Here is a 144179-nt window from a genome sequence, read left to right as displayed (position 1 = left end):
AATCCAGTGCTTAAAATGAGCTGATAATTGTCTCTTTGCTTGGAGCAAAATGCAGTTCCGTGGTGAGAGTGCACCTTGCTCCAGCACCAGCAGCATTTTGTGAAAAGGAACTCCCTTATGTAGCTGATGCTTCCTTCCCCCCCCCCCCAGGGGTGAGAGAAAGAAGCACTTTGCCATCCCTATGCTATATGCTTCCGAAAAGTGGCTCTCAGGTCAAGTGCTTGGAAACTCTACACAAGGGATTTTGACAGATGAGCCAGACAACCCACCTGTCAATGAGGTGATGCCATATTGATGTCATGTGATTGAGAGGTGGGCTGCGATTTTGAATTGAGGCCTAAGATACTTGATTCTCGTGGCAATCAGTAACTGGGCATCCTACATCTTGACAACCATGTGAAAGAGTGAATAAAGCAGCTGAAATAATTGAGATTGCTGTTGGTACATATGATGTTAAATTTGATATATTGAGTGAAGGAGATAACTGGTTGTCTCTGGTAATGCCCACCAACTTCTTTAATATATGAGTACTGTTTAAAATCTCTCATCCGTAATATGTCCACCATGACAGAAACTTAATTTGCCGAGATATTATGCATACACAGCTGCAGAAAAGTAAAATGCATCAGTAAACAGTGGTACCTCGGTTTATGAACTTAATCCGTTCCAGAAGTCCATTCTTAAACCAAAGCTGTTACTAAACTGAGGCACGTTTTCCCTAATGAGGCTTCCTGCCGCCAGTGCCCTTCCACTGTTCGGCTTCCATTCGTAGACCGAGGTAAAGTTCGCTAACTGGAACACCTACTTCCGGTTCTGCGGAGTTCGTAAACTGAATAGTTCATTAACAGGGCTGTATTTGAAACACCATTGAAAAAGCCTGCATAGACGCAATTCCACCCCTTTTTGTGACATTTTCAGCTCAGTTCTGGGTTTGGCATGATGCACGCAGTCACACACATACAAGACACACCTAAAACAGTCACTGCCTGTAGTCTCAACTACTCACTGAACGTTAAGGATTCATTCCCCACTTTACATTCTGTTGGTATATGCCAGGCTTCCTCAACCTCGGCCCTCCAGATGTTTTGAGACTACAGTTCCCATCATCCCTGACCACTGGTCCTGCTAGCTAGGGATTGTGGGAGTTGTAGGCCAGAAACATCTGGAGGGCCAAGGTTCAGGAAGCCTGGTATATGCTGTTATCTGCCAGACATACCTTTCTGCATTCTGCATAAAACAAACAGGTTAGTCCTTAGGGAAGTGAATCTACTCACACAAATCAGACATCAGGAATGATACTTACCGTAGCTGCAAGCCCACCCCTTACAATCTGTAAAATAGAAGGTAATAATGGAGACGTTTATAGGTTTGTTTTAAGGATTACAGCTGGATCTGAGGTAGCCAGTGTGGTACCCTCCAGAAGTTGTTGCACTACAACTCTCATGATCCCTGGCTATTGACCATGATGGTAGCTGGTGTCAATGGGAGTTTGAGTCCAACATCTGGAGGTCATCATGTCTATTCTGAATGTGAAGCACTTTGAACGTTCGAAAACCCATATACTGTAAAAGTAAGTATTAAGTTTCATACCTTTAGATTTCTAAACTTAAATGTGTTATTATTTAGGAAAACACTCGAAAACCCCTTTCTTGAAGGAGGGATGACATGTAATGGACCAGATAACTGTGAAGCTCATGCCACTCCAGAGGATGATCCTGACCAAGATCTTGCTAAAGAATGCTCCAGACTACAAACATTTACCAATTTTCCAAGTCACTGTCCTGTCTCCTCCTCAACTCTAGCCCAAGCTGGTTTCTTCTACACTGGAGATGGAGACAAAGTAAAGTGTTTTAGTTGTCATGCAACCATTGAAGGATGGCAAAATGGGGACTCGGCAGTTGGAAGACATAGAACTGTTTCTCCAAACTGCAAGTTTATTAATGCCATTAAGATTCTGAAGAATGATACACATTCTGTTTTCCCAAACTGTTCACACAGAACTGAAATCAGCCTTGCAGCTGACTCTGCCCAGCCCCCTCCTGATCCATCCTCTGCTCTCTATGCAGATTATCTTTTGAGAAGTGGGCAAGTGGTAGATCTCTCTGGTTCTCTGTACCCCAGAAATCCTGCCATGTGTAGTGAAGAAGCCAGGCTGAGATCTTTTCACAACTGGCCCTCGCATACTCTTATCACTCCGAAAGAACTGGCCCATGCTGGGCTCTATTACACTGGCAATGGTGATGAAGTTGAATGTTTCTGCTGTGGAGGAAAACTGAAAAACTGGGAACCTTCTGATCGTGCTTGGTCAGAGCACAGACGCCACTTCCCTAGGTGTTTTTTTGTCCTCGGCCACGATGTGGGAAATGTTGGAAGTGTTCCAAATCAGTCTGGTGATACCAGCCTGGAAAGAAGTGACATACATAATGCTGACCTTCCCCAAAGTCCATCTATGGCAGATTATGAGAACCGAATCAAGACATTTGCAACATGGAGGTATTTGGTTAGCAAGGAGCAACTTGCCCAAGCAGGCTTTTATAGTCTAGGTAAGCTGAATACAGAGCTTCAAAGTTTGTATTGCTATCCCTCAAAGGGGAAAACTACATTATATGATTAGTAGTGCCTAACATGGTTTCAATGAGCTCTTAATAAAATTAGCAAAATGATGGAATTAAAAGCAGTGGCCTTTTTCAGTTCTCTTACTGTTTTTTAGAGCACCACATTTGACTAACTCTTGTTAACATGGTATCACTAGTGTGTAATTCTAAATTTGGTGCTTTTTAAATAATTCATACAACTGAGTCACTGTTGTTGTTTTTTGTGGTAAATCTTCAAATGGAATATTTGTTCAAGTGTATAATTATTATTATGTCCTTTGTATTGGAGAGGATATACTTTTCCTGTACTGTACTTGATTTAGTACAGATTCTTTTTCATCCAACTTACATAAAACTTACACCCCATCCCAAGAACTTGGGGTAGTTAAAAATATGTTAATGACAGAAATTTACAGTTGACCTGTTCTTAGAAACCAAAAGTCAATTTGAATGTAAAAGTCTTACGCTGCATAGGAGAGTTTAATAGGCTACCTTAAATGATGTGGTGGGACATAAATATGGACAAGCTGGTTTTCAGTGATGCACAGTTCATTTGTGCTGAACTTTGGTTCCACCCCAGAAAAATGTGAATACTGTATCTGTATGTTAATTTGTATAAATTCAGCCTTGTGTAGAGGAGAAAAGTGTTGCCTAAATAAAAATATAAATAAAATAGGGGGTTCTAAGAGAAAAGATAAGGAATGATAGATAAGTTTCCTTTTAAAATACAGTTTGTCTACCTCAACTTACCTGCTGCAATGGGTGCCTATGTGTCTTGGGCCACACATTAGTTCATCTGAGGCAGTTGGGAGGCATGATCAGCAGCACCCCATGTAAACTGAATGTGGACCCCAGACACTCCAGAGTCTGCAGCGCAAGCATGCTAGACAGATTAATGTGGAAAAGTTTCCCTGAAGGGGGAAAGGCCTGAAAACAGTTTATTTAATTAGGGCAAAACTTGCCCCCATTTTGGATCATTTTCTCCAGGACTGCTCACCTGGCACCTGGCATAATAAGCTTTCATTCCATTCAAAGAAATATTTGCAGAGGCTGATTTTATTAAGAGTTTATACATGGATATATTCTTACTTCTCCACAGGTAATGGTGATAACGTTGCATGCTTTCACTGCGGTGGTGGATTACAGGAGTGGAAGACAGATGAAGATCCTTGGGAGCAGCATGCAAAATGGTTTCCTGGGTGAGGCACTTCATTTCTCCCTATGTGTATTATCTGTTATCTGTACCAGTGTCTGTACATACATACTGTACATTGTATACTTATGTTAATAAGTACTCTTCACGTGGTTCCATTCCATTTTCAGAAGTTTCTACAAATGTAGATTACCTATTTGTAAAGTGGTCTGTGATGTTGGAATTTAAACCAGATGCTCTGTGACCTCCTTTGCAAGCTTCTTACTAATCTATTCTTTAATATTTCCCTCAACATTTTATTTTTGGGAGGGGTGTGGAGACATTCCAGACAGCAGCCTTGTAGGAAAGGGAGGCCATCTCAGAAAGAGTTGGTCTGTCTGTCAGCTCGGAGGCAAAGTTATGTGGGAGATGCAGTTGGGAGAAATTGGATCTCTGGGGCTTCTGAATCCTGGGCAAGTTTGGGTGATCGCTCTCTGCACCGTCCCTCTCCCTATGATGGAATGGAAACAGACCAACAGAGACCTCACTGCTTATGTTGGTAAATAGGATCTGTGAAGGATGCTCCCAAAGCCTCTTCTGTCTGAGGAAAGGTTGAGAAGAGAGCTTTACTGTTAGCAAACAAATTAAAAGATGGAAGGGCTGGGGCTTGTTTGTTTGTTGTTTCCAAATCAGTAACTCACTGCACCTGTCAATAATTTAAAGCAGTAATTTGGTTTTTAACTTCCAGGTAATCTGATCAGTGTACATTTTAAGGAATTATGTTCACTTCCACTTCCATAACATATTAAGAACCTTTTTTCATAGGCTACTATGTTCTTCCAGATACACTATATCTGTACTGTGTGACAGTTTTAGGTAATAACAATTTTATTTAGTTCAAATATTTTCCATCTAGGTGCAAATATCTGGTAGAAGAAAAGGGGCAAGACTTTGTGAATAACATTCATTTAACACCACAACAGGATTCTACAGTAAGTGTGTGTCTTCTCCACTCTCCTGCCCCCAGGAACCATGCTTTCTGGATACCTCCACTGAAAATCTATTTTAAGATAAATGTAATTTTGAACTATAAATTCACTGAACCAGTCAAATGAATAAAAGGGCTTTGGTTACTATCTTGCCTTCTTTCTCCAGCTGTCTATGTGTGAACAGATGGTGCTTCCATATATTGTTGTAAAGGTTAATTACTATAGTAGAGAATGCTGTGTTCAAGTTACTTTATATTACTATTATTATTATTTACTAGTTGATTTCTTTTGCCAAAAACAACTGAAAGTGATTTGCCACAAAAAAACAAATAAACAAAAATCCACATAGATAAATGAAAAGAAAAGAAAAACCCATCCCTATAAAAATGTAAAAATTAAAAATACTGTTTCATTGTGAGATTCTAGGGGTTCCAGGCACTTGCCCAGGGTTTGTGCTTCATTTGGGAATGAGGCAAAGTGGAGACTCTGGAGTCTTTAAGAACTGACAACACCTCCAACTTCCACCTCCATGTTCTCAGCTGCTGGTTCTGTTGCTGCTGCTTTTGGTGGTGGTTCCTGTCAGGCAGTGGCAGTGGAAGCATGATGATGATGATGATGGGGAAAACATGGAAAGTAAATGAGCATAAAACCCTATTTACAACTATTGGTCCAGAATACATGGTGTTCTCAGCAGAGTAATTAATTTGCTCAAATAAAAAAAAATGTGTTTGTATAAATCGCAGTACTACTTTAAAATTATTGTTTTTAGGGCTTCAATGTATTATGTGTGGGTGGGGGGGTTATTGTGTTTGTTATTGTGGTTTGTGGTTTGTGTTCTTGTGTTTTTGTATTGTATTTGTATTGTAAACCAACCTGTGATCTTTGGATGAAGGGTGGTACAGAAATTTAATAAATAATAATAATAGTAATAAACTGCTCTAGCACAAGATTTTACAGAACAACACCAGCAGTTGTTTTCTGTTTTGCTAACAGTTCATTACATCCATTCTAATGTCAGTGTTTCTGTTTAGATAGAAGAAGCAGAGAAGTTTTCACATTTTACAGGTATGAATGCAATTGTTTGTAACTGTCCTGCTCAGTTTGTAACTCAGTAAGCCTAACAACGGTCACCAGGTCTTCAGTAAACTAAACTTCCTGTATTTGTTTGTGTTCTTCCTCTCCTTGGATTTGTAAGGGAGATGGCAAAACCACAATCAACATTACCATAAAAATCTGATTTAAGCATAGAAAGATTATCCTCCTCGAAGAGAGACTTTACGTTTCTGCAATGGAGTCTTTTCTAGTCCCAAAGGAAATCTCAAATACTGTACAGTTTGCAGGCAAGGAACACTTGGGGAAGGGGGAGGGCAGGTAGAGGCAATGAATGAGTCTTGCGAAAGTTTAAGCAGAAGATAATAGAGAGGAGCCAGCTCCTGTGTGAGTTCCTGGGAATAACACATCTGGGGGGGGGAGCATAGAGCAGCCTCAGAATTTGAGTCTGAAAAGATGAATGAAATTGGGATGTGATGTTCACCCAGCAGAAGGAAAATTTAGCAGATAGCCTCACCCTGAACTTGAAAAGTCTTTCCAACAAAGGATTTGAACCTGAGTGTCCTCACATAACCAACAGCATAGTTCTTGGGCCAGCCTGACTCAACTAAGTGTCATGCCACAGGACTAGAGCTCAGCCAGTAGGGCACTCTGGGAGCTCTACATGCACTCCAGGAAACTCTATCATTCCGGTTTTAATCTTACATGTATCTGAACATTGGTAAATTTTACTGCAAACTATGTTTTCCATTAAGTATTTTAAAGTAATTCAGTATATCAGGACACCTTCTGTATTTTTATTTCAGTTAATTTCCTTGCTTTGATTATATTTTCATCTCCTGGTTTTGCAGATGAGGAACTTTTACAGAACCAGCTGGTACAGAATGCAATGCACATGGGTTTCAGCCTGGATGAAATTAGGAGCACTGTGGAAAGGAAATGCCATCTGTCCACAGAGGGCTACAGATCTATTGAGACATTGGTCACTGACTTAATCAGTGCCCAAAGAGAGAATAACCCTGGTGCATCCTGGGAAAGCACCTTGCAAAAAGGTGAGCACAGTATATCTCCAAAGCATATATGGGAGCTGAGAACAAGGAAAGTTGCTCTGGGTGGGATCTATTTTTGCTTGAGAGCAGAGCGTTTGCTCATGGATATATGCAGTGGGGTTTTGGTGACCAGAATTTTGGGCAGCAGCACCCTTCCAACATTTTATTACACATTACTCCATTGACTGACTGCTTTGACAGCCGTTTCCTATCTCTTTCTTGGGATGCTCTTGGCGTTCACTGATTTATCATTTTTAAAATACTTGTCCTGCTATACCATTTAACATTCCTTCTGATGTTGGTCTAGGAAGTTTAGAAGTTTGTTGGGGGTTTAATTTTAGATGCATTAATTTTGCTGCTATTACGCTTTTGCATTTTTTATTGTTAGACCTTCTGTATTACTTGAGGATTGCTTGATTTTATTGTATTTTTATTGAAATGATTTCATCAGTTCATTGTTTTTGATATATGTATAATATGTAACTGTTAGAGAATTATACATTTCTATTTTTTATTTTTTGCTGTTGTAAGCCACCTTAGTAGCCACCTTAGTATGGTTTAACTATGGAAAAATGACATACAAATTGGTGATCAGTTGAATAATTTCCCTAACTTTTTGGTAATCTTTGGATGATTTTCCTTTGTTTCTACAAACATGATGGTAAGCAAATATTTTTAACCCCTTTTGCTTTATAGTTTAAAACAAAATTTATTTATTTATTTAAAAAACATAAATTGGCAGGCGTACAAAACATTTTGTATGGCAAATTACTTTGCATAAATAGTCTCCAAAGAGTTAGGCTGGTAGTTTTATCCTCACAATGTGGGGGTAAATTAGTTGTTGCTTTGTTTATTCAATGTACCTTTCACCCAGTCTTCCAGAGAATTTTCGAGGTGGCTTCTAAACATAGAATCAAACAATAGCAAAGGCTGCAATCCTAATCCCATTTACCTGGGAGTAAGCCCCAGGTGGCGCTGTGGTTAAACCACTGAGCCTAGGGCTTGCTGATCAGAAGGTTGGCGGTTCGAATCCCTGTGACGGGGTGAGCTCCCGTTGCTTGGTCCCAGCTCCTGCCAACCTAGCAGTTCGAAAGCACGTCAAAATGCAAGTAGATAAATAGGAACCGCTACAGCGGGAAGGTAAACGGTGTTTCCATGTGCTGCTCTGGTTTGCCAGAAGCGGCTTTGTCATGCTGGCCACATGACCTGGAAGCTATACGCCGGCTCCCTCGGCCAATAATGAGAGATGAGCGCGCAACCCCAGAGTCGGTCACGACTGGACCTAATGGTCAGGGGTCCCTTTACCTTTACCTTACACAGATATTTAACTATTCAATGGAGCTGTGTTGGGTTCCTTCATGCTTTAAACATTCTGTTATCATTCCGGTACCTAATAAATCTGTTATTAGTGGGATGATGATTACAGACCGGTTCTTACCTTCCAAGTCCTGGCCTGCAGAATCCGGGACCGGCAGCCGTGTGACACCGGAAGTTGCGTCGACGTAACTTCCGGTGTTGCTTTGCCCTTCTATGGGCACCAAAAATGGTCGGCGTCGGCTTCGAAAGTCGCTTGTACGCATGTCAGGAAGTGCGTCAAAGCAACTTCCAGTGTCGCTCCGCCCAGTTGTCAGCTGTCTTTTTTTTAATCAATGATTGTCATATTTGTTTAAGGAGGGAAGACATTTCAAGAAATTTTTGTATCTTTCTGTTTCCTTCTTAGAACTCAGTGCTGAAGAGAAATTAAGAAGTTTGCAGGAAGAAAAGCTTTGCAAAATCTGTATGGATAAAACTATCTCAGTGGTCCTCATTCCTTGTGGACATCTTGTTGCTTGTAAGGACTGTGCTGAAGCAGTTGATAAATGCCCTTTGTGTTGCACAGTTATTACAAAAAGGCAGAAGGTATATATGTATTAATAAAAGCATCATACTATGCAACTGGAAAACTCTTACCATTACAAAAATAGATTGACTGTATATGCAATGTTAATCATGGGCGTACCCAGGATCAAAACTAGGGGGGGGGCAAGGGGAGGGGCCAAGGCACGGAAGGGGAGGGGCCACAAAGTGGGCGGGAACGGCGAACTCGCGCTCCGCCGGGCTGTGCCCCTCCCTAGCAGCAGGGCTGGTGGGCGGAGGCGGAGCCCAGCCCAGCGGAGCGCGCGTTCGGCATTCCCGCCCACCGCGCCGCGCTCCCTGGTTCCCCGCCGCGCTTAGCCTTGCCTGAGGGCGCGCCGGGGAGCTGGAGGGAGGGTGCGGCGCGGTGCGGCGGGAATGGCGAACTCGCGCTCCGCCGGGCTGTGCTCCGCCTCTGCCCACCAGCCCTGCTTCTAGAGTAGGGCAGCTGCCCTAACTTGCCGCATGGTGGGTACGCCCTTGATGTTAATATGTAAATGGTTTTAAAGAAAATTAAGTTTGAATTGAATGCACTTATTTACTCTCTGAATTATGTAGCTGCTAAATTGTGTGTACTTTTACTCACTTTAGTCCTGATGGCCTGACCCCGAGAGCCACAATGTATGTAGAGGCATCAGAAATCTGCCCTGAGATGGTATATAGGACAATATTTAGCTATGTCACCCACCACCATCTGCAGTCTGAAGGGATACAGCTCAAGCAGAAGCTTACTTCCCCAGTAAGAACTCGGTTAGAGTTGCCTTGAGGTTTAGCCAAAGTTTTGTCCTCATGAATGGCAAAGTGTTTGAAGAATGTTTCACACCAGGGCAGAGAGAATCGGTAGATCAACATTATTTTGTATCGCTTAGGATGCAGTGGCAAGTTGATTGCACTTCATGTGTCTTTGTCATAGAAATGGAAAGCACATTATATCTCTACAACATTCAGTTTTCATAATGCATGTACATAAATAATTTATGTTGTTGCTTTATGTCTAGACCTTCTAGGATGTTTGGGGAGTTTCAGAACAATAGCTTTTTGTTGGTGTTTTTAACTCTAATGATTCTTTAGTCTCCAGTTGAGAGTTGAATTGCTGGTGGGGAACCTCTCCTATATGTCAGAAGGTTTATTCCAGTGATTTGAAGGAAATGGTTGAAAATCAATCCTATTTTGTACAATTTGTATTTCAAAATATTTACATAGACTAGTGTTAAATGTCAGGTGGTTATGTTTCCCCTTCCAAAAGCTCACTTGTTATATTTGTTACTGGTGTCTCTTTCTTGTTGACTTTGCGAATGGATTTGTTGAATTTTGCCATTCTGTAGATCTATATATATCATGCTGCTTACTATCATGGTTAGATCTGCATGAACACTAACTAAAAATATGTGACACCTTCCATGCATAAATCTATACAATTTGGGCTTTTTCCATTAAACTGCAACATTACAGCTGCAGTTCTGCCTAAGTTCTATACAGTATTTGCAACTGCTGTTGACTTTATTGGGAGTTACAAAAGAGCATAGGATTGCAGTATTTGGGCTTGATTCAAAACACTGCTAGCTAGGACCATTCCCATGAGTTGCTAGAAAGAGCAGCATGGTGTCACAGATAAGTCTCTGAGCTCCAGGGCTGGCAGCAAGTTTTTGTAGTAGCTGTTGGGACACTGTGCCCTGCTGTTCTGTGGAACTGCATTGTGGAACAGGCTTTAAATGTATTTGCTAGTTGATCTGAAAACAATCCAAAGCATAAATACCTCCAAGATGTGCAGTAATCAAACAGGCTTTTGTATAGCGTTTGGTTTTCTACTCACTTTGGAATTATCTACAAGTCACATGTTTTGAATATGATTCACATTGGTTAAGCTCAGTCGACCTAATGCTGTTGTTCATTGTAGTTTGTGTAATAGCACACAGCCTATCAAGATTAATTAACACTGTGCAGCAGCACTGCTAGTTAAATTATACCCTTCATTGGTAATTTATCCATCCTGGTGGTTATATCTTTGTAGCTTTCATTCTTATCCATTTGTGTTTGCATCATAATGAGAATATGATCTGTCTCCAAAAGGGATATCCACAGCATTTATTCACCCTCTCCATTTATTTCACTTTGCTTTAAAATATATATTTTTTAATTTTATTGCAATTGATAGCAGCTTTAAACTATGTATATTTTGTGGAAAATATTGAAACACACTTATGCAAACAAATAGGTTTGGAATCTTAACTGTAAGTTTTGATTGTAAATATTGTTGATCTGTAACTATAAAATAATGGTTCACCACCATCTGGATTGAGTGGAGCAAATGTCAATGTCTTGACAGGTGATATATTTTTTTAAAAGTAGTATAATCATGTAATATAATCTTAGTACTATTTTGCAGTTCAACTCTGACGATTTTTAATAAAGTGATTTTATATTATAAATCGAAATTTATTTCTCACATTCATAAGGGACACCACAAATAAGTCTGACTCCTGTCTTTTCTCTTCCCCTTCTTATTCTTTGGATACAGTAGTTGAGAATATTTATAGTGCTTCAGCTAGAGTTAACCATCTCACTTCCCATCAAAGAATTCATACAGGGGAGAAACCACATCAGTGCTTGGAATGTGGAAGGAGCTTTAGCTTTAAGCAAAGTCTCACTAGGTGTGAAATAATTCATTATAGAAGGGAACTATAAAAGCAGTGATTGCTGGCAGTCACTGGATCAGAGACGGCTGTGCTACAAGGTGTGAATCTGCACCCATACGTGTCTTCAGCACTCTTGTATATCCCTAGACACACTCCTAACAGGTTTAGAGTCTTGCTGGAGTTAAAACATGCATCCACTATCAATATGTGTTTCTGTTCTTATCCTTATGCCCCATAAAGATGTTGCACACACCAGAGCAGGTATCTTCAGCCTTTTCAGACCCAGGACCCACTGTTAACCCAAACATGCATTTGTGGACCCATTTCTTAATCTTCTACCATATATTTGTATACTGGTAATGCTCCTCTTGCACTGCACCTTGATTATACCCTTGAATCAGATTGCGACCCACTGGTCACAACTAGTCCCAACCCACCTGTTGAAGACCACTGCCACAGAGGAATAAAGATTGGTTTATCATAATAAATGGAAGTGATAGAGTATACAGCTGCTGTTTTCAGGCAGCAAGCTTACAGTAAAAGTCGGTAGCAAATCGGGCAGCATGCCTGACCATGAGGGTAAAAAGAATCCCTGTTCTGTCCTAAAGAAAGGTGTGGAATGGGTATATCTGTCCTAAATAAAGCAGAACCTGTTAGGGATCAGAGGTCTGTACCTTTGGTCTGAGTTCTGCTTTTCCTCTCAATAGCCTCAACCTGCAAGACTACAGCATCCCTCTCAGCCCTTTGATCCCTGTCCAGCAAGACATGAAGCAGGGAATTCCACTGGAGCTTTGAACTACCCAACCATTGAGTATCAGGGATTTAAGTATTTTTTGGAGCCAACGTATCCTTATGGGAAAGGGATGAGTGAGGGTTGTAACAGCTTTATTTCTTAGTACCATTGTTTGTTTCCTACAAGTTCCTGTATGTTTACTATTTTGTCCATTTTACTAAGTTTGAAGTTGAAAGGAGATGACCCTGGTGAGAAATGACTGGTTGGTTATATTATATTTCTCCTGTTTCATGAGTTTACCTTTGGAGGAAGATTCTGTAGTCTGTGGAGAATGCCGTTCTTTCCCACAGGTGATAAATAAATTTTGCTGGTAACACAGGATTAGTGTACTGAGGTTTACATTAAGCTTTAGGAGGTCAGGATATTTACCCATATATTCCAGAACACATCACAAGTCATAATTTCTAGCATTGGTTCATGCCACAATAGCCATACCATTACTCAGAAATACGCCCCACTGAATTCAGTAGAGATTGCTTACATATTAGTATGTTGCACAGGACTTTTAACAAGTTACCCCATCTGTTTCTAGAGCGATGGGAATCCCCCCCCCAAGGACCCAGTTTATTCATTCCTACGACATATTTACAGCCATGGCAGGCACTGTAACTTTCCCAGCGATTTGACTTTACCCCCAAAGGTGCACTCCTCCATTGTCTCCTGAGATAGACTGATGCCAACCAGTGATAGTAAAAACGGCACAGCCCCAGCCCTTTCATTAAAAGCATTCAGGTTCCCAAAAGGCTGTTGGAACAAGAAAGTCTGCTGGCAGAAGGACAACAAGGAGGAGGTAAGTCCAGCTTTTCCAGGGAGGGAGTTCCAGAGTCTGGGAGCAACCACCGAGAAGGTCCTCTCCCACATCCCTATCAAGGGTGGCTGTGAAGGTGGCAGGACCAAGATACGGTCCTTCCCCCGATATCCCCAAACCCAAGCAGGTTCATATGAGGGAATATGGGCATTCAGATAGCTTGGACCCAAGCCAAATAGGGCTTCATAGCTCATAACCAGCACTTTGAATTATGCCTGGAAACAGACTGGTAGCCAGTAGAGTGATTATAGTAAGAAAGTTGAATGCTCCCTATAACCAGCCCCTTCTGGCTGCAGCTCTTTGAGCAAGTTGGAGTTTCTGTGGACTTTTCAAAGGTGGCTGTCACATAGAGCATGTTACAGGAATCAAGAGAGGATGTAGCCAAAGTGTGTGTCCCTGTCCATCTGCATAAGTCTTTAAAGGGTCGCTTGGCTATTGTTTGTTTCTGCTGTAAATCTTTATGTGTTCACTACCCTTTGATCTTTAGGCGCTAAACAAAAACATCCTTCTCTCAGGCCTGTTATTTTACCGTATATTGTAAACTACGCGGGTGGCACTGTGGGTTAAACCACTGAGCCTAGGGCTTGCCGATCAGAAGGTCAGCGGTTCGAATCCCCACGACAGGGTGAGCTCCGGTTGCTCGGTCCCTGCTCCTGCCAACCTAACAGTTCGATAGCACGACAAAGTGCAAGTAAATAGGTACTGCTCCAGCGAGAAGGTAAACGGCGTTTCTGTGCACTGCTCTTGTTCACCAGAAGCAGCTTTGTCATGCTGGCCACATGACCCGGAAGCTGTATGCCGGCTCCCTCGGCCAGTAAAGCGAGATGAGCGCCGCAACACCAGAGTGGTCCGCGACTGGACCTAATGGTCAGGGGTCCCTTTACCTTTAAATAAGCATAGATATCAGCCTTGTATTTGATGCTCTGCTGGGAGCAGAGGAGAGATACAGCACTCCATCTCCGCCAGCCTGCTCTCTATTATCTGCATGCAATTCTTCATCACCTGTAGCTATCATATTGGTGCTTAAATACAAGGTTTGTTTATTTGTTCATGGGTTACTATATCCTTTGACTGCACCTTCAGTCTGCCAGCCTTGATAATCAGCCAAGAAAAGTTCATATAAACTTTTGACTCCCCACCCCGCCTGTTCCTATGCGTGAATAGTAAAATGCCCTTGTTATAAATTTTAAAGAACATTCCATATGAACTTGACTTCCTTCCCCTCCCCCCCAGTGGACTGAAATGTGGAGTCAATATTAATATTTAGATTTTATGTACAGTCGGCTCTGCTTTGTAGCTCTGCTGTCATCAGCTCTTGCAATAGATTCTTATAATCTTCAAAGGCTTGGATTTCAGCTTTCATAGAAGCAGGCCTATTATTTTGCAGGCGCAGTTATATGGATTCAAAATCTCAGTGTTGCAGAAATGCTTTTGATGGGTTTGAAGCTTGTATGTTATGTAAAGTTAGCTGTCTTATTCACAGCTTGAAATTGCAGGGGACAGAAAAAGGACAAATTTCTCCTAATGAAGCTCTAATGCAGCATTCCAGTACCTTAAAAAAATCCTCTCTCTTTTTACCCAATTTATATTTATGAAATGAAATATATCCTTCCTACAAAAATGCATTGCTGTTGTTTTTCTAAGTACTTTCCAAACATCTGTACCAGCACTACAACATTTACAGCACAATCAAATGCATGTCTACTCAGAAGTAAATCCCACAATGTTCAGTGCAGTTTACAGCTGAAACAAAATAAAAATATTCCTTCCAGTAGCACCTTAGAGACCAACTAAGTTTGTCATAGATATGAGCTTTCATGTGCATGCACACTTCTTCAGATGAAACAGAAGTCACCAGACCCTTATATATAGTGAGAGGGTGGGGAAAGGTATTACTCAGAAGGGTGGTGGGAATGGGTGATTGGCTGATAGGTGTGGTAAACCTGTTGACGACTGTTAACGACTGCAATTGGTCTTACAGGAAAAAGCAATGGGTGAGATGGCTAAAAATAGCTTTATCGTGTATAATGAGATAAGAATCCAATTCTCTATTCCAGGGGTCAGCAAACTTTTTCAGCAGGGGGCCGGTCCACTGTTCCTCAGACCAGGGTCGTCTCAAGCAGGTTGGGCGCCATGGCACTGAGGCGCGGAGATCGCTCCCGCCCTCGCAGCGCACAGCACGGCTTCTGCGCAGCTTCGGCACGCAGCGCCCCATGCCGCCCTGGCACCCCGCGCCACCGGGACTATACCTAGAGCCGGGCCTGCCTCAGACCTTGTGGGGGGCCAGACTATATTTTGGGGGGAAAATATGAACAAATTCCTATGCCCCACAAAGAACCCAGAGATGCATTTTAAATAAAAGCACACATTCTACTCATGTAAAAACACCAGGCAGGCCCCACAAATAACCCAGAGATGCATTTTTAAGAAAAGGACACATTCTATGCATGTAAAAACATGCTGATTTCCGGACCATCCACGGGCCGGATTTAGAAGGTGATTGGGCCACATCCGGCCCCCGGGCCTTAGTTTTGGGACCCCTGCTCTATTCAGACCAGGTCTCTCCATGGTTTTAAGTCTGGTAATAAGTTGCAATTCAGCAACTTCTCTTCCCAGTCTATTTCTGTAATTCCTTTGTCAAAAGACAACTACTTTGAGATCTTGTATAGAATGTCCTGGGAGACTGAATTGTTCTCCTGCTGGTTTCTCTGTCTTGTGATTCCTGATGTCAGATTTATGTCCATTTATCCTTTGGCTTAGGGTTTGGCCTGTTTGTCCAATATAGAGAACTGAAGGGCATTTGATGGCATATTCAATGTTAGAAAATAAACAATTAAATAGTCCTGAGATGGTATGTTTGAAGTTGTTAGGGCCAGTAATGGTGTTGTCCGGGTGTATGTGGCAGCAAAGTTGGTGTCTGAGTTTATTGCAGGCTCTGGTACCAGCGTCCATGTTAAGTCTGGTGGTTGTTTTATTGTGGGTGAGGAGTTGGGTGGCTCTCTGTAGGCAATGAAAGGTCTTCCTCACAGAGCTTGAGAAAGAGAACTGTCATTGTCCAGGAGAGGCTGTAGATCTCTGATGATGCGTTGTACTGTTTTAACTTGGGAGCTGTATGTGATGACTAGTGGTGTTCTGTTATTTTCTTTTTTGGGTCTGTCTTGCAGCAGGTTCTCTCTAGGTATCTGTCTGGCTCTGTTGATCTGTTGTTTAACTTCATTGGGCGGATATTTTAGTTCTAAAAAGTTTTGCTGTAGATCTCTTAGGTGAGAGTCTCTGTCTGTAGAGTTGGAACAGATGCAGCTGTAACGTAGGGTCTGGCTATATACAATGGATTGTTTGGCATGTTTGGTATGGCAGCTAGAAGCATGTAGATATGTTTGTCGGTCAGTTGGTTTACGGTATAAGGTGGTGTCTATACGCCCATCCTGTATTTTTATAGTAATGTCCAAAAATGTATTTCTTGCATAGACTGGTTCATTGTTAGGTTGATGGTGGGCTGAAAGTCATTGAATGTCTAGTGGAAGGTGTCCAGGGCATGGCTGCCAGCTTACGGATTGGAAAATAAGGGATCAGCAGCCTCACCCAGAGGCACGGCACCGGAAATCGCTTCTGCGCATATCTGGACATGAGCAGAAGCAATTTCCGGTGTGCAGACATGGGCAGAGTGGCACCAGAAATCGGTTCTGCACATGCCCGGGCATGCGCAGAGGTGATTTCCGGCAGCACTCGGCAAGTGAGCGAGCAGCCAGCCGCTGAGCGAGGCGTTTTACCGGGCAGGGGCTGGCTGCTCGCTTGCGGGGGGGGGGGTGCTGAGTGAGGCCTCCCTGGCCAGCAGGGAGGGAGAGGAGCTGCTTTGAAACCCGGGAAATTTACGGGATATCTACAATCCGGGATAGCAGCGGGAAAGGATTGAAATAAGGGGTTTCCTGCGAAAAACGGGAGCGTTGACAGCTATGGTCCAGGGTCCATTGACCATGTGTCCAGATAATAAAAATATCGTCAATGTATCGCAGGTACAAGAGAGGTTTGAGTGGGTAGGGGTTTAGGAAACGTTATTCTAAATCTGCCATGAAGATGTTGGCATACTGTGGGGCCATGTGGGTGCCCATTGCTGTGGCGCTGATCTGGAGGAACAGGTCATCACCAAATTTGAAGTGGTTGTGGGTAAGGACAAAATGGCAGAGTTTGGTAGCAAAGTTCGCTGTGATTTTAGCTGAAATGGTATTCCTTATGGCTTGTGTGGGATGTTGGTATACAGAAATTCCACATCCATAGTGTCTAGTATAGTATTGTTAAGAAGATTGTTCAAAGATGGCATTTTCCTCAGAAAACCTGTGGTGTCACGTACGTAGCTGGGAGCACTGATGGCATATGGTTTCAGAACAGAGTCCATATAGTCGGAAACACCCACTGTAATAGCGCCAATACCTGAGATGATGGGACATCCTCGATTTCCTGGTTTGTGTATTTTAGGTAGAAGATAGAAAGTTCCTGGTTGAGGTTCCGCTGGTGTTGTTGTGAGGATCTGTTCTTGGATGTGTGGGGGTAGCTCCTTAACAATCTTGTTGAGTTCTTTTTTGTATTCTTGTGTGGGGGTCTGAGTCCAATTTTATGTAAAATGCGGTATTGGAAAGTTGTCTGTGAGCCTCCTGGATGTAATCAGTTTTGTTCATGATGACGACAGCTCCACCCTTGTCCACCTCTTTAATTATAATGTCTGGGTTGTTCCTGAGATTATCTATAGCTCTCCTTTCAGCATGGTTTAGATTTTGTTGTAAGCGATGGTGTTTTCTGGTCATATCCATTTGGATTCTGTGGCAGAAGCAATCAATGTACAGTTCTAGTGTGGTATTGTGTCCACCGGGAGGGGTCCATGTGGAGTCCCTTTTTGTGTAACATTTTTTCGGTGGTAGTTGGTGGTCAATGTTCTGTTCATTAATATGTTGGGAGGGTGGTAGTTGTTCCCCAGTAGGTTGAGAGGTGTTGTGTTCTACTTTGTCTTGTTCTTGTGTGTGTTGAAAGTACTCCTTCAGGCGTAAACGGCAGAAAAATGCTTCCAAGTCCCCGCAGAACTGAATCATGTGCAGGGATTTGGCAGGGTAGAATGATAGTCCACGTGAAAGGACTGATTCCTCAGCTGGGCTGAGCGTTTGCTATGAGAGATTGACAATATTGTTGATCTTCTTGTTTTGATTAGTAGCCTGTAGGTTGGAAAGGTTAGAGAGTTTTTTTTTGTTTTTCTGTTTTTTCAGTAACTCCAGTTGAGAGTGGTAAATGGTTTGTTTGTCCTTGTGGAACTCTTGCCAAGCTGGGTGATTCCTGATAGAGCTGTCCAGTACAGAGAGTTCCTCCTTTATTACCGGTAGCTTTTGTTTTTTAGAGTACAGAACGTCGATCAGATGTTTGAGCAGCTTCTTGGAGAAAGTGTGGCATAGTTTACTTGCATATTCAGTAGGATAAGTGGATTGTAGAGGGTTATTAATTCTAAGACCCTTAGGTATAATGTCCAGGTTCTTGCATTTACAGTAGTTAGAAAGAAGAGGTCTGTCTGTACCTGTGCAAGTTTCTTGGTGAGGTTGATGGACTTTAATTTCATGCAGCTCAATGTGGTGCCTTCCATAGTTCTAGTTACAGGTAGGTAGCCATGTTGGTCTGCCTTAGTCGAAACAAAATAAAAAAAATTCCTTCCAGTAGCACCTTAGAGACCAACTAACTTTGTCATTGGTATGAGCTTTTGTGTGCATGCACACTTCTTCAGATACACTGCAGGCAGGCAGAGATAAAAGCTGTTTGAAGGAATTTTGCAGTTTTTCTAAGTTTCTACAGTATGTGTAATAAGAGAGAAGTTTCCTGGCAGCTTATTCTCCTATTCCCAGTTTTCCCCTATAGTAAGAATGGTAAGTGTGTTTTAAATTGTACCCTCAGTTTGTCAGGGGCAATAGGTGATCCTAATGTGTAGAGACTCCAGGACATATGTATTCCTTAATAGGCAAATCAATGTGATGAAAGATTATCCAGTGATAGCAAGGGTTTTTTTTGGGGGGGGGCTGGGGGATCTAATGTAACAGAGTAGGTCTGTAAGTCAGAGGACCTCAGATCAGGTTAGATGCATTCATATTCAACCTTCCTCCAAGGAGTTCAGATAGTACCTAGTTCAATCCCTGCCTCTTCCCTTTTATCTTCACAATAGCCCTGTGAGGGACTGAATGATAGTGACTGGTTCAAGGTCTCATTGTGAACTTCTTGTCTGGCGCAGGGGTGGGGGTGGTTGAATCTGGATTTTCCTAGTCAATTGGAACCTGTTCCAACTCTAGCTTGCATCAGGCTGGCCAATGGTCATGGTTGATAGGAGTTGCAGTTCCAACACCACCTAGAGGACCACAGGCTCCTGACTGCCTCTGCAGCAATCTGCATAGTGCTGAAGAGGCAGCCTTGTGTATGGAGTCAGTATCTTGAATGACCACTGCAAAAGGCATTGGGTCCCTTTCCTCATTCAGTGGCACTCAGTGGTGAAGGTTCTCAGCTGGGTGCTGAAGTGCCTCTAGACGTAGGGCTGCTTCCAATCAGAAGGATGGTGGTAACTAGAACTCTTCAGTTTGCTGACACCAGCTTGCCACATAAATTGCACCTTGCCAGGCCATTCCTTTCTAGTGTTACTAGCAAGGATTAGAGCCCAAATGAGGACGAATATTGAATTGCTAAAGGGGCAAGGAGAACCATTGTGGATTCAGAACACAGGAAACACACAAACTGGGTGAAAGCTAGATATTTCATTAAATACCCCACAGAAAGCTACAAAGCACCAGCATCAATGGGTGTGATGCCCACAGCTGGAGCTTGCTGGTAAACAATGCTTTCTGGATAGCCCAGCCCGTGCAGAGCTTGTCTGAGACCCGGGGTGGCAGTCTTGTTAGAATAAAGTTATAAACTCAAACTAAAAAACAGCCGGCAAGCATAAGATGGCAAGGGAGTTCAGAGAAACCAGTTCATTGCAACATTTCCAACACAGTATATCTTACCTGTTTTAGAAACTCAAAAGTTAGTAATCACTAATCAATCGTACCCAACTACTGTGTAGCATTTGGTCACACCATTCATCGTCTCATCGACTAGTCATCCAAATAAAAGATTGAGTAGTTCAGGACTAGAAATAGAAGCACAAAGGGAACATTAGGAAGGTTGATGCACATACATTAGGCATTCAGTGGCTATTTCCCTGGGGTCACCCTGGCATAACATATACCGTAAGCATAAATATAAACTCAAGAAACCTACTTTCTAGATTTTTGTTCAGCAAAACACTCTATACGTAATGCCATTTTGGTCAGTAAGATCTGGGATGGAATGTTCGATGCTGAGAACAAGATCATTAAGGTGTTCATCACCCATGGTTGACTGAAGTGAGTTCACTTCCAATGCAAGTTAACTCCAGCGCCAGATATGTGGCTTTAATAGACTCTCAAGTCCATGAGATGCGCCACCACCTAATTTGATCTGATGCTACATGTTCAGGCCCTCCAAGTGTCCCTATTTTCCAGGGACAACCCCGGATTTACAGAAGCTGCCCCAGTTTCTGATTTGATCCTGGAATGTCCCACTTTTCCTTAGGACATCCCTTTTTTCATTGGAAAAATGTTGGAGGGTATGGAGTTATGCGACCCCCAAGCTAAGGAGATAAATAACTATACAACCTTTAGAAGACATCTGGGAAAGCTTTTAAATGTTTAATGTTTTATTATGTTTTTCTATATGTTGGAAGCTGCCTAGAGTGGCTTAGGAAACCAGGTTAGATGGGTGGTATATTATTATTATTACTTATTGAATAAAATCCTTACTTTCATTAGAGAAATGTTGGAGGATATGCATGCTACTATGCAGTAACAGAGGTCCAGGTTTTACTATTGAAGCCTTGTAGCGCATAAGGACAGGCATGAACGTTTTGCTCATTAAGTCCCTGGTTGGCTGGGAGGCATGGGGAGTTCTTGGCATGACAGCGTAAGCCTCCAAGGCCCAAGGCAAGTGTACTTGGCTGCCCCTCTTCTGCACAGGCTTGCTGAGTTCAGGGATTGTTTAGTCCATGGAAAATGAAAGTGTTTTAATTTTGCCAATTTTGCTCTGATAAGGACAATATTTTCTGACAAGGACGATATCAGATGTGGTTTCTTCCTATTTTAACACCCTGATGCTTGGAAGCCCCAACCTTGAGAGGCTTGAGGAGTTGCCAGGAATAGAAGGTTGTTTAGGCTAACTGATAAAGGGGGGAAACCTCATAGAATAATTTCCTCCCTTTATCTGGCGGCAGCAAGTTAATCAGGGAGGATGGGCTGAGTATAGCGGAATCCTGTGTTAGCTGGGGATTCCCTTCCCTCCACACCCAGAGTGGCTGGAAGTTGGTCATGACAATCTGCTTCCCATTTTGGCCTGGTTCAAGCTGCAATTCTCCCTCCTGGCAAACTGGAACAATGGTAACGTTGCTATAGTTGTAATACTGCTTTATAAATGGATATTGGCTTAAAGGTGATATAAAATGATTTAAAAACAACCAAAGTGGCTTTGTGTCTTGAAATTAAAAGACTATAGTAGAGGGTATCCTGGGCCCAAATTGTTAATTCATGAAAGAACCTTAAACCTGGTCTGGTAGTGTATGGGCAGTCAGCACAGTCTTAAGATAACTTGAACTTATTTCAGCTCAGATCCACCTTCTATATTAAACCAAAATAAATATTTAAAACAACCTATGCTCATTATTTTCACAATGAAAAAAGAGAAAAAAACCAAGAAATGACATAATCAAAGTGACACAAATATTGTGGAATTAAAAATGCAACTAGCTTTGCTCTCTGCATTTTATCTTATTGTTATAATTATGATCTTATAAGTAGCGACTGACCCAAAGTGAGCTTCAGGGCTGGGTGGGAAATTTGAACCCAGGTCTCCCTGGTCCTAGTGCAACACTTACGTACCCTAGTCACAATCATTATGAAAGTTCATCAACACACACAGCTGCCAGTTAATGTCAACAGCACTGAGCAAGATATGGTAGTGTCCTATGTTGCTATGTTGTATGTAGCAAGCATCAGTTATGCTACGGTATTTTATTATGGGTGCAAGGTGATTTATCTATCCAGAATATTAGCGCTTCCTCGCTATTTAAATATCAAGTAAGTGCAACAAGTGATCAAATTATCTGGTATTACCAGCTTAAAGCACTCAAAACACACAGTAGCTTTAATCACCCATGAATCATGTTAGGTCACAGTGTAATGACAGAGTAAGAGAGTTTCAAGGTGGAGTTGCTATATTCACATGCAACTTCCTTTGAACGGTGTGGAGTTTGCAAGCAATCGCCTTTGTTTTCAGCTGTTAGAGAAAGGTTCCCAAAGATAGCACAATTCAGCAATAACAGAATCAGACTCTACACGATAAAGAGAAAGCATCCTTATGCACTCATTTTCTTATGGGGGGAATAAACCCTTCAACTTGTGGGTCAGAACCCACTAGTGGGTTATGGCCTAATCCAATGTGGGTCACAACAGGAGCACTCCCCAAAATTTGGTCCCCAAATGCATGTTTGGATTTAAAGTTGGACTTGGGTCTGAAAAGGTTGAAGGTACCTGCTTTAAATGAAAGACAGAGTGACATAATGTTTAGTGTCAGACTAGGATTGGGAAGGAGACCCAAGTTCAAATCCCCTACTTTGCCATGAAATGAACTGAGTTACCCTTAGGCCAACAAGCAGCCTAACAGGCATCTAGGATTGTTGTGAGGATAGGAAGAAGCATGTGTATGTAAGCTAGAGCTCAAAGTAGGAAATCTGCAGATGGGAGGGAAAGAAGGAAGTCGTATAGCATAGCACAGCAGCGGCTGTGCAACCTGATCTTATTGGACTTCCCTCAATGTAAAGGTGTACAGAATTTGTGCAGCCTGATCTACTCAAGAAGCAAACTATACTGTTTAATGGGACTTATTAATAAGTATTTAGAAGCATTTATAAACTGCTTAATATTTGATAAATCTCTTAAGCAGTGTTCAGTACAAAAACAAATCATTATAAAATACATAAAAGCATATAAAAACAAGTAGAGCAGGAATTCAGGACACTCATTTGCCCCAGCGAAATGCATATTGAATCACTGCAAATGTACAACCTAATTTTCCCCAAGCATATATTATGCTGAAACAAGCCCTTCTATGTTCAATGGGATTTTCTTCCACAAAGCAAGTATCTAAGCGTTAGCCATGCATCTGCTCAGGACCAGTGTACAGTATTCTGCCTATTCAGAACACACCTGCAATCCTGTGTTCAGTTTTGGGTGCAGTAATTTAAGAGGGATATTATTGACGAGCTGAAACATGTGCAGAGGAGGGCAACTAAGATGATCAAGGGTCTGAAAACCAAGCCTTATGAGCAATGGTTGAGGGAGTTGGGATTTTTAGCCTGGTCAAGAGAAGACTGAGAGGAGATATTAAAGCGATCTTCAAATATCTCAAGGCCTGTCCCATGGAGGATGGGGCAAGCTTGTGTTCTGCTGCTCAGGAGGCTGGGACCTGAGCCAATGGGTCGGGTCGTTCCGACTAAACAACAGTAAGAACTTTCTGATGGAATCCGCTGCTGGACAGCGAACCGGCCTCCCGCAGGTGGTGGACTCTGCCTCATTGGAGGTTTCTAGCATTGCAGAGGTCCCTTCCAACTCCACAATTTTATGATTCTGTAAGTCCGGAGGAGCCCAACGGAGCTTTTCCCCAGCCTAATTTCGGGGTCACGTGCACTCAGAAGCAAACCCCAGGTTATTTGCACCATGGGATTGTCGCGGAGCTGGGGGTGGGGCAACCTTCCTTCTCCTTCCTCTTCCCTCCGGATTGTTTTGCCCAGGGTGGGGTGGAGAGGGGCGGGGTATTGCACGGGATCCCTGGGCGCGCCTTGCTCATTATCATCACCATCCCTCCGCCTCTTCTGGGCGATACGTGCGGACTCGAGCCTCCCCCGCGCTCGCAGGGGAACAGCCAGGGGCGTGGTCGATGGCAGTGATGACGTAGCGAAGCGGAGGCGGAGAGAACTGGAAAGCGAGAGGAGGGGGGTGCGTGGGGAGGGGGTCGGAGAAAGAGGGCTGCACGAGCCGCGCACGCGCAGCACCTTGTTTACCCAGAATGTGTCTTATATGCCATCCTTTACCCCCCACCCCCTCCCTTGCATTCCCGAGTCCTCCCGGCAGATGCCGCTCTAGGCCCAGCAGCGGAGAGCGTGCTCGGTGGCCGCCAGGTGGCGCCTGCGCTCTCCATTCGCTCTCCTGCCGCCGAGCTGCGAACACCCCAAACAATCCCCAGCGCCGCCGCCACCGCCAAATTAAATAATCCGCCCGTTTCGCTCCCTTCAACCCCCCCTCCCACAACGCCCCGCTCGAGGGCCCCCCCTTCTCGGCCTTCCTACTAGGCCCCACTTTCCACCCCCCTCCCCCGCTGAGGGGGCCTTGAAGGTAAGGGGTCGACCTGACCCGAGTTGTTTGGCCTTGGAAGTGAGAGCAAGAGAGGGAAAGAAGAGAGGAGAGAAGCGAACAGCAATAATTACTTGGAAGAGGAGAGAGAGAGAGAGGACGGGGAGGAAAGGCGCACAGGGCCCGAGGAACCCCGTCACCGCCAATCCAGCGAGGCCTGCCGGGTGAGGTAAGTTCGACCGTGGCGTAGAAGCTTCTGGAAGTTTATTTTTCTGAGGAGGAAAAATTCCGAGGGGGGAAGTTGTTTGTTTGAAATCAAATCGCCGCGAGGGGAGGGCGCGCGCGCCTGTTTGCGGGTTTTAAAAATCTTTTATGTTTTTTTAAAAAAAAACATTATTTTTTTGAGCGGCGGCGGAGGGGGCGTACGGAGAAGGAGGCAGCGGGCGGTGGGGGGGGGGAGAGAAAGGGAAGCAGCCAACGGCAACAACAACAACGGCGGCGTTGTGTAATACATATAGATAGATATCTGGAAATATCGGTGTCCCTATCCATCTTTCTTTGAATATGGAATGTAGGGCAGGCCTCGGAACAGCTCGAGTCTGAGGGGAAACTCACAAGCGCAGGCAAGATGGAGGACGCGGGGCCGAGCGAGCGAGGAGGGAGAGGGAGGAGGAGATGGTGGGGGAAGAAGGCGAAGGAGCCCCACAGACGCTGCCTGCCCTCCCGCCTCCCCTCATTCGCTCGCCCCCTTTCCCGGCGCTCCCTTGGCGGACGCGGCGGCGGGAGGGAGCGAACCTGAAGACGGAAATAACCCCCTCAAGGAAAAAAAATCGCTCCAGCTTTAAATTGCTATTTTTTCCCCTCTTTCTCTGCATCCATTCCCCTCTCTCCAATCAACCTTTCAACCGGAGAGGAAAAAGGCCTAGCCCGCCTCCTTCGGGCACAAAAAATGGAGACTCGCCCCTATCCGTTCCTCTCTGCCCCCCCCCCAAACAACGATCCAGGGGTAATTGTTTGGGGTGGGGAGGCTGCCAGGGTAGGTAAGGAGGATAAGATGCAAGCCTGTGTTGTCTACTATTAAGAGCTACGGCTGGCAAGATGGAGGATTTCCAGCAGATTATTTGGGGGGGGGGATGGAAATGGGTGTGCAGTGTGTGTGTGTGTTAGAAAAGGGCACTTCGTTGGATATGTTGGTGTTTTTTTTAAAAAAAACACACACACACACTACCACCACCACCAGCAACAACGGCAGCACGAATGCCTAACCTCTTAACGTTGTGAACCGCCCTGAGATCTGTACATGAAGGGCGGTATACACATCGTAAAAATAATAATGATTCTCTCAACTCCCCAAGCTGGGAGAAGGCGAATCGGACTTCTCGGTTCTCCGTGGGAGGAAGCTACGGGGGCGCTTGTAAGACACGCTTGGTGGCAGAGAAATCAGGAAGGCTTAGTGGTTTTTCTGCCTTCCGATCCTTCTCTCACCCCCGTTCCCCCCCTCCACTTCAAAGCGATGAGAAGGAAAATGACATTTCCCTTTTTTGCATATTGGGGAATTAAAAACTTTCGAGCGGGCCTATGCCTCGAGCTGGACGGAAAACCCTCAACTTTTCTTGTCCTCCTGTGACTTTGGCAAAGGGACAGTATATCATGGGAAATGGATGCACTGGGAGGAGTGAACACTCCTGTCTTTCTCTCTGTTCGGGGAGGAACTTTTGCGCGAGTTGTTTTTCCACATCGATAATGATTTTTAAGTGAGTTGTTGGGAAAACGTGGGATTTGCTTCTTGCCCACTTCATCTCCACGCATTTTGAAAGTGTGAGGAATGTACTGCCCGATGTCCTGAACATGTTTACATAGAAGGAAATTGTACTGTGTTCAGAGAGCCTTTACTCACAAGTAAAAACCTCAAGGATTGTAACCTTAGACATGTTTCCCATCCCTCCTCCGGCCTTTTATGTTTTATGGTGGCCGCTTTGAACTGTTAGTGGTGATGGTGGGGGAACCAAACCCCTGTTCAAAGTGACTTTTTGGTGTGCTTGTGCTGCTGGAAACCCCGCTGGGCCGCTGCCGGGTGGGAGGAGAGGAAGAGGCGGAAGGAGGCTGTTTAATAGCTTTGGGTTTTTTTGTTTTGTTTTTGGCGCCACTTTTGTTTTAGATACATACTCTCTTGTCGCTCTTTTCCTCTCGTCTCCACACTCTTAGAAACTGAGCTGATTACTCTCCAGGTATGAACTGGTCCCATTTTCTTAGACGTAAACGTCCCCTTCCTGGCATTTTTGTATGTGTGTGTGTGTCCCAGAAAATAGGGCGGCGGCGAAATGACCCAAAGTGGATGAAACCTTGTGAGATTCTTCCCACTCCCGATTTTTGGTGGTGTGCGGTGTCTAGCGTGAACTTGCTGCCCTTGGATTTTGAAATGTGTTAGTTTTACCGCCTGCTTTTTCCATTTTCTGTAGATTTGCTAAGCTCTGTTTTGAACCTCTTTGTGTCCAGTTTCAGCACAAGTATGTATATATGGGGCAGGGTATTGATCAACTTGCCAGTCGACCTAAGCAACTGTGGGTCTCCCCGGGCGCTGCTGCCCTCGAGGCGTTCCACACCGTGGCTTGTAGCCCTTATTCGGTACGTAGTTCCCTTCCTGCGGTGAGGGAGGAGGCGCTTTTGGCTGCCACACCCCATGTTTGTTTCATTCTAGCCGAGGCTCGGCTCGGCTCGGCTCGTCCTGTCCCCTTTCCCCATGGAGATGCCGGCTTAGCTCCGTTCTCTCAACGCCTACGGGTTAAGAGAAGGAAACATGCCGAACAAAATTATCTGTTGTTGTCGTCGTCCTCCTCTTAGGGGAAGGAGGGTAGTTTTCTTTTTTTTTTATCAGCATCATGGGGGAGGGCGGGGAGTCGGGTTACCGAAGTGCGTCACACAGTCCTGGTTGATGGGGCCTACTCCGCAGCCGACTTGTGCTCTGATGCTCGCAGAAATCACCCCCGCCCACCCTGCATTCTCGCTTTCGTCAGCCTCCCTAGAAGACACCGAATCTTCTATTCTTGGCAAGTGGGTTTAAGTGCACTTGAGGAAAGGGCTGGATTTCTAAACATCTGAACACGCGTGTGTTTCTGAATGCAAATCATTTGAGTTTGTGGACAAAGTAGTGCATGATTTATGGCCTACTCCCTGAAAGTGCGCTGTAGAGAGAGATATTTCAATCCACACCTTGGGGCTGCCATCAGAAACATCACCTGGAGTCTTGCAGATACAGCATCTGTCCTGAATTTCAGCCAAAGCTTATGCCTCTCTTAAGGACACAACAGAAGCTTGCTTTGTAAGTTAAGATTGCTCTCAGTAGTGTGCCGTGCTTATAGATTTGGGGTGTTTTGCTGTGGAGATATAATAGTTTCCACGTGGTGTCTCTTCGACATAGGGTATGATATTTTGGAATAAAAGGACACGACGCTCCGTAGTGCATTGTTTATAAACAGCCAAAAGTTTCTCAGCAAGCTGGGAAGTGATGGTCAGTATTTTTACTTCCATAGATTAATAATGTTTCATGGTTTCATAACCTAGAGCCTGTCTTAGCCCAACCTCAAAAGGTGACCCACTTTTAAGATTATACTGTATTCCTTTCATTTTCTCTTCTTTGGCTCTCTCTTCCAACACCATTCCTTTCTTATTTCCTTGTCTTAATCCTGCCCTTCACCCTAGGGTTCCAAAGTGGGCTACAACAATTGAAACACAATATTAAAATAGTTCAGAACAACTTATAATCATAACTTGCTGCTCCTCTTGCAATTCACATTCAGTTGGATATGATCTACATGTGTCACTAGCCTATTTTATGACTGCTCCCTTACCACCTCAAACTAGGGCCATTTTTGACATTAGGTAACACTTTGTCCGAACTGTGGTGTCAAATATGTTTGTACAAAATGCTGAAAAGTTATTAACAGCTCTGTAATCTGGAGTGCTTAGTATTTAGTTGCTATTTTGTGAGTAAAAACAACTAAGAGTCTGGTTGGTACCTTATTGTGGCATTAGCTTTTCTGAACCAGAGCTTGCCTTTACTGTATAAGAGATCTGGCAAAGTGAGATGGCAAAGTGGCAAAGTCCACAAAAGCTTATGCCACAATAAATGGGTTAGTCTGTAGAGTGCCACTATATTCTTAGTTGCTCCTAGTGGAACAGACTAATGTGGCTACTCTTTTGAATTTTGTGAGACAAAACTAGGGTGCCTATAGGTTGATCAAACCAGTGGCATTTTTCAGGGTTTGGGGGTTGTGGAAGAACAATTTCTTGCTAGTTTTTTCTAGTTTCCATGGCTCTTGCTTTAGAACTTCGATAGGCAAATATATACATTCCTGAGAAAGATATTTGCTCTGGTGAACCCCAGGAGCAGAATTCACAGTGCAATTCCTTTCAAATAAATTTTTATTATTTTTTCTCATATTCTTTAACATCAAACAAATTATAATCAGAATTCACAGTGCAATTCAGAACAGTGCTATGCTGAGTGGGAAAGGTTAGGGTGTATCGTATAGTCCAATGCACTGAACTGGCCTTGAATTGGTATACAGGGGAAACTTGAAAAATTAGAATATCGTCGAAAAGTGCATTTATTTCAGTAATGCAACTTACTATTTTTTTCTTTTAATTTTTACAAATGCTTTCTTTTAGAAATTCCACAGTAATAAAACAAATAGTTACAATAATACAAAAATAAACATCACTATTACATTTCATTAATTACATTCCATTTATAATTGACCCACCTAACAACAAATAATTACATTACAACAAATAAGGCTTGACATATGTTGCTTTGCATGTCATGCATCTATCTCATATATTTGTTTCACTTTTTGAGTTGCATTACTGAAATAAATGCACTTTTTGACGATATTCTAATTTTCCGAGTTTCACCTGTAAGTAACGTATAGCAGCCAAAGCTCTCTTGGCATAAATTAAGGCGATAGAAGTTACACTGGTGTAGAGGGCAAAAGGGTGTGTGTCAAGAATGGGAAATGGGTATGCTGGAGTGGAGAGAGGATTTTAAAGCAAAGTAATGCTGATCCTAGCTGATTTCACTAGCAGGTGTAAGATGCACCACCAAGCTTACATTGCCATATAATCATCTTGGCTGTGAGTCCTGGAAGACCTGCTCCCTGTCTTTATAACCCTTTCCTACTTTGCCTGGGTGGGCAGTGCCCTGATGGACTCTAGCTGCAAAAGCTGAGGTGGCTGAGCAGACTATTGTGTTGGGGTATTGCTTGTGGGATTTTGTTGCTGTTGATATAATTTTTTGGTATAAAAACGAGATGGTTGGACAGTGTTCTCGAAGCTATGAACATGAGTTTGACCAAACTGCGGGAGGCAGTGGAAGACAGGAGTGCCTGGCGTGCTATGGTCCATGGGGTCATAGTCGTTTAGTCCAGTGTTTTTCAACCACTGTTCCGCGGCACACTAGTGTGCCGCGAGATGTTGCCTGGTGTGCCGTGGGAAGGCGGCATATAAATTCAATAAAAAATAAATTTAATTAAAATACATTTGTCACTAGGCGCACGATAACTGGCGGGGCTGCGCAGCTTCACAACCGCCAAGATCTTAAAGCTCTACCGCCCTTAAAGCTCTACCGCACTTGCAGTGATGGACAAGTTTTTGACAAGGAAAGAACTGGATATATATACTATATATATACTTTATATATAGTCAATATAGGCACAGAGTTAATTTTTTTAACATTTTCTAATGGTGGTGTGCCTCGTGATTTTTTTCATGAAACAAGTGTGCCTTTGCCCAAAAAAGGTTGAAAAACACTGGTTTAGTCGGAAACGACTAAACAACATAATTATTTTAAAATCTCATTATTTATGTGGAATTTGTTCAATTTGGTTATGTACTTTTTGATATGCTTTATTTCTGACTATTGTTGTTATGTCTCGTAATTTTGAAATTCTTTTTCTATTGTTAGGCACTTCAGCATACTGTAGTTTTATCTATGGAAAGGGAACATTCAAATAAAATGATGGTCTTCTTGCTTAGGATTGCTTTGCTCAAGACCACCACTTCCCTGATACCACATTCTTCTGCCAGTTCCCCCCTCCCTTTTTCCCTGGAGGCAGATGATGTCAAATTTATGCTCAAATTTGTCAAACGTTTCTGACTATGAACTTCATAACAGTTGGTGCTCACTCAGTAAATTACTGTCCTTTTGTTTCTCATAATATATATAGTTGCCCTGATGGAAGATAATGTCTGATAGCCTCAATTCCTATGCAATTCTGCTGAATTTTCAGGAAAATACACCCTATACATTTGTTGCCAGATCACATATTTACCATGTGTTGAATGTGTGTGAAGGGAAATGTATTTTTCATGTGTTTGATGGTTGACTTGACAATGTGAGTTTTCGAGACATTAGTGAATAGCCCAAAGTAATGTGGATAGGTGTTTGAACCAGGTCTCCCTGGTCTAAGACCAGCACTCTTAATTACTACCCAGTACTGTACTGGCTTTTCATATTAGTTGTGTTTGCAAGCGGGAATGGGGAGGAGTTGCTGATTCAGCCAGTGGTCATTCCTGATAGAGTAGAATGGTTGAAGGTTGGTAATATTGTAGAGTGCCATTCCAGGTTATGGAAAGTTGAAGTGATTACTCGCATGGTTGTGAGTCTGTTTGTTTTGTTTTGAACACATGGGCAGTTGCATTCATCTATAAAAAATAAAGTCAGTTTCTTGTTCAAGCAGTTTTTGATGGTGAGCACCATCTTAGGGCACACACAGATTGTATAGAAATGCCTTCCTCAGATAATATGCTTAGCTGAAGCTGTGTTTCTGGAACTGTGATATTATGTGTCTCAAAACAATGCTGTTATATATGACAATACTGTATAAATTGTTTATTTTTAAACAAACAGCTATGGCAAACTAGCCACATGTTTCTGTCTTGTCTTGATCCTCCCAAGGTAGTGGGCTATTACTGATCCCAGCAGATCTTATGAGTCCAGGGAAGGATTTCAAAAAATACATATTTCAGAGTCAGTTTATTAGCCACCATGCAGTCAACCACTACATTCAGGCACTAATCCAGGGGTTGCACAGCCACTCCTGATTTCAGGTGCTATGAAGAAATAATCTATATATCGTTGGTGTATTTATGACACCTCATCAGCCAAGGCAGACTTATCACAACCACTTTTACACCACTTATGGACCAATATTACCATGAGAAATGATTGCTTTAAAATTATTTCAAGCTAAGTGGTAGTGTTCTAATTCCTTTCTCATTTGCTTATTGAGTGCTTGTTGCTCTATAGCCCCTATAAGCGTTGCAACTATCAAAGAGGAGGCTTATTTCTGCCCATCTTGCCCCAAGAACCAATAATTCTGCACTGACTATTTGCACTATCCAAATAGTCAGTGAATGCAACCAAGCACAATATATACTGAGGAGACATAAAAATGGGGAAAGAAGCAGCATAACAGCAACATGCTGTTAGAGAAATAATGTGTTATCTCTCAGGGCACAGCAATGATAGGAAGAGAAATAATGGGAAGAAAAAAAAGGGAATAAATGAGCAGTTCTGTATTTGAGTTAGTTTGGGTGGATGGTGAGATTGTATATGTGAAGTGTGTTCTCTTCCACCCCATTTTTAGGGGTGTTTTCAATACTTTTAGCTGTTTTGGTTATATAATTGTGTTCCTCTTTCTACAAAAATGTTACCCATCCCAGTTTAGGGTAAACTATTGCATAGTAAAGCAAAGCACAGCAAATGCATTAAGCCATTTTCAGGTAGTTTTCTTAAACTGTGTTTAAGGGCAAGAGTAGACAAGCTTTTGCCCTCCAGATGTTCATGCACTTTAGCCTGGTTCACACATGACATTAAGCCATAGCTTATACATATCGCTTACTGTGAACGAACAAAGGGGGAAGGGGCAAACTATGGAAGTTACCCTGATCTCCTTAGAGCAGGGGTGTCAAACTCAAATTCATCGGGGGCCGCATCACCAGTTTGGTCACCCTCAAAGGGCCGGTTGTATCTGTAGGACTATGTGTCCACTCTTTATTATCATAAATTATTGTCATTGCATTCAATTATTACAGTTTTTTGTAATAATGTAAGTAATAACTAGCTCTGAAAGCAGAAACATAGTCAGAATAATGGCAAGTAGATATTCAAATGTACAATTATTGTACAATTTATTGAAAAATGATTTTTGGTAACTGCACTGGGTGGTGGAGGCTCGCTAGGGTTTCATGCAGGACCTTTGCAGAGCTACTAGTACCTGGAGATGCTGGGGTCCTTCTGCATGCAGGACAGATGTTCTGCCAGTGAGCCACCACCCTTCACCAAAGGGACTGGCTGAGGTTGACTCACTGGAGCTGCTCTCCTGGTTCCAGGGTTTAACGGCCAGAAGTATAAAGCAGCATCCTATGTTTCTGAGGAGAGGGAGGGGAGGGGAGGGAGGGAGGAAGGAAGAAAAGAGGGAGTGGGAGGAAGAGAGGAAGGAAGGAAAGAGGGGAGAGAAAGAAAGTAGGAAATAAGGAAGGGAATAAAGAAGGAAAGAAAAAGAAAGAGGGAGAGAAGATGGAAAGGGAGAAAGAAGGAAGGAAGTAGAGGGAAAGAAAGAATAAGAATGAGGGAGAGGAAGATGGGAAGGACGGAAGGAAGAAAGGAAGGAAGGAAGAAAGAAAGAAAGAAAGAAAAAGAAAAGATTGAGCAGGAGGGAGAGAGGAAGGAAAGAGGTGAGAGAAAGAAGAGTAGGAAAGAAGGAATAAAGAAGGAAAGAAAAAGAAAGACGGAGAGAAGACAGAGATAAAGAAGGAAGGAAGGAGAGGGAAAGAAAGAATAAGAACGAGAGAGAGGAAGAAAGAAAGGGAAGGGGGGGTCGCCGCCTTGATTCAGCGCCAGAAAAGAGTGCGAAGGGACCCAGGGGCAAAAAGCATTTCCCGTGCAGCGTGAGGCAGCGGGGGTCCGTTTTAGAAGTGCGTAAAGCCTCAGAGTTGCATGTCCGTGAGGCTGAACCGCTGCTGAGCTCATGTTTATGAGGCTGAGCCGCGGCAGGAGGAGGAGGAGGTGAGGCAAGAGGAGGCAGAGGCGGCGGCTTGCCGGGTCGGTGCCCGACAGCGCCGTGCGGAGAGTCCCGAGCCTCTGGGACGCAGCAGTGCTCTGTAGCACTTTGAATCCTCCTCCTCCACACGGCACTGCTGGGTGCTTTGTCTGTGTTTCAGCAGCAGCAGCCGTTTCCAGGCGCCGAGCCGTGGCAGGAGGAGGAGGATTCAAAGTGCTACAGAGCACTGCTGCATCGCAGAGGCTCGGGACTCTCCGTGCGGCGCTGCCGGGCACTGACCCGGCAAGCTGTCTCCTCCTCCTCCTGCTGTGGCTCGGGGCGCTCCACGCAGCGCTGCTCTGGCCGCCTTTCTACCCCCTCTGGCCCCAGCTGTTTGTCGGCGCGGTGCTTCAGCAGCAAGGTCCCGCTGCTGGGTCCCGCTGGCTGGGGCGCTCGGCGGGCCACATGACGAGGTCTGGTGGGCCAGATTTGGCCCCCGGGCCTTGTGTTTGACACCCGTGCCTTAGAGGAAAGGCATGATGCACATTGGAGGCAACTAAATTAAATTCACTAAAATATTGACATACATCTAGCTAAACATTTCTATAAGCAGCATACTCTGGTGCTCTGTCTTCTTTCCAAAACTAACAACACCATCACCTCAGCTACCTCAGCCTAGCTAGGGGCACTATGGTAAAAGTAGGCTTCCATAACCATTTACAGTGGTACCTCGCAAGACGAATGCCTCGCGTAACGGAAAACTCACTAGACGAAAGCGTCTTGTGATGTTTTTGGTGACTTGCAAGACAAAGTTTTCAATGGCTGCGCTTCTCAAGACAAAGTTTTTTAGCGGTTTTTTTTTTTTGCTGCGGCAACCCGTGCTTTGCAAGACGAAATTATCGCTAGACAAAGCGACTAGCGGCACGAATTAATTTCGTCTTGCGAGGCACCACTGTACTTAGCTGAATGTGGAATCATAGACAGAAACAACAACCATACACACCTTCCTTTAGATGATCCAACAATCAGAACTGAGCACAAGGAGCCCATCTAGGAAGGTTAAAATTCTGCAGATCACCTGTAAGGAAAATGAGTGGGGTGCAGGATACAGTGCTTGCTCACTCCCCCCCCCAAATAGCAGTTTAGCAGGATTTTAAAAGGTAAATGACCCCTGACAGTTAAGTCCAATTGCGATCAACTGGGGGTGTTGCGCTCATCTCGCTTTACTGGCCGAGGGAGCCAAGGTTTGTCCGCAGACAGTTTTTCTGGGTCATGTGGCCAGCATGACTAAGCTGCTTTTGGCAAAACCAGAGCAGCACACGGAAACTGCTGGAGCGGTACCTATTTATCTAATTGCACTTTGACGTGCTTTCAAACTGCTAGGTTGGCAGGAGCTGGGATGGGACCAAGCAACGGGAGATCACCCCGTCGCGGGCATTTGAACCGATTGGCAAGCCCTAGGCTCAGTGGTTTAGACCACAGTGCCACCCGTGGCCCACCACACAGGATTTTGGCTGCTTTCAAATAGTTCTGCATGTTCAGCCTTAGCTGCTCCACTCTGTTGGATCAGTATTTCTATCTTTTGCCTCTCAGTGTCTTAAGTTCTAGTGCAGCAGGAAGCCATGTGTTCTGCACACTATTTTTTTATCAGCTGAGATCATAAATTTGCTTGCTGTCCATTAGTTGTAAGGACGAGATTGCAAGGGGAAGCTGTGCAAATTGGCTGCAACAAATTGGCTATAGAAACCATGATAATAAGTATCAGCTTAATTTCCCCCAAGCTAAATAAGATCTTCTATCAGCATATGCATATTTCTTGAGAGCCACAAGCATAGATTTTCAAGTCAAGTCTCTGCTATGCATACAATTAAATTGGACGTATATTCCATAGTAGCAATTTGCTTTTGAAAGTCAATATTGGTTTCGACAAACCTTATAGAAAATAAGTTACAAAATTGTAGGGCAGCTATCAGGAAAACCTGTTCGTTGAACTTAAATATTGCAGAGACAGCATTGATGTAAGAAACTGTTGCTTAAATTCATGGTCACAGGTACAGTTTTTCCTGATTAAGGATGATATAGCTTTACCAAGGACAGTTTCCCATATATCTCCAATCAGGTCACAGTGTGAAATGAAGTGGAATACATGAGAAATATAAGACATACCCCGAAAATAAGCCATACTTCCGCGCCGCGGAAACCAACCCCCTCAGGCACCTCCACTCACAGAGTCACTCCAGGCGACTGGCACTGCAGGATCGCGATCAGCTGTGAAGCGGCGCTCCAAGAGCTCTGCTTAACAGCTGATCGCGCGCCCGCCTTGCTGGCTGCATCCCTGCGTTCCGCCTTCTCGTCCACCGCCGTCCCTGCCGCTTCCGTGCTTGCCGCCACCGCTGGGCTCACTGCTTCTTCCTTGCCTGGTCCGGCCAAGGAGCTTGCAGCGCCCTGCAGCGGTGGGCGGAGCACCTGAACCAGCGGCCTCCGCCTGGCCCAGCTAAGGACGCCTGCCGCCCTGCCACCCAGAACCGGTGGCTACTGCAGCGCCGAGCACTCAAGAGAGTCCCGCAGTGCCCTGAGCTGTAAAAACCGTACCGGTAATAAAAAAAGAGAGACATCCCACCGAAAGTAAGCCACCCTGTGTTTTTTTTGAGGAAAAAAGTTATAAGACAATGTCTTTAAAAAGGGGAAACACGGTAACCCCCCCCAAAAAAATCTTAGATGATATAAATATTCCTTCTGTTTAGGTTTTCACTGTTGAACAGCTAAATTTGATATGTTCCAAGTTTACCATCAAGATGATAAACAGTTCTAAATAAGTCAAAAGCTTAAGGTTTTGATTAACTAGAAAATATACAGCTCTAATTGGATTTTTCATTATGGCCAACAGTGCCATCTTTACTTATTTGTGAGTGGCAGACATTTAAGTCCCATTTACTGTGATGCCAACAAATAAAGGTTGAAATCTTTTCCCAATGCTATGTTTTTAAATAAGGTGAGAGGAAGTTTAGCATAAAATCAAAGATTCTGTAGCACTCTTCACTAAAGAACTGAATAAAAATCTATATCAATATAAAAGTTAACATTTGTTTGAGACAGAGTTTGTGCAGAGTTATTCCCATTTCTTCATCATTTGTCTAGAACTTTATACAGTAACTGAGAAAGAAAGATCAGTCACAGGATGTTATCAGTGCAGGTGTGCCAATGTACTGCTGCACCAAATAACTAAAGTGACACAAGTAATTCACAAAGCTGTACATGATGCTACCTCTTGGGTGTAATTAATGCATCTCTGTGTTAACTGGAGCATAGTGATAGAGGTTTCCTGTCTTCCAAGTTCTGTGAAGATGTGCTGTCTTTTGTGCAGTACAGTCTTTCCCAAAACCTTGGCTGTACTGTGTACTGCTAGAATTGCAGGAAAATACTACAGAACCACTTTGTACTTCTTTCCTGAAGCAATTTTAAGTAAAAGCTACCCATTCGGTTAAAAGAGATATACACAATGCTGACTGAGGTTGATGGGATTTGCGAGTCCAGCACCTTCAGGATACTGTCTTGACTGCCACTGACTTAGAGCAACCCTTCCTTACATAAAGTTGAATTTAAGATTTGCATTTTAATGCCTTTCCAGCCTTGCTCAGTAGGTCCACAAAAGTTTTTAGTTAATAGTGACGACAGCGGCGGCAGCAGCAACAATAACAAATACTAGCTGGAGACTGGCAGAGGAGGAAAGAAGAGGTCATTCTCCTCTCCAGCAGCCTGCTGAAACCAAGGGGGCAGCCCACTTGGTTTCTGTGGTGGGTGCAGGGGACAGATGGAGCAGTCCATCCCTCTTCCAGCAGATCGCTCAAAGTTACCAGCATGCTGTTCTTTGTCACCTATGATTACCAGGTTATGCATGATCAAGGCTTAAAATTCAAAACGTAATGAATGCTACTGTTTTGTGCTTCAACACAATACTGTGCTCACAGTACTGCTCACATATAATATATAATGAGGTGTGTGCAAAAACATATCTTCCAGAGTTTATCATCTGAAGAGAAAAAATTGTAATTCTTAGCTTCATAATACCAGCATACATCTAGGAACTCTTTAAGTTGTATGTCATAAGAATACTTTCAGTAAAGAGTAATAATATCAGTTATTTAACTATCAGTTATTTGGATGTAGTATATCATCCAATAAGGTGAACCTTTGCATTCTGTGCCAAGTTCAGAAAATCAGAGTATTAGCTGCACACCTTAGACACGCTTTTGTTTTATGAATTTACTAAATATGCAAGCACAATTGGTAAAGGCTATATATATATATATATATATTTGTTGGAATTATTCCAACTATATTAAGAAACCAAGAGGAAAATAACTTTATCGAAGACTGAGACTATTTGCATTTGTGGACACATATAAGTTCCTTAGCAGGATTAGTTCAAAGTCAAGCAATTATAATTAATGTGAAAGGAAAACTAGGGATTAATTAATAATTAGAATAAAAGGATAACAAAGCAGTGTTATGAACTATATAAATATATGAAACAGCAAAAGGGGTGAGGGGAAGTCAAAATATACATTTTTTGAGGAAATATTGGATTTGTATTTCTAAAACGTTTCAAAAAACTGAAAAATAAAATTTATATAATTTTACAGAAAGAACAGCAAAAATAGAAAGAAGATCATTTCAAATTAAAAGTATTACTGTAATAGTTAAAATTTGACGAAAGACTAACAGTAAAATAGCAAAAATCAAAGGAGTTCATTTGTACTGAAGGTTATGTTTGGCAAAGGAAGAACCAATAACCACCACTGTGAATTCCTTCTTCACTCCCAAGCACTCCCCAAAATTCAGACTTGCACAGGCACCCACAATGCACTAATCAGCCCAACAAAAGCAATTACTCCTGGCAATCTGTCACACAGCACACAAATTTCCTCTCCAGAGCTCCCTTTTGTTCTGCAAATTGGAGGTCTTGAGAAACAACAGAAACTCTTCCAAACAGTAGGATAAATTTCTGCTGGTTCTTACCTTCTCCATACATCAGTGCATTGGAAATACTTTGCTTCTCTTGCTGCCCCCCTGCATCATATAACTATGGGAAGGAAGACGCCCATAAATAATGGCTGACTAGTAAGCCAAGCAAAAATATGTAGTCCACAGGGACTGAACACATTGTTTTCCTCCTATAAGATTTCCTTTAGATCCCATATTCATGCAAACTCTGGGTGAATTCTGACTTTGTATAGCAAAAGAAAAACTTAAATGCCTACTGAGCATCATTTGCTCCTCCTTTAATATATGTATCTTCCAAGTACTATAGTTAACAAGGTTCTCCAGATCTGGTTGCCAGCAACGTATTGCTCAGTATCTCCACAAAATCATCAATATTATGAAACAAAACAAAACAAATTCCTCCCAGTAGCACTTTAGAGACCAAATAAGTTTGTCATTGGTATGAGCTTTCGTGTGCATACACACTTCTTCAGTTAATCAATATTATGATTTATCTAGCACAGCTTCGTTTTCCAATACCAGCCAAGAGAAGTTGACAAGATAATAATAAAGTTAACATGATAATAAAGTTAACTTACCACCACTACCCTGTACAGTGGTACCTTGGGTTACAGATGCTTCAGGTTACAGACTCCACTAACGCAGAAATAGTACCTCGGGTTAAGAACTTTGCTTCAGGATGAGAACAGAAATCGCACGGCGATGGCGCAGCAGCAGCGGGAGGCCCCGTTAGCTAAAGTGGTACTTCAGGTTAAGAACAGTTTCAGGTTAAGAACGGACCTCCAGAACAAATTTAAGTTCTTAACCCAAGGTACCACTGTATAATCATTTATTGTGATGGATGATGAGCTTACATTGGTCATTATATTATTATGCCATCTCCCATCAGCCCTAGCCAGCATGACCAGTTGACACACATGACAGACCAACAACATATGGAGGGCACCACATTAGCTATTCATACACTAGTGCAGGGGTCCCCAGACTATGGCCCCCGGGCCGGATGCGGCCCAATTGGCCTTCCAATCCGGCCTGCGACGACCCCCACCGCCCGCTGCCGCCGCCCGGTCTTATGGCGCGCGGCGCGGCGGCGATCTTACAAATCGGGAAAAATCGCCGAAAATCCTTTGTGTGCACCGGTCATTTCCGGTGCACTTCCGGGTCGGGGGAGGCCCATACGCATGCGCACAAGCGATTTTCGGCAATTTTTTCCCGGGCGTGTGCGCATGCGCACGGGTGCGCACTCTCCAGCCCTCCGGCCCGCCGCGCAGTCGGCGCGGCAGGCACCGGCCCGAAGCCCGGTAAGTCTGTGGACCCCGGCACTAGTGGAAGACAACTGCAAGCAGACAACCCAGATGTGAAAGGGGCAGAGGAATTACGAGATGTAGAAGCTGGACCAGGAGTCACATTGTTTAGCTGCCGTACTTGCTACTGTATCAAGCAAGCAATAAAAGTTGTTGGTAAGATGTCTGGATTCAGCTGTCTGAATATGTCTGTAAGATAACATGGAACCTTATGATGCGGAGCTACCACCTGCAAGCTCCAAATTGCAGGTCTCACTTCCACCCCCACCTGGCATTTGAAAATTCAAGAAAAGTGAATGCATTTTTATTTTGGCATTTGGATCCCAAAGGATTTTTCTCTCTCTGTATGGTTCTAGAATATGTTATAAACACTGCTGAATATTGAATGTTATTGTTACAGGTAGGTAGCCGTGTTGGTCTGAGTCGAAGCAAAATAAAAAAATTCCTTCAGTAGCACCTTAAAGACCAACTAAGACCAAAATAAAAACTTAGTTGGTCTTTAAGGTGCTACTGAAGGATATATATATATATATATATATAGAAAGAATATTATTGTATTTGTTGGTTTTAAAATGACATTTTATTTATCTAGGTCGCTCTGTGCACTATATTGGAGAAAGGGTCTAACAGAAACCTTTAAAAGTTAAATAAAAAATATATCATACTGGATGAGTCAGATAAGGTACACTAATGCTAGCCCCTTGTACTTGAGTATACTGTTTCCAGCTGGCAACCTGTTAGAGAGGCTTAAGCACTGGCGGTACTTCAGAAGGAATAATGACATGACACTGTACCAGTTCTTGGTGAACAGGTGCAAGACCAAGAAGTCATTTTCAGCTTGACAGTCAGCCCGGAGAAGCCCAAGATCTTTGTGGGCTGGAATATAAAAATCCATCTGTGACAACTGAGGGAAACTTACAGTCAGGGAAGAAGCAATAAACAGCATCCAAGCACAGTCATAAAAAAGTGCTGAGTAAATAGGAAGTCTCTGAGTGGATTTAGCACAACCATTAGACAGATTGCCACTCCAGCTTCATGTAACAATCCTGCTGAAAATTTGAAACAAGAAACTACACTACTTAACCTGAAGCAAACTTTCCCATTGAAAGTAATGGAAAGCGGATTAATCCGTTCCAGACAGTCCATGGAGTACTTAAACTGAAGCATACTTAATCTGAAGCGAATTTTCCCATTGAAAGTAATGGGAAGTGGATTAATACGTTCCAGATGGGTCCGCGGAGTACTCAACCTGAAGCGTACATAACCCGAAGTATGAGTGTAATTGGTTCTGGAAGTCCATACTTAACCTGAAGCGTACTTAACCTGAAGCGAACTTTCCCATTGAAAGTAATGGGAAGTGGATTAATCTGTTCCAGACAGGTCCGCGGAGTACTTAAACTGAAAGTACTCAAACTGAGGCGTACTTAAACCGAGGTATGACTGTAGTAAAATAATGTGTTAAATGAAGTACCTGTGACACAGTGGGTCAGTGGGTCTGGTTGTTAACCAGAGGGTTGGTGGTTTGAGCCCACCCAGTGATGACTGGGTAAGATTCCTGCATTGCAGAGGGTTGGACTAGATGACTCTTGGGGTCCCTGCCGACTCTACAATTTTGTGATTCTTAGAAACGAAAGAAAATGCAGGAGACTTGAAACAAGCAGGAATTCCAACAGGTTTATAATCCACTCCTGTAAGCAAATTGGTGAATTTTTAAGGGAATTACAGAAGCATGTAAACTTCTGGTTGTCAAATAGTGAATGGGTCACTCAAATTGAGAGGGTATATTAATAATAATATGTAGTGGCTATTTCTACTAAAGAATAATCCACTGGTGGATATGGTTGTGGAGGGCGCTACTGCAACTGATCCTGAATAGTATGGATTATCTGGATCCACTTCAGTCAGAGTCCAGGCCTGGTTTCAGGACTGAATCAGCCTTGGGTGACCTTATTGAGAAGAACAGGAGGGGTGCAACCTGGTTACTCCTACTAGATTTCTCAGTGACCTTAGATATCAATTACCTTGTATTGTCCTTGATTGACTGGAGGGTGGGTATAAGAGACATGGTAAAGTGGTTCAATTCCTATTTGTGTAGTTGAGTCTTTTTCATCCATGGGCCGGTCCACCGTCCCTCAGACCATGTGGTGGGCCGGACTATATGTTGGAGGAAAAAAATGAATGAATTCCTATGCCCCACAAATAACCCAGAGATGCATTTTAAATAAAAGCACACATTCTACTCATGTAAAAAAATACTGATTCCCAGACTGTCTGTGGGCTGGATTGCGAAGGCAATTGGGCCACTTCTGGACCACGGGCCTTAGGTTGCCTACCCGTGGTCTAGAAAGTAGCATGGGGGAATGCTCTTCAATCTGTTGGCACTTGTGCTATGGAGCTCTGCAGAGAACTATTTTGCTTCCAGTGCTATTTGTAAAAGACTAACGCAGGTGGCGCTGTGGTTAAACCACAGAGCCTAGGGCTTGCTGATCAGAAGGTCGGCGGTTCGAATCCCTGCGACGGGGTGAGCTCCCGTTGCTCGGTCCCAGCTCCTGCCCACCTAGCAGTTCGAAAGCACAACAAAGTGCAAGTAGATAAATAGGGACTGCTACAGCGGGAAGGTAAACGGCGTTTCCGTGTGCTGCTCTGGTTCGCCAGAAGCAGCTTTGTCATGCTGGCCACATGACCTGGAAGCTGTACGCCGGCTCCCTCGGCCAATAATGCGAGATGAGCGCGCAACCGCAGAGTCGGTCACGACTGGACCTAATGGTCAGGGGTCCCTTTACCTTTACTTTAAGCATTTATATAAAATTTCTAGGTGATGTTTGGAGAACCTGTGGATGTACAATTTCCATCCTTTCTATTTCCTATGCATGCAGCACCTAGTGGGAGTTTTAGTCCAGCAATATCTTGAGGGCCACAAGTTCTTCAGTCCTGTTTTTGGTTTATGCTTTTTGTGCCTTGCCCATCATTTAATCTAATAGTGGGCTGAGATGGTTGAGTGCCAACAGATCTAGAGCCAAACAAAGTCCATTGGAAAAACAATTGAGAGGTATTGGTGTGGTTGGGTGAACCCAAGGTATGCAAAAATACAAAAAGAAAATGACAGAAGAATTGCACAATATTACCTGAGCATACTCAGTTGCCTTCAGGAGCCACAAAAATATTGAGATCCAATTGGAGAAGAGAGATGAAAATGTGCCCCTTGCAGCTTATAGAATCCTAGAGGGCACGGCTGACTGGTTGGAAGAGGTGCATACCTGTTATAATAAGGATACATTACAAAATTTAGTTACAGGTCCCACTTGCCCGGGGTTCCCGAAACTAAGGAGATGTGGCCCAATCGCCTTCTAAACCCGGCCCGCAGATGGTCCGGGAATCAGCATGTTTTTACATGAGAATGTGTTCTTTTATTTAAAATGCATCTCTGGGTTATTTGTGGGGCCTGCCTGGTGTTTCTACATTAGTAGAATGTGTCCTTTTATTTAAAATGCATCTGGGTTATTTGTGGGGCATAGGAATTCGTTCATATTTTTTTTCAAAATACAGTCCGGCCCCCCACAAGGTCTGAGGGACAGTGGACCGGCCCCCTGCTGAAAAAGTTTGCTGACCCCTGCGACTTGCCAGTGCCTTAAGTCTACTTCTGTATTTTGAAGGGCCCATTCATCTCAGCCAGTTGATGCAAATCACAAACTTTAACTACTGACTGTAACAGTCAGTAACTCTAGTGTAGCAGTAAAAATGCAGTCAAGTTTGGTTGCTCTCAATTTTTGTAGAGTGCTTATTTGGGGACTTTTGTCTCACAGTAGAGAACGCTTAAGTTAATAAATTGGTTCTTTTAACTGCCCACCAGCTTGCTATATCTTCACTTACTACCGTATAATGCCAGTTTTTGCCTAGTGTTGATTAGCATATTTCCCATGTCTGATCTGTTTTAAGGTGACACAGTCAGAATGACCTGCATTTTTTAAAATAAACATTTTAATTAGATTTTCCAATTTAAATATCTAATCCATTTTCAAATTATACAAATATCAATTAAACAATTAACCCAAATCTTCTGCCAAATTATACAAATTTAAATTTGACTTCCCATGCTTCAGAAATCACCGAAAATCGCTTGTGTGCATGCGTATGGGCCTCCCCCGACCCGGAAGTGCACCGGAAATGACCTCTTCTGGGTTGGGAGAGGCCCATACGCATGCGCAAAAAGGATTTTCGGCGATTTTTTCCTATTTTGAAGATCGGCGCCTTTTCAGGGGATATTTGCCAGATCAGAACTATAAACACACATCTAATGTCTTATTTATGGCTCTCCCCCTTTGACTAATATTGTAGCCGGCTTTATCTTCAATATGGCGGAATCTAAATTATAGCTGCGTCATAACTTTCTTGACAAGTTTCCAGCCGCTAATGAGATTGCTTCACTTTGATGTCCATATTTTAAGGAATCTTACCCACATTCCAAGCGAATCCAAGAATACATACTTTGATTATTTATATTTTCAATTCACACAGTTTTCATATTTAAGAAACCATATTAATTCAATAAATTTCACCACTTTCCGATCTCGCTTGCTTTATAAATGTTTACGGTTCTCCAGGAGGGAGTTTTGTTAAGTGAATTGTAAAGCATAATAAAGCAGAATTATAAAGTTCTCGCTCCCTCCTTCAGCTCCGTCACATATCATTTCTTTGCTGATTACATTTCTCAGTTATCTTTGTTTGTTCTGCTGAGCTTAGCAGAATAAATCTTCTTTCCTTGTCTGAAGCATGTCCATGACTTATATGTTTTCGTACAGTGTATTTAATGGGGGCTTTCCATCCAGTGCCCCCAACCTCTCCTTCCTTCCTTCCTTCCTAAGTCGAAGCTGGTAGTGGGCATCTGCCGATGAGACTGCATCTTCCCGTACCCCGGGAAGACTTTGGGAGGCTGCATACTCCCCTTTACAGGTTCGTAAATTACCCCGTGGGAACCAGAGAGATGGTATTTTCAGCCATCTTTTACGGCAATCCAAGCGGAAGTGAAGACCTGCATTTTAAATGAGAAGGCAGTGCAGTGCTAAGACCTGGGAAACCAGGGTTTAAATTCCTACTCAGCTGTGAAGCTCACCAAGTGACCTTGGGCCACTTACAGCCTCACAGCATAACCTACCTTACAGGGGCGTAGTAGAAATTAAATGAGATGGGGATTGGAACCATGTATGCAACCTTGAGCTCCTTGGAGAAAAGGTGTGATATAAATGCAAAAACAAACAAACAAATAAACCACATCTAACCAAGATAAAACTCTTCTGGTCAAATAATTTAATTTGCTTACACCTAACCTCTCCCCTCCCCCTCCCCTTCATTCAAAGGGTGAATTTCATACACGGCAACTTGAGAGAGAAGTTACCTTACAGCAAAATGAAATAATTTCTTTGTTGTATCAATTAATCAGTAAAGCTCTACTGCGGGGGAATTGTTCTTTAAAGCTTTGTATTCGGTAAAGAAAGTTGCAGAGAAATTGTGCAAATCATTGGGGTTAAGTCCGGGGGGGGGGGTACAGAAAGGGTTGGCAGTGTAGTAAAAGCAAGGCACAATCTACAGTGCATGTGTATAACATCTGGAGGTTCTTGTGTTTGGATACAGTACGCATGCTTGCATTGCTGAATACACATTTAATTGAGTAAACAAGTGCCCTTGCTTGCACATGAATGGATGTCTGGATTTATCCATTGTACTCTGCATTGCACTTAAGCTAGTGTAAGTTGAAAAGGTAAAGGGACCCCTGACAATTAAGTCCAGTTGCAAATGACTGGGGTTGCGGCGTCCATCTCGCTTTACAGACCGAGGGAGCCGGCGTTTGTCCGCTTCCGCAGACAGTTTTTCTGGGTCATGTGGCCAGCATGATTAAGCTGCTTTTGGTGAAACCAGAGCAGTGCACGGAAACGCTGGAAACGCTGTTTACCATCCTGCCTACCCCTATTCAAAAAATTTTAGGACATTAAAGCTTGATAGCTTACCCTTGTATTTAAGAAGTAGTCACAGGTGATCAAGAATTCCACAAAGGTGAGTAAGCTAGCTAGCAGAAGACAAATGAAGTGATCAATCTTTCCTCTGTAACAAGCATAGAAATGCAATTATAAATCCCTCCTTGTCAGCACTAAGCCGGGCTAGTAACTTCTCACAGCTTATTTACAAGGCTGTGTTAGATCTACAATTCATCTCAAAACTAAATCAATGCCTGCTGATAAAGACATATAAAAGAGGCTTTTCTATGCAAATGAAAAACCAATCTGAACATTTCTCAAATAGGAATATTTACATGTCACCTACAAAACATAGGCATTTCATATTCACCTGATGAATGTAAATTACTGCAATGTGTTCAGTAACAACCATCCCTGTTTTGAACTATTGGTCATGGGCAGTTCATTTTGGTTTGCTGCTACTTTTGTGAGAGTGGGACTGTATTAAATGAAGCAGAAGGAAATGCTTGAAAGAAGAATGGAAGACAGAATTTTGTAGTGCACATGTTCCTGTATTCCCATACTTAGGCTTCAGACATGTATATAGGTGCTGGTTTTAAGTCCTATGGGATTTATTAGATGGGCTCTAGTGTGATAGTGACTGGGTGAGTTCTGTGCCCTTCACTAACATTGTTCTCAATTATGTCAGCTACTTTGTGGAATCATTTGTGGTGGCAGATTTTTTGGGTGGGCTGTTGTTGTTTGCATAATGTGTTTGGGAGGAGTTTAGGAAAAGAGGGATGTAGTTGATGCCACCACAATTTCACTGATCACGGGTAGAAGGAGATACACCCATGGGGAGGTGACAGGTTACCATGCAGGTTGAAGATGGGGCTATTTACTCTTTCTTTCTCACCCCTATCCCTTCCAGTGGTGGGTTGCTGGTTACTCATCATCTGTGTCTTCTGTTTAATGCTAGATCAGTACAGAATAAAACCACATTTATCCATGATTTGATTATGGATGAGGATGCTGACACCTGGGTGGTTGAGCTGGGAAGAGTTGATCTTATCCAGCTGTGCCCACCTGGATACTTGGTGCAGCATCAGCACAGGCCGCAGTATGGGAATGAGGAGCTGCTGTGTTCCATATAATGTCCATCTCCAGGAAAACCCTCAGTCTCAAGAGCTGGTAGTGTCTGACCAAGGAGACAGTAGACTAGAACTGTTGTTGGTGTACCCTGCTGCCCAGTATCTTTTCTGACTGAGCTGACAAAAATGGTCTTGCGTGTGATGTTAGAATAACCCAGAATTACAGTGCTGAGTCAGCCCCATGCCAACTTTGGGTTTGTCTCAGGTTGGTCCAGCACATAGGGCAGAGCACACCCTAGTTTGGGTTTTTGCTCCAGATGAAGGAAAGGATTGTCTGGAGGTGGGGATGGTGGATGCCACCCTGCTATCATAGTTAGATCACTTCATGGTAAACTTTGGACTTGTAGCTCCAATTTTCCCACTCAGAGTGGTGGACAGATTGAGATGATCTGTCTTGGGAGACTAATGGAGTCCACTGGATTCCTGAATGCTCTGGGGGAATTTCTCGTAGATAGAGCAGGTGATCCTGTTGCAGCCCTTGTCATGCTGTGGAACACCAAGACTTGTAGGGCTCTTGGCAATGCTCTCAGGCATTGTTGAACCCACTTTGCACCTTACACAAGTGAACTAATGGCCATGAAACAGGCTGAATGATGGCTAGAGCACAAGTGGAGAAAGATGTGTTGTGAAGCCAACCTAGCACAAGTGAAACAATGGGACCATGCCTATTGTGTGACTGTGAGGGTGACAAAGGTTTCCTATGAATAATTAGATACTGTGCTAATATAAGTGCTGCTGTTGCCATTTGTGTACAGGTGTACACATTTTCCACTTCAAGGGGGTGGGAGAAAAATTATATGTACAACTGGTTCAATCCCCCATAGTGTAAAGAATGCTGTCCAGCTTCTGCTTTGTGTAGGTTGCAGGCTTACACACATCAACCTCTGGTACCTTTCCTTCTCCAATTGTCATTGTTTCCTTGTCAGTATTAACCATAACACAGCAATAACCCTGAATTGGGTTTTTAACCATAATTCTTTGTTTCCTATGCTATTTAACATTTATATGAAGCCACTGGAAGCTGTTGCCAGGAGATTTGGAGCAAGGTGTCATCAGTACAAGGAGCAAGGTGTCCTGGATGGGGTTGACCTCCCCTGGAAGGAGCAGGCTCATAGTTTGGGGTTTCTGCTGGCTCGCAACAGGGCATTCTCTGTGGCAGCCCCTAACATATGGAACTCCCTGTCTACAGAAGTGTGTCCGGAAACTTTAGTTTCAGTGACCTCTTTATTCTGGCTTATGACAGCAGAGATGCATATTTTTATGATGCACCCGATTTTTGTGATTATAAGTAGTTTCAAGTGTTTTAATGTTGTGTTTATTATTGTTGTAACCCACCCTGGGACCTTAGGGTGAAGGGCAGGTTGTTGTTGTTGTTGTTGTTGTTGTTGTTGTTGTTGTAAATTGCATTTGGTTAAAAGATTAGCAATGCTTGGCAATGCTATAGCAGACCGTATTTTTTTTTAAAAAAAATCTTGGACCTTCAGGAGTATACTTTTCTTGAACAGTAATGTTTGCTTCATATGTAGGCTTCATTATCAAGCCCTCGTGGGAAATATGCAATAATAATAGTTTTAAATCCAGAAGGGCCTGGTTCACATAGGCTGCAGTCATATCATGTGATGAATTGCATGTGTAACTGACCCCATCTTGGATTATTCACCTCAGTGTTTTCATCTTGCTCAGTGTCAGTTCACAGTCAGTCTACTTTTCAATGGGAACATTCCAAACGACTGAGAGCCACATTTTGTGTGAGGTGATACAGATATTTTGTCCCTGAGGTTTGATCAGTTTTGGCTCATTCTATTTGCAATTCTCATTTTCAGTGGACATTTATCTGCATAATTCTTAATGGAGCAGTGTTCTAAAATCAGATTGTTCATTTGTGGCAGAATCCTCAGCTTACAACAACTGAAAGCACGCTGTTACCTGGAAAATTAGCTAATATAACTAATATTCAAATATATGAATGTGATGAGTTTAATCACTATGCAGAACTCTGTAAAATCACTACCTTCCTCATTGTTGTAGCAGGTTTGGGGTTTGTTTGCATTGTTTAAAAACAACAACATGCTTTTGATAAGCTTGGCATGATTAAAGTGAGGGAGTACTTTATGTACGTAATTTTATTTAGCAAGCTGCAAAATATAAATTCTTACTCATTATAATATTGTTCTGCCTTAGCTGTTACAGTTTAAACTTCCTGTCTAGAAATAGCTAGGTCAACCTCTGGGTGACCTGTCTTATTTAGCTTTGGGCTAGAGCTCCACCAAGTGATCTTCCAGCATGATACAATTTTTTTAAAAGTACCGGTAAGCTGATTGTGTTTTAGCATCACTTAGTGGCAGTATTAATTTTAACATTTTATTCCTGCCAGGAAATTACATTTCAAGAACTTTGGTGTAAAATTAAAAGAATATAGTGTTAAGTTGCATTTGATAATATTTAAATTTGATTAATTGGATTTAACACTTAGACTGCTGAAATGTTTGTATATGGTCTTCAGTTTTGTCATTTGTTTTCAGCTTGAAACCTCGCAAGAGGCACTTGAACCAGGCACCCCCAAACTGTGGCCCTCCAGATTTTTGGCCTACAACTCCCATGATCCCTAGCTAACAGGACCAGTGGTCAGGGATGATGGGAATTGTAGTCCTAAACATCTGGAGGGGCAAAGTTTGGGGATGCCTGACTTGAACCATCTGGTGATTAGCTATTGCTTACAGTATTTTAAACGTGTTGAAAACTTCAGTCAGGAATTGGACAAGGGTGTCACCACTGATAGCAGGTTGGCTACCATAGTTGCAGCTGTGAACCCCTCAATGGAAAGTGTGATGGAGCCTGCACTTCCCCAATTGAGCAGCCCCGATCCAGCTCCTGTCTTGCAGCAAAGACTCCTACTTGCCTGCAAGCAGGAGCAGGAGCAGGCTGGGGTGGGGTGGGGTGGCAGTGACATCCCTTGCCTGCTCGCTTGCTGCCCCAGCCCAGCCTCCCCTCACTCAGCGCCTCTGGAGCTGGAGGAGGGGGTGGTTGCTGTTGTGGCTGCGATGGCGGAGGGACCCAGTGCTGGAGGGCAGCAGGTGCCTGCTCGTTTGCAGCCCAGCCCACCTTCCCTCATTCTGAAAACGGAAGTGTGGCACTCAGAACGGAAGTTATACTCAGAACAGAGCACGTTCTGCTTCCGAAAAAAGTTCAAAAACCAGAACACTCATTTCTGGGTTTGAAGTGTTTGGGTTCCAAGTAGTTCGAGAACTAAGCTGTTCAAAAACTGAGGTACCACTGTATTACTCCACTGACTCTCCACATGGATGCGCCAACCTCCCCTTCTAAACTAAAACCTCAGTATTCAGACTAAATTGCCATGTTGGCACTTTGTGATAAATAAGTGGGTTTGGGGTTGCAGTTTGGGCACTCGGTCTCTAAAAGGTTCTCCATCATTGGTATAGCCACATTTGGGATTCTCTGTATAGTTCTGATCATCTGCCTATAATAAGGTATTACAGAGCTGGAAAAGACTGGGGAAAGGTAAACCAAAATGTTCTAGGGATTGAAGTACCTTCATAGGAGTGAACTGATTGATACATATAAGTATGAATGGTGTTGAGAAACTGGGTGAGTGAGATAATTTTCTCTCTCATAATACAGAATTCAGGGCTACTTGTTGAAATGCATAAACATTAATAAACTTGGGGGAAACATAAGAAAGTTCTTCCCTAAGGGCACAGTTAATCTGAAATTTGCTACTACAAGATGTAATAACTTACATGGACTTTTTACATGATCTTAAAGGGAGGCTAGACAAATTTGTAGGTCTCTCACTGGCTGTTAACTACCGGTATGAGAGAACTAAATAGAACTTCCATGTTGGAAGATGATTTTCTGCTTAAAAGCTATTGTTTGTGGGAAACAGTAGGGAAGATTGCAGTTTGCCTTCTCTGTTTCTTGAAGTATCTCATTGATTTTTTATGAAATCAGGATGCTAGATCCAGTGGACCTTTGATCTGTTCTGCTCTTGAAGGCATTTATATTCCCAGGAGCACTGTGGAATATATATGCATATATACTAATCACAACTATATTTTGCTTCTTGAAAATAAGTTATAACTTTTATTTATTTTATCTTTGGGGGCTATTTTTTAAAGCAGGGGTCCCCAAACTAAGGCCCAGGGGCCAGATGTGGCCCAATCACCTTCAAAATCCGGCCCGCGGACGGTCCGGGAATCAGCATGTTTTTACATGAGTAGAATGTGTCCTTTTCTTAAAAATGCATCTCTGGGTTATTTGTGGGGCCTGCCTGGTGTTTTTACATGAGTAGAATGTGTCATTTCATTTAAAATACATCTCTGGGTTATTTGTGGGACATAGGAATTTGTTCATATTTTTTTTCAAAATATAGTCCGCCCCCCACAAGGTCTGAGGGACAGTGGACGTGGCCCCCTACTGAAAAAGTTTGCTGACCCCTGTTTTAAAGAAGCAACAATACATATTTGATGAGAACAACTAAAACCACAAGCTGCTGTGTAAATTGAGTTAACCTTTTGTTTGTTTTTTAACAGGTATAGGCTACTGCAACAAGAGTGATAAACAATTACTCTTGCAAACTACAGCTGCCTTTGAATGCATTTTTAATACAGTAGTGCTCCAGAAGATGATAAAGAAATGATAGCAGCTCAAGAAGCAACAACTAACTTTGCTCTGCTTCAGTAAGTACCTTAAAATAGCAATGTTAAATGATAGCACCACAAAATATCTCCCCCCCCCCCAACAGCAATGATATATACTATTATGTATATGCCTTAAAATTATGGCTTATATTAACTCAGTAGTTCTAGCATCATTTCATCATCAAATAATTATGTGATGATATTGTTTAAAAAGATTGATTGAACAATTTAGCAGCTATCAAAGTGTAGCTGCCATAAATATTTGTCTTGTGACTTCTTCAGATATAATGGCTTTTTAAGCCATATGTGTTCAATGATCAATGAGATGTTGGAGGTGTTTCTTGCAGATTTGGGGTAGTGTATGTCAGGTGTCTTCAGCCTTTTTAGACCCAGGACACACTTTTTTAATCTTTTAGCATATATTCACATGAAGGTAGTGCTAGTGTTGCAACTCGCCTTGGATCAAGTTGCAACCCACTAGTGATTCCAGACCCACTAGTTGAAGACCAGTGGTGTAGGCAATGAAGTACTTCACAACAGGCTCAAACAGGGTTACTGAGTATGCTCTTTTTAAGATGCTACAAAAGTATTACTTGATAAGGATGAGCAAAGAAATGAGTGTTCCTCTGACTGCATTGTTTTTTCTTTAAATCGTGTGCTGTCTAAATTTGATTTGTTCACCTGATGTTAATTGCGCACAGTCTGTTGGTTTGCCGCTTCCTGCAAATCATGCTGAGAGTTTATTCAAAGTTATGCCCATTGAGCTTAGTAGGGTTTATTCTCTAGTAAGTTTATTTTGAGTTGAAGCTTAAGTGAAGTATCTGCATGCATCAGGAAGATAAATTGATATGGATGCATGCAAATTTCATTGTTACGTATGCAGTGTTCTTGTCACACATTTAAATTTTGCAGATGGTGGGTAGGAAATATTCTTTATCCACATATTAACTCAAGGTTTCTAGTTTTTTCTCTCCTTCCACCTCTGAATTGGCATGGTGTGTATCATATGCTGAGACCATGTACTGCCATGGACTGGCTTGCTTCTGACAAGTACCTGCCTGTTCATATTGAAACCTGTTCATATTGAAACCCTGTTCAGAGTACACTATTTTGCATCCAGGTAATAGACATGGTAAATAAAATACTTTCGAAATAAAGGCACACTTACCAAAGAATATAAAAATATGTCTTTTTAGGGAGTCTGAAACACATTTTTCTTCAGATACTGATTTTGAAGATATTGAAGGAAAAAATCAGAAACCAGGAAAAGGAAAGGTATGTGTATCTGGCATTCTCAGTCATATAGACTAATGATGGTGGCAATGTAATAAAGTTGGTTTATATTTTATATAATTTTTGAATGAAAATTTTTCCATGCAGTAATGGTGACTTAAGTGCTTGTTTGAATCTGAATAATGTTGGTGTAATAGTGTGTGGGGAGGTTGCAGATCCCTTCAAGTTGAAGCTGTTCTTCTCATGGAATGTGTTCCAGAGTGTCCACACACCTTTGGGGGCAGCTTTACCAGAGATGGGTTGCTACTAGAATGGGCAGGCCAGAAAGCCACTGTGTACATGCAACCCGGTCTTTGTGTTGAAAACATTTGTTTCAGCAAATATAAATTGGCAGAACACAACAGGTGCTAATAGTGGTTTATAGTAAATAAAGATTCCAAAATGTTAAACCTCTGATAACACATAATAATGCTAAAATTAGTTCAATTATATTTTTACTAACAAATACATTTGCTTTTGATATTTATACAGACCTGTAAAAAGGGGAAAAAAGGTGCAGGAGAGAAGGGGAAAGTTGGAAACGGAGCAGGGAAGCCTGGTGGTCCAAATCGAATGAATGGGCATCACCAGCAGAATGGTGTGGAAAACATGATGCTGTTTGAAGTTGTTAAAATGGGCAAGAGTGCTATGCAGGTAAATCTTTTTAGGGGTCTTAAAGTGAATATTCAAGCAGTGTAAATAAAGCACTCTATAAAATTGAAACTGTCTAAGGAGTTGGGCTCATGTACATCCTTGATGTTATATTTTAAAACATAATTTTTTTAACAGCGAGACAACTATGGGGAGGGGGAGAGATACTTTCATTTTTCTCTTTGTTTTTGTTTGTTTGTTTGTCTAACCTTTGGAATGAACCCCTGGAAAGTTGTCCAAACTCAAATCTATCCCTCAGTCCCCCACTCTGGCTATAAACTGAGAATGGCCTCATGAAGAAATTAATAAAATAACATATAATCATATTGGCTATGATTGAACATAAACTAAATAATGTTTTAGCATTTAAAGTTCCAGTAAAGACCTGGGCTCATAAAATCCTCTCTCCTTCTCCTCTGGGGCAGCTGTGAGGAGGAAAGCAGAAGTTTCTACTGAACAAGATTAACAGCAGTTTAACACGTGTGCAGTTTTTGACTGTGAAAGCAACTTGATAAAACTTGCTTGTTTCAGCAAACATAGTTAAGGCTGACCACAGTTTGCCCAAATATTGATAACAAGACATGCTGTTATTAAGTGAAACTTCCAAAGTTCTCCTTCAGAGGGGGAGAACACAAGCCCAAGACTGTGCGGCAGTAGTGATTTAGTCATACTGGCCACATGTCCCTGAAAGCTGTCTGTGGACAAACGCTGGCTCCCTTGGCCTGAAAGCGAGATGAGCGCCACACCCCATAGTCACCTTTGACTGGACTTAATCGTCCTGGGGTCCTTTAACTTTACATATTCAGAAATTAATTTATGAAGCTAATTCTACTAGTATTGGCAGATCTTAAGACAGGCGTTGGCAACATTTTCCGGCCATGGGTCAGAGCATTCCGACAGGCTATCATTCGTGGGCCAGACATGGACCAAACATGCACAGAAGCTAATTCTGGCACCACGCTGCCCATGTCTGGGGTGCCGGAAATCACTTCTGCGCATGTCCGCAGCGCCGGAAATCACTACTGCGTCTGTGCAGACGCGATTTTCGGCATTTGCGCAGGCGCCATTTTCGGCGCTGCTTGGCAAGTCCCTGCGCTGCGTCTGCGCGGGGGGGCTTGCTGAGCAGGCAGCTCGGTGACCGGGCGGCTCGTGGGCTGGATAAACGGCTTCCATGGGCTGGAGGTTGCCGGTGCCTGTCTTAAGAGTTAGTGTGTATTATTAGTGCAGGTTTATTTAATGCTTCTAAATTATTTTGGTTAATGGAATCGTTTGTTTTTATTTAGATACAAACATAAAAATAGTTTGATCCAAAGGTACCCTTCTGCTCAAAGGGGCAGCATCCATGAGTTGAAAGGCACCTTTGGATTAAAATCAGTGTACCTAAATCTTTTGTCTCATTGTCATCAATCTGCAAGCTATAGTTTTAACAGTGAGAACTGCCTTACTTGATTAAAACATTTTACCTCTTTCACCAGTTGAAGCTGCTTACAAGCAAAATACTTTGTTCACAACAATTTAGGCTTCTCTGTTTCGCATAACTGGAGCAGGACTGGCAGAGGGGAAGGAGAAGGGAAAGTTGTTTTGTGTGAGCAGAAGAACATTCTGCTAGTGAATGCATATAGCCTAATACTTTGAGAAATGAAAGAAAGTAAAGACATAAGCAACTTAGCTTGCTGTTTAGAAGAACTGGTTCAGGAAACTATGAGCTTATTATAATTTTTTTATTGGTGGCTTTTTGGGGTGGGTGGGAGCTGCATCTTGAAAAGGTAGTTACAGTGTATTTAATGGTGGCTTTATTTATTTTTCCCTAGTCTGTGGTAGATGACTGGATAGAATCCTACAAACATGACAGGGATATAGCACTTCTTGATCTCATCAACTTCTTTATTCAATGTTCAGGCTGTAAAGGTAAGAAGTGTATTTGGAAGTAGTGCTTACTTCCTTACAGACTTAAAAAAATTCAAATCCCACCCTTTTTTCAATTAACTATTCAACTTAAATGTGGGGGCTTGGCTTGCAAATGCCTGCCACCACTCTGTCTCTTAAGCACAGCTGGCTAGACATGTTTCCATTAGACTTGCCTGTCACAGAGTAGCTCAGTTCAGACATGATGCCAAAGCATGGCTAAGGAAGCACAACTATGGTTTGTCATGGCATCTGAATTTATAAACCGAGTTTTGTTACCAGCCAGCAATTCAGAACTGGAAATCACTGTTTGAAGTGGGCTTGCAAACGATGGCTTGAGACTTGAGTTAATATGATGTCTAAATTTCACAACTCAGTGGTCACACAGAGAGGAAACAATGTATTCACTTGAATGGGTTAGCTGCCTCTTCTTTAAAGATTTGAGAAATTTTCTTCAATAAACACTTAAAAAAACAAACAGTAAGTGAGGAGGTAGAAGAGATAGCATAGTTTGCAGTACTTTCAGTTCTTGTTGTTGGAGAACAAGACTCGGTTCAGATGACTCTCAGTCTAATAAACCAAGCTTTATTAGATTGAGAACAAGCCCTGTACCATAAGGAAATAAAGGACTACATAACTTTTAAAAGGCATCTGTAGGCAGCCCTGTATCGGGAAGTTTTTAATGTTTGATATTTTACTAAGTTTTATATGTGCTGCAAGCCACCCAGGGTGGCTGGGGAATAAATAAAATTATTATTGTTATTATTATTATTATCTCTCTCCTCCTCCTCGGTTCTCTTGCTTGTAAAAATTGAAGACATTGTGGATTGATCTTAGGCTGCCAACCAGGATTTCATGTGTTTGTGTATCATAATATCTCAGGATTAATTTATTGACAATATTTCTGTAGTGGTTTACCAGAGGTTGAGGTGACACACAATATAGCATATAACATATTTTAGAAAATTCTAACAGCCAACTATATAAAAACTTGCATGTTAGCAGTTTATAAAGCAGGCCTTGTCTGAATTTGTAATTGTTTGTATACACAAACAGTGCTTATAGTCCAAACATTAAATGGCATTTCAGTTTAGTATGTTCCTGCATAACCTTTTTCTCCCCCACAGAAGTTAAGGTCTGTGATACTGTATGATGTGATTTTAAATCACTGTTTGTTACTTGTAGGGGTTGTAACAGCAGAGATGTTTCGACATATGCAAAACTCAGAAATTATTCGGAAAATGACTGAAGAATTTGATGAGGTAAATCTTACACATATTTCTAGAAAATTTGTCGTGCATTTATGAAATGAACTATCATGTTGCAGGATATAAATGTTTGATGTAATACATTGCATATTTTGAATTGCATAACAAAGGATATTGGTAGGGTGAAAAGTTAATAAGTAAAAGCAGTGGAAATGAACTTATAGTTAAAACATGCAGATATAATGATGGCATCTCTTTTGAAGGGATGTTTTAAGCAGTGCTAGAAACTCAGATATGTAAGCTATCCCCCAAATGGCACCTTAAACCTAAGTTACGGTCATCACAGTGGAATGTTGGAGTCTCCTTTGGAATCAAAATCACCTCAAAAATTAAACAGCCTCGCTGATTTTTAAAGGATTGGAATTCAGCATCACACTAAGGCAATCATTCTGCCAGGCCAAGCTTTTTGACTTGCCGAATGAAACAGTCCCCTCTCTCACCCCTGTGCACTGTGGTGGTGGCTACTCCAACCCCCCCTCCAGCCAGTTTTTTTTTGGGTGGCTTGTGGAGGAAGGGAATAAAGCCCATTACAGAAGCAGAAATCCTTTATTTCGTTTATTGTATTTATATCTCACATTTATCTTCCAAGGAGCTCAAAGGAGTGTACATGGTTCTCCTCATCTCCATTTCATCCTCACAACAACCCTGTGAGGTAGGGTACGCTAAGAGATGGTGACTGGTCCACAGTCACCCAATGAGCTTCATGGATGAGTGAGGATTCAAACCCTGGTCTCCCAGTTCGTAATCCAACACACTGACTCTGCAGGGCTTCCATTGGCAGGGCTCTTTAATGGAATCCCATCCAAAGTTGGCACTGGGTGATAAATAAGCTAAGGTCTTAACCCCACTTCTCTGGGGTGTAAGGCTGAAAACACTATATGTACACCTATTTGGAAGTAAATCCAATTGAATTCACTGGATATTACTTCTGAATAGACTTTCATATGATTTCATTACAAAGCTCTAGAATGCTAAGCAAAAGTGGCGGGGACAAGATCTACTGAGTATTCTTGGAACTGGGATGATAATGAATGTGAGCACTTAGAGGAGACCTTGAGAATTGGTATATGCTTTTTGTGAAAAAGAAATGTAGGTCCTGTGTCAGGAAGGCACAAAATGTCACAATATGGTTTAAGTCCACAAATCCTATATAATAATGTCCATGTTGTCCCTGCGTCCAGATGTCCCGTGTGTCCCTGGGTCACTGCGCATGTGCCCCAGGGATACAGGGATTGGACAGCAGAGACTGCGCGCGCGCACTCTCCCCCCACTCTGCCTCCTCCAACCGCCGCTCCCGCCGGGGTGGAGGCCGGCGAAGGCCTCCTCACAACCCTCCCTGGCCGTGAGGAGCGGCGGTTGGAGGAGGCGGGGGGGGGGGAGAGTGCGCGCGTCCTTCCTGTCGGCGGCTGGGGGAGAGGAAGGAAGGAGGAGAAAGCGCCGCTTTCTCCTCCTCCGTTCCTGTCCCCCTGCCGCCGACAGTAAGGACGGGTCCCAGGGTTCGGAGAAGCGCTGCGCAAGCGCTTCTCCGAACCCCGGGATGTCTGCTTCCTGTCGGCGGCTGGGAGAGAGGAACGGAGGAGGAGAAAGCAGCGCTTTCTCCTCCTCCGTTCCTGTCCCCCTGCCGCCGACAGTAAGGACGGGTCCCAGGGTTCGGAGAAGCGCTGCGCAAGCGCTTCTCCGAACCCCGGGATGTCTGCTTCCTGTCGGCGGCTGGGAGAGAGGAACGGAGGAGGAGAAAGCAGCGCTTTCTCCTCCTCCGTTCCTGTCCCCCTGCCGCCGACAGTAAGGACAGGTCCCAGGGTTCGGAGAAGCGCTGCGCAAGCGCTTCTCCAAACCCCAGGATGTCTCCTTGCTGTCGGCGGCTGGGAGAGAGGAACGGAGGAGGAGAAAGCAGCGCTTTCTCCTCCTCCGTTCCTGTCCCCCTGCCGCCGACAGCAAGGACAGGTCCCAGGGTTCGGAGAAGCGCTGCACAAGCGCTTCTCCAAACCCCAGGATGTCTCCTTGCTGTCGGCGGCTGGGAGAGAGGAACGGAGGAGGAGAAAGCAGCGCTTTCTCCTCCTCCGTTCCTGTCCCCCTGCCGCCGACAGTAAGGACAGGTCCCAGGGTTCGGAGAAGCGCTGCGCAAGCGCTTCTCCAAACCCCAGGATGTCTCCTTGCTGTCGGCGGCTGGGAGAGAGGAACGGAGGAGGAGAAAGCAGCGCTTTCTCCTCCTCCGTTCCTGTCCCCCTGCCGCCGACAGCAAGGACAGGTCCCAGGGTTCGGAGAAGCGCTGCGCAAGCGCTTCTCCGAACCCCGGGATGTCTGCTTCCTGTCGGCGGCTGGGAGAGAGGAACGGAGGAGGAGAAAGCAGCGCTTTCTCCTCCTCCGTTCCTGTCCCCCTGCCGCCGACAGTAAGGACAGGTCCCAGGGTTCGGAGAAGCGCTGCGCAAGCGCTTCTCCAAACCCCAGGATGTCTCCTTGCTGTCGGCGGCTGGGAGAGAGGAACGGAGGAGGAGAAAGCAGCGCTTTCTCCTCCTCCGTTCCTGTCCCCCTGCCGCCGACAGCAAGGACAGGTCCCAGGGTTCGGAGAAGCGCTGCACAAGCGCTTCTCCAAACCCCAGGATGTCTCCTTGCTGTCGGCGGCTGGGAGAGAGGAACGGAGGAGGAGAAAGCAGCGCTTTCTCCTCCTCCGTTCCTGTCCCCCTGCCGCCGACAGTAAGGACAGGTCCCAGGGTTCGGAGAAGCGCTGCGCAAGCGCTTCTCCAAACCCCAGGATGTCTCCTTGCTGTCGGCGGCTGGGAGAGAGGAACGGAGGAGGAGAAAGCAGCGCTTTCTCCTCCTCCGTTCCTGTCCCCCTGCCGCCGACAGCAAGGACAGGTCCCAGGGTTCGGAGAAGCGCTGCACAAGCGCTTCTCCAAACCCCAGGATGTCTCCTTGCTGTCGGCGGCTGGGAGAGAGGAACGGAGGAGGAGAAAGCAGCGCTTTCTCCTCCTCCGTTCCTGTCCCCCTGCCGCCGACAGTAAGGACAGGTCCCAGGGTTCGGAGAAGCGCTGCGCAAGCGCTTCTCCAAACCCCAGGATGTTCTAGCGCCCGTTATTGAACGGGCTGAAATACACTAGTAACTATATATTAACTAGCGTTTTTATAACCATTTTACTTTTCAAAGTTTTCCTGTGCTTCTAAATAGCTGATTACTACAACCATTTTAAATGTGACTCAGACCATCTTTCAAAGACTTTTCAGAAAGTAGCAAGCCACACCATGTGTGTTAAGAGGCGTTCATAAGGCTGATGGCCTTGTCGGAATTCCACCCACCCCACTTCAGTGCATAGTACTGTTGTGTCAAGTGGTCCTAAAATACTTTTTAAAAAGAAAGAAGGATAGTTTAGCAGTGATAGCAATAGAAGAGGGTCAAAGGAGATTGAGAGAGAGATAGGTAAAGGTCATAGCTGCCAAGTTATCCCTTTTTTAAAGGGAAATTCCCTTATGCTGAATAGGCCTCCTCGTGAGAAAAGGGAAAACTTGGCAGCTATGCCAGTAAAGGGACCCCTGACCATTAGGTCCAGTCGTGACCGACTCTAGGGTTGCGCGCTCATCTTGCGTTATTGGCCAAGGGAGCCGGCATACAGCTTCCAGGTCATGTGGCCAGCATGACAAAGCTGCTTCTGGCGAACCAGAGTAGCTATTTATCTACTTGCACTTTGACTTGCTTTCGAACAGCTAGGTTGGCAGGAGCTGGGACCGAGCAATGGGAGCTCACCCCGTCGCAGGAATTTGAAACCGCTGATCTTCTGATCGGCAAGCCCTAGGCTCTGTGGTTTAACCCACAGCGCCACCTGTGTCCCTTGAGAGAGAGAGATACAATGAAGTAAAAGAGAGTCCAGAGGACCACTAGGGACCAAAGAGTAGTCTTAAGAGAAAAATACCCAGCCAGACAATGGGTTGTAGCCAAGTACTGCCTAAGAGTAGACCCATTGATTGTAATGACCCTGTTAGCCATGCCTTGTAACTTAAATTGATTTACTCTGAGCTTTGACTAGAACCCACAAGTCTGAAATCCTATCCACTAAACGTTAGAAATCCTTCTGAGCTTAATTCTGGAGTATGAAAGTTCACCTGTTTTGCAAACATCCCTTTGCAGCCCTGAGGTTCTGTAACTTGTGGATTCATTAATAAATAAAAAAACAACCTTGGAAACTTAGTTTTTTGAGAGCTTAGGTTGCATGTTTATGGAATAAAAATGTGAACACCATGCAGCTTTGGCCTCCGAGTGTCCTTGGCAGTGATATTAAATGATAAAAATAGTCAGCGGTGTTTAATCCATGAAAGTGTTGAGGAAGGCAAGGTATTAAGATGTGCAAATAATTCTGTTGGGGCCTCTCTCGTGTATCCTTCAAATAGGATGAATAGAGTTCAAGGAAAGTGTTTCTTGTGTGTTCCGGACAGCTCTGCCGTTCAGCCACCACCACCCCAATAAAGCTGCTTCTGTTTTCCTTGTGGCTCCGTTGTCTTAACTTCTCCCCCTCTCCACTCAGAGTTGACAGCAACAAAAATCTCCACAGGTTGGCTGGTTGGAGCACAGTGGCGTCTTTTGCTGCCATGCTACTACACGAGTTAGCTGACTTTTGTGGTTGTGTGACAGTAAAAGACGCTGCCGACGTGTGGAGATGTAAAGAGTTGCTGGCGATTCTGACATCTCTCCAGCTTGGCTGGCTGGTATGCAGCAAGAAATGCTACTGTGTGCCAGCCAGCCAGTTGGTGATGTTAGTCACCAAGTAGATGGTTGTGAGTCGCAAAATGTGACTGGCGACCAGGGAATTTTGAACACTGGTTTTCAGGATAGGGTGGGGGACCTCTGGCCCAGAGGCTGAATGTGACCCTCCAGGCCTCTATTGGGCCCTCAAGATTTTCCCTGTGCCACACCTATCTCTGCTCTATGTCCTCCTTGAGTGCATAATGCCTGTTGTGTGTGGAATTGTTTGTGTTTGCAATCCTCTGTCTGGCTTTTGCATGTCTGGAATGTAGCCTGCTGTACAAAAGTAAATCTCGTGTGTGGCTTCGTCCACATGCCCTTGGCCCCACTCACCATGGGCATGTAATCCACAGAGGGTTGCCCATGTGAGCCTACAGCTTTTCAGCTAAAGAAGCTTCTCCTCCCCTGTTTTAAGGGGAGTGATGAAATACCAAGCATGAATAGAAATAGGTGTCCCAAAGAAGTTATTGGAAACCAGACACTTAAAAAGAATATACATTTCCAATTTTAAATAATGGCTTTTAACAGTAATGAAGAAAACAATGGACAGTGGAGTTTTGAGAATTTTTGCATGGGATAAATTAAAAGATATTAATCCAAGCCATATTCATATAACTGGCATTGTTAGATTTACTATTGCATTTAAGTTTAGAAACAATATGATACAGTGGTACTTCGGGTTGTGGACCCGATCCGTTTCAGGGTGCCATTCACACCCCGAAAAGTCCGCAACCCAAGAGGTGCTTTTGAGCATGTGTGAAAGCGTGACAGAGTGCTTCTGCGCATGTGTGAAGTGTGCAGAACGCTTCTGTGCATGCGCACGTGGCAAAACCTGGAAGTAAACACTTCCAGGTCCGCCGCGTTCGTAACCGGGAAAAACTCAACCCGCAGCGGACACAACATGAGGTATAACTGTATGTCATAAAGACACTGAATATTTGATAAGTATTGCATATGTAAGTACATGCCCCTACACAAATATTCTACTGTTTAAACCTTGAAATACTGTTTAAATATGGTTTTTAAAAGACGATTCCCAACTATTCATCTAAAAGAGTTTAGCTGTATTTCTTAGCACAATGGTAATAAACTGCACAGGAGCCATATATATTCTGCTCTGAAGAGGTTATCAGTTTTTGCCTTGATAAGGGAGCTCCTCTCCAAAAGTGTATCTTTTCCAGAGCTAAAGAAGACAGTTGACTTGAATGTCTTACAGATTGCTTATCATTGGTTTCTTTTGAAATCCCTGCTTTGTTTTGAAAACCGCTTGTTGGCATCTCAGGTTTATGTAGTTTTCTTAAAATAACTTCTTTCCCCAAGGCTATTCCAGAGTGATTATTATTATTCTTGCATGTTCAAATGCACCTGCTGCCTTGAGAGTTTTGGTTCTGCAAAAAATGGTTGTTTTGTGGTGAGCAGAAATCTTGGTTCCACTTTGGAAAGCAAAACAAAACTTAGAATATCTCATGTACTAAAGAAAACAATGATAATCTTTTTTGGAGAAGCATTTCTTGGGTCTTGAAGAATGCTGACATTTACAGCATTTACTTTTGATGTTTTAGTTCCTCAAGTCATCTTATATTTTAACAAACAGTAATATGAAATATCGTTAACATATATTTGTTTCCTATTGTAGGATAGTGGAGATTATCCACTTACCATGGCTGGTCCTCAATGGAAGAAATTTAAGTCAAGCTTTTGTGAGTTTATTGGAGTATTGGTCCGGCAGTGTCAGTATAGTATCATATATGATGAATATATGATGGACACAGTCATTTCACTACTTACAGGACTATCAGACTCTCAAGTCAGGGCATTTCGACATACTAGCACACTGGCAGGTAAGCAGTCTTTATTAGGATGATTTTGTGTATTCTCTTTTTAATTCTTAAAAGGCATCCTAAATAATGATTTCTCCCATATTTTATTGAATTTGCGATGACTGGTTCAGAAATCTGCAGTAAGCCAAAGAGAAAAACACAGATTGATAAAATAGAACAAGGAGATAGCTCTATTTGCCTTCCTTTAAAGTGGGAATGATCACAGTAAAATAAAATATACTTTATATTGGGCTATATCCAAAAACTGAACTCATCCTCACTGGACTCCCTCCTGTATTACTGAATGTTAGCATGTGGATGCTTTGTTGTCTCTACCTTCTGAAATAAAGCAGATGCAACTGGAAAAAATGTCCTTGAGGATATGGTTCTCTGCCCTCTGGAGTTCTTTCCCTGGGAAAGCTTTTTGGTACTAGGCAAAGACATAGGATTTGATTGCCCCCAACCCACTAAAAATAGGATAGAGTCTCTGAATAAAACAACAGAGGTGTATGTAATGAAAAGCATTTTTGAAAAGTTTGGGGTTATTTCAAATTGTTATGGAATAAGATACTATACTGTTGTAGGAAATATATTCCTGTTGTTATATAAATGAATACATTTCTTATTTATGCCAGTTTCTGTTTTATAAACTTACATACAAATGCATACATACATCTTCTATGTGTGCATGTGTTGATTGTAATTTACTTTAGAAAAATATTCTCTAGGTTTCATGTAACAATCCTTTCCATTTCTGAATGAATCATTCAAATGGTGCATTCCTGTACAAGTCCTCTAAGAAGTAAGTCCCCTTGAGTTCAGTGGGACTTACCGCCAAGTAAGTGTGTATAAGATTGCAGCCTTGTTTACATTGAGCAGTCTAATTTAAATGTACTATAGTGGTTTTGTCTCTATGTCTCATTTGGCAGTCTTGAAAATGTTTTTATTTTTTAAAACACATGCACGTTAAGTGATTTTATCTTTTATATTTTTTTAGCTATGAAACTGATGACTGCATTAGTGAATGTGGCATTAAATCTGAGCATTAACATGGACAATACCCAACGACAGTATGAAGCAGAACGAAATAAAATAATTGTAAAACGAGCTAATGATAGACTGGAGCTCTTGCTACAAAAAAGGAAAGAGGTTAGAGCCTTTGTCAATTATTTTAGTTTTTAAGGATTTTGATGCAAAATGAGGTGTGCTGTCAGTTGATTGTGAAATTTGTCTTGCCATTGCTTAGTTATTAGAACATAAGAATAGCCTGCTAGATCAGGCCAATGAGCCATCTAGTCCAGCATCCTGCTCTCATAATGGCCAACCAGATGCCTGTGGGAAACCAGGGAGCAGAACGTGAGTGCATGAGCACTCTCCCACGGTTTCCAGCAACTGGTATTTGGAAGCATTGTTGCCTCCGACTTTGGAGGTAGAGCATAGAAATCATGGCTAGTAGCCATTGACACCCTCTTCTCCATGAATTTCTTTAATCTTTTAAAGTCCAACACAATGACCAAGGCAGACAGTATACAAAAGATTCAAATAGAGTGGCATGCCCAGGGTCACCCGGTGACCACATGAGAGAGTGAGTTCCGTTGTTTGACTATGTCCTGTATGAAGAACAAGATAATGACCCTAAATCACCCCAGTCATATAGACCAATTCATTTACTAAACCAGTATGCCAAGATAGGGTCTTCCATAACTGCTAAGCGTTTGAATAATATTATAAATAAGTAAGTAAGTAAGTAAGTAAGTAAATTCAGATCAAACCTTTATAAAAAGTAGGAGACTACTATACAATGTAGAAAAAAATATTGATTGTATTGAATTAATAAGTGTAAGCAATTGCGGAAAAAGCCTTTGATAGGCTTGAATGACCCTTTCTAGTAAGAAACCTTCAATAAGTGAATCTCAGTGGCATATTTAAAGAGTGGGTTGACCCAATGTCAGAAGTTTTTGTTAACAGTCACTTGTCAAAGCCACTAAGATTGCAGTGTGCCACACGTCAAATATGTTCATGATCTCTTCCTGACTTGCAAGAGTTCATAATGTCTCTATGCGAATAATATTACACATCAATACAAAATACATGGACCTTACTATACACTTTTGGAGAAGCATCTGGTTACTTGATTAATACTACTAAATCATTTGTTTTCGGAATACTGTAAATCTGAAAACTCAAGTGACAAACACCTTTTATAAATACTGTATATTCCGGCGTATAAGACGGCCCCCAACTTTTCCAGTTAAAATATAGAGTTTGGGATATACTCGCCGTATAAGAAATACCACCTGGCGTATAAGACGACCCCCGACTTTTGATGGGTTAAAAAGTAGTCATACGCAGGAATATACAGTACTTTGGATTTAATTTCAAAATTGGCCCAATAAAATATTGAAGAGTTTGGTTGTACTCAGATTCACAAGCAGTGGTTGATCACAATTATAACAAAATAAGCACAGAAATTAATGAAGATCTTAAAAGGTGGCATACTCTTTCTCTTATATAGGCAAAATATCAACTATTTCTATGATTATTCTATCCATGTGTGTAGATGTGTTTTAAGGAAGGCTAACCAAGACAGCCCTTTTAAAGACTACGTTGACTCCCACCAGCTGGATTTGTGCTGTGTGGAACATTATATACAATGGAGTTTCCTTTTTACCCCATCTCCAAAAATTGAGTTTTTAGTCTAGTTTACTGTGGGTCCTCAAACTCTTCTGCTAGGTAGCACTGAGCATTATTTTTTCTGTGGAATTCTTATCTCCAGAATTTAGCTACTGTGTCATGAGTCTTCACAGGATTTGGATCCTAGCTGATGACCTTACTGTGCCTAAGACACAATATAAATATAATAATAGCTCATCTGGCTAGATTTTCCCAGCCACTGGGCAGCTTCCAACAAAATATTAAAATACAATAGTGCATCAAACATTAAAAACTTCCCTAAACAGGGCTGCATTCAGATGTCTTCTAGTTTTGAAGTATTGAAATATTGAAGTACAATGGCTGTAGTTTTAGTTTCAGAGTTCCTGTAGCATGAATAGTGTAAATAGTCAGCATGCACATCATCTGGGTACAACGGATGGATGTAGAGGATATATTTCTTTTTCTATGCATTCTCTCATCTCCTTTTTCATTGATAACCTCAATTTGGCTAAAGAACTATTGGGCAGAGTCAAAGTGACCCTTCTCCCAACACGTGCACCATACCTGAGAACAAGTGGAGGCCAAAGAAACATTTCTCTCCAAACTGGGGAGCTAGGCTCAGAGAGCCTCTTAGCTGAACCCAGTTCCATTTAATCTCCCTACATTGCTCTAAGAGAGCTTCCGCTTTCTTTTATGGGATGTTGTCCATCACTGAACCACTTCCTTCCACTCTCTCGTCTTAGACGTCTCTAGCTGACTAGGTTTTCTGCGAAAGGTAAAAGTGAGTTGATTGAAAGCATGGTGGGCCAACAATTCATCAATGCTCATAAATTGCTTTGTCTAAAAGAAACACTCCACCTCACCCCCTAATTGTGTGCACTCTTGTAAGCATATCTTCAAGCTTCATTGTTTCCTTAGTATAATCTAAAACTTTTAAGGCTATTTTGTTCATGTTGCTATCCTGCTTTCTGGCATGTGTAGGGAACATTTGACCCTCTAGCTTTTGTTGCAGCTACAACTCCCATCAGCCCCAGGAAGCTTGGCAAATGGTAATTGTAATACAGCAACATCTAGAGGGCCAAAGGTTTTCTCACACCAGTATGGCATGCTGTGGTGTTCACACACTCCAGGTCTCTGGGGAGAAAATGATTTGTTAATATGCAATTATTTAAACAAATTCACCTGTCCCGTAATCTTTTTTGAGAATTATTTCCGTTTTATAGACATTGTATTGTGTCAGTATATCTCTTAAAACTACAGTTTCTTCATTTGGCTCTTAATGTATTTTTCAGCTCCAAGAAAATCAGGATGAAATAGAGAATATGATGAATGCAATTTTTAAAGGTGTATTTGTTCATAGATACAGGTGAGTTCAGTTGCGCTGTGCTATAGAGTGGGCTAAGCTTTGCTTGTGGTTATTTTATTTATCATATTTTATTTACTTTTCAATCCTCTTCCAGGGATGCAATAGCTGAAATAAGAGCAATCTGTATTGAAGAAATTGGGATTTGGATGAAAATGTATAGTGATGCCTTTCTCAATGACAGCTATTTAAAATATGTGGGATGGACAATGCATGACAAGGTAAGGTGCTGTGTACCATTTGTCCATTTTCAAGGTTTTCAGAACTATTTATTGAGAATCAAGCAGCAAAACCAAACAAAGTTAGTTTCAGTACAGGTACAACATTTTAAATATATATATTTTGTGCTGGTTTTAAGCAAAATGGAGAAGTACAAAAGTTAAGTTATATGAATTACATTCCAAGAGGTCTTTGAGTCAAAAGTGTTTCACAAGTATTTGGGTACTGCTTGGGACCAAAGTGCCTGAATACAAATGTTCATTAGGCTTTTTACGGTCTGCCTTGTCAGTAGTGGTGCCATAACCCTAGAATGTTTTTTAGGAAGGCTGTCTGGTGCCTACTTAAATGTTGTTAAATGTGAGGTAAGCCATAAACTATGGCTTATTGTGAATGAACAATATGCTAGCACACACTGTCAAATCGCTCCTGCTGCATTTCTCTCCTAGCGTAAGCAGGAGCAATCAACCAGTAACCTTGGTTTCTATCAATGTCTGAACCAGCACATGGTTTTCTTTCTCTACAAACTATAATCTGTGAAACTAAGGCTCTTGCTTTCCCAATTTGTGGCTTGTTTGGAAAACACAAACTACAAGCTTTGGTTTAGATTATAGCTTGTTGCCCTCACTCGGGAAGGGGAGCAGCTGGAGCAATTTGCCAGCGTGAAATAGCATGCTCTTCATTCACAGTAAGCCATGTTTATGGATTACTATGTTAGAATGCAGCCAGTAGTTGTTTGGATCCCAATCACAATCATAGTGAGGAAGATTATATTGTTTTGGGAAATATTGCCTGTTTGAGCAGGAGAGTGCTTGGTTATTAATATGACAGCAACAAACCAAGAACAGTAAAGACCTTTGATTTAGAATAGATGTAGAGCTGTTTAATCAATGAATGCAGCATATCATGTTGAAAAATGATATTTAAAGCCTCCATGTGTTTGATTTTTTTCTTAGCAAGGGGAGGTAAGACTCAAATGTCTTACAGCTTTGCAAGGGCTTTATTATAATAAAGAACTGAATTCCAAATTGGAGCTCTTCACCAGTCGATTCAAGGTTAGTATTTTTACTCTTTCATTTAAGCTAGCATTTTCTCTCTTTTCATTTAAGCTAGCATTCCAGACTTTCCATTTTTAACACTTGTCATTTTAAAACTTTGTTTCTCTCCCCCCCCCCAAAAAAAACAGGATAGAATTGTGTCTATGACTCTAGACAAAGAATATGATGTGGCAGTGCAAGCAATAAAACTACTTACTCTTGTTTTACAGTAAGTATTTCAGGCCAGTGTGTAATATAAACATGTGGAGTTAATTGGTGCATTTTGTTTACGTGTACTTTGACAAAGCTTTGAACATAGAATATCTGTTTTGCAGTGTCACTTTTATTATGTTGCTTATGGGGCTGAAAGTTCTTTTTTTGGGGGTTCAGTTTTCATCATGCTGGGATACTCTGAGCAGGTTTTTAAGTACTTCTCAACAGCCATTTGCGCCAGAAAATGTCATGATTCCTTGATATATTTGCTTAAGAGCCCAAATTATTGGGTGGTTTCCCCCCCCCCCCATGTCCACAGTGAGTAGCAGGGCAGCCTAAACTGGCTTAGTAAGGTCAGCTGTTCTGCTGTGGTAATTTTAAAAGTCCACTGATTTCATGGTAGTTGTTTGTAGGTGGTGTAAGAATTCCTACAGCATCTTCCCCCAGTTTCCAAGCAGCTGCAGCTATCGACTACTTAGCAATCAACCGGATTTACCCTGTCTCCTTTATATCTTTTTATTGCCAATTACATTTCATTATACTTGAATAAAAATGTCTGAGAGAACTTGGCCCATTTCCCACAGTGCAAATAATATTACATATTAAACTGCTGTAGTGCTTGACCAGCCCTCCATTCATAACCAATTCTGGTAGCTATGGGGCATGTCAACCATTGGTGGCAAAGATAGTTTAACTTAGCTGTCAGCATTTACTTCAGATCACTTACCATTTTTTATACAGCTGTTCACAAATTTAATAAGCAGCTAATGAAACTCAGTAAAATGAAACTAGTTATGCAACCCCTGAGCGGTTGGTGTACATGGCTTTGGACTGCAATACCTCAAAGACCACCTCGCCCCATATGAACCAGTCTGGACTTTGCAGTCATCATCTGGGACCTTCTTTGTGTACCTTCTCTGTGAGAGGTCTGGAAGGTGGCAAAACCATAATGGGTTTCCTGGGTTGGCTCCCTGCTTGTGGAATGCTCTCCCCCAGAGATGCTCACCTGGCACCTTTGTTCCATAACTTTAGGCACCAAGCAAAAACATTCCTCTTCTTCCAGGCCTTTGGCTAATTAAACTATCTATGGCCTTTTAAACTGTGGGGTGGGTGCATAGTGTTTTCATTTGTTGCTGTGATATGTATTTTTGTGCTTTTATATTTTAAACCTAGCTCTGCTAGGCTTTGTGATTATTGTTTCTGTCTTTGTGGTTATTGTCTACATCAAAATGTTAGTCACATTGCTCCTTTTTTATTTTAATGTTAACATCAACATGGAATCTCTTCGTTCTTCTGTAATATTTTGGGATATATATATTTTATTTTCATTTCTAGGAGTAGTGAAGAAGTCCTGACTGCAGAAGACTGTGAAAATGTCTACCACCTGGTTTACTCAGCCCATCGTCCAGTAGCTGTAGCAGCAGGAGAATTTCTTTATAAAAAGTAAGGCAGGATAATGTTTTCGTTTAAGTACCACTTACGATAAATGGTTGATATTTTCTGTAATTAGCACACTATGGATATTTTTAAACAAAGTTTCTCCTCATGAGGGAAGCAATAATTGAATGCAGTATAGTTGCTTCAGACTGTAGGAAGTCACATGCACAAATACCACAACTAAGTTTTATTTCTCTAGTTCCACCTGAGCAGGAAATCTCAGTACTGTGCTATATACAGGGCTATGTCAGAGTCAGTTCCAACAGAATGGGGCTTGATAATGTTAAAGGGTATAAAGTTTGTTTCTGGACCCATTTGAAGTGCTCGTTTTGACCTTTAAAGTCTCATACAGTTTAGGGAAATTATGCCTGCTCACACTCTGTGGACATCTTGTGCCTTTCACTGCGTGCCACAGTTCTAGTAAATGGACAGCCTGAAAATCCTGGTGGTTTTTGTATTTATGGTTCAGTTCAGACATAATGACTTAAGGTGTTTTGGTGTGATATCTGACTTGACAAATAACAGTTTATGGTTTATTAGCAAATTGGATGATCATAAACCAGGATTTGCAAACTAGTTTCCACTAACTATGGTTAGTGGATTGCAGGAGGTATCATGCAGACTTAAGATGAGTATAGTTTTATGGAATTCAAAGCGCAATACAATAAAATACAATGTGTAAGAAACAAAAGAAGCAATTTGGGCATCATTTGGGGGAAAGGGTTGTTTCCATTCCTGATCTGGAGGCAGTCTTCTACTTGGAAGTAAATCCCAACAGTTCAGTGGGGTTTCCTCCCAAGTAAAACATGTGTGGATTGGGGACCTCAATGACTAAAGCCGTGTGTGTGTGTGTGTGTGTGTGTGTGTGTGTGTGTGTGTGTGGTAATACGGCTGCCCTGAGACATTCCATAGCAACTGCTGGTCATTGTAGGCCAGTGATGTCCAAACTTTTTTCAAAGAGGGCCTGAAGTGAAGGGCCGTGAGGGTCAACCAAAGAAGTTGAGCTTTTTTAAGGGTTGAAGTTGTTGAACTTTTTTTTAGGATTTCGGATTAGGTCCCCAAAATGGACTGGACTTTGGACATGCCTGGTGTAGGCAGTACTGAGGTAGACAAAGCAATGGATCTGACTTGGTATAAGGCTCCTTCCTGTGTTTCTGTTTCAGAGCAACTATGGCTGAATGCCAAGAGCATCTTCTTTGCACCCAGAAGGACCTTGGTTCAACTCCCTGCTTTGGTTAGAGCATGGTGATGATAATGCCATGTTCAGTCCCCATATGGGACAGCTGCATATTCCTGCATTCAGGGTTGGACTAGATGATCCTCAGGGTTCCTTCCAACTCCACAATTCCATGATTCTAAGTAGGCAAGCATTTGCACTCCTGCTATCCTAACCCAGCACACACATATTTAAACTAGGCCACTGAGTGTTCAGTCACCAGAGGTGAATATGCATGAAAATGCCTCAGCTTTTGCCTGACAGAACAGAAAGTAGAAGTCAGAAAATATGTTCCACTTTTTGTTCTTCAAAATGTGGCAACCCTATTATTGGCAACCCTTCCATAGTGACAGAGGATGAGATCGCACATAGTGCCAGTGTACACAGTGGGAATTCCCCTTTCTCTTCTGCCCCCTACGTCCCCCCCCCCATCTATCTCAGAGGGTCCCTCAACCCATTGGAGCAGATTTTGGGGTGCATTGGTGACAGCAAGGAAAATGAGAAATAAAATGTATCACATGTGCAAGTGGAAGTTCACTGCATCAGTAGGGTGCCACAATTGGATATTGTCTATAAAAGAGCAAACTTTTACCTGTTAATAATAGTTAACTGTTGCTCTTGAAAACATCATCTGTCTAGTAAATGCATATGCAGCAATTTTTGATACAGCAATAAATGTCTGGTGCTTGTTTTTTTGTTCCCTTGCTTTGAAAGGCTTTTTAGTCGTAGAGACCCTGAAGAGGATGGAATTCTTAAAAGACGGGGGAGACAAGGTCCAAATGCTAACCTTGTCAAGACTTTAGTATTTTTCTTTTTGGAAAGTGAGGTATGTTTATGAGTAACTTGTTCATTTTATAGAACTATAGTTAAGATAAATGCTTGATTTTTATGGTGATTTCTTTCTGAAGAGCATACCAGGCATTCAAGACTTTCTGAATAGTAAGAAGTATCTCACCCAAGTATAGCAATTTGCTTAAAATAGGAGTAAAAGTTTTGCCCCAGTTCATTTTATATACATTTCATATACAAATGCTTCGGGTTACAAACTCCACTAACCCAGAAATAGTTGCTCCAGGTTGCAAACTTTGCCCCAGGATGAGAACGGAAATTGTGGTGTGGCGGCAGCAGCTGGAGGCCCCGTTAGCGAAAGTGCGCCTCAGGTTAAGAACGAATTAAGTTCATAACCTGAGGTACCGCTGTATCTGTTGAATGTTTTTTTAAACTAGGATGTCTTTACAAATCTATTATTTAATGGATTATTTCTTTTACTGTAAAGGTAGTTTTTGATAATTAAACATCTGCCTAGAGTGATGCCAAGGCCTATATATTTTTTTGGCTACACTAATTAGAGTTCATGAAAAGTTTTGGCTACTCTGTTAAGAGTATGAATATAAACAATATGGTCAGGAAGATTGAACTCATAGGCCACATTTCCTTTGCTCTTCTTTGCACCTCCAAATCTCTCCCTTTATGATTATTGCTGACACTGTTTAGCTTGACAGTTTTGATAATAGAAGCATGAGGGGAGAAGAAGAGTTGTCTGATTTGAGGTTCTTTGAGTGCTTTGCTGCGATTAGATCTTTCAAATAACCATGACTGTCACTGTCAATTCAAATGCAGCACACATTTCTGAATTAGTAAACCAGTTCAGGATGCTTAAATACACTTGTTTTAAGGGGTCATCATAGTACTGTAACTGCAAACAAGTAACAAAACATTTTCCTGGTTAATTGCCCATAATTCTGTTCAATATTAACACCTCCCTTTGAAATCATAAATAACAGGAATTAGTACTGGCTCTTTTACAGTTTCAACAACAGTAGGGATTTTCCTACATATTAACTAGTTTTCCTGAGACAAAATATTAAATACAGTTGAATCTTTTTTTAGTTACATGAGCATGCTGCTTACTTGGTGGACAGCATGTGGGATTGTGCCACTGATCTCTTGAAGGACTGGGAATGTATGAATAGTCTTCTGTTGGAGGAGCCACTCAATGGAGAAGAACGTAAGATTTCACTGTATTCTTCAGCATCAAACTTTTTCATAAGAAGACTTTATAGTCTGGTTGGGAAGGGGTTTTGAGTTTGGAGAGGTTTCCTTTCTCATGGAAGAGAAAGGGAAGCTCTTTTGTGTACAGAAATTTGGATTGCAACCATTGGTTAGCAATAGTCCATAGGTCTTGCAGTCCATAGGTCAGTTTGGTCCTATGCATATTTCTTTGGAATGTACTCTTCGATGGGGCATACTCATTATGAAGCATAGTTTGTAGCCTAAATCTGTTGAATTTTTGTTGTTGTCTTCAACTTGGGGATCAATTGAAATATGTATATGTTTAATAAACAAGCTCTCCAGAGAATTATAGAGTAGATCTTGCAGTGATGAGGAGCGAAATCCACTTTCCCTTGTTCACTCACCGTGATTTTTTTAGTATACAAAGTTAACCCCCTCTCCTATTTCATAGTCAAACCAGCAAGTGTGCTTTAATAAACAAACAGATGTCTGGTTGCTCCTCAGTTTTCTGTATTGGTATTGTGATTGTATAAATAGTGCTGTCTTGTAGATTTATACTGAAACATCATCCCTGATAACTTTATTAAACATTTGAAATCATTTTAATGCTAAATCAGTACCTTGAGTTAATTCTGCAGATCAGTACCCTTGCTTCTGCTTTGTTCTTATCATGTGAATCTCCCATTTACTTTATTCTGTAAAAATAATACTGCTGTTTTCTTAAAGAAAGCATTAAAATGCAAATACACCATTGAATGTAGTACAAAAACTGTAAAACATTACTATTACTTCCAAACCTGAATTCAAACTCATAATTGTACACATTTGTTGTTTTCTACTTAATCTTGAAGCCCCAGTTGCAAGTTTAAGCTATTAACATAATTCCAGTGGAAAACCTTTATTACTTATATCTAAGCCTTCATAAGCAGGTATGCTCTTAGGAAAAATGAGTTGAAATATTTATTCATTTATTTATTATAATTTCAGCTTTAACAGACAAACAGGAAAGTGCACTAATTGAAATAATGCTGTGTACAATTAGACAAGCAGCTGAATGTCATCCCCCAGTAGGAAGAGGCTCAGGAAAGCGGGTATGGTTTTGTTTTTGTAAACTTATAGTTTGGCAGTAGTGCTGAATTCATTCTCATATTTGATTTTAATAATAAGGCTTTCTAGCAAATGAAAAAATGTGTTGGTAATTCTTCACATATATTGTGACAGATGGGTGCAGTACAATGTCAGTAATGTTTCATTGTTAAAGTACGTATCAAAAGACCCTATTGTTCAAAACATATATGTTGTGTTCCAAAAGCCTTTTAACTTTCATGATTATTACATTAAATCAGAAGTAAGATGTGCTGACTGGAAGATGTAGTGTACATCTTAGTGTAAGTATCTTAACTTTAACTAAATTATCTTTTGTCTCAGAGACCAGCAATCCAAGTTCCAATACTGAAATTCGGTCATAGAATTGTGGCACATTTTTGTAGCATTAGCACTTAGTAACTCTACTATGCAATAAGTTTATGTAGTGTTAAATTGTGTGGCTGTTGAAAACATGATTCTATCCCCATTGCTTAACTTTGGTTGTACATTGGTTAGAGGATTCAGTTAATAAGCAACTAATAAATGTAAACAATAAATTTTAGTTTGCTCTTTTATATGAATCTGTTCATACATGTGGCATCTGTACCAAATTCGTAATTGTCACTGGGCATGCATGAGCACATGGATGGGTGGGGATTCTGGCGCAGCTGCTGCACATCTGAGCCACACCTGTTCTTTATTTTTTATATTAACTCCAGAAAGTAGTACAGCATAGCATGTCTTTGAATAACAATTGCTAGAGAACAACAGTGGGATAGAGCTATTGTTCTTGTGTCCTGCTTTTGGGTTTCCCAGGGGCATGTGGTTTGCCACTGTGGAAAACAGGATGCTAGACTATATTGGCCTTTGGTCTGGCGCAGCAGGGTCTTGGGTCTACTATGAGTTACATTTTTATAACCTGGTAAGTTACTGATTTACTTTCCCGCCAGAGCGGTACCTAATTATCTACTTTCACTTTGACGTGCTTTCGGACTGCTAGGTTGGCAGGAAGAGGGATCGAGCAACGGGAGCTCACCCCATCATGGGGATTTGAACCGCTGACCTTCGGATCAGCAAGCCCTAGGCTCTGTGGTTTAGACCACAGCACCATCCGTGTGCTGCTCTGGTTCACCAGAAGCGGCTTAGTCATGCTGGCCACATGACCCGGAAGCTGTCTGCGGACAAATGCCAGCTCCCTTGGCCTATAGAACGAGTTGAGTGCCGCAACCCCAGAGTCATCCACGACTGGACCTAATGGTCAGGGGTAACTTTACCTTTAAGTTACTGGTTGGACTAAACAACTGTTGAAACTGTTGATATGATAACTTATTTAGTTATAACTATCCTTGCACTTTCAATGTAGGTACTTACGGCAAAAGAGAAAAAAGCACAGTTGGATGACAGGACAAGGATTACAGAACTTTTTGCTGTGGCTCTCCCTCAGCTATTAGCAAAAGTGAGTGGTTTATTTCTCTCCTTAAGACTACAATTCCATAGGAAGCTGCCTATAGAGTTAGACTATTGGTCAATCAATCTCAGTATTGTTTACACTGGCTGGCAGCAGCTCTCCAGGGTTTCAGACAGTAGTAACTAGTAGTAACTTTCTCATTCCTACCTAGAGAAGCCAGGGATTGAACCTGTGACCTTTTGCATGCAAATCATGTGCTTTGCCCTTCTTGTGCAATTTTCCACTGGTCCCAGCACTTGAAGAGGCATACAGAAAGATTGCATTTGGAGAAGCTACCTGGTTAATGAAGTTAACAGTGTTGAATAATAATGAATATTTTTGATTTCCTGGTAAAACTCATATCTGGAATTGTAGAATGCATAATGTGGTAGAAATCTGGTATTAAAATTTAACAAATACATGATTATGTGGGACACTTTTGTTTTCTTTAAAACGAGCTTTGTTTTCTTTATCAATTTCTACAGTATTCCGTAGATGCAGAGAAAGTCACCAACTTGTTACAGTTGCCACAATATTTTGATTTGGAGATCTACACAACAGGAAGATTAGAAAAGGTAAACAAATATGCAAGTATAGAAGAATAAAGGGAATAAAAACTGAACAAATCCTCCTATTAAACAGATAATTTTATATTGGGGGTTAGCAGCATTCCATAGTGGGGGCTATTGCAGGCTTGGCTATGGAGCAGATAGCTTCATGAGAATGCAATTGTAACAGGTGAAGCCAATACCTACCTCTTTTGAAATACAGTGGTACCTTGGTTTACAACCACAATTGGTTCCGGAAGTCTTTACTTAAACTGAAGCGTACTTAACCTGAAGCGAACTTTCCCATTGAAAGTAATGGAAAGTGGATTAATCTGTTCCAGACGATGAAAAACACCCCCTAAAACAGCAATTTAACATAAATTTTACTGTCTAATGAGGCCATTGATCCATAAAATGAAATGAATAAAACAGTACAAAATGAAAATGTGAGGGATCTCTTACATATCGGAGCACTTCAGTGACTGCGGCCCAGTCGCGGACGCTCCGATGCCTTCTGGGTGGCCAGGCCTTCACCCCGGGCCTTTGCAGAGGCATCGGAGCGTCCGCGACTGGGCTGCAGCCACGGAAGCACTCCCATGGCTTTGTGAAGGCCCAGCCTCCGGGAGGCATCGGAGCGAAGGCCCGGCCTCCCGGAAGGCACCAGAGCATCCGCTCTGCCTCCGCAGAGGTCGGGCCTTCGCGGAGGCATTGGAGTGTCTGCAACTGGGCCGCAGCCACGGAAGCGCTCCCATGGCTCTGCGGAGGCCGGGCCTTCACACAGCCATGGGAGCGGTTCTGCAGCTGCGGCCCAGTCGCAGACACTCCAATGCCTTCACGGTGGCCAGGCCTTCACTCCGATGCCTCTGTGGAGGCCGGGCCTTTACTCCGGGCCTTTGCGGAGCCATGGGAGCGCCTCTGCAGCTGCGGCCCAGTCTTCAGGCCTTTGTGGAGGCCTCCGTAGGCCTCAGACACCTTGGGTTACTTACTTCCGGGTTGCAGTTGTTCGTAAACCGAAAACTCGTAAACCAAGGTGTTCAGTAAACCAAGGTTACACTGTAAGTAGTTTTAAAGAAATTCCTTTTGGGTTTGTTTGTTTGTTTGTTTGTTTGTTTGTTCTACTTGATCAAATCACCAGAAAACATATGTTTGCTGTGCTTATTTGATAATTTTGATTTGTCTTTTGTAGCATTTGGATGCCTTGTTGCGACAGATCCGGGATATTGTTGAAAAGCACACCGACACAGATGTTTTGGAAGCTTGCTCTAAAACGTACCATGCACTCTGTAATGAAGAGTTCACAATATTTAATAGAGTGGACATTGCAAGAAGTCAACTAATGGATGAACTGGCTGACAAATTCAATAGACTTCTTGAAGATTTTCTGCAAGAGGCATGTATCTTGTTTTAGGTTTTCTTTTGTATTTCTTGCTTTAGCATTCAAGCTAGCATTCTCAATGGCAAGATAGCAAAAGGCTTCTCACAAGGTACAACACCCCAACAATTGTGTTTATTTACAAGGTTCTATTGTTACATATTGCAAGAGGTAATAGAAGATATATTTGTTTCTCATCGCTCCTTGTAAGAACAAAAAACCTCAACAATTGCAAGTACACTTCATATCTGGCCTGAAATAGAAAGGATTGATAGTTGTTGATTTTGTAAGTGATTTTCATTTGAGCTACTCTTAAAATATTACTTTACCATTTTTTGAAGATACTTACTTTTACTGCAACCGTATAATTTTTTAACAGGGTGAAGAGCCTGATGAAGATGATGCTTATCAGGTCCTATCAACATTAAAGCGAATCACTGCATTTCATAAGTAAGTACAGGAACAGCCTGTCCACTTCTTGCAACTCTCAACTCTTTGTTTTAATAAGAAAAAATATTTTTTTAAAATAATTGACAGTAGCGCTGTGATCATTTTAGCAGTCATGTGTTGTGCAGGCATTCGACTACTTTCTGCTCAATATGCCCAGCTTCTGTTCCTGCTGGTCTTTCCCCCTATTAACATCACCACAACTACACATTTCATGTTTGTGTAAAGAGGCATTGACTCTTTTAATACTAGAGAGAGACAGAGTACCACCGGTTAGACTCCATGTTAGCTCTTTGTTTAGAACAACTTACTTAGGGAAAGCTGTGCATGAATCTGTCTTGTCTTGTTTGAAGGTGGGCATTAAAAACCTGTGTATGTGTCCACCACCTACGTGTCTTCTATGTACACTCCCAATATTAATCTTTTTTGCTAGTCACAGTGTGCTTTTAAAAAAAAATATGAATGAGTTTCCCCTTGTTCTTATACCCAGTGGAAATTCATATGTAAGAGAATAAAGAAATATTGTCTTACTACATGAAATAAAAGAGACCGAATATATGGATGCTGCTTCAGACAGCAAAATTTTAAAATAAGCAGGCAACAAATCTTACAACACTTAACATATCTTGATCTAAAGAGTAAAAGAATCATTAACTATTCCCCAAAGTTTCATTACTTGCTTGAAGTCAATTGTTTCCTGAGTCTTCAGGTTATCTTACTGTTGACAATGTGGGACACATTCCTTTACAGGAGATGTTGATTAAATTTCGCTGGTAACCAGATTATTTGTGCAGTACATTACGTAAATAGTCTTAGGAGGTTAGGATGTTTGCTCAATGCTTTCCAGGACAAATTTGAGATACAAACTAGACCAAGATCTGGAAAGTTCATTTAGGAATATATTTTATATTGAATGATACCTGTGCTGATGCCACAATCTATTCTACAGTAAAAAGCTATTTACAGATTGGCACCCCTCTTTCCTTCCTCTTCCAATCCAGGGCAAAGGGCAAGGAGGGAAAACTAGGCACATTGCATCCTCCATGGCTTGGTGCTGTGCAAAGCACACTGGATCTCTGTAGCAGGGGTGGGGAGATTTATTCATATCAAGGGTTGTATTCCCTTATGGGGGCTACATGACTGTTGTGGACAGGGTCAGAGGCAAAAGTTGGGGCTGCGATAGGTGTGGCCTAGAGAGGTATGAGGGCCACCTGAAGCCTTCTCGGTGGTGGCGCCTGCCCTGTGGAACGCCCTCCCATCAGATGTCAAAGAGAAAAACAGCTACCAGATTTTTAGAAGACATCTGAAGGCAGCCCTGTTTAGGGAGGCTTTTAATGTTTAATTGTTTTATTTCATTTTTCTGTTGTAAGCCGCCCAGAGTGGCTGGGGAAACCCAGCCAGATGGGTGGGGTATAAATAATGTTATAAGGAGAGTAATTTGACTAATGCCTAAGGGTAGTTGCACTGTGCTGCTTGCACTGTATTGCAAGGATTACAGTCATCAGTGCATTGCAAAGTGGGAGAGAAGGTGTGATGAAATTGAGCTGTTCATTTTTTTTCTATTTCAGTGCTCATGATCTGTCAAGATGGGATTTATTTGGTTGTAACTACAAGTTATTAAAAACAGGCATTGAGAACGGAGATATGCCTGAACAGGTTTGTATATTTTAAAAAGCAGTAATAGGAAAAATACATATAAGAAAACAAAAATCAGGTTTTTTTTAAATAACCATTTTATCTTGTATTTTAAACACAGATTGTTATTCATGCTCTGCAGTGTACTCACTATGTAATCCTTTGGCAGCTAGCAAAAATTACTGACAGCAGTTCTACAAAGGTAAGCCTTGTTATGATGATGGTGGCAACTTATAGTTTCATAGAATGAAATGTGTAATAACAGTGTGTCACCAGGTTCAAGCTACTTGAAGTGCCTGTCAGTATGATTGGGGGGGGGGGGGGAGGACAGCTGGTAACCCTTCTGACCTCTGGATGGCAGGGTGGATTTATTGAGCTTTGGGAGGGAGGTCTCTCATTTAAATGACATAAATGGGACATCTCTTTTCAGCTGCTTATTTCTATCTGTAATGAGAACAGAGGGATGCAATGTGTGATCCAGAAGCTTGCTTGAAACTTGCACTGGGTATAATTCCAAGGGTCAAATAAGCTGCAATTATAATACATGTTTTTTGTTTCTTTTCTTAGATCATTTCTATTTTATGACAAGTTCTTAGTTAACATACATTTTTTGTTTAACAAGCAAGTATAATTTAAAGCATTGCATATTATTTATCATTCTATTTCAAAGGAGGATCTTCTACGCTTAAAGAAACAGATGAGGGTATTTTGTCAAATCTGCCAGCACTATCTTACCAATGTAAATACTGCTGTTAAAGAACAGGTTAGTCAATGTTTTACTACTTGGCCCCTTTGTATGAAAGTGATTGAAGATATTTTGCGCTCTCCTCTTTCACTCACGTTAAAAGGTTCTTTAATTCCTCCTCACTTTCTGCCATCAAGGTTGTGTCATCAGCATATCTGAGGTTGTTGATATTTCTTCCGGCAATCTTAATTTCAGGTTGGCAATTCATCCAGTCCAGCTTTTCGCATGATGAATTCTGCATATAAGTTAAATAAGCAGGGAGACAATATACAGCCTTGTCGTACTCCTTTCCCAATTTGAACCAACCAGTTATTCCATATCCAGTTCTAACTGTAGCTTCTTGTCCCACATAGAGATTTCTCAGGAGGCAGATGAGGTAATCAGGCACTCCCATTTCTTTAAGAACTTGCCATAGTGTGTTTTCATATGCTGAATATATATATGCTATATGCACGCGCTATATGTATATGTGTGTGTGTGTGTGTGTGTGTGTGTGTGTGTGTGTGTGTGTGTATATATATATATATATATATATATATATATATATATATATATATATATACACACACACACACACACACACACACATATCAATCACGCGCGCATATAGCATATATATATTCAGCACATGAAAACACACTATATATATTGTGTAATAGTGCAAATTGATAGGATGGTAATGTTTGGAATATTAGAAAGGCAGTATCTTTAGATTTTTTTCAGCATATGAAAACACACTTTTGTATGATATTTTAGTTCAGTTTCTAGCCTTGGGATTGCCATTGCAGTGCTCACTGGCAACCTGGTACCCCAGAAAACCTACATTAGCTCTGCCGCCCCGCCCAACAATCAATTAAGAAAATTGATTTTTTTTAAAAAAAATGAAAAGGACTTTCAGCTATTTTCAACCCAGAATGCTTCTAGGTGCACATGGGCCTGGATGGAAGATGGACTGGAAATTACTCAGGTGTTGCCTTTAGAAAGGTGAAATATACATGTGCTAAAATATAAAGCTCTCTCACTAGATTTAGTAGAGCTCCTCAGAATAAAAGGTAGAGAAATGGGAAACTTTGTTGGATCCTTACTTTACAAGTTTAGCATATCATATCTCTGGTTGATGATGACTATAACTGTTTATTGGATTCCTTGCCATAATAATACAAACATACTAAAATCTGTTAATGCTTAAAATCGGAAGAATGAGGTGGGTCCTAAAACATCTCAGGTGTCAAAGGTCAGGGTTTTCATAATATGACAGAAGCAATATAATGATGGGAATTCCACATCTAACAGCCTGCAACGGAAAATAAAATTACAGTATAATCACATAATTATGGTTCTTATCATTATTTTTTGCAGGCCTTTACAATTTTGTGTGACGTATTAATGATCTTCAGTCATCAGATTATGTCAGGAGGTCGTGACATCTTAGAGCCGCTAGTTTACACTCCTGACTCTTCATTGCAAGCTGAAATGTTGAATTTTATTCTTGATCATGTCTTCATTGACCAGGATGATGATAACAACAGTGCAGGTATAAGGCTGTGAAATCATCTTCTAATCATATTGACAGAATCTGAATATGACCCAAAAGACCTGGGTTCTCCCTTAATCTACTATATCACTGGCTTCCTCAGAATAGCTTGCCTGTTTCCTTATTTTATCACATGAGTTCCCAACTGCAGTCTGAAGTGGTACAGTGAAGACACACATTTATCTCACTTGAGTGGGAATTAGGCCCTAGCTTACACCATATTTTCATCATTGCAGTCTATATTGTAGTAACTCACGTTAGCTTTGAATGTGTCCTTTACAACAGTTAGAACTTCCTGGCCTTGCATGGTGTCCTGCTTTCAGTTACCTTTAAAAGATAGCTCTATGATTCCATGAAGTACCAGTCTAGGTGTAAATTCGTGTAAAAAGTTGGAAAGGGATCATACAAGAAATAAAGAGAACTGAAATCAACTACCAAAACTATTCTGTGCTACAGTGTACTTAAAAGTTATAGGTTCTTTTTAAAGATTGCCTTGTTATTACAGTGTAGCTGGCAAAGCATTTGGTAGTCACTTCTTTTTTTCCTGCTATCATAGGTTATTTTCAACAACATTTTCAGCAGCTGTTAATAAAGGTCCAGTTGATGAGAATTGATTTTTTTTAAATGTTGTGCACCTTATTTCATTTCTTAGATGGACAGCAGGATGATGAAGCCAGTAAGATTGAAGCTTTGCACAAAAGAAGAAATTTGCTTGCAGCTTTTTGTAAACTTATTGTATATACTGTGGTGGAAATGAATACTGCTGCAGATATTTTTAAGCAATATATGAAGGTAATCAGCATTTCTGATCTTCTGAAAATGTGGGGTGGGGCTTTCATGTTAACTGGTTGCTGTCAGCTAGCATGTTCTCATTTTTTCAAGATTTTATATTTCCTTTTTCTGTGTGGCTGGTAGACCATAAACAGATTATATACTTGATTCATATCAGAATACATTTCTTTTCCTTCTGTCTTGTATTGATAGAATGCATGTCTTGCCTGGGCCCTGGGAATGTCTTGTTAAATTGTAGTTAAATGAAATATTTTAAAGTCCTTTTTTAGTATCCCTTCAATTGACTTCTTAACACTGTTAAGAAGTGACTGTTTGCTGTCAGCAAGTCAAGCTATTTTGTGTGTTTTCTCTCCCTTGTAGTATTACAATGATTATGGAGATATAATCAAAGAAACAATGAGTAAAACAAGGCAAATAGATAAAATCCAGTGTGCAAAGACTCTGATTCTCAGTTTACAACAGGTAAGTACTTCCTCAATTAAAGTACCCGATCCCAATGTTTGCTAAAAACAGACCTTATTAAGATAAATAAATTAGTGCAACTCAAGTTATAGTAGTACTGTAATTCTATTTATATCTGAGTCCATTGTTATGCCCATGAAGCTCTGTGATACTTAATGCTAACTTTAATAAGCGTTGACAATTAGGAAATTTCATTTCATGTTTGTGATTTCTCTCAAAGAGAAATTCAATCACTTAAATGTATGCAAGTATGCATGAGCCATGTGTTGGACTACCCTCACCTGAAGGAACAGGGTTTTCCATATGTTTCCCTCAGTCTGTAAATTAATGGGTTGAATAATATTTGTCAGCTTGCATCACCCTGCAGGCCATCGGATGAATAATTATGAAATACTTTAATAAATCCTTATTAATTAATAGGGGACCCAGGTGGCGCTGTGGGTTAAACCACAGAGTCTAGGGCTTGCTGATCAGAAGGTCGGCGGTTTCAATCCCTGCAATGGAATGAGCTCCCATTGCTCGGTCCCAGCTCCTGCCCACCTAGCAGTTCGAAAGCACATCAAAGTGCAAGTAGATAAATAGGGACCGCCCGGCGGGAAGGTAAACGGCGTTTCTGTGCGCTGCTCTGGTTCGCCAGAAGCAGCTTTGTCATGCTGGCCACATGACCCGGAAGCTGTCTGCGGACAAACGCCAGCTCCCTCGGCCTATAGAGCGAGATGAGCGCCGCAACCCCAGAGTCGGACACGACTGGACCTGATGTCAGGGGCCCCTTTACCTTTACCTATTAATTAATATTAATGCCCAGGTTCATAATGTCCAGATTCTTTAAGTACATATCTTCTATGTTCTTCTTCAGCTTGTATATATTTTAGAACTAGCACTAACACCACATTGCAAAAGGTTTACTGAAAATAAGTTGACATACGGGTATGCACGTTGTAAGCTTCAATCAAGTTTTGGGGGATGGAATTCAGCAGACAGAATGCTCTGTACACTTCATTGTATTGTTATAAGTAATACTTCCCTCTTTATAACCTTTGCATGTCTTGCTGGAGTATAAGCAAAGTTATTATTTTATGTTGAAAGACTAGCTCTTAAGATGGTTTTGGTTAAAGTTGGTAGAAGTCACTCATTTTGTAAGATTTGGGGAAATAGTCAGATTATGCATTAAATTATACAAAAGTTTATTAAGACTGAAAAATACTTTCTTTATGCAGCTTTTCAATGAGATGATTCAAGAAAATGGGTATAACTTTGACAGATCATCACCAACTTTCAGTGGCATTAAGGAGTTAGCTCGACGTTTTGCTTTAACATTTGGACTCGATCAACTGAAAACAAGAGAAGCCATTGCTATGCTACACAAGTAATTGCTCCCATTTTATTTTTTTTGTTTCGGAAAACACAAATGCATCTGGAGTTTTGAATTACTATTTAGCTTTTTGTGAATTTAATGTGTTATCAGTCTCAATTTCTAGCAGGTGGAAAGTCTAAAATAAATTGTATATTCAATTCTAGCCAATTCAGTCTTTGTGGTGTGGGTAGAACCTCTGACCCAGAGGCCAAATATAACTCTCCAGGCTACTGTCTGCTGTTCAGGACTCTCCATGGGTTATATCCCCCACCAGCCAAACTTTATACCCTCCTTGAATGCTTTTGCCTAGCTGAAATGTGTCCATGAATTCCTATATTTCCTCTTGTTTGTCTGGGTGGAGGGTAGAGAGGGTTGTGAGAGTGTGTGTTGAAATGAGCCTAGTTCACAAAGGTAAAATGCATATTTATTGCTCTGCCCACTTTTGCCATTGACCCTGCCACCACTAGCATGTGACTCCTAGGTTACATTTGCATAGAGGCATATGTGAACCTCAGTTTGAAAGATTCACCACCTATATAACTTTCTGTAATTTTAGCAATGCTATCTCACAAGCCCCTTGGAGGTCTGTGCATTTTACTCCATCTGCTGTGCAATAGCTTGCTTCCTTCTAGCCTAACTGGACATAAAAGAAAGTAGACCATGTTATTTCTGAAGCTTTTTTATGATGGTAAGGCTGTAGTTTAGTGGCAGAGCACCTGTTTTTCATGAAGAAGATCTGAGGTTCATCACCTTTGTTTTTCAGATTTGGGCATCAGGCAGTGGGTAGACTTTCATAAAGCACTTTCATATGTGCACACAACACCAAAAAGAAAAATGTCATACTTTGAATTTACTGTATTCCATGAGAATACAAAAACAAATAGGAAAAATCATTTTAGCTTCATTTAAAATGTTTAATTTGAATTGAGAACAATGTTTCATTCACAGTTGTAAAAGACATGATTTGCAATATGTGAAATGTAAAAACACCGAATACAGTGGTGCCTCGCTTAACGAATGCCCTGCTTAATGAAATTTCCACTTAACAAAAGGATTTTCCGAGCCGAGGTTGCCTCGCTAGATGAATTTGTTTTACAAAAAATTCGTCTAGCGAATCGCGGTTTCCCATAGGAATGCATTGAAATTCAATTAATGCGTTCCTATGGGCAAAAAAAATATCAATGCATTCCTATGGGATTCGCTAGACGAATTTTTCGTTATAAGAAAAGACCCGTGGAACGAATTAAATTCGTCTAGCGAGGCACCACTGTACAGTACTGTTTACCCTTTTGAAAGACTTTTCTAGCATCAATTGTTTTGGAGCCTTTTCATGTCAAAGGAAAACCTTACTGTATGTTTTTCATTTTTTTGCCCTTTGTGAAAACTCATTTAGAAGTGCTCACTTCAGTTTTTAATTGTTTTCAGGGACGGCATAGAGTTTGCTTTTAAAGAGCCTAACCCTCAAGGTGAGAGCCACCCACCATTAAATCTTGCATTTCTTGATATATTGAGTGAGTTCTCATCCAAACTTCTCAGGCAAGACAAAAAAACAGTGTAAGTATATTCTTTATATTTGGATCTTCTTACAAGGTACACAGATGTCATTTAAGTATCGCCATTTAAGAACATTTCTGTAATATAATTCTCTGAGAATAGCTGTGGAACATTTTATCTTCAGTTTGCTTAATAATTAATTGCTCCATATACCATATTTTTCAATTTATAAGACACCCCCATGTATAAGACACCCCCTATTTTGGCGGACTCCAATTTAAGAAAATGGGAGATATATCCGTGTATAAGACGCCCCCCCCCAATTGTGACATTATTTTAAAGGGGGGAAAAACAACTAGTCTTATACACAAATAAATACAGCAATTCTCCTAAACGAGACATTTAGCATTGTGGTGAGTAAACATCAGTGTTAAACAAATTATGAGCATAGGATGAGATACAATTCATGGAGGTATATTTTATTCTCTTGTGATAGTCTATAAAAGAATTGTTTCAGAATGTTGTGGGTGGACAAACTTTAGCATTGGGACATAGTGCCCAAGTCGTCTTGTTGTTTGAGACACTAGAATTAGGACAAAATATACATGTAGCTTGTCCATGATGTATGGAACAAGAATAGCTTTTATCAAAAATTCCAGAGAAGAATTTGATAATAGTTCCAGAGCCAACATTCCATTCCATTCCATTCTAGCTCTAGGGGACTGTTTGCTATTACATTCCAGATTAGGGCCAACTCAACAGTCTTTTCTAACTTGATCCTAGTGGGGTGGAGAATTATTATTACAATTAATATTACAATTATTATTATTAAATTTGTTTACAACCCTTGATCCAAAGATCACAGTGTGGCTCATAACATAAAAATACCAAATGAGAACAGAAAATACATAATAACCCAAAAGCAAAATGAGCAGATGTAAGAATGACTAGAGTCTGTGCTGACAAAAGCAATACATGGACATAGCTGCTAGCTGTTTTGTTATTGCAGGGGAGAATTGCTACTTAAATGCTGTTTCTGTCTTTAGACCTTTGAATTTAAAAGCTTTAGAGAACTGTGTCATTACTTTTGATATTCATATGTTAAATATATACTGTATCCAGGGTATGTTAGTAATAATTTTTTGTTCCTCCTTAAAGGTACGTATATCTGGAGAAGTTCATGACTTTTCAGATGTCTCTCCGAAGAGAAGATGTGTGGCTTCCACTCATGTCTTACAGGAACTCTTTGCTAGCTGGGGGTGATGACGATACTATGTCAGTCATTAGTGGAATCAGTAATCGAGGGTCTACAGTAAGGAACAAAAAAACAAAACCAGCTACAGGGAAGCGGAAACTACCAGAAGGTTTGGATTTTTAATTTTTCCATTGCAGCATGTTTGGCTTTCAACTTGAGAAGTGCTAAAATGTAAACTGTAGTACAGTTCCTGATTTCACTTTATGTGAGGGCCTCTCTCACAAAACCTTAGCTATTTGTAGCCCACTGTTTCCAAAGATCTGACCCAGCTGTCTTATATAAAATAAGAAAGCTTTCAGCTAATTTGGTCTCAGTGAAAACAACATATTTATCGTACTCCAAACCACTGACTTGTGTGATCCTGCCTCCCTTCATGGTTTTCTAAAATCATAGTTGCTGTTCTGTGACTTCTGACAGATCTTGGGCAAACTTTTGTTAGGGCCAGTAAGGGATTTCCATGAGTCGAAGCAGTTTTGCAGATGCATGTTTTGCAGGCAAGGCTTGTTAGCACGAAACATAGTTTCCCTGCAGTAAATAAGGGAAGGGGGGCAGGGAACCACCTATTGGTGGTGGTGGGGATTAATGACCCTATGCTATATTCCTGATAGCCATATAATTTTAGGGAAGGGTTATTGGATTTTCTGCATTGAGTCTATGCCTGTTGATTCTTTTTTCCTGCAGTACAGGAGGGGGACCGTCAGGTGAGTTGCTCCAGTAGTCAGGCGGAGCTAATGTGCCTACTAAGTGGGAGTGAGGCGTTGTTGTTATTTGTCTTGAGGTCTACTGCCCAGTCTGTGCAGCCACACTAGCTCTTTTTCTTCCTTTGAGTTTCCTTTCCTGGGGTTACTTACAAGGGGGGCACTTAAAAAGAAGAAGAAAGGAACTCAATAAAAAGACAAAGACTTTTTCTTTTGGAGGTAATCAGTATAGGCAGCACTGCCTAGCAAGTACAGTGCTTCCAGCCCAGAAGTCTTGTTAGAGGGAGGCAGGGGCAAAGGAGAGAAGCCCTCAGAGCTACAGAAAGCAAAGCAAGGAGCATCTAATCTGGTGGGCCTATTCCTGCCAATCAGTCTATCCCCTGGCATTTGTTCCTGATGACCTAAAGCCTCTTGAAACAGGGTATCCCTGCATTCATCAGGGAAGTTATGCTTGGGAAGGATTTGGCAGTGGTAGGTCAGAAGCTGGGAGTGGCCAGCACAGGTTGTCTTACTCACCCATGATTATCCAGGTCTTTACTCTGAATTTGGTGCAGATTATTTTGGTGAGCAGCCCTGTAGCAAACCAGCTGCAGGAAGGAGCTAGACCCCAGCTGCTTTCTCTTTATTCTGAAGAGTGTGCTTTGGGTCCAATGGCTTCACACAGGTCAGTCACAGTGGCAGCAGCAGCGTGGGGCTCATCTGGGGAAGATCGTCACAGAAGAGTTTAAGCAGCTGTGCTTCAAGACAGTTAAGACTCAAAGACTGGGCAAGAGACTCCAAGATATATAAAATATATTAAAATAATAAGCATCCTTGAGGGAAGTACCCTATCTGAGAAAGGTGGTCACTGAAGTGACTTTGCTTTGTACAAAACAATAGTTTCTTGCCGGGTTATTGCACTGTACTCTTAGAGACGTGACCACAAACTGTATGACTGCAGTTTTGTTTAGCTGTTTTAATTAAGGGTTTTGAGTTGTTCTAAAGCTGTTTTATCTCTCTAGCTGAGGAAAGCAGCAGTAGTGACAGCATGTGGATGAACAGGGAGCAGACAATGCACACACCTGTCATGATGCAGACGCCGCAACTCACTTCCACCATCATGAGGGAGCCCAAAAGATTGCGGCCCGAAGAAAGCTACATGGGTGTCTATCCAATGCAACCTGAACACCACCAACCTCCGCTCGATTACAAGTATATACACGCTTCTCTCCTCTGTGCTTTGCTGCTGCTACTAAAATATGTGGTCTGCCCTTCTTTTAAAATCTTGTTTATTCTTCTTTCAAGTACGCAGGTGACATGGATGTTAGCTCAAAGGCAGCAGGAAGAAGTAGCGAGACAGCAGCAGGAGAGAGCAGCCATGAACTACGTGAAGCTGAGAACCAACCTGCAGCATGCCATGTAAGCTCAAGCAACAATTGCTTATATATAATGTTGCTTATTCTTTGCTAGTATGTTTTGTCCTTAGGTTTACATTATTTATCTCTTAATTGTAGTCAAATGTGCCCTGATACATCAGGCCAAGATCTAAAGAACTCTGAAACTAGCTTCCTTTGGGCGTTTAGTCTCAGGTTTCTCACATTAACTTTCCCAATGCCACACAGCAAAGTGCCTTTGAAATTGGTGGAGTTTCAGGTACAACAACAACAACAACAACAACAACAACAACAACAACAACAACAACTTTTTTTTTATTATGCCACCCATCTGACTGGGTTGCATAAAATCACAGTAAACATCAAATGTTTAAAATGTTCCATTCTTTTGGAACAGCTGCTCTCAACCTGTTCATTCTGCCCTGCGTACCTGAATTATAGGCAATGTGTTTGCCACATTGGACACAAATTTATATCAACAGAACTAGCTAGCTTGCCAGGGGATGGGGTGGGGGACAAGGAGGAATTGCAGTTGCACCAGTTCCAGAGCCATAGCAAGATATAGATGGGAAGACAAATGAGAATACGATGTGGACTGTGTTCAAGGAATATTTGTCTTTGACTAGAACCCTGGACAGTCATTTCACGGTGCAAGCCTTTGAATGCAGCCATCATCTTAAAAGAGTTGCTGAATCCCTTCTCATAGTTAGTTAAAAATGATGCATTATGTGCCTGCCTATATCGAGGGCAAAGCACTCCCGTTGCTTTCCGAAGCCACTTACTCTTTGAAAACTGCTAGTGTTGGGTCTTGATGCAAACTATATATCTTTGAGATTGTTCTTAATTTATGTTTCAAACATACATATTGGTGAAAGGCTAGGCATTGCTCACACATTTATTTATTACATTTTTAGTTGTTTCATTCTCTGAGTTACTTTTTTTGAGATAAACTTTTGAGAGCTTCCGATAGACAAGAGTTTTTATTGCCAGTGCTTACTTTCTGTAAGTAACTTGATGGTAAACGCCAATGGGTTTTTTATATAACAATTATATGTATTACATGACTAAGTTAAAGTTCTGTATTAATATTTAAATATCAGTCGACGTGGCACAAGTCTAATGGAGGATGACGAGGAGCCAATTGTGGAAGATGTGATGATGTCATCAGAAGGGCGCATTGAAGATCTCAATGAAGGCATGGATTTCGATACCATGGACATAGATTTAGTAAGAAAAATCAATTACTGCTATCTTAAAGCTTTTCCCCTGCTGTATCTGTCTTCATAAGATGGCTATAGCATTGCACTGATTCTGCCACAGCAGGTTTTAGGACTCTGCTGCAAATGCAGCTTTTGTACCAACCAAATCTGGATGCACCATTTCTTTGTCTAATACGTCAACTAAATTAAATGTTAACAGATCTCTAGATTTTATTCACTGGCTGACACATTTTAAATAAAACTCGTAGAAGTATGTGTATTAATTTTAGATTGTCTAAGCAGATTGCATAAATAAACATCCAAATATGATGATACCTGGTTTTCTTTTCAGCCACCATCAAAGAATAGGAGAGAGAGAACAGAGCTAAAGCCAGATTTCTTTGATCCTGCTTCAATCATGGATGAATCTGTAAGTGTGATATGACAAGCTGGGTAATGTATTTAATTGCAGTTATTTGATGATCTACAAATTAGTTTGTTAGGGCAAACATCACTTCCTTCTTGGCAGCTGTGGTAAGGACCTTCCCCTTGGCTCAGAGCTTGGAAGGTGCTAGCACATAAATTCTGCATTCATTCAAGAAGTACTCCCAATTGAGTCTGAAGGTTGCCATGAAATGGGCTGCCCCTTCCTCCTGAGTTTGTAGCTAGTGGGGGAATTGTTACTGGCCTCTAGTTACAGTTCTGGTGCCCCTGAAGCTCATGGTGAGATGAGGCACAGAACCACAAATTTTGAATACTCTAGTGAAAATGTGGACCTATAAAAATAGAAAAAAAGTTACAATAAAAAACAAGAGACTAAACACCACAGAACCTTTCTCCTAGGGAGTATCTTTCCAATGTAAAAACAAATGTATGAGTTATTGGGCTCTATATTTACTTAAAAGTCTATTTGACTTGTATTTCATTCACTCATAAGTAGATCAGGAGTTGGGAAGAGCCTTTGAAGGTGATCTTGTAAACTGTTTAGTCACACAAACACCCCAGCTGCTGTTTCCTGACTGCTAAAAGGCTCTTCAATCCTGGGAAAATTAATAATAAATGGCATATTTTTACAGTATTTAATCTAAACCACAATCCACTTAAAATGAGCATCCTATTGCCCTTCCAGCTTCCTTTCTTTTCTTGCATTTATATCCTCCCCCTTTCCCATCACGGAACCTAAGTTGTCAAATGTTTGTCAGGAGTACAGTGGTGCCTCGCAAGACGAATTTAATTTGTTCCGCGAGTCAATTCGTTTTGCGAAAAATTCGTCTTGCGAATCACGGTTTCCCATAGGAATGCATTGAAATTTATTTTTTTGCCCATAGGAACGCATTAAATTTCAATGCATTCCTATGGGAAACCATGATTCGCAAGACAAATTTTTTGCAAAACGAATTTGTCTTGAGAGTCACCATCAGATCGCAAGACGCATTCATCTTGTGAAAAATGCGTCTTGCAGGGCATTTGTCTTGCGAGGTACCACTGTAGTCCTTTTCTGTCAAGGGTGTGACCACAAAATAGCTACCAATGTGTGTTTGGGTGGGGTGATAAGCTATTTTGTGGCTAGTTATAAACTTTTAAGAGCACCCTCTGACTCAATGTATTTTCTACATGTGTGATTCTTAGTCCTGTCTCTGTTTTCATTTCATTTCATTATATTCTTCCCATCCCTAGTCTCTGATCTCCCCCCTTCCTTTCTTTTTCTTTCCTTGGGTTGGTGGTGAATTTTTTGTAAGCAGCTGTAATCCTGGGTCCCCCAAATGCATTGCTTAAAGTCAACACCATGCATTTGGGGGCTTTAAGATAGCAGCGACCTGCTGCGTATGGCAAATGAACATCTCTCTTACAAAAGTGCCATTGCCTTCCATTCTTGGGAGCATTAGGATAGGTAGGATAGAGGGAACAGCAGCAGGGGTGGATTGGTGGGAGGTGCACCAGGGAATGCTGGCCTAGAGTAAATCAGTCAGTTCCTTTTGCTTGAATAGGAAAAGTAGCATTTTATCAATTGCACCACAAGATGGCAGTAAATACTGAATTATTTGATCAGAAAGTCTTGTGGCAACTGTAAATGCATAATTTTTAGAAATAGACAGACTTTGACTTTTAATTTCAGAAGGAAACTGTAACCTTTACTAGACTTCTTTTAACTTGTCCCTCCAAGCCATAAGTTTTATTTCATTGTTTTTCTAGCACAGACACTTGAAAGGGAAACAACTGGTAGATACGGAAATGTGCATATAAAGAAATGCACTTTGATTCAAAGTTTACCCTTGGTTTCTCTAAACATAAATATTTTTTTAGTACAGTTCTAATAATTCTAATGCAACCACAGTTGGAAAAATGAAAAGTCTTCACTTCTAGTGACCTACTTTCTGTATTCTACAGATTCATGTTAAATATTGTCTTGATATGCTCAATCCAACTGAAATTATTTGCATTACATTTCTTCTGCATGTAGCTGGAATATGTTGTAGCTTAAATATGAATAAGCTGCATTACCTTCTGGATTTGCAGTTCTTTGTATATTTCCACTAACCCAATTTCATTATGCGGAAAAGAGAAAAAGTTGTAATACTCTATAATGATTGGTATTTTCTACTTAGTATTTACTGGGATATGGGCCTCCCCACTTCAGGCTAAACTCCCTCAGGGGAAAGGGGTTGGGGGCTGCATGTCCAAAGCAGGTAGGACCAGCACCCAAAGTGTCCAAGGACAAAAGGTACACACAAACACAACCCCATTCTCTCTTTCCATGGTGATTGCTTGCAGTGAGAAGGAGTTCCCTAGATAGGGCAAGCAGTGATTTAGCATCTACACTTAGGGCTCCCCTTTCTCAGTGGATGTTGTATGATAAGAGGCCTGTCAGACAGCTTCACACTGCTGGTGTATACACTAAAAGTATTTTCTGTTTATAGATATTAACTGCTGTAGACATTGGTGAAAAAAAATTACAACCTGATCTCTCAACTTCATACATTTCCCCCCTCTCTTCTAGGTTCTTGGGGTATCAATGTTTTAATACCAGTACAACCGATAACTCCATGCTGAAGTTTTCTAATGTGGAAGAGATTTTTAAAATAAAAAACATGTGGTAGATACAGCGATATTCTAAATAAGATTTTTTCTCTAAGGAGAATGATGTGCTTAAAAGATCCAGTACATTTAAGAGGCAGTTTTGTTTGCCTGAAACATAAAGGACAAGTAAACAACTTGAGGATAAGCTACAGTTTCTGTTGGCAAACCAGTATTTTATTTATGTAATATTAGTTTATTTCCAAATCATAGTAAATAATCACTTTTTTGAAATTCGTAGCTGTTGGATAGGGGCTTGGTGCATTTTCAAGCCCTCCTCTTTATAATTTTTCTGATAGAATTCAAATAATCATGACTTATTCTAGATTACTGTTGAAATTATGAGCTGAAATGATGGGATGGTTCAGAGAATCATTGACTTGTTGGAAGGGACTTGAAGCATTTTCAGCGAAATGCTATAAATTTTGGTGAACTGAAGCATTGGTTAAGTTACAATAATCATAGAGAGAAATAAATTTACAAGCTGATCGTTTTACTCAAAAGCTATTTTAGGATCTAAAAAAAGTAATGCCCAAGCCTCCCAAAACTTGCTTATTGCATATTCATGAAATATTCAGAAACCATAAACTGCCAGAAAGCACTGAGATCAATCCTGCTTACCCATTTATGACCCTGAGAGTTTGCTTGTCCTTTAAGAAAAATGTAATGTTGTGAAATTCCTTCCAGTAGTGCCACTGTATTTTGTCTCCAAATAAAGAAGCTTATTGTAGTATGTTTGCAGAAAAAAAAAATCTAAACAAAAAAATATACAGCTTATTAGAGTGTGGGAATAGGGGTCTAAATTCTAAATAAAATAAATATATATATATAAATATACATACATATATATATATATATATATATAAATTGGTGCTGATTTTATAATTGCGCAGTTTGTTTAGTTTTTTCTTACTTTTAAATTCCAGCTTAAAAATTATGAGGTTTCAGAAATATATTGAAAGTTTAACAATGTTTAAAAATAGATGAGCATGAGAACTCATGCTTTAAAAATGATTTTTAATTTTGTATTTTATATTGGTTTATCTATCTCTGTCTTTGCAAGCAGTCTTCAGGTTAATACTTCTAACAGGTTACAGTACATTTCCTCTGTATGTAAATTAAATTGGATAATAGAATTCATCAATTCCCCCCATAATATTCTTTGAAAGCTAAGCTTTAAATTTCATTTCATGACTTTTTCACAATTAAATTTAACCATTCTAAATAAAAACATGGTTCTATGCCATTTTGACATCAACTCACTGCAAGGCTTAGGCAGCTACACATCACTTTAAAGGAAATGTTAACTTATATTACATATGTATATTTTTTGTCAGTTGTCTCTCAGCTCTTGAGGTATATAATTTCTAATCATTCCATGCGCCTTAAAATGCTTGCAATACAATAATTTCCTCAGATAAGCAAATATTTTTAAAAAGGCCTCTTATTCATTCAAAAAATAAAATTGTGGGCTGTGGTAGCCATAAACCATAGGTTTTCTAAAGTATCGTGATGACATAATTATTTTGAAAAATCATGGGTTAATGAACACACAGAGCCAATCTGCCTAGCTTCATACTGTCATGTCTAAAAACATACTGCCTATACCCCCCCTTCTCCACACCACTGCATTTAAATGGAACTGCTGAAAGGACTGTATATATGATTTAAACTTAAGCTGATTTTTTTCTTACTCTTGAAGGAGTGTTTCTTTGTGAAAGCAGTTCTTACAGCTTTATGTTTTCAAACTAAAAATGTTTTATATATTTACCTTAACCTGTTGTCCTCCACATTCTATTGTCCTAATTGTACTGTTTTCTGATTTGTATTTATGTCTTGAGACAAGTAACTTTTTGAATAAAAATAAACCTACAGTATGTTGTAAGTTTGATCTTTTGGAATCAAGGGTAGAGGAGAAAATAAAAAATAGTATGAATGGTGCAAATGTTATGTTTATAAAAATTAAAGCTTTTTCCATGTCTTTGAGTTTTTGTCTCAGAATTGGGATAATGTATGGGAAATGCACTGTTTTATATTTGTAATAAATTGTACAAGTTTTTAAAATGTGAATAAAGCACTAATTGGGTTAATAATTTAAAGTAGAGATGTTATGCAATGATGATTGGTGTAAACATTTCTTTAATTGAAGATAAGTTTGTGTCTCCTCCCCCTCACCCCCATTTTCCTACCTGCCCGAATTGTAATTGTATTTATCAAGCGCATCAAGAGAAAAGAATTTTTAGGGATATAAGCTGTTCACTGGTGTTCATTAAAGTTGTTGAAAGTCCAAGCTCTGCAGAAGCCCTAGCACCTGTATTAAGTTGGTCTGATTTAAACTGTTCTGATTTTGTGTTGCTACTGTAATTGTGGGCATATGCATACAATCTTATCAAAACTTAATAATGACCGATGTTGCATTCTGATGGACACTTATTTGAAAATAAGAACCAATAGCAAAGATTTCTAAGAATGCATAGGCACTATATGTTGAAATCAGTGGGATTTAAGTTTCCATTGTTTTCAGTGAGACCTTGTGTAACTGACATCTATCCATAATGCATGACACAAGATGAATCACATACATACACATATACATACCGTACATAATATTGTATGCTGCCTTTCCATAGTTCCATATTCAAGACTGCTTACAACCTGAAAAAATACATAACTGTAACATGGCAAAAGTGGTCATAAACAATAAAAAGACGTCCAAAAAATACACAACCAAGCTGAACAATTTCCAGCTAAATCACAAGATGTAAAATAAAAGTACAAAAAACAACAGCATCACCCCCTACCCCCCAAAAACAGCCCAGCCCAAGAGTCTGTTCAGCATCCTCAGTTTTTGTAGTTGTAGTCAGGTCTCTTCCCTCCCAGGCCAAGTTGAAAAGGCCTGCAAGGCAAGGAGGCCTTCAAGGACTCACAGCTGAGATGGTCTCAAACTTCTTCTGTCTGTTTTTCACCTTGGAAAGCTAGCCTGAGAGTTTCGGAGCTTGTAACAAGCTACTCTGCTATATCAAGATGGGGGAAAACTTCACACTACAGGATTTGACAAATTACAAATTTTCAAACATTTTTACTGTTTACATGGATGGAGTCACATAAATGTACCTTCTGAATTAACTTAATCCACCTGCAGTTCTGATTTCAGTGTCAGTTTCCCAGAATTTGGCACCCCCCCCCATTTTTCATATATGATTTACCTGAGATTCCTGCATTGCAGGGTTTTGAACTAGATTACCCTCGGGATCACTTCCAACTCTAGAATTCTGTGATTCTATTCGACACCTCAAGCAGCTTCTATACAAAACATGTCTAGTGTCCTGTCATAGCTGCCCTATTTGCATAAAGCATACCCAAACAACTGGGTGTGATGCATATGCAGATTTAGTGGCCCAGCTTAACATGCTGCATGCAGAGATGCTCTTCCGCAATGAAGTACTGGCAAGTTTCTCTTGATGTGCCAATTCTCAATTCACTGAAAAGGTAAACCACCGTGAAGTGCAAATATTTAAAAATATATGCACCAACAACCTTCACATATACAAGGAGTTTCAAAAATGTGTACAAAATCTCATGCTCGAAGTCTTAAAAGTCCAGTATAAAGTGCAATAATCAAGTCCGATAGTAAAGTGCTAGCACAAAGAATGAGAATTATGAGCTTCGGTAGTCTTGTTAAGCTTTTGCACATGAACCTTTGAAAGGGTCCGCCCCCTAGGAAACCATTCCTGTGAAACGGGGAAGAAGCTGGCCACCCGTCGGATGAGATAAGAACGCATGGGAAGAGATAAGAATGCATGATACATCATAGCACTTTACTATCGGACTTGATTATTGCACTTCGAGCATGAGATTTTGTACACATTTTTGAAACTCCTTGTATATGTGAAGGTTGTTGGTGCATATATTTTTAAATATTTGCACTTCACGGTGGTTTACCTTTTCATTGTTTTGCTAACTACTGTGTGGTCTGTCTGTTACTGCAATTCTCAATTCACTGGCTGCACATTGTGGAGTTGGGGGTCAGCATTCCTGCACTACATTTTCCACTTGCATGTTACTGACAGCCTCCAGCAGGTGCAAGACATTTTACCACTGAGGGAGAATGGTGCCTCTCCCATTGTTAGTTATGGGTGCCTTTTTAATATAATGAAAACAACAGGGAAGAGTCACCGCTTCTTTGCCTCCTGCCTTCTCTACAGCCTGAGTCATTTTTGGCAAATTTGCATGGTCCTTGCAAACAAGGCAGACACAAGAATGCCATTGTGAAGAAGATTGCTACATGCCTAGAGGCGGCAGCCAGTGGAGTGGTTGGCATAGTGCAGGCACAGCAGGCAGGACCAATCCAACACTCACTGCCTTGCCCCCTTGACTTCATTGACTAGCCTTCATAGCCTCATAGCTTCATAGCTTCATAGACTAGTATTTCTTAACCATAGAATCTTAAAATTGTGGAGTTGGAAGGGACTTCAAGGGTCATCTAGTCCAACCCCCTGCAGTGTAGGAATCTTCTGCTCAACATGAGGCTTGTACTCACAACCCTGAGATTAAAAGTCTCATGCTCTACCTACTGAGCTTGTCTACTCTTGGAAGTCTAAGCTGGTGACCATCACTACATTCTGAGGCACTGAATTCCACAGTTTACATCCTGTTCACATCTCTGCTTAGGAAAAGGGAGTCTAAAGACCACTCAGACTGGAAAGCCACTGCCTCTTGTAATAAACTATCCTGGGTTAGATTGGCGGTGGCTAATCTGTGGATCTCCAAAAATTATTGGACATTTAGACACATCAATCCCAGCCAGGGCAAATAGGCAGGGACTACTGGAGTTGTCCAGCAACACAGTCCTGGGGAATCCATCACAGTAATTTGCAGGTTGTCCCTCTAAGAGTGAGAGCTCGGAAATCTCCAAATCTCTCATCAGCATTTAACTCAATTTAAGCAGCACTTGCATTCTCTATAAATGACAAACATAAAAACCCGCCATTTATGAGTAAAACAATAAACCAGACCAGCTTCCCCAAATCTGTTCATTACTTATTTCATTACTTCTAAATGGAAAACTTACAAATTCACAGCCATTATGTCCTCCCCGAATATGCGAGTACATGACTGCTGCCTTCTCTACAAGCAGTCAATTTGTAAATGTTTACATGAGCACAACCCCTCCCCATTCAAGGCTGCAGTCCTATCCCCACTTACGTGGAAGCAAGCCCTGTTAACTTCCTTTACTTCCGAATAGGCACGGCTAGAGCTGCGTTGTTTCTTTAATAAAGTCGCAAAGATGCTGGTGGCATTTTAAAATTTAGCAAATGCATTGTGCCACAGGCTTTTGTGGACCATTTTTGTAAAGTGCACTTGGCAAAGCAGGGACATGAAATAGTAAATAGGTTAGGCTGCAATCCAACGGCAATTTACCTGGGAGTAAGTCCCATTGAACTCAGTAGGACTTCTGCGTAGAGATGCATAGGAAGGTGCTGTCAAGTGACACCTGAATTCCAACCACTCCATAACACATATGGTTAATAAAAACCATACTAAAAAGAACATTTAAGCACATGCCAGTTGCATGTTTCCATGCTGGATTGGAAAAGGCCCAAATTGGCTAAGGAAAAAAAAAGAAAGAAACTTCAAACTGGAACATTTTAAACAGTTCTTAGCTTTCGCTTCACAACCCTGAATTCACATGGCAGATACAACATCACGTTAAATGACACAGCCTTTGATAAACATTAAATCCTGTCTCCCAAGTCTCCCAATAATGATTTGAAAAAAGGGAATATATTTCTAACTACTGCAGGGGAGAATCGGAGAATAGTCCATAATTTTGACGCGAGGAAAAGCAGGATGGGGAAAGCAGAAAGAGAGATGTGTTATTTTAAATGGTGTGTGTGCGCGAGTGCTGCTTTTAGTTCAAGGCTGGGGGATGCGGATGGGGAGGAGAGATCTAGTTCTGCAGCCACAAAACTGCTCTTTGCCCACTGATTTAGTGGATCCAAAAACAAAACCCCAGGTAGCGAGGAGGCTGACTTGGTTGCGGGATCTCTCTTGGGATCCCAAGTTCCTCTCCCGAAGCGATCGGATGTTCAGGGTTCGTCCCCGATTTCCAATAGGGAAGTGAAACTTCCTCTCATTTGTGCTTTAAAAACAAAGTATGTTACCGAAATGTAGGATATCGAAGGGGCTGCTATCCTCAGCAAGCGCGCTGGCTAGGAAGGATTGCTTCCGTGTAGACCTGGCTGGTCAGTGTTACCCAGGCAGCGAGAGCACATATGCTTTGTAAAAAGCATCGATGGTGGCAGTTTATTTAATAGTCTGGGGTGATACAGAAGATCATCCAGCCGAAACCTCCAGACATCCTGAATAGGGTAAGCCCCATATCAGGGGGCAGCGTTCCAGCATCCTTTGGAGCTCTGCAAACCAACTTTAATGATGGTATACAAGGAGGTGTTTTTTAAACACGCCTCAGATATTTATTTGTTGTATTTATATCCCACCTGAGTTCAAGATGGCGCATTGCTCTCTTTTTCCTCACTTAATCTCCACAAAGGTAGGTGGTTGGGCTGAGAAGACATGACTAGCCTAAGGTCACCCCGTAAGCTTCATCATGGCGGAGTAGGCATTCGAACCCTGGTCCTACTCCTAACACTCTAAACCACCCCACCACCACACAGAAATGGTCAGTTGTTGGACGTGGAATCGCACAGGCTGTGATTTATTTATTTTTTCAAGTTCCGTGAGTTAATAAAAACCTCAACTGAAAAGGTGTATTCTTGGGAAATTCTGCGCAAACGCCTCGAAGGACCCAAGAACTGCCCCGTGGATCGTGCCCTCAAATCACCAATAAATTAATGTAATTGGATGCGTCTTTCCCTCCCTCCCCCAACACTACACCCAGAAACTGCCACGTGCTCTACTTGACTGGTTCTGCTTTTGCACTGGTTCCTTTGAAACTGCAAAGCTTTCAAACAAAGCAAAGGCCGGCCCAACTGGGTTAGGTCGATCTCCGCCTGTCCCCCCGCCCCCGAAGCAAGCCCCACTGAGCATTGAGAGAGCCAATCAGAGCAGCGAGGAGAAGCCCACAAGGCAGAAGGAGCAGAAAAAGCAACTTTCCGATAAAGGGAGGAGTGCCCAGGAGGTGACAAATCGCCCCTTCTCCCGCATTGACGTTGCTCTGATTCAGATTTAAAGAGCGGGTCTTTCAGCGCTCCGACAAGGAGCGTTAAAGTTCTGCCTGGAAATGGGTGGGGGGAGGGGAATGTGTCCATAAGCCCTAAGCTAGGGATGGCCCTAGTTCTACTTCACCTGCACGCACACATACCCCCGCGCACCTAAGCACCTACTCAGAGTTTCTCCAAGGCATTGCTGTACACAACTTCTTTTCCCAGGCTCCAGCAACAGGAACCCACGAGGCGCACAAGCCCCAGCCCCTTGGTGAGCTTTCTCGCGCTCACAAAAGCCCCTGGTGCTGGCAGGAGCTAGGAGCGGAGCAGTGGGTGTGCGTGCTTCGACTCTAGCTCTCCAAAAATTGAGTAAACTAAGAGCGCCCCGCAGTGGCGTTGGTTACAATAGTCACTCCAACAGCAGCACGAGTTCCGTTTTAGGCAAGAATCAGGAAAGAGAGAGAGAGAGAGAAGAAATATTCTCACCACTCACAGCTACCCACTCCCTCCTGCTGGCCTTGCACCTGTTGAGCCTTTCACCACCAGGCAAGCTAGTCCCAGCAGCTGAGAGAAGCAGCAGTCAAATGCATTGAACATTGCTGAGGGTTTGTGATCAAGCCTACTTAGTGGCAATGAAGGCAGCAAAGAAGGCATGTTTTGGTGCCTTCATTCATGGGCATAGCCAGGCTTTATGTTAGTGGCGGCAGAGACTCAGTTAAGTATTTTTATTGATTTGCTTTATTTGGGGGGGGGGCAGCTGCCCCTGCCCCTGCCCCGCCTTAGGCTATGCCCATGCCCCAAATCTTGAGGGTCATGCTAGGCGTCCCTGCAGTGGTGGCAGGCCTCGCCAGGCCTTACTGCCTCCTCCTGACACACGTGAAGTCCAGGGGCGTACCCAGGATCAAAACTAGGGGGGCAAGGGGTGGGGCCAAGACATGGGAGGGGAGGGGCCACAAAGTGGGAATGTGGGCGGGGCTACGGAGCCCAGGTGAAACTGACTCCGGTCTCACCTAGGCGCCGCGAAGCTTTTTGCAGTCGGAGACGCAGGGGCTCCGCTGACTGCACGCAGCCAGGGCGCTCGCTCTGGCCCGCCGGGCTGCCCCCAGTGCACTATGGCCAGGACCCCGGCGGAGCGCGCAGCTGTGGGCAAGAGCGGCGCTGCCAGCGGGGCTGGTGGGCAGAGGCGAGTTCCACGGGCAGCGGAGCGTGAGTTTGGCATTCCCGCCCGCCGCGCCCTCCAGCTTCCCGCCGCGCTCTCTGGTTCCCCACCGCGCTTGGCTTTGCTGGAGGGCGCGACAGGGTGCTGGAGTGAGGGCACGGTGTGGTGCGGTGGGTGGGAACGCCAAACTCGCGCTCCGCCGGGCTGTGCTCCGCCTCTGCCCACCAGCCCTGTCAGCAGCGCCGCTCTCGCCCACAGCTGCGCCGGCCCCGCTTCGGGGGGGGGGGCAGCTGCCCGCGCTGGGTACGCCCATGGTGAAGTCACATGTGTGTGTTGCACATGTGACATCAGGTGCACATGACAAGCCTCCCCAATGTCTCATGGAACTCGGCACTTCTGGCCACCCTGCAGAGCTTTTTTGGGTAGTATGAGACCTTTTACAGTCTGGCCTAAAGGAGGTACCAGTAGCAAAACTGATCATAGCTCACTGTGACTTGTTGACAAAGCATTTTGAAGACTAAATTACTTGCATCTGCTGAGAACTCGTCTCCAATATTACACAGATTAATCTCAAGGGGGTTCCCTTGTCTTGTTGGATGAGTTTCAGTAAGGCCCAAGGACACAGACATAGCACTCGGATCGGTCAGAGCAACAGAGGGAGGTGATTAATGTTTTCTTGTGAGAGGAGGTGGTTCCTGCTTGCTTGAAGGAGGCAGTTCCTTAAGAAACCCTCCCTGGATTTGTAAAATCTAAGCAATTACTCGTCAGTTGCCAATCTACCCTTCTTGGGCAAGGTTCTTAAGCAGGTGGTCATGGACCAGATCCAGGCTCTGTTGGATGAAGCCAATTTGTAGATCCATTTCAGTTGGGTTTTAGGGAGAGAAACTGTTTTGATTGTTCTGTATAATGTCAGGAGAGACATGTGTCCCTGTTAATTCTTGACTTTTGATACCATTGACCTTGATATCTTTCTGGAGTGGCTGCCTGAGTTAGGAGTAGGTAGAACCACTTTGTGGTGGCCCCAGTCCTACTCGGATGTTCACTTCCAGAGGGTAATGCTTGGGGAATGTTCAGTCCCATGGAACTTTCAATATGGGCTTCCTCAGTGTTTGATTTTGTCCCCTATGCTGTTTAACATCTATGTGAAACTGCTGAGTAGGGACACCCAGAGTTTTTGGAATACATTGCCACCAATATGCTGATAACTCACAGCTCTAATTCTCCTTTACATCTTCAGGTGTGACGATGGATATGCAGGACCATTGTCTGGCCTCAGTAATGGACTGGATGAGAGCCAACAAAACGAAGCTCAATCCAGATGAGACTGAGTCACTGTTAGTGGGAGGCTCCCTGGACCAGATGGGTGGTGCCCTGCTCTTGATGCGGTTACACTGCCTCTGAAGGAGCAGGTACATAGTTTAGGAGTCTTTCTGGATCATTTACTGCACGGGTGTCAAACACAAGGCCCCCGGGCCAAATCCGGCCCGCCAGACCTAATCATGTGGCCCGCCGAGCGCCCCAGCCAGCGGGACCCAGCAGCGGGACCCTGCTGCTGAAGCGCTGCGCCGACAAAGCGCCGACAAACAGCTGGGGCCGGGGGGTAGAAAGGTGACCGGAGCAGCGCTGCGTGGAGCGCCCCGAGCCACAGCAGGAGAAGGAGGAGGCAGCTTGCCGGGTCAGCACCCGGCAGCGCCACACGGAGAGTCCTGAGCCTCTGTGACACAGCAGTGCTCTGTAGCACTTTGAATCCTCCTCCTCCTGCCACGGCTCAGCGCCTGGAAATGGTTGCTGCTGCTGCTGCTGAAGCACAGACAAAGCACCCAGCAGCGCCTCATGGAGGAGGAGGAGGATTCAAAGTGCTACAGAGCACTGCTGCGTCCCAGAGGCTCAGGACTCTCCGCACGGCGCTGCCGGGCACCGACCCGGCAAGCCTCCTCCTCCTCCTCTTCTTGCCTCACCTCCTCCTCCTCGTGCAACTCTGAGGCTTTACGGACTTCTCCTAAAACGGACACCCGCTGCCTCACGCTGCACGGGAAATGCTTTTTGCCCCTGGGTCCCTTCGCGCTCTTTTCTGGCGCTGAATCAAGGCGGCGACCCCCCTCCCTTTCTTTCTTCCTCTCTCTCGTTCTTATTCTTTCTTTCCCTCTCCTTCCTTCCTTCTTTATCTCTTGTCTTCTCTCCCTCTTTCTTTTTATTTCCTTCTTTATTCCTTCTTTCCTACTCTTCTTTCTCTCACCTCTTTCCTTCCTCTCTTCCTCCTGCTCCCTCTTTTCTTCCTCCCTCCCTTCCCTCCCCTCCCTCTCCCTCTCCTCAGAAACATAGGATGCTGCTTTATACTTCTGGCCCTTAAACCCTGGAACCAGGAGAGCAGCTCCAGTGAGTCAACCTCAGCCAGTCCCTTTGGTGAAGGGTGGTGGCTCACTGGCAGAACATCTGTCCTGCATGCAGAAGGACCCCAGCATCTCCAGGTACTAGTAGCTCTGCAAAGGTCCTGCATGAAACCCTAGCGAGCCTCCACCACCCAGTGCAGTTACCAAAAATCATTTTTCAATAAATTGTACAATAATTGTACATTTGAATATCTACTTGCCATTATTCTGACTATGTTTCTGCTTTCAGAGCTAGTTATTACTTACATTATTACAAAAAAACAGTAATAATTGAATGCAGTGACAATAATTTATGATAATAAAGAGTGGACACATAGTCCTACAGATACAACCGGCTCTTTGAGGGTGACCAAACTGCTGATGCGGCCCCCGATGAATTTGAGTTTGACACCCCTGATTTACTGTCTCTTGAGGCTCAGGTGGCCACAATGGCGTAGAAAGCTTTCTATCAACTTTGGTTGGTAGCCCAGCTGTGCCCCTATCTGGACAGAGACAGCCTAACTACTGCTTTCTAAGCTTTGGTAACCTCTAGCTTAGATTAGTGCAACGTGTTATATGTGGGGTTGCCTTTGGAGATTGTTGGAAAGTTCAGCTGGTACAGAATTTGTTTTTCACCAAGGCAAGACAGTTTAAACATATAACATATAACACCAATCTTGGCCTGACTGCACTGGCTGCCAATTAGTGTCCATGTCCAATTCAAAGTGTTGGTTTTTACCTATAAAGCCTTAAACATTTCAGAATTGCAAAGTTTCTAGGACCGCCTTTCCCCATATGAACTACCACATGAGAGGTCTGGAAGGTGGGAACATGAGAATGGGCCTTTTCTGCAGTGGCTCCCTGTTTGTGTAATGCTCTCCCCAGGGAGGTTTGCTTGACACTTTCGTTACATATCTTTAGGTGCCAGGTGAAGACATTCCTTTTTCCTCCCAGGTCTTTGGCTGATTTAACAATCTGTGGTCTTTTAAACTTGTGTTTGGGTCTCTGTTTTTTTGTTTGTTATTATGGTATGTTTTATATTAGAAACTTCGCTCTTTGGATGAAGAGCAGTATAGTAAATAATAATAATAACACACTCTTTGGAACCCAGATCTGCCACTGTGGATCCTGCAGGTGGACCAGCTGTGAGCAGGTGCAGGCAAACTTCCTGTGTGTGGTGCCTCTATTCATGTCGTGAAAGCTGCTAAATACTAAGGCTGGCAAAGGAAAACTTTCATTTCCTGTTGCAGTTTTAATAACCAGCTTATTTTCCCTGTCCCATATCTGGCACCATGTCTTTTTGAAACAGGATCTTTGGTTTGAAAAATGGGCAAGCACATGAGTTATTTCTTCTTCTTCTTCGTATACAAAAGACAGCCACTGCCAGTTAGTGTAGACCAGGGGTGACCAACGAATGGCCCTCAAGATGCTGCAAGGCTGCAACTCAGTTGTCAGGGGTGTATGTTTGTTTATTAAATCACACAGGCAATAAACCAAGTAAAACAGGGGTGTCAAACTCAAATTCATTGGGGGCCGCATCAGCAGTTTGGTCACCCTCAAAGGGCCGGTTGTATCTGTAGGACTATGTGTCCACTCTTTATTATCATAAATTATTGTCACTGCATTCAATTATTACTGTTTTTTGTAATAATGTAAGTAATAGCTAACATAGTCAGAATAATGGCAAGTAGATATTCAAATGTACAATTATTGTACAATTTATTGAAAAATGATTTTGGTAACTGGTGGTGGAGGCTCACTAGGGTTTCATGCAGGAGCTTTGCAGAGCTACTGGTACCTGGAGATGCTGGGGTCCTTCTGCATGCAGGACAGATGTTCTGCCAGTGAGCCACCACCCTTCACCAAAGGGACTGGCTGAGGTTGACTCACTGGAGCTGTTCTCCTGGTTCCAGGGTTTAAGAGCCAGAAGTATAAAGCAGCATCCTATGTTTCTGAGGAGAGGGAGAGGGAGGGGAGGGGGGGAGGGAGGAAGGAAGAAAAGAGGGAATGGGAGGGAGGGAGGAAGGAAAGAGGTGAGAGAAAGAAGAGTAGGAAATAAGGAAGGGAATAAAGAAGGAAAGAAAAAGAAAGAGGGAGAGAAGACAGAGATAAAGAAGGAAGGAAGGAGAGGGAAAGAAAGAATAAGAATGAGGGAGAGGAAGAAAGATGGGAATGACGGAAGGAAGGAAGGAAGGAAGGAAGGAAGGAAGGAAGGAAGGAAGGAGGGAGCAGGAGGGAGAGAGGAAGGAAAGAGGGGAGAGAAAGAAGAGTATGAAAGAAGGAAGGGAATAAAGAAGGAAAGAAAAAGAAAGAGGGAGAGAAGACAGAGATAAAGAAGGAAGGAAGGAGAGGGAAAGAAAGAGTAAGAACGAGAGAGAGGAAGAAAGAAAGGGAAGGGGGGGTCGCCGCCTTGATTCAGCGCCAGAAAAGAGCGCGAAGGGACCCAGGGGCAAAAAGCATTTCCTGTGCAGCGTGAGGCAGCGGGTGTCCGTTTTAGGAGACGTGTGTAAAGCCTCAGAGTTGCACGTTCGTGAGGCTGAGCCACTGCTGAGCTCATGTTCATGAGGCTGAGCCACAGCAGGAGGAGGAGGAGGTGAGGCAAGAGGAGGAGAAGGCGGTGACTTGCCGGGTCGGTGCCCGGCAGCACCGTACGGAGAGTCCCGAGCCTCTGGGACGCAGCAGTGCTCTGTAGCACTTTGAATCCTCCTCCTCCTCCACGCGGCGCTGTGGGTGCTTTGTCTGTGCTTCAGCAGCAGCAGCAGCCGTTTCCAGGCGCCGAGCCGTGGCAGGAGGAGGAGGATTCAAAGTGCTACAGAGCACTGCTGCGTCGCAGAGGCTCGGGACTCTCCGTGCGGCGCTGCTGGGCGCTGACCTGGCAAGCTGCCTCCTCCTTCTCCTGCTGTGGCTCGGGGTGCTCCACGCAGCGCTGCTCCAGCTGCCTTTCTACCCCCCCCCAGGCCCCAGCTGTTTGTCGGCGCTTTGTCGGTGCGGCGCTTCAGCAGCAAGGTCCCGCTGCTGGGTCCCGCTGGCTGGGGTGCTCGGCGGGCCACATGACGAGGTCTGGCGGGCCGGATTTGGCCCCCGGGCCTTGTGTTTGACACCCGTGAAGTAAAATATCTAAAAGCAGGTCCAGTACACATGGAGTCTGGGAAAGGTATTCAGTAAGCACACACAAACAAAAGAAAACAGATGGCAGCAGCCTAAAATTTAATAGGAGGGATTTCAAACAGGTTGGTACCAAGACACTAAATTCCTACATTGTATGAAATGGGCCTTCTCCTAACATGACATCTGCAGGAGCTTCTCACCCACAGAGCAGAGTGATCAATTGCCTGGGCAACATTCAACAGGGAGCTGACACTAGCCATGCCTGAGGGCTGCATGCTGACTTTGTAAATACCTTTCCATGTTGACGGCTAGGATCCCAAGCACACTTACTGGGGATACAATACATGTGTGTGAGGGGACAAGGGGTTCAGGGAATGCTAACAGCCCCCACAATACTTAACTTGCCAGGTGTTTGCAACCTATGCTACCCCACTGTTGGTTGGTTATATAAGGGGCAATTTTTCAGATATCCCAGGCCCAAGCTGTATAGGATAATGGGAGGTCTGGTGCAACAACAGCTGGAGGTTTACCAGAGGTCACCAACCCTTGCTCCATAAAGTCCATAAAGTTTGTTTTTTCCACCCCAGCACAGATTTTAAAGAAGTGCAACAATTAGCACACCTCCGTTGCTCCATATTGTGTGTGTGTGTGTGTGTGTGTGTTTTGTAAGGCAGAGGGGGAAACGCTTTGGTCCTCCAGATGTTGCCTGGAGTACAATTCTCTTCGTCCCCACTGGGATCAACATCTGGAGAGAAACTTATTTCCTATTCCTGCTAGATAGAAATTGAAGGTTTTATTTTTTAAATGTATCTTTCTCAAGTTAACCAGCAGAGGGCATACATGAGTTAAAAAACCCTGAATAGTATCAACCTTAGAACAATTCTGAATGATTAAAATCTTCAAGTACTGTACAGTATTTGTACTTTCCAGAGAAAATTTCCAGCTAGTCTTCTGCAGCAAAAACAACAAAGGATTGTATCTAATGCAGGCATCCCCAAACTTCGGCCCTCCAGATGTTTTGGGCTACAATTCCCATCATCCCTGACCATTGGTCCTGTTAGCTAGATTCATGGGAGTTGTAGGCCAAAACATCTGGAGGGCTGCAGTTTGGGGATACCTGATCTAATGCTACTCCTACTCAGTAATCAAGTTAGAGATGTCCATTAACTTCAATAGGTCAACTCTGAGTAGGATTAGTATTACAAATACCCCAAAGCAGGCACCCCCAAACTCAGCCCTCCAGATGTTTTGGGACTACAGTTCCCATCATCCCTGACCACTAGTCCTGTTAGCTAGGGATGATGGGAGTTGTAGTCCCAAAACAGCTGGAGGGCCGAGTTTGGGGATGCCTGTCCCAAAGGGTCTTATGGTTGGTCATTCATGGCACAGACATCCTGGCATTAGTAAGCCCATTAACATCTTGAGTGTGATTAAATTAATCATTGCCATAGTTCAACCCACTATTAATCCCATCTGAGTCATCAGTGAAAGCAATGGACCTATTGAAGGTTTCCTGCTGTGACCGGGGTCACCAAAGTCTCTTTTCCTGTTTGCTCACCCACTTTCTGCCCCCTTTCTATTTTTTTTGTATTTTTAAAATTGCCAAGCGCATAAAGCTGAATGTGCACAAGTTAAATGTGCACAAGCTGTGGGTCTACTGTAATACAACTAAAACATTTCAGACAGCATAGTTGCGACTGGACATGCGAATAAGGTAAATCCAAATACAATAGTTTGTATAAATATTATTTAATGAGGCATATGCAATTACATATTACATTTGTAAACATTGTTCTGCCATTCAAATGCACAAGTCCATTGTCATAATCTCCATGTCTAAGGGAGGGCATAGCTCAGAGTCTTCCCCATAAGTGCCATATTTGTAAGAACTTGAGTTGTGTTCGAGCTCCTGTCAGGGAGAGGGGAGAGAAGTTTCATTTCCTAATGAGAAATTGATCCGATCCATGTTTACTTAGCAGTAAACGGCAGCTGTGTTAATTGAGGTTACTGCACTGTAAGTGTGCATAGAACTTTGGCACCTCAGGACCAAAATGGGGTATCTGATTGGCTTTACAGCACCATGGGACTGCTCTGCAATGACAGTAGACCATTTTGGATCAATAGGATGAAGTTTGAAACCTTTAGCCATGTGGACCAATAAGGCAAGGTTTTTCAACCCTCAGCCAAGCAGAGTATTCAATTGGTTTTTCCAGCTCATGTGACTCCCCCCCCTCTGCCATGACAGTAGGCCATCATGGGCCAATAGGCAAAGGTTTTGAACTCCCTAGCCAATCAGGGAAAGGGGAAAGGAGGACATGAGTCAAAACAGGGTATCCGATTGGCTTTACAGGGCCATGGGGCCTCTACGATGATAGTAGGCCATCATGGACAAATGCTTTGCAAATGTTATTAACACCCTAGCCATTGGACCCATAGGCTGAGGGATAATTTTATACGCTTCTTCTATGCTGCCTCTTCCTTGTCTTTTCTTTAAACGCCCCAGATGCTGCAACACTTCTTCACAGGGCAGCTGCTCCATCCCCTTGACTGTTTTAGTTACCCTATTTTTTAACACCACATTATCCTTTTTTTTTACCTGAGCTTGTAGATTGCACTGGGTTGTGCAATGAAGAATGCAAATAGTTACAAGTCCTTAGAGAGAAATGAATGAAGAACTGAACCACCAGAAATAGAATATCTCTGAGTCAAGGAAATCAGCAGCAAAAAAAAAAGGGGGGGGGGAAAGCACACTGAAATGAATAATAACTTTTATTATATGACAGCATGGTGGCATTTTTTCATCTTGGGTGGGAGGTGTTGTGTTCCCCCATTTCATACATATTTCATACTCACATACCTCAACACCTACTTGCAGAGGAGGGACTAGATTTAATGGAATTGTAGAGGTGAAAGGGACCCTGAGAACCATGTATACCAACCCCTTGAAATGCAGGAATATGTAGCTGTCCCATACAGGGACTGAACCTGCAACCTTGACGTCATCAGCATCATGCTCTAACCAACTGAACTAGCCAGCATATTGTACACATGCTGTGCACAGAAGGCCCTGGCTTAGATTTGTGGCATATCCAGTTAAAAGAAGCAGTGACAGTTTTGAGCAGGGTGTTGATGCCTACCACACTACTGATCCTGTCCACTTAACCCTGTTGCTGGTTGGGCCCTCCCATTAGAGCTGCTTGATCAGTGCTGGACATATGTTTAATTTCCCTCAATGCAGTGCTGCAGAATGCCCAATGTTGCAATGCTAGGCCAGATCCTCTGCAGCAATGCATGGCGGGAAAGTAATGTTGAGGGGGGCAGCGGACGGGGCAGGTCTTATTGAGTCCCTTCTAATTCCTGGCTCCAACAAGAATCCAACTTCTGGAATAGCCAGGCAAGTTTCTTGGCAGCGGCCTAAGTATGGGTTGTTAAGGTAACAAAGGAAGTGGCTCTGTGCTAGAAAGCAAATGGGTGGGCCCTGCTCCCTCAACAATCTGGTAGTTAGAAAGACAAAAGGTCAGAGTTATATGAGAGCGCTAGAAGCTAGATGCAGGCAGAAGCCAGAGAGAGAGAGAGACAGACAGACAGACAGATAGATAGACAGACAGACATGCTTGATTTCTGTTGGGATCCAAGCTTGCAGCCATGGGAGAATCAAGACCTTCTTAGGGTGTTAATACTGTGATCCCCTGCATCCTAGGCTCAGGTTGTATGTATATATGAGTAAATGAACCTAAATACACCACAGTCTTTGCTGTCCCTCATTTTGAACTCTTGGTTGCCTGGAACCCCTGGATCTCACATTGCTTGGAGATTGGGGTGGTGTGTAATTGTAAAAATGGCAGCCTCCTGGTGCTGAGTGTTTTTTGATTCCCATGAGATATGTCCCCCCCCCCTCAAATGGTGACCTCTGCCTGACTGCCAATCAGCAATTGGGGGAGTATTGCTGCTGACTGGCAGTGCCTAAGCCCTGGTTTCAGTGGGGCCTGTCAGGATACATGTGTTAGGGTCTCTTACTCGTGAGTAGGACCCTGGCAGAGACACATGCCTGACTGGCATGTTCTCTCCCTCCTGGTCGATCGGGAGCTTCAAAAGCATTCTTCAGCCCGAACACCACAGCGACTGATTCCAACAGACATCAGCACACTTATGGATCTGCAGAGTTTGCGTAACAGATGTCAGCAACTCAGCATTTGGCTAATCTACGTTTATTTACATATAAACATACACGGAGCACTGCAACATGGCTCCCTCTCTCTCTAGCATCAGGCAGCAAAGAGAATGAACGAAGGACAATAGTCCCACTTCAGGAAACATAGTAACACAAACATCCTGTCTTCGTGGAATGAAAACATATACCATCATGTGATAGACAACAATCCCATGAATGCAAACACAGGGAATGAATCTCTAACATGTACCCTGGCACTCACCAGGTGCTGCCACTGGGTCTGGATTACAAGTAGCCTGGTTGAGACCCTGGAGAGCTAAAGCTAGCAGGGGCCAGGCCAGATAATACCTACTTACCTCCCGGTCCATCAGTGGGAGTATAAGGCAGTGCCATCTATTTTGTTCCAGTAGCTCACCATATAATGCTAGAATTCTGCACACATTGATTAGAGGAAAATTTCATGCATGTGTACAGAGGCTTAAAGCAGTGTTGTTTGTCTTGGCATTAAGAGTTCCATTTAACAGAAAAAGCTACTCTTATATGGTTAATATTGATTCAGACCAAAAGGGATGAATATATAACTCATCTGAAGATGTTATGAGGTTAGTGTTTATATGCACAGGAAGAATAATTAATTCCAGGAAATGGAACATAAAAAATCAGGGATGAGTCAGGCTGCATTGTGAAGCATACTTAGCTGGGAGTAGCAAGCAGAGTTTGGCGAGGACCGTCAAGGAAGCTGTCAGAGGCTAGAAGACCTTGCGCCTGTCCAGGTTATTTGTGCTCATGAAGCTTTTGAGAAGGCCATATGCAGTTACGCTTCCAACACTGTGTCTGCAAAAGTTTTGCAGTCAGTTACTCTGCTTTCATTTCTAATCGGTGCATATCATGTAACTTCCTGCAGAAACCCTGCAACTTTTCACACCATCAATTTGGCTGCGGTGGGGGGCATGGCAGAACCGAAAATGGCAGCCACACCTGGAAAAAAAAAGTAGGAAAAAAGACACGGCCACAAAATGGTGCAGTCAAACTTCCCATCAGCTGCCCCATTAATAGAGGAAAAGGCACATGCACCACCCCCCAACATTTGCTCACAGAGAGAAACTCTTTCTACGTACCTCAGGAACATATGTTCAAGAACAAAGAGAGGGTGGGTGTCTAATTCTGCTATCGAAAGAAGTATGTGCCTATTTAATGTGATGTGCTAATGTACAGGAGATGTTGATCCACAAGAGCAAACAATCTGTCATGGATTTTTGAGGGGACATTTGCTGAGCCCTTCCATGGAGGTAATGGCTGGCACACTAGTGTCCACAGATACCAGCCATGTTAGCAACCCTGTCACATAAGCATAGTTTAGTGAATGAACTTCTGGCTCTCCTCTTCCCTCCTACATCACAGCCATAAAGAGCAGATCAGAGGCATCTGCTTTAGTTTTCAGCTACGGTAACTACACCTGAAAGTTTGTTAGAACCAAGACATACCGTGGTTAGTTTTAGCTCCAGTTTGTCCAAGTAGGACAAACTTCAGATCATAGTTTTTGATCCTGGCCTGTTTGAATGCATCATTGTTACCTGCAGATTCCGAATTATTAAATGGGAAGAAACTCCAATGAAAACCCTCGTTATTACATATTTTTTACATATATATATATATGTTTATATATATATGTTTATATATGGATGCTTTATGATGGCCTATATTTGTAATGCCTAATAAAGGTTTGGTGAAGTGTTTAAGATCCTGAACTGGATGAAACAACCATACCTGCCAAGTTTCTGCCTGAGAAATAAGGGACCAGACCGGAAGTAGCAGATCAGAAGTAGCGCTGCCGCCATTTTGGAACTGGGCAGAGCATGCTCAGAAGTGACTTTTGATGCTGCTGTGCCCAGTTCCAAAATGGCTGCCGCACCAGAAGTCGCGCTGCAGCCATTTTGGAACTGGGCAGAGCAGCATCAAAAGTCGCTTCTGAGCATGCTCCGCCCAGTTCCAAAATGGCCGCTACGCCAGAATAAACCGGGAAAAAACAAAAAAAAATCCGTTTTTTTCGACTGGGGACAGCTGGAAAAATGGGGGTTTCCTGGGGAATACGGGAGACTTGGCAGCTATGAACAACAAACTGCAGTTAGCTGAAAATTTGCAGCAAAAGCTGAGAAAGAACGAAAAGGAAAGGAAAGGAAAGAAAAAGAAAAAGGAAGGAAGAAAGTTTGTTTTCCAGCAACATTGGAGAAGAAGGTTGGGTGTGTGTGTGTTAGCATGCTCAGATGTGCATTGAATCAAGCCATTAGCTATCCAAACATTACCAATTATACAACGATTAAAAATGAGGAGCTAAAAAGAGCCAACAAAATCCCTTGCTGAGATGAAATAATAAAATCCTTGAAAAATCCACAAGCTGGGCAAAAATAAAAATGTTTTCATAATTCATCAGAAAACCCACTGCTACACAAGTAGGGGGCCATATCTGACAAGGCCCTATCCTGTGTCCTTGCTCAGAAAAATTTGAAGGTAACCACAGTGTGCAAGCAGGTTGATATAGGTGGGGAAAAAAAACTCTCAGGTAACCTGTTCACAAACTGCATATGATAGTAAGAGTCAGTGTGGTGTAGTGGTTAGAGTGTTGGCCTGGGAGACCAGGGTTCAGATCCCTATTTACCCATGAACTCACTGGGTGACCTTGGGACAATCACCGTCTCTCAGTCTAACCTACCTCATAGGGTTGGTGTGAGGAAAAATTTGGGAGGGAGAGTACCATATATATAATATCAGCCCCAACCAGTATTGCCAGTGTATAAGGCTTTATCAGTACTTTGAACTGGATCCAGAAATGAGCTTGCAACCAGTGTTAATGTACATGAGGCCATGCATACTTTATCTGTGTTCTATTTCTTGCACTCAGCACAGAACCAAGGTTGAACAAATAGAGAAAAAAAGGCTTGGCTTTTTTTTTTAAAATAGAAAATATTATCCCATTTCGATACACAAACTCTGTTCCACATGCATCCAAATGAGCTCATGTGTGCAAAACCTTCATGCACACAAATGGGTTTGCATTGATTTCCTGCTCAAAATCCATATTTTCCTGCAATATGCACCAGAAATAACTGCCACTGTTTGGGTAAATTAAAAACACAAAACAAACACAAAACTCAAAGACGTAGAACTTAAAGATTTAAGAGTGGATAAAGACCTTCCATGCTAAATGGTTGGCAATGGGCAGGCATGATGATTTATTTATGGTATGATGTGTTACTTAAAAAGGGAGAAGAAAAGAAGAAGAAGAAGAAGAAGAAGAAGAAGAAGAAGAAGAAGAAGAAGAAGAAGAGGAAGAAAGACCTCAGGAAACTATTGTTTAATGTAGTTTGAGAGGGAAGTTCAACAGGAATTTCTACCCCAAGAGGAAGATGTGTTGTTTTATGGGGAATACAAATATCGCTCAGCACACTCAGGGCAAAGGAAACAGGAAGCTGGCTAGAAAAAGCTCTGATACAATCTGTCACGGAGAAGTGTGAGGACATACAATCGCTTATCAGTGATGTGCTTTTAAATTCCACAGGCCTTTACAGACACTACCTGCACGAGGCAGTAGTCTTTTGTGAAAGGAAAAGTAGGATATGAATAATTTCCCATGGTGGCTGCAAAAGGTGCATTACTTACATTTGGGCTGATGAAAAACTGTTTTTATATGCACACCTTCAACCTCAGGATGGGTGAACCTGTCAATTTCAGTTTCTCATCTTTCCACATAAGTTTGCTGTTTCAGTCATTCATTTTTATTGGAATGTCGTCATGAATATTCATTAGCATCTTAGTGCAAATTTCTCCTGATATATATGCAGACTTGAATGCAATGTTGTATAACATACATATTTTTCTGAAGCACTTTCCCCTAATATAATGCATTTTTGTATGTTGTTTTCACTAATATATGCACACTTTTACTTCGTATGCACAATTTTGTACACATTACTTTGCTGGAGAGCTGCATTGCAAAATTAGGAGACATGCAAATTTTGAAGGTTCGCTGTGTTGTAGTTCACACATAGTTTCAGAAAGTGTGAATTAGGTAGGTTCACTTTTAAAAGCAAACTTAATCTATTTTCTCCCCATCCCTACAAGTGAAACAGAGTCTTCTCTCTAATACTCACCCAGATCTACTGGAATTCGAAATGAACCAGGAGCCAATGTAGCTCAAAATTTATGGAAGCATTGCACTCAAAACTAACTAGGTCCTTGGTATTATCCTGGAGGCAACATTTGGCACCAGTTGTAGCTACTGAACACTCTTCAAAGATCACTCATTATAAGATGTGTTGTCTTACAATATTTTTCATTCTTTGGCCTTAAGATGAAGTTGGACTGCATCTCCCATAATTCCCAGACACTTAGCCAATGCTCAGGCCCAATGGGAGTTGTAGTTCAGCAGTATCTGGGGACCCAGGGTTGAAGAACAATAACTTGGAATATTCCCCAGAAACCATTGAGATACGCTGTGGTTCCATAGTCAACACAGGGCGGTTCCTCAGAAGACTAACACCAATAGCATTTCCTATAAGCTTAAAATTTGACAAATGCTGGGTTACAACCATCGATAAACCATACTGTAGCTGTAGCCTCTCAGTGTCTTCCTGCAACAGTATGAAGATACCAGTTCTGTTTTCCCCAACAATCATTTCAAAATAGCAAGTACAACTTGACAACGCCCTGAAGGCTGCAAAATCATTTTGTTTTGGCTTCCTTTTCCTTAGTGAAAAACATATTCTTGATTTTAAAAGTGTTGCTTCTGGCTTTGTGTATGACTATGTTTTGTGTCAATCCAAACTCTACAATTCATTTGAATCTAAAACCCTTCTAAAGGGAAGAGAGGAAGTGGGAGCTTTTGGATGAGCAAAAAAGGGGAAAGTATCAGTAATTTTTCACTGAAGCAGCGTGGGCAGCTTTTCCAGATGGTTGAATTGTACACCATGCCAGTTGTATCTGTGGGAAGGAATCATTTCTACTGTTTATGATGTTCAGGCTTTGAGTGCTGTTGTTTATGTAGCCAAAGCAGTACCACATTTATTTATTTATTTATATCCCACCTTTTCCCTCTAATGAGCTCAAGGTGCCATGCATAGTTTCCCGTCTCCTCATTTAATCCTCACAAGAACCTTGTAAGGTAGGTTAGGCTGGGAATCAGGGACTGGCCCAAGCTCACCCACCACGTTTGATGGCTGAGTGGGGATTTGAACCCAGGTGACCCTGTCCTAGTGAGATGCTCTTCCCAAAATACCACACTGGCTGTCATGGGCACAAGAGGAACTCCTTAGCATGGATGTACAAACTTCTCAATCTCCATATCGGTTTGTTGTGATGATGATGATGATTTAAGTCCTCATGAAAATTCAACAGCAGTTTTCTGTGAGTTTCTCCCAACATCCACATATTTGCATGCAATATTGCTTAATATACACTTTCTTGCAGAGCAATTGCCCCCTAACATGATGTGTTCGGTGTCAGAGAACTGAATTGCACGAAATTCGAAGGATAGCTGTGTATTGGTTCTTGTGTTGTTTGGGAAAGTGCAAATCATGTAAGTTCACCTTTAATTGCAACTGAACTGAGTTTATCCTCCATCCCTACTCTTAACCATGGGAAAGGGGTTGTGACATTGAGCCACCATATTACATCACTGCTCAGCCCAGGAGGTGGGGGAGGGAAGTAAGGAAGTAAGGAAGGGGATTGCTCTTGTAAACATGTTGAGGCATACATTGTTTTTATAAGACTACACACACACACACACACACACACACACACAGAGAGAGAGAGAGAGAGAGAGAGAGAGAGAGAGAGAGAATGAGGCCTCCTCACTCTTATCACAACCAGCCACTAAACTAGTCATTGGCTATGATAGGACTCTTCCAATGTATGTATAGGAATACCACTTTCATGGTCACATCCCTGAAATAACACAATCAAACAATGGAAGCTGATGATCTTTGTTGACAATGGAAAGAGAACAGTGCAGTGAGATTTTCCAGAACATAAAACGTTCCTAAATTGCCATCTCTGTATTATCCAAGGTCATTAGTGTGCGTGGCTAAAAGCATCTGTGTAGCTGTTAAAATGAACAGAAGATGGGTTCACCTAAGGGCCAAACGACATGGTCAGCAACAGAGCTGTTCAGTAGGAACATGTGGTTTGGACCAAAGTCCCACATTAACAGGATTGGCCTTTAAGCCTACAGTCAAGTGTGCAGTAGCCGCTTCAGAGGGGATAAAGCCTGCCCATTTTCAGACAAAGAGGTGCAAGGATTTTTGTGCCAGGTGCCTTTAACATAATTACTACAATATGTCAATAAATGTATATATTTAATCTCAATCTAATTTATAGGTGTGTATATGTATGCATGTGTGTGTGCATGCACACACATTTATCTGATTAGTAGAATCAGCTAAAATAGACAATAACAGCTGCCCCATCTAAAGGGATGAAGATGACGACAACAACAGCAGCAACAACAACAATAACAATTTATTTATTTATACTCCACCCATCTGGCTGGGTTTCCCCAGCCACTCTGGGCGGCTTCCAACAAAATATTAAAATACAGTAGTCGGTCAAACATTAAAAGCTTTCCTAAACAGGGCTGCCTTCAGATGTCTGGTAGTTGTTGTTCTGTTGTTCAGCAACCACCCACTCAATCACCTTTCCAAGAATGGGCAAAAGTTGACCATAATGGCCGCATCTAAAGATGGTTTTTTAAGAAGCGGTTTGATAATCGCCTCTTTAAGCGGGTCTGGGAAGGCTCATTCACAGAGGGAAGCATTCACCATCCCACGAAGCCCATCACCCAGCCCTTTCCGGCTAGTTTTTATAAGCCAGGATGGGCAAGGATCAAGGAGATAGGTGGTTGGTTTCACTTGTCCAAGCAGCCTGTCCACATCCTCAGAGGTAACAGATTGGAATTGATCCCATGCAACTTGACTACCAGGACTCTAGCACTCTTGCTATTTGTTGAAGGCTGTGTCTGGCAGTATCTTCCGTACTCACATGAATCAGAAGGAAATGGGCTTTCTAATAAAACACCACCACACTTTACCACAAATGAAAATTTCTCAAATGAATCCGAAACCCAGTGCCTAAAATTCCTTGTAGAAGATAAGGACCCTGAGATTACGATAAAAGTAGCCAAATTTTGTGCGACTGCCATAAAACTCAGGGAACAAGCGGTGTCACCACAATGATCAAGGCACCCCAACGGCAATTTTAGGTTATATTTTAGCGACCCAGTTTTAATTTACATATTCTAAATGCTGTAATATATACACGTGTACCATCCCTCCCATGTAAATTTTAATGCTACACCATTGAGTTTTATGATTTTTGATTCTGTATGTGAGCTGGTCTGTGACTGTAAATAAAATTGAAAGAAAGGTTTTTACCACAAATGTGGCCTGCGTTCTTGCTCCTAAAAGAACGAACTAGTAAACAGCCACAGAAATAGAGGCATGGTTCTGTTACACTCCTTTAAACAGCACTGTGCCTTGTAAGAGCCATGGAAGAACCATTCCCTGCTTAAAAGCTACAGGCAGTCATGAAACACCATCCTTCATCTTCCTTCCATCCATATATCACCACTATGTGAACAAGTGCTTCCTTTGGACTGTCCCAGATCTTCCACAATTTCAGTTCATTAGAAGATGCTGGGTTCCTTTAGTATTATGGGAGAGGAGAAAAAAGTGCAGTTTTCTTCCCCACTTTAGGTGATCCCGATGCCCTATTGTCAGGCAAGTCAAAGCCTGTTTGGGCAGGCATTCTCATTTTTTATTAAAAAAACTGGGTTTAATTAACAAGAATAATGTTATACAAATAAGGGTACCAAGTTTTCTCATATCATTTGTATACCACAAAAATAGCATAATAAATGTGGATAAATATCTACAACATATGTTTCATACTTTCAGACATCTCTTGAAGACCTTTTCATGCTGACAGGTCTTTGCAGCTTTGTTAAAATAAAATAAAAAATGAGCTGGGCACAATAATGATTTCTTGTACTGCTTCAGTGTTTCGTGCCTTTCCACTGTACACTGCCCTCTGGTTTTATGAAATGGTGGTATACAAACAAACAAAACAAAACAAAACAAAATTTCTCCTCCATCCCATCTCTAAAGCTAATTTCGTTAACCTCTAGCAGCTCCCATATGTGTACTAAAGCTTTCTTCACGCAGCACATGGTTAAACTATGGAACTCACTGTCACAGGATGTAGTGAGGGTCACCAACTTGAATGGCTTTAAAAGAGGATTTGCCAAATCTGCAGATGGCCATGGCTATGTTCTGTCAGTAGCATTGTTGGGAATTCCAGGGGGGCAGAGGGCTGCTGCATTTACATCCAGCTTGCAAACTTCTTATTTTTCTGTTGGAAGCCACCCAGAGTGGCTGGGGAAACCCAACCAGATGGGCGGGGTATAAATAATAATAATAAATTATTATTATTATTATTATTATTATTATTATTATTATTATTATTATTGGCATTTGGTTGGCCCGAATGAGGAGGAAGCTGATAGGCAGTGCCACCCACTGAACAGTATGCAAGTAAGTCAGCTGGCAAGTATGGACTGGCTGAGCTTGGTAGGGTAATGCCCCATTCATCCCAATGAACCAGCCTCCACTGAAATGTTTAAGAAAGCCTGTGCACAAGCTGCTATGCATGTTCTTAAGGAGGGTGGCACTAAGCTGCACACCTGCAGTTTCCTGGACCCCGGCCCATTCATGTTTTTAAAGTTAATTTCAATTAACTTTTACTCATTTGGGAATAATAAATGTCTTCTGGTTTGCTTTAAAAATACCTCCCCCAAACCTGGCACATTAAAAGAAATGTCAGCAAAGTTACCTTTTGATAACAGACCTGCTTATTTATATAGCAGAAGTAACAATGTATTGCTCTGTAAAATGTGCTCGGCAGGGTGAAATCTCATTGTGTTTCCATGATCACCTAAACAAAATAGTTCTAACAAGGTCCTGAGAAAGAAAGGAGAGGAAGTAGGGAAAATGCCGAAAACAAGCTGGCAGGAAGCAGTCTCCGTCACTTTCTAGGGTCTGCAAGCTGGATCAACAAGGAGGGGAAGGGAAAAAAGTAGTCCAAAGGTACATTGAAGCATCTTGTGTTCATCTCAACAGATGCACAGATGGCACAACGGGAGGACCAAACCAGATAGCCAGGAGGAGGCCTCGGTCCTTGTACATAAGGGGTATGGAACCTCAAGCCTAGGGGCAAATGAGGCCCTCCAACCCTCTGTGCCTGGCCCTCAGCAGTCTCCCCTGGCCACTCACCTATCCCCAGGCACCACCCTTTGCTTTATGCCAGGCTGGAATGTGTGTTTTTGTACTGTGATAATGTTTACTGTGTGACCTTGGGAGGGAACCATGTGCACCACCTTGACCTCATTGGTGGGGCATAAATGTAATAGATAATAAATGCAACTAAAAATTGGTGCCTGAGATTGCATGATTTCCTCTTCCCTCCCCTTCCTTTCCCCCCTTGTGTCATGTCATATCCTTTTGGCCCATAAGGCTTTCAGACAGGATTTTCATGTTCCCCCCCCCCATCTGTGCTCAGCAGTTAGTACATTTTAAACTGTTTATAAATTGTAAATTAATAAGAATAATGCATTGCTGTATATGTATGTGTGCATGTGTGAGCACCTTCTCTTGCTCCCTAGCAGCTGGTGATGCAGTCCAGATTTCAGAGGTTCTTTCCTGTCAGGGGGAGGGAGCAGACAGTGGCATTGGGGCATCTAAGGGGTGGTGGTGAGGATGGTGAATTTCCGTCTTGGTTAAAACAAACAAACAAAGAAATGTCAATATTTACTGCCAAGCACAGACATAAAGGGCTAGACGAAGAGAGCCAGTGTGGTGTAATGGTTGGAGTGCTGGACTAGTATCTGAGAGATCAGAGTTCAAATCCTAACACAGCCGGGAAGCTTGCTAGGTGACCTTGGGCCAGACACTGTCTCTCAGTCCAACCTGCCTCTCAGTTTAAAATGGGGGTGGGGGTGGGGTGGGGTGGGCAAGCGAGGGAAAGTCATGTAAATCATCTTGAACTCCTGGAATGAAAGAGGGGATATAAGAAGAAGTATAAATAAAATAAATATGCCAGCACAGAGAAACAAATTTGGCAGCTGTGTTAATACACACACACACACACACACACACACACACACACACACACACACACTTTTTATTAAAGATTTTATTGAACAAACAAATAAACAAGGAAAAGATTCATGGAGTCTTTTTCATACGGTAGTTCATTTACATTTGGTATGAGACATAAGATAAGAGATAAGATAAATACTTTATTGTCATTGTACATATAGGACAACGAAATTGAATGCCATCCCATAAAAGCAAAACAAAAACACAATTACAGCCACACATACACACACATCACAACTCCTCAAGATCATATTATTTAGTTACAGCATTTAAGATGGTTATAGTTCTTGGACAGAAACTGTTTTTTAATCTATTCATTCTTGATTTAATTGTTCTGTATCTCTTGCTTGAAGGCAACGGTGCAAAAAGACTATATCCAGGATGAGATAAATCCTGTAAAATATTTGCCTTTTTTAAGGCAACAGGAATTGTTTGGTTCTTCCAGAGATGGGGGAGGGCATGATTGTCATAGACATGATTGTCATAGACCTCATATGGTTGGGGGAAAAGAGAGTGGAAAAGGGGGCAGGAGAGAGATGGGGGGGGATAATGATATTTCATTGTATTTCATAGTGTTTGTGCAGGGGTTGTGTGTCAGCATCACGTGGGTAGGTCCTTTATTTATATATTTACTTATTTTTATTCTGAAGAGTTTTCTTGGCGGGGATGCTGGAGTGGCTTGCCGGTTCCTTCTCCAGGTGGATGGATCACATTTGGTCAAAACATAACTTCTCTAAGTTATTTAAGCCCCTTCGCCACGGCAAGGCAGTGATCCATGAAGGGGATCAAAATTGCTCAAAATTCTACAAGGCAGGCTTCAGCAGTATGTGGATTGAGAACTCCCAGAAGTACAAGCTGGATTTTGAAGGGGCAGAGGAACCAGAGACCAAATAGCAAACATGAGCTGGATTATGGAGAAAGCTAGAGAGTTCCAGAAAGACATCTACTTCTGCTTCATCGACTATGCAAAAGCCTTTAACTGTGTTGAACACAGCAAACTATGGCAAGTTCTTAAAGAAATGGGAGTGCTTGATCACCTCATCTGCCTCCTGAGAAATCTCTATGTGGGACAAGAAGCTACAGTTAGAACTGGATATGGAACAACTGACCTTTTAATGAGGGTGAAAGAGGAGAGTGCAAAATATGGTCTGAAGATCAACATCAAAAAAACCAAGATCATGGCCACTGGGCCCATCACCTCCTGGCAAATAGAAGGGGAAGAAATGGAGGCAGTGAGAGATTTTACTTTCCTGGGCTCCTTGATCACTGCAGATGGTGACAGCAGTCACGAAATTAAAAGACGCCTGCTTCTTGGGAGAAAAGCAATGACAAACTTAGATAACATCTTAAAAAGCAGAGACATCACCTTGCCAACAAAGGTTCGTATAGTTAAAGCTATGGTTTTCCCAGTAGTGATGTATGGAGGTGAGAGCTGGACCATAAAGAAGGCTGATCGCCGAAGAATTGATGCTTTTAAATTATGGTGCTGGAGGAGACTCTTGAGAGTCCCATGGACTGCAAGAAGATCAAACCTATTCATTCTTAAGGAAATCAGCTGTGAGTGCTCCCTGGAAGGACAGATCGTGAAGCTGAGGCTCTAATACTTTGGCCACCTCATGAGAAGAGAAGTCTCCCTGGAAAAGACCCTGATGTTGGGAAAGATGGAGGGCACAAGGAGAAGGGGACAGCAGAGGACGAGATGGCTGGACAGTGTTCTTGAAGCTACGAACATGAGTCTGACCAAACTGTGGGAGGCAGTGGAAGACAGGAGTGCCTGGCGTGCTATGGTCCATGGGGTCACGAAGAATCGGACACGTCACTAAACAACTAAAAACAAAAACAAAAATTCTGAAGAGTGTTTGCTTGAAAGCTGGCTGCTGCTATGTCCCCTGCCTCAGGGTGTTGACCTTGAGGAGGACTCTGATTTGGTTGATGCACCATCCAGCAGCACAAGGGCACGGCCTCAGCACTCACTTCTATACCACCCTGAACTGAAGACATGGCGCTCCCATCATCCTTGGGGCCTGAAGATGTTTCCTGAATTTTGCGATGCAGTTCTCCAGCCAGGTAATTTCTACAAAAATGCATCTATGCAGGTCAAGTGTGCCTCAAAATACACGTATAAGTGAAAATAACACAAAAATGCATTGTATTAAGTAACACAGCTTGCAAGAACGATCGCATTAAAATGTGTATATTAGGTGAAATTCACACTAAAATACTGATGAATTTTCATGAGGACTTAAAAAAATAACAACCATAGACTAATGTGGAGAACTGAACTTGGGAATGGGAAAACGGGAAACTGAATTTAAGATTGGAAAAACTGAAAAACCGAGTATGTCAATTCTTCTCATGGTTTCAATGCTTCGCTAAGGTCTCAGAGGGTCATTGAATTACAGGTGAAACTAAAGGAAGGAAATGGAGATGCCCACATTTCTAACAATGTAGTGAATAAAGGGGACAAAAATGAGGATACAAATTTCCAAAGAATAATGGTGATAACTGCCATTTCCTTCCACTCTGGTATTTAGTATTCTGAAAGACACCCTGCACTCCCCACACATGCAGACAATGAATAATTAGTATACAGAATGTCTGGACAATTTTACCTTGAATGGTGGGAATGCTTACAGCACAATCTACAGATTCAGCTACGGTAAGTAACATTCTGATGGAGCAAATTTGCAATTCATGAGAAGTGGTGTTAGTTTTGGCAATTTGAAATGCTATATCCTGCAGAGAAAATGAAAAATGAGAACTGATGGTGCCAGTGCTAGTCTATGGCTGGACCATGAATTAAGCATAGCTATTTCTATTATTGTATGTCTCATATAAAGGTAAAGGTAAAGGGACCCCTGACCATTAGGTCCAGTCGTGACCGACTCTGGGGTTGCGCGCTCATCTCGCATTATTGGCCGAGGGAGCCGGCGTATAGCTTCCAGGTCATGTGGCCAGCATGACAAAGCCGCTTCTGGCAAACCAGAGCAGCACATGGAAACGCCGTTTACCTTCCCGCTGTAGCAGTTCCTATTTATCTACTTGCATTTTGACATGCTTTTGAACTGCTAGGTTGGCAGGAGCTGGGACCAAGCAACGGGAGCTCACCCCGTCACAGGGATTCGAACCGCCAACCTTCTGATCGGCAAGCCCTAGGCTCAGTGGTTTAACCACAGTGCCACCTGGGTCCCTATGTCTCATATAGCACTATCCATGTACATTATTTCATCTGAAACTTGAGCTACAATTAGGACTGAAAAGTTTAAGGGGTTAATTTTTTTCAAATCCAATTAAACATTTTGACTGATTAAAATTATGCCCCTGTCTGATTGGGCAGCCATTTAAAAAATGAATTTTTAATACATGGGTGGGAGCAATAATACATCCCCATTACTAAATTACTCTTGAGACCCAATAATACATTCCCAGTACTAAATTACTATTGGGTCTAGCCTTTTAGGGATTTCTGGTTTGTTGGACTCCGTGCCCCCTTTGACATCTAGAGTGACACCATCTTCAATCAATATTGTGGTGACTTAGAACTGCAAATACTTCCTTTTGTGTGAGATGTGCTTTTGTATATTGAATGCCTGTTCGACTAACTAACAAAAATCATTTTCTCAATAGATGGGGTGAGGTCTTGGAAGGCAAGGAAGTCTTGCAAGTGAGCTTGCTCTGCCTCGTCTGCAAAAGTTGGGTGGGAGGGGTATGACAACTGTTGGAACATCTTCATTGCTTCTGTTCATTTCTGAATCTCTTTGCCTTGCATATGTACCTTCAAATCATTGACTTCTGGATGCAGTGCCTGCTTCTGGACCTCCACCATTATTAACCCAAATAAAGATATATTCCTTACTCTCAAGTAAAAGTCACTGCTGTTGCATTTTTGGATGGGAGCATGAGAGTTATGTGGAAGATGGGACGGACTTCTCTTCTGTTGCTCCAAGGGCAGGATTAGAACTAATGGATGTCAGTTTACTGTTTGAGCTACTCAATAGCTCAAAACCCCCGCAACTGCCATTGCTTAATCTTCTTATGGAGGAGAATACAGATTTGCCTAACAGAACATTAATAGGTTAGTGAACACAGGAAAACAGGAAACTACTTTATTAGACTATTCATAGAATTGTAGAGTTGGATGGGACCCTGGGGGCCATCTGGTCCAACCCTTTGCAATACAGGAATCTCAACTAAATCACACATGAAAAATGGTTATACAACCATAGAGACATTCACATTCAAGCATAGCCAAGGAGAAGGGCCACAGCCATTAGTTTGGTAGGCAGGATAAGCACAGACCAAAGTGGGGCAAAGTGCTTTCTGAATCTTTGGTTAACTTAACTCAGTATTGTCTACATGGACTGGCAGCAGCTCTCTAGGGTTTCAAATCAGGATCCTTCCTAGGCCAAACTGAAGATGTCAAGGATGGAAACTGGGACCTTCTGCATGCAAAGCACCACAGTTTTATGACCCTTCCAGAGGTGGCAAGAGTTACTATAGCTCAGTTTGGAGGGCATCTGGTTGACCACAGTAAGAACAGGAGATGCTGGAATACATGAGCCATTGTCTTGATCTAGCAGAGCTCCTCTTACCCTTTTTGGGAAGCTATAGTTGTTCCCTGCATTGCAAGCCCTACACTGAACCCAGGGGGGTTGCATCAGGTGGCCTCTAAATATATTTCAATTCCAAATATTCTATGTTGAGAATGTTGTCTAGAGTCTTCTCCATTTCACTTCATCATTCATGGGCAGCAAAATCAATGGGCAGTGCGAGCAGATATTCAGGTGGTAGGGGGAGGTTATAGAAGCAGGAGTAGGCAAGGTGACCACATTTAAAAACACAAACTGGAATCCATCTAGGAGTGACACTATGTGATGCTGTATCTATGGATCCTGGATTTTTAAAATGGTGGAGGCAAGCAGGGTGACCCTCAGGAAATCCTCTCCTTGTCACCACTGCCTGTTAATTCCAGTTGTGGACAACTCTGGGGTTGCAGCGCTCATCTCACTTTACTGGCTGAGGGAGCCAGCGTACAGCTTCCGGGTCATGTGGCCAGCATGACTAAGCCACTTCTGGTGAACCAGAGCAGCACACGGAAACGCCGTTTACCTTCCCGCTCGGAGCGGTACATATTTATCTACTTGCACTCTTATGTGTTTTCAAACTGCTAGGTTGGCAGGAGCTGGGACCGAGCAACGGGAGCTCAGCTCGTTGCGGGGATTCGAACTGCCGACCTTCTGATTGGCAAGCCCTTGGCTCACTGCCACCCACGTCTCAACACATAGGTTCCCCCAAATAATCATGGGATTGTAGTGTGTTTAGGGTGCTGGGAATGGTAGCTTTGGGGGAAGCCATAACTGTGAAAGTGCTTTAAATGTATGGTGTTGACATGACCCCTGAATGTTTTTGGTTGGTTGGAATGCATCTTTGAACTCTGATGGTGCCTGGATGGAGGTGTGCAGTAAGAAACCTCCTGCAAAAAGGTTAAAATGTTCATTTGTTACTTTACCTACTTTTGTCTTTTGCCCCTCTATCCTGGCATGTGGCCCCTGGAAGGGAGTCCAGGGAATTTCCTGGACCCTGCTATGAAGTTTATATTTCCTGGATATTCCAATCTTATCATATGTTGCTGAACACCACCACCACCAACAACAACAAGGGGTTGTTGAAGTCTAATTACCTTCTGAATTTGAATTACTTCTCCTAGAATCTGGAAGTGAAAACACTAGAATAATAGATCGGCTATGAAATCAGTGGGCTAGCTATTAATAACCACTGTTTATCTTCAGTAATGAGATCTCGTGATTAAACAGCCAGAGTGTGCAAAGCCACTTCTGCTTGCCTTCTTAGGGTGTATATTCTTTCACTGGAAACTTAACCTGGCACACAAAAAAGGACCCTTTCCCAGTCAAGTTGTGGAGAAGAGGGAGAGAAGGGGCCATGCCCCCTAGGAGCACCTGAAAAAAGGAGGGCATGTGTTTGCATATGCATTGATGGGTGCAGCTCTGAGGGGGAAGAGAAGGAGCATGCTGCACACTACCATTCAATGTGGTTGCAAAGCAAAACATGCCATAGGTTTATGTTCATCTCTAAAGTCCAGTGCTTATATATACTAAAGAAGGCACCTACACTTCCCAGGAGACTGCTCTGTTGCTACCTCAGAGCAGTACACACACCCACACACACCACGCTCCCATTTCCTTGGCAGCAATGGGCCGTGTTCCTTTATAAATGACACAAAGCACTCACCCTTTGGTGCAAGAGACAGGAATAGATATAATGAACAGTAGGATTTGCCTTCTATAGCAAGAGCAATGGTCTATCTCTAGCCCTGTCTAGGCTGCCTGAAGCTCTCCAGTTGTTCCAAGTAGAGGTTTTTCCCATGCTTTTCTGTAGTCTAATTCAGGCTCCATTCAGGTTTCAGTAACTAACAGGTATATTGAATGGGTATACAACTTACAGGTAGGGTTCTTAATACAGGCTTGCAGCAGGGTTTATTCTAACCAAGGGGGAAAGAGTTGGGGGGAGGTCAGAGTCGAGAGGTCAGTTTGCTCTTGGGCAGGTAATTCAGATTTTAAAAGCAGATAAAAGGATAAATTCAATAATAACAGCATCCAATCCACTGGTCATGGGAAGCCTGGGCCAAACGATCTGACTCCATAAGACATTTCATGCTGTTTTATCTGTGGCAGAGGGAAGGGAATTCCACAGTACATGAGCAATGATGGAAAATATGTGACTAGAGCAGACATAGGCTTCTCAGATGAAAACTTTCAACTGAATTATTGGGGAGGGGGGGGAGAGACTTGAGCAAGAGAAAGGTTAAAAGTGCCTCTCTGCTTTCACATACCAGGTGAATGAATCTTAAGAGTGGGGTTTATAACTCACTGGGACCTCCTTGGGCTCCAGCATGCTGCTTGAACCATTTTTTGTTCCTTCAGAATACCCCACAGCATCGCAATGCCCTCAAAAATTCAGCCCTACTCCTGGGAAGGGCCAATAGCTCTCATCTTGAGAGGAATATCCTGGAGTTCCAGAAACCATCCTGGCTTCAGATTGGATCCCAGAATGTCCTGTTTTTTTGGTCTGGTACTCAGGCACAAGTCAGCTGCCTCCTGTGAGAGCTTGGGACCCCCCCCCCCAAGTATTCTGATTTTGATCAGTGGGATGTTGGAGGGGATGCAATTGTCTGGCTAGTTATAAGGCAGCTTCCTATGTCTCTGCCATTTTCATGGCTCATGAATGGCTTATCCAAAACTGGGGCAGCCTTTTTTGGTCTTTTTTGGTCCAACGCAGGCTTAGATGAATCTGGCACCATCGCATCTAAGTTTGTGCCTAACTTCAGGACTTCTTCTTGGGGGCGTCCAAAGCACACAGCAAGTTTGTGATCTTGAGATCTGAGATGCTGCAAGCAAACTTTATTGCAGACCTGATCTTAAAAAGTAAGAGACAGAGGGACCTCATATCTCTGATCCAACCCAAACCTTTTCATTTTCTTTTTGAGAGGAGGATATTTTTATCCATTGCAGTACAGTGTGACATCTCTAGCAGCCTTGCACCTATTGTTCAGATTTTCAAAACCTTGTTCTCAGCTCCTTAGTGACTAATTTCAAAACTTCAGATATTACAGCGTTTCTGTACATGATGTTCTTTTCCAGAGGTTTTCAGCCTCTGCTTGAAAGAGACGAGGACATCTAAGCAAATGCCATGGAAGCTGGAGGGGAAGGCAAAAATATATATCATAAAAAATGAAGTAGAGAGAAGAGGGGGGAAAGGAATATTACACAGTTTTATAAGAGAATGGGAATTAGCCTGGGAAGCTTCAGAGCAACCATCTTGAGGCCTTTATGTCTCCCCTTTTCTCCATATTTTTTAAAAAATTGATGGACCCAATTACATTAAAAAAGTAAAAAAAACCTTAAGGACTGAAACAGAGCAAATTTGTCCCTCTAGGAAAAAAGAAAAGAAAACACAAGCAACGCACATCTAATGTCAAATGACAGCAATTGCTCACAGCTCTATGGACAAGGACTTCTATTTCTGAATGGTGGTGGTGGTGTAGTATCATGTCACCCCCCCCAGCCTTAGAAAAGCAAACAGAATTCAATAAGTGACCAATAGATAGATAAAAAGGTGTCAACAGTATGGGGGAGGGGAGGGGAAAAAAGGGGGGAAGTGGTAATACAACCCAGGAGAGAATTCAACCATATTAACATTGATTGACTTCCTGAAGTCAATTTTAGCATCCTTTCAGAGAGAAGCTGATTAAGGGATGCACTAATAGCATCAATTGACTTCATTAGGATTATTCCAGAGTTTGTATCTTTTACAGACGTTAAAAAAACCACAGTATAGCAAGACTCTGGGGTGTTAGCTCAGAGACAGCAACCCATTCAATAAAAGCACACACACACCCAAGCACAGAGTAGTTGCATTAAAAGCAACCAGAAAGGGGCCACCTCCTTATTTTTATTTGTTTTTTGCTTGCTTGCTTCAGTTGTTAAATACCACATACTTTTATTTATTTATTTCAAGCGTTTATGTACCAATTTTCCGCAGGTTGGAGGGGGAGGGAACTCTCCACTCCAAATTCAGTCACTTTGGAAGAGAAAGTAGGGATGGTGGTTCTCTTCTCCAACCTCTCTGCAGAGCAGGACAGCTCAGGGGAGGCTGGGGAATGTTCTGATCAGTCAATGAAGGAGGCTGAACAAGTTTGAGTGATCATGCCACACCCCATCGTGAAAATCATTGTGAGAAGGACAGGGAAACCTATTGGGACCTCTTCATTGCTTCCGTCCAGTTCTGAACTTCTTGCCCTGTTCTTGAGCTTCTGGTTCATGACTCCTAAGCACTGTATTTGGTTCTGAGCCTGTCCCATTGCTTCCCTGAATAAAGATCTGTGTCTTACTTCCAAGAAAGAGCACCTGTCTGCATGTCTTGGATGCAAGTCTTGGACATTGCCTTGCTCAACAGTGTTCTGTTGGCATAACACATTTCATCAGCAGAACAAGTATAGTGATAAGTGACTTTGAGTTAGTGCCAACCCATGGAGTTGGAAGGGACCTTGGAGGTCATCCAGTCCAAATCACATGCCTTGAGTAGGACCTTTAATTCAGGGCACAACTACCACATCTCTGTCAGACTGACATCTGCACTCAGTCTCTGCTTAAATGCTGCCAGTGAAAGAGAGCTCACACCACTTCTCATGGAAGTCTGCTCCACAAATCTCTGTAATAAATAGGCAATGAAGAAAGGAAGCAGGAACATCTGACCTGCTATGAGAATGCCAGCTTTCAACAGCAAAGATGTGAAAGGTCACTTGTAAGTCAGGATTACCAAGAAGGCGAAGCTACAGTGTGTGGAACTTTTGAGGCAGTCAAGCTAAATGCCTTGGTTGGAGACCGGCTTTTGCGCCACATATCCGAAGACTGGCAGAAAGGAGAATGGGACTTGTTGCCAAGGTAACTCTTGGCATAACACCAGCAGTAGCAAGCCCCCTGCCACTTGATCCACAGCAAAGCATTGATATGTGGATTAGAAGAGATTGCATGGCCAATCTTTAAAACAGCACAGTGTTCTCTACTTTGCCTTTAAAAAGATTGTTGTGGCAACCTCGCCCTTGCCCCAAGTTGCTGCTCCGCTAAGCTCCCAATACATTTGAACAGCACTGATGCACCTGCAAAACTCTTCTGAACAATCAAGAAGCCTGGCTGCGAGAGCAGGAAAGAGAAATGATTTATGTTGTAAGTGAAGTTCAAGCAAGAAAGGCAGAAACAGTCCGTGTTATAAGCAGAACTGAAAATTTCAATCAATCACTTATATTTGTAGTCCAAAAATCCCTTTAGGCTACATTATTACATCTCAGAGTAGGGATGTGTGAATCTATCAATTTCAGTTTCTAATTTTTCCAATCTTATGTTCAGTTCCCCTCGTTTCCATATCACATCTCACTTCTCCTCATGAGAATTCATCATTTTTTGTTCACATTTCTCCTAATACACACATTTTCAAATGCAACTTTGCCAACACAACATTCTCAAATTTGGCATCCAATTTTGTAAGTTATTTGCTAAAATGTTTATGCACACTTTACCCCAATACAGTATATGCCTGGTTTGTACACATTATTTCTCTGGGGAAAATGAATCGCAAAGTTCAAGGATGTGTTTGGGTTCATGTGTAAATAGATAGCCTCATTTTTAAATGTGGACTGAAACCCATCCAAATGTGGATTTAGGGGAGTGTGACCAGTGGGTGAGGAGACGGGTGCTATAGCGGATGCTACAACTATTATACAGAATGGAGCTAGAGAGATGGGAGCACCAAATTTTGGTGTTGCACAGGGCACCACTGATTTGAGACCCCAATGTCCACTCCTGCCCCATCTCTATTATAAACTATAATAGAATTAAAACAATGTAAAAAGAGATCTGCTAAAACACAGTAAATAAAAAATAAAAAAATTGTCCAGTAGCACCTTAGAGACCTACTAAGTTTGTTATTAGTATGAGCTTTCGTGTGCATGCACACTTCTTCAGATACATAGTGCGCATGCACAAGAAAGCTTATACCCAAAACAAACTTAGTTGGTTTCTAAGGTGCTGCTGGACATTTTAAATTTTTATTTATTTATTTTGACTGTGTCAGATCAACACGGCTACCTACCTGAATGCTAAAACACAAATACGGTATTAATAAGCGCACAGCACCCCTTAAAAGTCATTTCCTTAACAGAACAGTCAATCCCCCAAAGCCTGGCAGAATAAAATAGCCAACTTGCTGTTGGAAGGACAAGGAGGGAGCCAGTCTAGCTTCTCTAGGGAGGGAATTTGGGGAGCAGCCACCAAGAAGGCCCTCTGCTTGACTGATTGCCCAGCAGAAACCCTGGATCCTTGGACTGTACCACACCTGAATTCAACACTAGCCAATTCCCCCAGAGAGCTGGGTGTCTCCCATCAAGTGTAATACCATTCCAGCAGCAAGGGCTCAAAATGGAATTGATTGGAATCATTGCATGATTGCTGTGCCAACCCTGCTTGCCTCCTCTCTATCAGTAATGTTGTGGGCTGATTTCTCTCCCTAAGATTTCTCTCTCTATGTTATGTGTCTTTCCTACTGCACCACCTGCTGCAAACATACACCTGTGGGAGAACTCAAATAAGTGATACTGTATTCCGAAGGGACATTTGGGGGTGGGGAGACAAGGAATGGATTTTAGGGGGCAGCTAATTTGAAATGTTACACTTGAAGAGCCAAGTCACACAGGCTGATAATATATGCAGTTCTGTCCCAGGCTTGTTTACTTGGCTTTCAAAAATAGCCTGCTGAGATAGTACCGTTGCAGGAGAATTAATTTCAGTAAGAATAAGCATTTCAGCATACTGTATTAACCCCAGAACATCTCCACCCCTCAACTCCCCCCCAGTCAAATATAACACAGCAATTAAAACCAAACAAAGACACTTTAATTAAATTGAACAGGCAGCTATGACATTTCTAAGTGTGCCTCTTCAACAGAGCTTTTTTAAAGTAAGAAGTAAGAGTAGAACAATGAACCTTTCTGCAAATGGGGGCCCATCTCTTGATGTCTGCAAGTTGAAAGATGTGCTCAGCTCCTCCTGCTGAACTGACATCCAGAAACTGAAGAGGACAGGAAGGTAACAATCTATGTTGGGGAAAAAATCTGCTGTCCCTTTTCAAGAGGAAGAGACTTCTTCTCCACAAATTGCCTGTACCCCTAGGTCAGGCATCCCCAAACTGCGGCCCTCCAAATGTTTTGGCCTACAACTCCCATGATCCCTAGTGAAATATACTCGGAGTCGAGAGTGAATTTCATGCTCTTTATTCAGCTCATATTCATCAAGGAGAAGAAGAGAAGACGAATGGCTCTTTTCCCAAAACCATCTGCTTATATACATTATTTACACAATGGGCCTTGCGTGATTGGCTACTTCAGGGCTACACCTGTGGGCCAATTATATTGTGGATTGACTTCTGCCTGCAGCCTGATTGGCTGCTCCTACAGGCCAATCAGGTAGCAGATTCACTTCTGCCAGCCGCCTGATTGGCTGCTCCAGCAGGCCAATCAGGTTGCGGATTCACTTCCACCTGGAGTTGGATTGGGTAGCTCCCGCTGATTCTGAATCCTATTGTTCTAGGATTCAGCTCAGTACATAACACCTAGCTAACAGGACCAGTGGTTGGGAAAGATGGGAATTGTAGTCCAAAACATCTGGAGGGAGGGTCAAAGTTTGGGGATGCCTGCCCTAGGTGAAGCCATAAGAAAAAAGGTTCTCTCGGTGCCAGTTTAAAGGCTGCTGTGACACCAGCAACCAAAAGACCAATCCCTTCCCTTTGCCTGCCAACTCTACTTGCATGTTAGGAAGTTTTAGCAGAATTTAAACCACTCCACCAGGTATCTCGTTAGACACTATATTTGGTTCAGCAAAATATGCAACAGGTTGGCGGGATTTGGGAGGCTAAAAATTACTTTGAAAGCAATCCATTACAATGACTTTGAGTTGCCATCTCCGCCCCCCCTCCACCTCTGCCTGTGCAAAAACTCTCCTCCTCCCGTTCTCCACCAGGGCCATACAACCCCCCTCTCACTCTCCAACCCACCCACCCACCCACCCGTGCAAAACCTGATACTCCACCATAGCATGCCCACACACTGCAAACCCTCCCTCTAGCTATCGGCAAACTCTGCTGGCACAAAAAATCCCTCAAACTCCTCCTCTCGACCCCACCCTACTCTCTGCCCGCATCCTGTGATAACTCTCACTATAAATGGTAAGTGAAGAAAGACCTTGTATCTGGGGAGGACAGGCAGTCCATATTATGACACACCAGTTTCTTGATTCTGGGGTTGACTTATCAAAGCAAAATAGTGCAAGGGCCCTTTGTCTTGGTTCAATGTTGTGACTCAGCCTGATTCATGGTTCTACATCAGTACAATGAAATGCCAAGGATGCTAAAATAACTACAATGTCATTTATAACCTTTCAGCCTCATTTACTATGGTGAGTAAAATAACCATTGCTCATCGTGTTGTTTGGTGTTTTCTTTTTGTTGGCAGATGGGAGGCTGTTGCTGTTGTTGCTGATGGTATTTTTCATCCATTTTATATTTTGTTGTGCTTTATGTGGAAATTGTTCTGTTTGATTTTGTATTTTTTAATGCTTTATTTATTGTTTATGACTACTTTTGTTATTCTGCAATAATGCATTTTGTTCATGTTATAAGCCACCTTGAGCATTGTGTGAACTATGGAAAGGCAGCATATAGTCAGCAGTTGTTGGGCAGAAATTGCTGAAATGTCTGGGAAAATCTGGACAGTAAAGTCAATTTTGGTGAATTTCCTTAAACGTAGCTGGAAAATGTCCTTTTTTAAACATAGATTTTGCAAAATAAAAAAAAAGTTCAACAACTTTGCCAAAAAAAGGCTCAACAATTTCTGTGACTAGATTTTTACCTTTTGAAATATGGCAACCTTACCAGAGGCCATGATGGAAACAAAGGAAAACAAAACAAAACTCATAGCTCACAGTTTGGTACAATGGGTAGGAAACAAGCCAACCAAATGTCGTTATCATTACAGCAATCTTGGCAGCAACTGACAACCAATCAATTGCCTCAACAAAGAAACATGCAATAATACAAAAGTGTAAGATGCAGGCTCGAGTGTGATCATATTTCTTGATATTTGTTAGCTAAAAAACAGTTGATTTTGAAGCTCAACTAAACTTCCTTGCTTAATTGTGGCTGGAAGAGAGTTTTGTTTTTGACTGATACATGAATGGGACATTTGAAAAGATAACCTCTAAGGTCCCCCGTTTTTTCTACTCCACAAAAAAACATAAATATGAAACAGGTGTACTCAATGTGGTGCCCTCCAGGGTTGCTGACTCCAATTCCCATCAGCCCTAGCCAGCAAAGCCAATAGTCAGGAGTCATGGGGGCTGGAGTTCAACCTTTGGATGGCCCTGCATCAGTTACTCCTGAAATGGAGCATCGACTAATCAGAAATCCAAAACAAATGTCACCGGATTAAACCTCAGTAAGGTAAGAATTCAAATGGGCCTTAGAAAGCACTGCTAATAACAAGGCCAGTGGAAGTGATGATATTCCAGCTGAACTATTTAAAATTTTAAAAGATGATGCTGTTAAGGTGCTACACCCAATATGCCAGCAAGTTTGGAAAACTCAGCAATGGCCAGAGGATTGGAGAAGATCAGTCTACATCCCAATTCCAAAGAAGGGCAGTGCCAAAGAATGCTCCAACTACCGCACAATTGCGCTCATTTCACACGCTAGCAAGGTTATGCTCAAAATTCTACAAGGCAGGCTTAGGCAGTATGTGGACCGAGAACTCCCAGAAGTGCAAGCTGGATTTCGAAAGGGCAGAGGAACCAGAGACCAAATAGCAAACATGCGCTGGATTATGGAGAAAGCTAGAGAGTTCCAGAAAAACGTCTACTTCTGCTTCATTGACTATGCAAAAGCCTTTGACTGTGTCGACCACAGCAAACTATGGCAAGTTCTTAAAGAAATGGGAGTGCCTGATCACCTCATCTGTCTCCTGAGAAATCTCTATGTGGGACAAGAAGCTACAGTTAGAACTGGATATGGAACAACTGAGTGGTTCAAAATTGGGAAAGGAGTACGACAAGGTTGTATATTGTCTCCCTGCTTATTTAACCTATATGCAGAATTCATCATGCGAAAGGCTGGACTAGATGAATTCCAAGCCGGAATTAAGATTGCCGGAAGAAATATCAACAACCTCAGATATGCAGATGACACAACCTTGATGGCAGAAAGCGAGGAGGAATTAAAGAACCTTTTAATGAGGGTGAAAGAGGAGAGCGCAAAATATGGTCTGAAGCTCAACATCAAAAAAACCAAGATCATGGCCACCGGTCCCATCACCTCCTGGCAAATAGAAGGGGAAGAAATGGAGGCAGTGAGAGATTTTACTTTCTTGGGCTCCTTGATCACTGCAGATGGTGACAGCAGTCACGAAATTAAAAGACGCCTGCTTCTTGGGAGAAAAGCAATGACAAACCTAGACAGCATCTTAAAAAGCAGAGACATCACCTTGCCGACAAAGGTCCGTATAGTTAAAGCTATGGTTTTCCCAGTAGTGATGTATGGAAGTGAGACCTGGACCATAAAGAAGGCTGATCGCCGAAGAATTGATGCTTTTGAATTATGGTGCTGGAGGAGACTCTTGAGAGTCCCATGGACTGCAAGAAGATCAAACCTATCCATTCTTAAGGAAATCAGCCCTGAGTGCTCACTGGAAGGACAGATCGTGAAGCTGAGGCTCCAATACTTTGGCCACCTCATGAGAAGAGAACAATCCTTGGAAAAGACCCTGTTGTTGGGAAAGATTGAGGGCACTAGGAGAAGGGGACGACAGAGGACAAGATGGTTGGACAGTGTTCTCGAAGCTACGAACATGAGTTTGACCAAACTGCGGGAGGCAGTGCAAGACAGGAGTGCCTGGCGTGCTATGGTCCATGGGGTCACGAAGAGTCGGACACGACTAAACGACTAAACAACAACAACAACAAGGTAAGAATTACTCTCGGTTGCTTCCAGATGTTGTTGGACTACAACTCTCATCATCCCAAAACATTGACCATGTTGGCTAGGGCCAATGGCAATTGTAACGCACCTGGAGAAGACAATGCCAGCTGCTACCCCTAACCTAGGCTTATTCTGATTTGGCCAAATCTGTCTTTGAGAACAAAAAAAATAATTCTGAGAGAAGTTACAATATTTCTCCATTTGGATTATTATTCTTATTTTACCAAGCTGGTTAGTGAATTGAAAAGAGAGTGGGAAGCAATTGTTGACTATCATACTAATAAAAAATGCTACTATTTTAACAAATCAAGTTCTTTCAGCTACTTTTTCATTTTTATCATTGTCCACCAGAATTCACAGCACAACAATAAGCGGTACTGAACAGAACCCTGAAAACAAGAGACACTCAGGCTCATATTATGTGTGTGTGAAGTGGGGGAGGCCTCTCCCTCCTTCCCTCCCTTTTGGTCAAAGGATAAATCATATGCATACCTAACCACAGAAATAAATTCCCTTAAATCTTTGGACAGACATCTGTATTACTTCACTGGTAGGATCTGCTTCCCAGCAATCCATGTAGCTCAGGAAACTGCCTGCTTTGCCTTTCTGTCAACTTTGTCTACTGTTTTTCTATTTAAGGCAGGAGTGATGAACCTTCTCTGGCCAAAGGGCTGCACTTCCCTTTGGGCAGTTTTCCAAGGGCCAAATGCCATTAGTTGTGGGTGGGTTCAAAGACAAAACTGGGTGGAGCACAAATACTGATTTTATCTTTGTACAGCAGACTAGTTTCTGCACATACACATACCTTCCTCTGCATCCTCCTCCATCAAGAAGGATTATCAGCATTCAAGGATGCAGTCCAGCCATGCAGGGCCAGGGGGTATGGGCTGGTGAGAGTTCTGAGGGTTGATTAAGAGGCCAGGAGGGATGCGTTTGGTTCCTGGGCGTGCAGTTCCTAATCCCTGATTTAAAGCAACAGACCACTTTATTGATCCAGTCAACAGACCTTACAGTAACCTGTTTAGATCACACAAAAGTGGCATGCATCTATACACCAACCAAATAAGACATGAGCATCTTGCTAAAAAAAAAACTTTAAAAAGGGGGCACAAGTGCTGTGAAATCACAATCCCCAAATTTGTCTCTTAAATCATAAAGAAAGAAACACGGCAACACACACCATTAATTAAACATGGACGATCCTGCCATTACCAGCAATCTACGCAGCAGGGAAATTAAACCAGAGTGTAAAATTTAAAAGGAAAAAGGGGGCTGATATTATCTGGATGACATCATATTCTGAGGAAATGTAGTTTCCCATCCAAAATGTGCTACTGAGTTCCAGCAAACAGTATTTCTTTGTTCAGAACTTCTATGCCACTCAATATTTAAATATGTTTGTGGTGTAAAAATATACATGCTCAGGATACAAAATACAATGAAAAATAAAACAGTACATCCCTAAGTGTGGCTCAGTAGATATTGCTCTAAATATAGGCCACAACCCCCTGGCCCCACCCCCAGGCATCCCCCCCCATTACTTGTTTAAAACTTAACTGTGTGGCCACTTGGAGATGATGTATCTTGAATACAGGTGAAAATATGAGTGACTATTATAAATTCATCTACATTGTTTTTCTAATGCATTTATCTCAATAATTTACTCTATTGGTCTGAATACCAGCTGACCCCAAATGTAGTCTCTGCCCCTAAAATGAGATCTCTTAAATGGCGGCTTCTCCATCCATATGAGTCTTAGTATAGGCTGCACTCTGGTTTTATAAAAAGGAGAAAGCGTGTCCTCCCTAAAAGAGGGCATGTGTTGCGGTGAGACCTGGAGACTGACCCTCGTGTTGTGGGTGGGTATTATTGGATAGCCACAACACCCGATTGGTAGGTCCCTCATTGCTAGGTTTAATCTGGCCAATGGAGTGCAGTCTAAATGGATCGAGGGACCTATATATGCCCATGCACATGACCCAGAGCTTCCTCTTTTGGCATGTGCATTGGAACAGTTAACAGCGTGTCCCTTGTACAGCCTTCGACGATCGTCTTTGGTTATTACTTTCCGTTATTTACTATTTTCTTTGTCTTTAGTTTAATCATTTCAATTTCCCATTTAATTTAAGTTGACCCCTTCCTCTTCCTTTGGGGGGAGGCATTTGCCCCATGGGGGCTTTAAGCCCCTTCAGCGCTCCCGGCTGGGAGCTTGCCGCTTCGTTTCTTCTCTCCCACGGGGCTTTTGGCCCCTTTAGCGCTCTCGGTTAGGGAGCTTGCCGCTGATCCTCTTGATTTCTGATCGGGTCAAATTGCAGTAGCCTCGTTTTCCAAAATTGGCTGGCAGCTGCAGCTTCGGGGCTTTTTAACCATAATGCAGCCTGTCGGACTTTGTGGTTCCTGTTGCTTTGGGTGGCTGCCTTTATCAGGTCCCGGTTCCTATTGAGAGTTCCCTCTCCAGAAAGGAATTTTCTGTTAGCCATTTGTTAAAAAAAGCCTAGTTGGGCTTTGTTTTTAAGGGCAGGAATCCCCCCTTCTTCCTAACCACCATTTTGGGTTCCCTTTTGCATTGGGAGAGATTAAACCCATTTGATTTTGGTGGGAGCGCCATCTTGTTTTGGCGGGAGCACCATTTTAATTGTTGGGTGCCCAGTTGATAGCAGATGCCTTAATTCAATATCCCCCCCCCAACCTGGTAGGTTGGATCAAAGAGCAATGCCTGTAAAAAGGAATCCTAGCCCTGTTCTCCCTTCTAAGAGGGTGATTAGGGGGTCCATCACAATCCTTGCATTCAGCGCTGGCCTCCGCAGTTCCCCAGCTTACGCTGGATCATTTGGGTGCAATTGTGGTTAATATCAATTTGGACCCTGGTGCAATTGCAAGGTTTGACACTGAATTGGAGACCATGGCCCAGCAGTTTTTTTGGGGGGCAGCCTGAGTCACAGTGTGGCCCCTCCACATCATCTATGGTTTTTGAGGCTCATGGTCCTTTGGATGCAAGTGAAGGGAGTGAGGCTTATGACCCTTCAGGTGCTTTGCTATCTCAATTTCAGCCTTCTAGGATCCCAGTTCCAGCTAGTCCTAGGGGTTGTCCTAGGAGTCCAGGTCCCTTGACGCAGCGGGCCTTTCGGTCGGGACTGCCTCATTTGCAGTCAGCACCCCCGGGGCTTGGGAATGTTGTGCCTCAATTGGCACCACATGGGGGTGGTGGAGTCTTTTCCCAGCCAAGCACCTCACATGTTTTTAGTTCACAGGTACGATCAGCCCCTGTGAGGGAGGGGCTCAGTGTTCAGTCTTCGGAGGAGGATCTCCTGGTGCCTAGAGTCCCTTCATCTGGTGGCAAGTGACAGAGGAGTTGTCCCTCGAAGCGGACAGCCAAGAGGCGCAGGGATGGTGATTCTACCTCTTCTAGTGGTAAATGTCTGCATGATGGTGTTTAGTCTAGAGGTGGGCATTTGAGACAAACAGTGTTATCTGGAGAAGAGGTATCCTGTATTTTTCTGTTGGTAAATTGAAGATTTAAGAAGAGAACATGGGGAGGCCCTTGTTGCTACATTGTGCTGCTTGATGGAGGGGAAGGAGAAACTCCTCTGCAAGGAAAGGTGCAGCATGGGATGTCTTTTTAGGTGAGTAAGAGGAGATAAGATAGAAGAGTGCAGAATTATGCAGAGCAAGCAGGAAGTGAAGAGAGATTTATTATTTTTTGCCCCCTTCATAATGTTAGAACTCATGGGCTTCCAAAGAAGCTGAACATTGTAAGATTCAGGACAGAAAAGAAAGAAAGCACTTTTTCACACAGTACCTTGCCAAACCATGGGATATGCTCCCACATGAGACAATGATGGCCACTAGATTGGCTTTAGTTGGCTTCCTCTTGAACCATTTTCCTCTTCTTGGGTTTGTGGTTGTGGGGAAGCCATAGCTGCCAAGTTTTCCCTTTTCTCGCGAGGGAGCCTATTCAGCATAAGGGAAAATCCCTTAAAAAAAGGGATAACTTGGCAGCTATGGGGGAAGCCACAGAGTAGGGTTGGGCAGATGACTGGTACAAACAAACAAACAAACAAAGCTGTCATTTGGATGGTCAAATATAAGTCAGATGTTTTCAAATAATGGTCAGATATTCCTAAAGCATTCCCATTATTAGACCAACACTGCAGAACCAGGGAGAGAAGGTAAGCAGACTTATTCAATAAATTCTGCTGAGAGACTTGTGTCTCTACTGTCCCCCAGAAACAGCCCTCGTCTGCCTGGTCCAAGACACTTAACTGCTATACCACACTGGCTCTCTATGTTAATCTGGGATCTTTTGTATGCATTGAGCCATTGAGCTACACCCACTTCCCCATGTTTTCTGTCCCATAATAGGAGAAAAGGGGTAGTCTTGCTACATCCTGAAACACTCTTCCTAGAAGCCACCAGGAAATTGCACATCAGTCCCAGTCAATGCCATTTCAGAAGTGATTTTCAGGGCATTATCCAACTGGCAAACAGAGCAACAATGTCAGGGAGATATATATATATATATACACATATATCTCAAGGACCTATCCCATCTCTGTCTCACATTCATTGATACAAACCAGTATTGACTGATCTATTTTTGACACAGTGCTGATGCCTCTTAGGACACAGGACATCATGGCTAGGTTCCTTAAAATGCAGTGTTGCAAACTGTCACTTTTTGCCTCCTAGACACTTTTGTCCTCTATTTTAGCAGCATGACTCAGAAGAAAGGGAGCGGGGAGAGGAGTGGGGGTTGTATACATGGTGACATCAAAGAGAAAAGGAACAAGAACTTTCCTGCCACTGTAGCACAAAGGTTAGAGTGGTAGGTTAGAACCAGGGAGTCAAAGGTTCAAATATCTCACTGAGCCACAAAGCTCGCTGGATGATCTCACTCTTTTGCAACCAAGTCTATCTCACAGGGTTATTGCAGGATAAAAGGAGAGTAAGTCCCCTAAATAAGCTTTCTTGGGAATATTTTTTTAGGGTCAGAATAGGGGTATCTTATTGTTTATTTATTGCGAGCAGCTTGACTTGTTATAGGCTGGTTTTCTGGAACTTTTGCAGACATCCAGATTTTTTGTTTCGGTTGTTCTAGGCTAAACCACATCCTGTGCTTGAGATTGCTGAATTGAGATCAACAATTCATTATTTATTTAAATACCCCGGTTGCACTTACAGCAGGCCTTCATGGGTGCTATCCTCTATTATTTTAATTATGTGTGTGTACTGTAGTGTTTCATATTAATTAGATAATTTATGCAAACACACGTTAGATAACTTATAGAAGCATAAGCACTTTCGGAATCAACCCCCCCCCATTTTTCCCCAAATATCCCTTCATATACAAGCTATGGGACGTTGTAGAAGGAAGGCAAGACTATTGCATACAATGAATGAGGATTGAGGGATACATGGTTTTTAAGAGGCCCTGGTTCAGTTTGCTTCTAGGGTAGATCAGCATATGCTGAGATCATCAGCAGAGATTGCCATTCCATTCATGCATTTCCTCCCATTATTCTACTCACACTGCCTGTCTTCATTGAGAAAAAAAGGGGGAAGAATTTATTCTGTGAGAATAAAGACAGGACAGATAAACATCCTGAATGCAGCCCCCTCTCACTTGGCCACACCCCCTCCCAGGCCACACCTCTCAATGGCCCTGCACCATGCTCCCCTTTGCTGCTTTTGCTTGTCCAGTTTACCTGGCTAGAGTGCATCCTTGAACTCTGGATAATTTAGGGTTGCAATATATACTGGAAAATTTCGGTAATGTCCAGGGGGTGGGGGCTAAATTGGCGCCTGGTGAGAATTTTCAATTTAATAGTAAACGTCCAGGATTTTGTCTGCTCCTCGGAGGAAGCAGAAGCGCTGTGCAGCAGTTGCTTCCTTGTTGCCTCCTGTCATCCACCACTGCCAATCGCCCTAATACAGCTCAAAAACTTTGGTTTGTCCCCCAGAAAGGACAACTTTTTGGAGCAACTGTGTCAGGATTTGTAGAGAGACCTGGGTGCAGCTGCAGACAAGTCTGACTTTGCGTAGAAGGTAGCTCACTGTCCAGAGCTTAAAAAAGAAAAGTCACTCCAATTGATACACTCACCTTTTGCCTCTGGTTTCCTCTGAGAGCTTAAAAAAAGGGTGTGCCCCCCCGACACTGATCTAAATTGATGGCCAGGTCAAATCAGGCTGCCTCTGCTAAGCACTGGAAAATTTATCAGTTACCACCTTTACATACCTGTATATGGGAACAAGCAATGTGGCATTGCAGTGTTTAAGCTGTTGTATTACAAGAAATTGTGGGTGACTCCCTGGAATGTATTTCCCCCCCTCAAAATTGGGAAAGCAAAACAAGTGGGGAGGTGATATCTAAAGCCATTTGTGTTGCTTACACAACACAAAACACTGTTGCTGTATGTAGGTTTTATTTTATTTGAATTTTTATCTTATATTTTAGAAATGTACATCCAGTTTTTTCCCTTTAATTTTTTTTGGGCCCCCAAAAGAGTGGGGCCCTAAGCTATAGCTTGTTTAGCTTATATGTAAATCCAGCACTGGCCATTACTTATAAACAGATATATTTAAAGAGTCAGCTTAAGTCAAGCCAAGTCAAA

The 144179-nt window shown here is 42.4% G+C and overlaps 2 protein-coding genes across 5 annotated transcripts in view; both read left to right on the top strand.

Moving 5' to 3' along the window:
• Positions 1 to 8796, top strand: part of XIAP (X-linked inhibitor of apoptosis) — an 11025-nt gene extending 2229 nt beyond the window's left edge. The window contains exons 2-7 of the mRNA XM_035113529.2: positions 1627 to 2543; positions 3694 to 3793; positions 4643 to 4718; positions 5747 to 5780; positions 6617 to 6817; positions 8535 to 8796. Coding sequence (XP_034969420.2) covers positions 1661 to 2543; positions 3694 to 3793; positions 4643 to 4718; positions 5747 to 5780; positions 6617 to 6817; positions 8535 to 8728 — 1488 coding nt within the window. The 5' untranslated portion in view covers positions 1627 to 1660 and the 3' untranslated portion in view covers positions 8729 to 8796. The remainder of the gene's footprint in view (positions 1 to 1626; positions 2544 to 3693; positions 3794 to 4642; positions 4719 to 5746; positions 5781 to 6616; positions 6818 to 8534) is intronic.
• A 15430-nt stretch (positions 8797 to 24226) lies between these two features.
• STAG2 (STAG2 cohesin complex component) lies at positions 24227 to 96086 on the top strand. Of its 4 annotated transcripts, none has more exons than XM_035112443.2 (34): positions 24227 to 24605; positions 51375 to 51521; positions 52679 to 52757; positions 53247 to 53408; positions 55217 to 55313; positions 56496 to 56572; positions 62947 to 63151; positions 64128 to 64279; positions 67078 to 67151; positions 67246 to 67369; positions 68321 to 68419; positions 68551 to 68630; positions 69950 to 70057; positions 71982 to 72093; positions 73158 to 73275; positions 74268 to 74371; positions 75730 to 75822; positions 76299 to 76388; positions 77548 to 77751; positions 78113 to 78183; positions 79749 to 79836; positions 79937 to 80017; positions 80486 to 80578; positions 81920 to 82094; positions 82747 to 82886; positions 83247 to 83348; positions 84566 to 84714; positions 86128 to 86256; positions 87355 to 87560; positions 89151 to 89340; positions 89434 to 89547; positions 90623 to 90749; positions 91074 to 91151; positions 93720 to 96086. In XM_035112443.2, exons 2-34 carry the CDS (start codon positions 51478 to 51480, stop codon positions 93741 to 93743), a joined length of 3789 nt encoding a protein of 1262 aa, XP_034968334.1. In that variant the 5' UTR covers positions 24227 to 24605; positions 51375 to 51477; the 3' UTR covers positions 93744 to 96086. The 4 variants fall into 4 exon arrangements, with proteins under 4 accessions (XP_034968334.1, XP_034968336.1, XP_034968335.1 ...); XM_035112445.2 differs by lacking the exon at positions 24227 to 24605 and adding an exon at positions 24839 to 26604; XM_035112444.2 differs by lacking the exon at positions 24227 to 24605 and adding an exon at positions 24839 to 27695.
• The last annotated feature ends 48093 nt before the right edge of the window (positions 96087 to 144179 follow it).

The sequence above is a fragment of the Zootoca vivipara genome, chromosome Z (genome assembly GCF_963506605.1).
Source record: "Zootoca vivipara chromosome Z, rZooViv1.1, whole genome shotgun sequence".
NCBI classification, from domain to species: Eukaryota; Metazoa; Chordata; class Lepidosauria; order Squamata; family Lacertidae; genus Zootoca; species Zootoca vivipara.
The sequence above is the reverse complement of the archived record's forward strand: the minus strand, read 5'-3'. Positions and strand labels throughout refer to the sequence as shown.

What these genes read in the sequence shown, in the direction of transcription:
- STAG2 (XM_035112443.2), top strand. Translation starts at nt 51,478, where the DNA reads ATGATAGCAGCTCAAGAAGCAACAACTAACTTTGCTCTGCTTCA. An exon ending in TTTTCTTTTTGGAAAGTGAG is followed by an intron (nt 72,094 to 73,157) that starts GTATGTTTATGA and finishes ATCTTTTTTTAG; the next exon opens with TTACATGAGCATGCTGCTTA. An exon ending in TTTTTAAGCAATATATGAAG is followed by an intron (nt 82,887 to 83,246) that starts GTAATCAGCATT and finishes TCTCCCTTGTAG; the next exon opens with TATTACAATGATTATGGAGA.